This window comes from Spinacia oleracea, chromosome 1 (assembly GCF_020520425.1).
Source record: "Spinacia oleracea cultivar Varoflay chromosome 1, BTI_SOV_V1, whole genome shotgun sequence".
Lineage (NCBI taxonomy): Eukaryota > Viridiplantae > Streptophyta > Magnoliopsida > Caryophyllales > Amaranthaceae > Spinacia > Spinacia oleracea.
In genome coordinates this window covers 101,647,592-101,791,770 of record NC_079487.1, presented here as the reverse complement: position 1 = coordinate 101,791,770, position 144,179 = coordinate 101,647,592, and the positions used below count along the sequence as shown (strand labels likewise).

At 34.4% G+C, this 144,179-nt stretch overlaps 8 protein-coding genes and 2 long non-coding RNA genes across 17 annotated transcripts; 6 read left to right on the top strand and 4 right to left on the bottom strand.

Annotated features, from left to right (window-relative positions):
- Nucleotides 1-31,788: 31,788 nt before the first annotated feature.
- On the top strand, nt 31,789-33,725 carry LOC130465568 (protein FAR1-RELATED SEQUENCE 5-like). Its single transcript, XM_056834379.1, has 2 exons — nt 31,789-32,909; nt 32,993-33,725. The coding sequence occupies exons 1-2, from the start codon at nt 31,789-31,791 to the stop codon at nt 33,723-33,725; spliced, it is 1,854 nt and encodes a 617-aa protein (XP_056690357.1).
- A 331-nt stretch (nt 33,726-34,056) lies between these two features.
- LOC130466079 (uncharacterized) lies at nt 34,057-35,168 on the bottom strand. Its single transcript, XR_008926098.1, has 3 exons — nt 34,866-35,168; nt 34,574-34,673; nt 34,057-34,253 (listed from the first exon to the last, which is right to left on the bottom strand). It is a non-coding gene; the product is annotated as an uncharacterized lncRNA (long non-coding RNA).
- Nucleotides 35,169-46,967: 11,799 nt separating this feature from the next.
- On the top strand, nt 46,968-53,834 carry LOC110803273 (glyceraldehyde-3-phosphate dehydrogenase GAPCP2, chloroplastic). The gene is made up of 14 exons (XM_022008769.2): nt 46,968-47,290; nt 47,402-47,487; nt 47,950-48,017; nt 48,100-48,138; nt 50,127-50,227; nt 50,343-50,455; nt 50,582-50,681; nt 50,792-50,938; nt 51,660-51,720; nt 51,793-51,890; nt 52,341-52,483; nt 52,872-52,955; nt 53,197-53,286; nt 53,407-53,834. The coding sequence occupies exons 1-14, from the start codon at nt 47,201-47,203 to the stop codon at nt 53,456-53,458; spliced, it is 1,272 nt and encodes a 423-aa protein (XP_021864461.2). The 5' UTR covers nt 46,968-47,200; the 3' UTR covers nt 53,459-53,834.
- Nucleotides 53,835-61,164: 7,330 nt separating this feature from the next.
- Nucleotides 61,165-69,831, top strand: LOC110803279 (uncharacterized). Its single transcript, XM_022008780.2, has 6 exons — nt 61,165-61,286; nt 61,377-61,431; nt 61,596-61,646; nt 68,508-68,599; nt 68,709-68,786; nt 69,223-69,831. Exons 1-6 carry the CDS (start codon nt 61,231-61,233, stop codon nt 69,371-69,373), a joined length of 483 nt encoding a protein of 160 aa, XP_021864472.2. The 5' UTR covers nt 61,165-61,230; the 3' UTR covers nt 69,374-69,831.
- Nucleotides 69,832-73,331: 3,500 nt separating this feature from the next.
- On the bottom strand, nt 73,332-83,236 carry LOC110803263 (uncharacterized). Of its 4 annotated transcripts, none has more exons than XM_022008757.2 (11): nt 83,059-83,236; nt 82,678-82,757; nt 80,158-80,294; nt 79,830-79,888; nt 79,212-79,235; nt 76,264-76,346; nt 76,122-76,189; nt 75,946-75,995; nt 75,588-75,689; nt 74,354-74,413; nt 73,332-73,691 (listed from the first exon to the last, which is right to left on the bottom strand). In XM_022008757.2, the coding sequence occupies exons 1-11, from the start codon at nt 83,059-83,061 to the stop codon at nt 73,581-73,583; spliced, it is 777 nt and encodes a 258-aa protein (XP_021864449.1). In that variant the 5' UTR covers nt 83,062-83,236; the 3' UTR covers nt 73,332-73,580. The 4 variants fall into 4 exon arrangements, with proteins under 4 accessions (XP_021864449.1, XP_021864450.1, XP_021864451.1 ...); XM_022008758.2 differs by having other exon boundaries at nt 76,122-76,186; nt 83,059-83,235; XM_022008759.2 differs by having other exon boundaries at nt 82,678-82,739; nt 83,059-83,234.
- A 4,345-nt stretch (nt 83,237-87,581) lies between these two features.
- On the top strand, nt 87,582-92,261 carry LOC130466078 (uncharacterized). Its single transcript, XR_008926097.1, has 5 exons — nt 87,582-89,990; nt 90,074-90,147; nt 90,265-90,349; nt 90,991-91,055; nt 92,019-92,261. It is a non-coding gene; the product is annotated as an uncharacterized lncRNA (long non-coding RNA).
- Nucleotides 92,262-99,384: 7,123 nt separating this feature from the next.
- Nucleotides 99,385-108,996, top strand: LOC110803281 (putative cyclin-B3-1). Its single transcript, XM_022008781.2, has 23 exons — nt 99,385-99,555; nt 99,649-99,703; nt 99,795-99,852; nt 99,952-100,033; nt 100,250-100,307; nt 100,398-100,452; nt 100,531-100,618; nt 101,341-101,398; nt 102,983-103,040; nt 103,124-103,199; nt 103,332-103,364; nt 103,471-103,525; nt 103,710-103,758; nt 103,850-103,943; nt 105,306-105,363; nt 106,125-106,415; nt 106,489-106,611; nt 107,310-107,399; nt 107,487-107,648; nt 107,728-107,787; nt 108,106-108,204; nt 108,299-108,477; nt 108,560-108,996. The coding sequence occupies exons 2-23, from the start codon at nt 99,689-99,691 to the stop codon at nt 108,693-108,695; spliced, it is 1,977 nt and encodes a 658-aa protein (XP_021864473.1). The 5' UTR covers nt 99,385-99,555; nt 99,649-99,688; the 3' UTR covers nt 108,696-108,996.
- A 4,092-nt stretch (nt 108,997-113,088) lies between these two features.
- Nucleotides 113,089-115,769, top strand: LOC110803275 (zinc transporter 1). The gene is made up of 3 exons (XM_022008772.2): nt 113,089-114,017; nt 114,940-115,089; nt 115,275-115,769. The coding sequence occupies exons 1-3, from the start codon at nt 113,358-113,360 to the stop codon at nt 115,578-115,580; spliced, it is 1,116 nt and encodes a 371-aa protein (XP_021864464.1). The 5' UTR covers nt 113,089-113,357; the 3' UTR covers nt 115,581-115,769.
- A 1,033-nt stretch (nt 115,770-116,802) lies between these two features.
- LOC110803264 (pentatricopeptide repeat-containing protein At1g79490, mitochondrial) lies at nt 116,803-126,692 on the bottom strand. Of its 5 annotated transcripts, none has more exons than XM_056837741.1 (5): nt 124,075-126,692; nt 121,780-121,910; nt 121,218-121,657; nt 119,626-119,868; nt 116,803-116,994 (listed from the first exon to the last, which is right to left on the bottom strand). In XM_056837741.1, the coding sequence occupies exon 1, from the start codon at nt 126,532-126,534 to the stop codon at nt 124,078-124,080; it is 2,457 nt and encodes an 818-aa protein (XP_056693719.1). In that variant the 5' UTR covers nt 126,535-126,692; the 3' UTR covers nt 116,803-116,994; nt 119,626-119,868; nt 121,218-121,657; nt 121,780-121,910; nt 124,075-124,077. The 5 variants fall into 5 exon arrangements, with proteins under 5 accessions (XP_056693719.1, XP_056693718.1, XP_056693716.1 ...); XM_056837740.1 differs by having other exon boundaries at nt 121,218-121,712; nt 121,833-121,910; XM_056837738.1 differs by lacking the exon at nt 121,780-121,910 and having other exon boundaries at nt 121,218-121,712.
- A 13,792-nt stretch (nt 126,693-140,484) lies between these two features.
- LOC110787755 (uncharacterized) lies at nt 140,485-141,182 on the bottom strand. The gene is made up of 2 exons (XM_021992395.2): nt 141,048-141,182; nt 140,485-140,932 (listed from the first exon to the last, which is right to left on the bottom strand). Exon 2 carries the CDS (start codon nt 140,923-140,925, stop codon nt 140,485-140,487), a length of 441 nt encoding a protein of 146 aa, XP_021848087.2. The 5' UTR covers nt 140,926-140,932; nt 141,048-141,182.
- Between the last annotated feature and the right edge of the window lie 2,997 nt (nt 141,183-144,179).

The window sequence follows — 144,179 nt, the reverse complement described above, 5'->3', positions numbered from 1 at the left end:
CCATAATTATTGAATAAACTTGCGTTTATTGTTAGTTTGTATTAGTAATAAGAATTTGTTTTAGGTTATTATTAACTACCTGCCAAAGTAGTTCTGAAATGAGTTTTTCATGACTTAATATCCTTTTTATTTCCTGCCTAAGATAAAAAGAACATGAGTACTAAAACAAATAAGGAGAAGAAAGAGGAGTCTGAGTCTCCATCTTTTAAAAAAATATTGATGGGTTATCGCAACCAGCCATCGTGATCAGTTCTTTGTTCTGAAAGGATAAAAACAAACAATTAAATTCAAAGGGTCGTGCCTTGATGGCTGCCTATGTATCCCCGTGAATAAAAGTGCAAGTGTATTGTGTTTGTGTTTTAGGGAATCAGGCCCAACGTAGTTCCATCAAACAAAACATTTATGTACATATATTCATAATTTTTTTTTTGCGACTGCACTCATTATGAGCTTCCTACGTACCCCTTTTTAATTTAAAATTTTACACAAATCTTTAAAGAAAATTAAACTCTTTTTTTTTTAGAGGAAACTTAAAGAACAACATAACATTTTTTTTAGGGGATCAAGTCGCACGTAGCTCTTTAAACAAGTAAAAGAAAACAATTAAAATATACTACTAGTGGTGATGATGTTCCTTTGTCTGCATAACAGCAACTCGTCATTTTTCAACTTGCCAGACCGTGACTTCACCGGTTAGAAGTCGTTTTTCCCATGCTTCTTTTCTATTTTGCACATACAATGGATTATCTTCTTTATCCAAGATCCAGGATGCCCATTCCTTGCATACCCGTGCACAAGAAGCTTCAGTTACCCAGTCAATTCTGTGAAGGAAAATATAAGGTTTCATAATCTCTTGTAAGGAAGCGACTATATTGGCCGAGGTTTCAGGCCCCTCACAAGCAACAGGTGGTATATTATCATAAATCCAACCGAATCTCTTCCTAATGTCATCCGCCTTTTCTTTATTTGGCATCCAGTCTGGTCAGTCACGCTGGTATTCAGGGATTGAAAAATGGATTGTCTTTTCAATAAATCTTAAACGTCGTGGTCTCATGATACCCTCTTCCACTGTTATGGAGTTTATCCAATGATCATTTCAAGGTGAGATGTCACCATAAACTTCTTTTTTATAATCCCCAAAAATTGTAACTATGCCCCAAGGTGCCCTCATCTTGACCTTTTGGTGTAGAGTGGATGCAACCGCTTTGTTCTCATGTAGCCACGGTCTTCCCAAGATTAAGTTATGTGAGAGATGGCAGTCTATTACCATGAATTCAATTTTCAATGGAACATTCTCATACATCAAAGGGAGTGTGATTGATCCTACGATTTTTCTCAAAGTTTGATCAAAACCCCTACAAACAATAGAGCAGTGGGACAAGTGTAGATTATTGTATCCCAATTTATACAAATATTCTTGTGAACAAAGATTTACAGCAGATCCGTTGTCCACCAGTATGCGATCAATATACTTTTTTCCATGTCTGAATGTGATGTGCAATTCTTCATTATGGTGAGGATTTGGAGGTAAATCTATATTTGAAAATGTAAGGCTTGATGTATATTCAAGTGGCTTAACATGTCTACGTCTTCGAGTTCTGAGATCAAATGGTATCAGATTGGGGTATAACATGTCAACAATGTGCATCGACTGGTCATGATCCAATGACATATTACATGATTTTCTCGGTTGGTTTTGTGACGGAAAAGGTTGAAAATTCATGCGATAGAGAGTTCTACGCCGTTCAATAGTTGATACATCGGGATATATTTCCGTATTTTCAAGTGCTTTGGATCTTGAGGTTGATTCTTTGGGTTCAACAGGTTTTTGAGAGGTTGAGGTTTCTTTTGGTGGTTGTGCCCTTAAGATAGCATGAACAATACAAATCCATGGTTGCCCCAAGATAATATCATAATAATGAACAGGTGTATTTGCCACTATGAAATCCATGGTTACATACATTCCTTCATAACTGACAGAAATACATATTAATCCCAAAGGGCAATACTTGGGCATATCATATCCTTTGAGATCATCAGGTGTGAGACGTTCCCAATCTCTGTCGGAATACCCAAGTTTAATGAAGGCTTGATATGGACAGATGTTAACCTTGGTGTCTTCATCAATCAGAACATTATTCATCTTCTTGTTGTTGCAGACCATAGTGTGAAACATTGTGTCTTTTATGAAGCCCTCTTCAATGAGTTCCCTCTTCATTATCTTGGTGTCAATCTTAAATAAGGTTGTTAATTCTTTCAGGGAAATATAAGGGTCAACAATTGTTCGGCTTAGGTATGAAGTGAGAGCCTGTCGATAAGTCTGTGAATTCACAACTAGTTCCCACAATGAAACTTCAACGTGCTTCCCCTTGGGGCTTGGTAGGTTACCAACACACGATAGAAATCCGCTCATGTTGCAGTACCTTATAAAAAGAAAGAAAATGAGATAATTAAGTGAGATACCAATTAAAAGAAGGATGGCAGGAGGCAAAGGACACTAATCCATTTTTTTTTTTAGAAAAGACTCATGTCATTTTGGCAGGTAGTTAATGAACTTCTCTAAGAAGAGTTATGTATAAGATTTTATACACTTTTGGGTTAGCGTTAATTTATTGGTAATTCGTTCTTCTATTGGGAATTTGGATTGTTTGAAATTTCGGTTTTTGTAGAATTTTGATCTTATTAAAACATTAATTTGCCATTTGTTATTGGATTTGTGGAATTTATCAAATTATTTATTTTATATGTGTAGAAACTTGGATTTTTTAAGTATTTTATAGGATTTTTTGTTAAAAAAAATTAATTTTTGTTAAATCCAAGGGAAATTATTTTATCATAAAAATTCCTTGGTAAAACAATTGGAAAGGGTAATATTTGAGACAAAAATTTTGAAATTGTTTTTTTTTTAAAAAAAAAAACAAAAATATGCAAGAGTTGTACTTATCATGAATGACAAATATGAAATATTGTTAGGATCAAGCATGCGTTCGGTCCATGTGTCCTAGATGATAATGACGGGGTAATTTCAATTTAAGGGAAATATCAGTCAAGTGGCCCCGTATCACTTCCATTGTGAACACCGGGGGTGGACGCTCCTACTCAACCGTTTGCAGTAGCGCACGGAGGAAGGTTTACGTCCTTAATTCATTAATTTGTTATCTAAATCCGACCATGCCAATAGGCAGAGGTATTGGCATAATATAGAAAATGGATAATAAAAAGTGTGCGTGTGTGCGGACCGTTTTCACATAAGCATTCCCATACACACATACATTCACATAAACATGCTATACAGAAAAATAAATAACAGGAGTAGCCATAATGATTTCTAGATATAAGTCATTTTAGGTGTAGACCACTCATAATAATAAAAAATCTCCCCAGTGGAGTCGCGAGACTGTAGGACCTGATTCTCGACCGACTATTATTTACCTTGAGAATCCTACATGAGAGTCTGTCCAGACTGTTTATAAAAGGTTTAGAGTCGCCACCCTATTTTTATCCAAACAGGGAAAGGATTTTGTAAAACCATTTATGAAAAAGTTTAGAGAAAACAATTTCGAAAATGATTAATAACTCCATAAAATAAAGGCATTTTCCTCTTTGAAAACTGATCTTTTGAAATCAAAAATTCGGGTTAGGGGTCTAGGTTAAGAGAATCGAACGTCTGGAACTCGGCTTCTCTTCTATTCTAAAGAATAGGCTCTTTCTCTGACTTATATCTAGTTGATTTGATATATGGCTATTTGAGAATTTAGATTAAAAAAAACACATAGGTTTCACGTTGTCATACACATGCAAGCATACTAAAAAGGGGGTTTCATTAAGCCAAGACAAGATTATTAACGCATGATAGGTTTGAGCATTGAAGTTGCACTACGTACCGATCATCAAGGGATTTGAATCCACTCTCGGATCAAAACCATCGTAGTTCGGACGAATATCTCACTTTAAATGGCCAATTCCACTTGGGTTTGAGGGATAATGATATTGGGTTTTATTTCGCTTAGAATAAGGTTTTTGTGATCCTTAATCAATTCACTTTAAGAATCAAAATGATCCACTTAGGGTTGGGAAAATTACACCGATTAGTGATTACCATAAAGGTCTTCTGAATAAGACGGTTTTAATGAGAATGTGCGCCCTGATTGGCGGCTTGAATGGATCAAAATGGTTTTTTGTAGTAAATTGTTAGGGGTTCTCTTTGATAATTGTATTTTGAGAAAATTATAATCATGAGGGTAATTGAGGGATTATTTTTTTGTTTTGTGTTTGGGCTAATGGAATTGACCAAACAAAGTAAGACATCCGTCTAGGCCTCATCGCCAAATAAAAGGGACAATCGACTATTCAATCATATATGATTATGATTTAATCCACCGGAATTTTATAGTGAATAAGGGTTTTTGATGGAGATGGATTATCTCAATACCTTATATGATTGATAAGTCAACCTAACACCTCAAATTTGAAATAAGGCCATTATCATGCGTTAAAATGCATTATGACTTAATTGATCAAGCAAGCAAGATGTTTCACACTCCATACATTGACAAGATTAAATTCGGCAAAAATAAACTTGATATTGTGCACAAAACTGATTAAATTGCATGTTTATTATTATGGGATTGAGTAAAGTTGTTTTATAAAATTTTTGCTAACTGTTACACAATTTAAAGATTTGAAAAAACTTTCTTTACTTTTTCTAAAGTCATCTCTGTTATCTATAAACTCTTACAAGATTTAAAAGTTTTAATGTTTCTTCACTTGTTTCTGAAGTCATCTCTGTTATTTTTTATTAACTTAAAGTTTTATAGAAAACTTTTACGAGGGTGCAATAGACTTTTATAAGATATTATATCCTCTGTTTCATTTTAATATTTTATAATTTTCGGATTTAAAAAAAAGAAAATTTAGATTTTTCTTAATTAGTATTTAATAATTAACTTTTAGTTAAGAAAATTTATATATAAAAAAAGGTTTAACTGAGGTAAACTTTAGACCATTAGGAAGGCAATACTATTTACTTTCAATGGTGTTTCAACAATTTTTTATAAATCTTAGATTAAGTTAATTTATTTTTGTGGTTTAAGTAATTAATCTTATTTAGATAGTTAACACGAAAATATTCGTCGTTTATTCTAGAAATCTCCGAAAATTTCAAGTCATATATGGTTGGAAAGATCTTCTTATGTACTTTAATTCATATTTAGGAGTATTTGACTGAAAATGAACCGAGATGGTATGAAAATGACGTTTTCTGAAGTCGTGCATATCATTTTTGTCTTTTAATTGTTTTTAGCTAAAAAGTACATAACTTTTGGTAGGGAAGTGATTTTGACTTGATTCTTTTTGCAAACTTCGACTTAAATTAATATCTTTATGATATTATATAAAGTGTGTTTAAAAAAATAAAATTATTTGGACGAAATTATTATTTGCATTATCTTATTAATCAATTTTATGCACAATATCATTCATGTTTTTCTGATAAAATAATTTGAACTAAAAGTTAATCATCCAAACAATAAAAGTGCAGATAATATTAAACACATAACTCTCAAATCTCACCGGCCCTAAAAACTTCACCAATAGGATCAGTTGCTAATAAAAGATTATCATAGATTTAGGGCAAATTGGCACCTAATATCTTAATAAATCCTTTTCGCAATGTCACATGGAAACAAATATGTTAGTCCACAATAATAATCAGAATAAATTAGATTAAGGATTGAGAAAATGTACCTTGATCCGGAAGTAGCTATTTTAACCTTTGATGAAATGATTAATATAACCCTTTTTTTTTATTACTTTAATTAACAATACTGATCTTTTTTGTAAGATAAAAATTTCTTAATTACTAATATTTTTTTGTTTTTTGTGTTTTTGGTGAAAGGAAAATTCTCACAAATTACATAAAATACTTAAGACAATTAAGCTATTTTTTTTTATAAGAACCTTTTTTTTATTTTTTTTTATGAAAACTCTAGTAACTTTTTTTTTAAAACTCACTTAGAAAGATTTTCAGAAATTTGCTTATTTTTTGAAAATATTGTGTTTTGAAGTTAAATTTTTGTTGCTATTTATAGAAAAAAAATGTAATTTTATAATAATTTTTGAAAATAAAATTAATTATAAAAGATTTTGCAATAAATATAAATATTTTGTAATCATGACATAAATTTAATACAGGATTTCAAAAAGATTATGTTACTATTTATTTTACTATTTTCGTTTTATTTGTTTATTTTGATAAATTATACTGAATTAGAGTTAAACTGATGAAATAAAATTTCCGACATAAATATTTATCAATGTTTCTAAAAGAGTAAAACTTAATAAAAAGACCCTAATGAAACCGTTAATTTATTTATAATGAAAATGATAATTTTTGTTAAAAAACGATATTATTAGTAACATAAAAAAAAATTTAGCGTTGCGTAATGTCGCATATAACAAAAGATTTTGGAACTTTTCCTTTGATTATTCGTGTTTGTACATACATGTACAAGTACGGGTTAATACAAATTTAGATAGTTAATTATGCGATTTATTTACCTGTACGGATTTTATAATCACGTAGTCACATGAGCCTTAAAGACGGGTGATTACATCTACTACTCTGCATTGAGTCTTGTCGTGTGTTAGTTTGTTGGGACATAACCTTACTTCCTTATTCATACAGTGGGGCTACGGAAAATAAGTGGTGTTTTCTAGTGAGACCTTTTTGTTTTTCATATAGCCGATGACCCACTCACTAATCTAACGTATATATCTCATTGTCCTTATGAGATAATTGTCCACATATTTATGAGCCCGGTCCATGGATCACTTTTTATGTGGGATAGCTTATTACTTTAAGTACTTTAGTGGTAGCCTACTTGAAAGTTTTGGGACTTATTCTTGAAAATATAAGAATACTTATTTTTTCGTAAGGAGTACTAGTTATTTTGGCCTCGGTGCGTAAGAAAATATTAGATGTTGACAATTTAGTTACCTCCTAGGGAAATTATAGCCCGTTACCCAACGTTAGGCATGACCACCTTTCATCTTGTTACATACTTCGTATATCTTAGACTTGTACAATCTAATTTCAAATTTATACAGTCTACGTTATTGAGTGTACAGAAAACTGATTAGGTATAAGCCAAAGTGATCTTTACTTGACATTATTTTACCCACCTTTTTTTCTCCCATGTGTAGATATTAGAGGGGTAACATAATTTAGGTAGTAAAAAGGGAAGAAAAGAGTGAGTATACACTTGTTCTTCATTCCCGTTTTTTGAGGGACAGTCCCACGAAACACCTCCGATCAAGGGTCAAACGTGGTCCGTTTTTGCTAAAATTTGGTCAGCCTGTTCGGGACATATAGCCTTTATTTTCCACCAAAAATCTTGTCTTTTCGTGCCCCATAGTGAAAGTTACAGCAGCCGCACTAATCCTTATTTTATGGTCAAAATCATATCATTCTCTCAACTTACTTTCCCTTATTATAACTTCTATTATTTTCTCATGTTATCGGACTACTCATTATCTCAATACCGATAAATTTCTATTTTTAATCATACCCGTGATATATTTCGGAAGGAAAACGTGAATAGTGAGATGATAAAATTATACAGTTAGAAGATAAATGTACGGAGAGGTGAATTATTATCGTGTAATTTACGCTGCAATTCACTCAATGGAGTCAAAGACTCAGTCACCAAGTAAATGTATGGCTAAAAAATTATACTATATACCATTATGACAAACAAACAACGAGATTCCCATCAATTATGCAATTCACTTTGCCGACACACAAAAATTTCTCTTTTTCCTTTTATATATATATATATATATATATATATATATATATATATATATATATATATATATATATATATATATATATATATATATATATATATATATATATATATAATAAACGTGACAAATTAAACCCGTCATTTTACCCGTGTTTGTTTACTTGGGTTGTCCTACTCTATTATTTAACATCATTATTTAGACCCTTTTTGTCCTTGACTTTTCTATACTTAGTCATATGACGAAATAAGTCATACTTAGAAACTACGAATTGGTCCTATCTTTAGGCAATCGTGCGCACGTAGACTTCAAAATCTTTTCGTCCTGGGGTTACATTCCTTTAACTTTTTAGTATATCATCGTGTGTCATAGTACGAGGTTAACCAGGGGCATATATTATCTATCCCAAAAAAACCCACTTTTGACTTCGTATGTTATATAAACTTACGTGTCCCTACATTATTAGAAGGGTCCCCAAGTATTGTAAACTTGGTTATATGGTAATAAAAAGGTTATTGTATACACAGAGATCATTATACCCGTCGTATACGAATATACTATGATGAATAGTAAATATACGGTTAAGATTTTCATCGTATAAAAAGAGATTTTCCTTATCCAATCCACCATTCACCACTTATTTCTTATCTTCTCATTCTTAATCTTACCCAAAACCATCCATTTCTTCATTTTCACGGCCACCATGGTTCCTAACAAGCAAGAAAATCATTTTTCTTCGGTTCAGGAGGATTTACGAATGTTAAAATTATACATGGTCTATATTATGGGGCTAATAGCCTTGTTAATGGCCATAGTGGTTTTTATTATTATGAGTAAGTGAAGATTACGAGTTTTCTGGCGAGACAAGACTAGACAAAAAATACACATTCTATCATTGTACTTTGATTTTGTATTAATCTTAAGGTAGAAGTACATTTTGTAAGGATTATGTGTATTTTTGGAAATTATCAATGAAGTATTATTATTTATTTATTATTGTTATTCGCGTTTTGGTTGTTCGTGTTGTTCTTTTAAAGTTGTTAATTATTGGTAATTATTTCCATGATTATAATTATAAAAAAAACGGAATTGTACAACATGAAAAAGAAAAAGAAGTAAAAAAATATAACAAAAACGGGGATCAAAATTTGGTGTCTACACCTATCACACGTTAATAATCTTGTCTTGGCTTAATGAAACCCTTTTTTTATGTTTGCTTGCATGTGTATGACAATGTGAATCTCATTTTTTTTTATCTAACTTCCCAAGTAGCCACATACCAAATCAACTAGATTTAAGTCAGAGTAAGAGCCTATTCTTTAGAATAGAAGAGAAGCCGAGTTCCAGACGTTCGATTCTCTTAACCTAGACCCCAAACCCGAATTTTTGATTTCAAAAGATCAGTTTTCAAAGAGGAAAATGCCTTTATTTTATGGAGTTATTAATCATTTTCGAAATTGTTTTCTCTAAACTGTTTCATAAATGGTTTTACAAAATCCATTCCCTGTTCGGATAAAAATAGGGTGACGACTCTAAACCTTTTATAAACAGTCTGAACAGACTCTCATGTAGGATTCTCAAGGTAAATAATAGTCGGTCGAGAATCAGGTCCTACAGTAACATGTCTAAGACACGTGTTAATCCCTGTCATTAATAAGGGCAAGAGAGGAGAGGAGTAGATGAATCTTTGAAAGAGCTAGCAGAGAGGAAGCTACTCTCCTTGATCTCAACATAGACCTGATCAACTGGCGGGCCGGCTTGGGCATAAAAAATCAGCCCGCTTTGTCGGGTCGGGCCGGGCCAAGATTCGGGCTAAAATTTTGTGCCCAAACCCGCTATTTTGTGGGCCTAAAATACCGGGCTTTTCAGGCCATTTTCGGGCCGGGCCAAATTTATAACTAAAAAGTGTATTTTTGTGTTTCCCAAACCCGCCCAAAAAAATAAAATTTCCGGGCCAGGAAATTCTGCCCAAACCCGCAAAAATTCCGGGCGGGCCGGGCCGCCGGGCCGGGCTCATCTTGATCAGGTCTATCTCAACAAGGTATTCTCATTAATTCATCTTATTCTAATTCTCTTATTTCATTTATGTAAAATTTAATTCCTTGATATAGACTTTATATATCACATTCTGAATTTCAGTTATCTTCACCACCATTATAAGAGCAACAAACAAATGGATTTCATTCCTTGTGAAGGTTTACTTGGTTTTTATGTGACAGTTAATAAATTCTTTTGAGTCCTTAATTCATAATTATTCTTTTCATCTTCAAATTGACTTTAGGGTTTGTTTATTAGTTGCATGTCGATTATTTATGAAATTAAATTATCAGCTTTAATTGAAATATGTAGTTATGTTTTTGTTTGATTTTATCTAATTTGAGGTTGTCTTTAACAATTAGTCTATACAGTAACAATGTATAATTAATCAAAAGGTATATTGAATTCTTTTTTCTTTTTCTTTTCACATGTACTTTTTGAATATTTTCATGGTAGTTGATTTTCCAATATTGTTTGGGGTTTAGTCACAATTAAATGTCGTTAATTATTTTTTTTCGTTTTCAATATTTGTTCTTCGTCAATTGGGCAAGCACAAGATATGGAAAATATTACTTCAACTTATTTGGGTGTTGATTAATATATGCAGTACTTCGTATTATATTGGGTTTGTAAAATTCTGTTGTACGAAGTTGTTTTTTGATGGGTTAAATTTGGGTTTTAAAAATTGTGCTTGATTTAAGTTGTGTTTAACCTCTATTGCAAAATTTACATTGACGACTCTTATGGTCACGAGACACAAAATAAGACTACGTGTATTTATATTTGAATAACTTACTACTTGATCTCATTGACTTGTCATTAACCCAAGACCTCAACATAATTAGCTACCTTAATTATTATTTTGTGACTTGCTTGTTTGTCAAACCTTTAACCAAGATTGGACAATGCAAGCAAATATGGGTTCTTCTGCTTTTTTCTCAGTCAAACTTAATTAAATTCAGATTCATTAACGTAGAGATTGGACAATACATGCAAATATGGGTTGTTGTGCTTTTTTCCTCAACCAAACTTAGCATTCAGATTCATTTACATAGAGTTACTAATTTTCTTGTAGGACAACATACAAATTAAACTGAATGTCATACATCTATTTACTTTTGTTGAGTAGTGAAAAGTGTAAGAATGAGAATATAACATCATATAAGTTTAGTAAGACAATCAAAAATAATGTTGATTTGAAGGAGGTAGATAAGATATGATCTACTGCTTATTTGAAATTAAATAAATTTTCTCTCTATTGGGAAAAAAAAATCAAAGAAAGAAAGTTGAAAAAAAAGGGGCATATGTGATAAAATTTGATATAAGACTCTTATGGCATTCTTTCCTTTGATAAGCCAATAATTATGATGTATGTGTGAGCAATGTATTAAGCTAACAAAATAGAGACAACACGAGTGACTATCATACTTGATATAAACTAATTTACGAGGTAACTTTTTGCTTTAGAACTTTAAGAGGTGATGAAAAACTTGTAAATTAAACCTATAATTTTTTTAGATTATATGGTTCATGATTAATTTAGAACATTCATATTGATATGGAGGAGGTGCAATTGGGGGCCGGGAAAAATAATAGAAGACCAATTTTATTTTTTTTATACAAATTTGAGTATCCAAAGGTTTATAAAATTATGTTTTATCTACGACTACATGTACGTATAACTATTGAATTAATATTAGTCTTATGAATATCACTCATTATTAGTTGGAAAAAGGAACTGGTAGTTTAAAGGACTTTTATAAATCGTAAAATATTTGAAATATTGTTTCAAACTTTCATCATTTATATAAAGAGAAAGAGTTGTGGCACTTTATTTTTTGGAATTGTACTTTAAATTCATTCATCAAGAGTCAAGTCTTATGAGTCCTCAGATGAATTTGTTAATTTCTTTTCCTTTTAATTTTTAGTCAAAATGGCAAAATTGTGTAACAAGCGCAACAATGTTGCAAGATGGGACATACAAGAATCGTGGGTAACAATATATAAAGTGTTAAACCACTCGTGTGTACCGACAAAGTGTTAAACCACCCATGTAACTTGGTCAGGCACTCGTAGACATGGAAAGCTAAATAAATACTTGTATATACGCAGTACTAATTAAAGGTACAAATAAGAATAGTGTATCGTTATTCAACGTCCATATTTGCTAAAAACGCCCGCATTTAAAGAAGGAAAATACAATTTTATCCTTTTAATATTCACCACCCTCCAATAATAATGATAATAATCTTAATATATATATATATATATATATATATATATATATATATATATATATAATTAAAGGAGGCATATTTGTGGATATATTAGGGCACCACCTAGGTTTACTATTGGTTTCGGCCAATAAAAAATAAGATTTCTAAAATAAAATTCATCCCAAATCAAATACTATTATAAAATAAAAGTTTTCAAAAATCAAACACTAATCTAAAATAAAATTCAATCTAAAATCAAACACCAATCCAATAATAGAGCGCCACGTAGGAAATCTAATACTTTCGGCTAATGAAAAATAATATTTTGAAATTATTTTTGAATTAAAAAAAGTCAAGTACCACATAGATAAATAATCAGGCGCCATGTAGATATTTTTATTAATTAATTATTAATATTATGCATATACAATTTCATCCAAAATCAAACACTCTAATAATTAAAAAATAAATCTAAAATGAAAATCCAAAATCCAAAATAATCTATTCTAATGTATAAATATAGCAGTTGGTATACATAATTTTTTTATTTTAACTTAATAATGAATTAGAATTCGTGCATCGCATGAGCTAAAATCTAGTAATAATAATACTCCCTCCGTCCCGGAATACTCGACCCGGTTTGACCGGCACAGAGTTTAAGAGACTTGAATTGACTTATTTAATTTAATAGGTAGTAGTTGATAGTGGGGTATTATTTTAATGTAGTTAGTGGGAAATGTGTAAAGGGGTGGGGTTGGGGGAGAGTAGGGGTTGAATTTTTAATTAGTTTTTGTATGGAGTAGGGGGTGGGTGGGTTAATAGGGGTGGAGTGAGAAATAATATAATATTGTTAGAATATTTCCATTTTTAGAAACAGGTCAAATATTAAGGGACGGCCCGATAAGGAAAACAGGTCAAGTATTCCGGGACGGAGGGAGTAATAACAATAATACTAACAAAAATAAAAATAACATCAACAATAGCAATAAAATGACGATAATAATAATAATAATAACAATAATATCAAAAATAACAATAAAAATTTTCCCTCAAAAAATATAATAACAATAATAACAAAATTCTTTAAAAAAACAAAAAAGAAACTATCGCGCACAGAAATAGCGTTGGCATCACGGCTACCGCACACAGCTATTGCGCCGGCGACACGAAGGCCACGCACAAGAGTTGCGCGACGTCCCTGTCGCCGGCACAATGACTGTGCGCGGCAGCCATGCCACCGGGGCAATTGTTGTGCGCGGTGGGTTTTATTTTAAAAAAAATTAAGCATCATCAACACCGTCGACGATGGCTGCCTGTGGAGGTTATTTCTAGATGGTTTGACCAAAAACTGAGATTTATGGTGATGATATTGCTTGAGGATGGTGAGGATGAATTGATGATGTTGTTGGTCTGCTGCTTGACGATGGGTCGACAGTGACAATGATGATGATGCTTGACGATGGGTCGATGGTGATGATGATGCAGCTGCTTGACGATGGTGATAATGATGATGCAGCTCGATGATGATGATGTTGAGTTGTTGCTGCTTAATTTGTTTAACATTTTTGTTTCAATATATTGATTATGAGTGGCTATAGATTATTGTTATTATTATTATTAAATAATTTGTTATTATTTATTATTATTATTAGGCAAATTTGTTGGAAACTACCTTATAAAATTCATTTTTTGTGAAAAACTACCTTATAAAAAATATGTTGTAAGAAACTACCTTATAAAACATAAAATGTTGTAATATAGTACCTTATGCCGGATTGTAACCGTTGACCCGTATCTCCGGCGTTGACTTTTCCACGTGAAAGTCACGTGGCCTTCCATGACTAATTTCCCTCCTTTTTTTGCGCCAGGTGTACTCAATCTCCCCTACTTTTAATGATGTTTTTGCGCCAGGTGTACTCAATCTCCCCTACTTTTAATGATGTGTTGGGCTTTCATTATAATCATCTTTCTCCCTCCTTCTTCGTACTCATCTTCACCCCTCCCCTGCTTCCTTATAATCTTTTCTTCTTCTTTTTCTTTTTAATTCTTCAATTTCTCTGTTCATCCACACTAAACTAAATTAATTTATACCTTTGGGTCTGTAGTGAGTTAAATCTTCTAATTTTTTATGTCCTTTGTTTTTTTACTTCACCATCAATTAGAGTGCAGGTTGTTGAGTCAGTAAATCAATTGAAGAGAAGATGAAGGATAATTGGAAGAGGTTGGAAAATTAGAATTTGGGAATTAGGTGAAAATCACCGTGGTAGGAAATGAAGGGAAATTGGGTACAACAGGCACAAAAAGGAGGGAAATTAGTCATGGAAGGTCACGTGACTTTCACGTGGAAAAGTCAACGCCGGAGATACGGGTCAACGGTTACAATCCGGCATACGGTACTATATTACAACATTTTATGTTTTATAAGGTAGTTTCTTACAACATATTTTTTATAAGGTAGTTTTTCACAAAAAATGAATTTTATAAGGTAGTTTCCAACAAATTTGCCTTATTATTAATAATTTTTATTATTATTATCATTATTGGAGGGGGTAAATATTAAAAGGGCAAAATTGTATTTTCATGTACTAAATGAAGGCGTTTTTAGTAAAACATGGGCGTCATTAAAAAACCACCTAAGAATACATTTGTACTCCATAATTGCTTAGTGGACACGTGTCGTGCCTTAGACTAGTAACAACAAAGTTTTTTACGGAGTATGTATTTTCTTTTTCTTTTTTTTGATAGCACAATAACAAAGATCAAACAGTCATTCCCTTCCTTGCGTTGGTCGCAAGGATATGGGCCGGAGAAATAGTGAGCCTATCAACCTTAACACATGACACATAATCAAGAGTAGAAGCCAATGCGATGATGTCCGCTAACACATGCCGAATATGGTTATCAGTAAACTTCGGGTTTGAGAGAGCCTTAATGGCAACTTGGCAATTTGTTTTGATCAAAATGTTCTTGGACATGCCTGCTACACTCTTCATCCCTTCCCAGATTTCTATACATTCGGCCTGTAAAGCCGAGGTGGCGCAAATTCTCATAGAGTCTCGAATGTGTCTCTCTGTCGTCCTCTCCCCTTGCCACCCCACCCCCGCTCCCCATTCCGAATTCTTCCTTTTCTGGATTCCCTTCCACGCTGCATCAACAAGTAGAGTAACGTGTCCTGTCGTAAGTGGTTTCCCTATTGCCCAAGCCATTTTGGGATTCTGCAGAAGTCCCCTCTCGGCCGGGTTACTCTCAGAATCGGCGAGTATTAGATTCGCCCGTTTAGTCCAACTATCCATCCCTTCCTTCACTAGCATCAGAATCCTTGCAGGCGAACACTGCATATACCGAAACACAACTTTATTCCTATGAAGCCAAAAAGCCCATAGGGTGGAAATGAATTCCACCACTCTCGAATCTTCCTTTTTATCCTCTTTGAAAAAGAAGGACAAGAACTTTATCAACCAATCTCCAATAGTCGTTGAGGTTGAAATATTTGAAATATTGTTTCAAACTTTCATCATTTATATAAAGAGAAAGAGTTGTGGCACTTTATTTTTTGGAATTGTACTTTAAATTCATTCATCAAGAGTTAAGTCTTATGAGTCCACAGATGAATTTGTTAAATTTTTTTTCCTTTTAATTTTTAGTCAAAATGGCGAAATTGTGTAACAAGCGCAACAATGTTCCAAGATGGGACATACAAGAATCGTGGGTAACAATATATAAAGTGTTAAACCACTTGTGTGTACCGACAAAGTGTTAAACCACCCATGTAACTTGGTCAGGCACTCGTAGACATGGAAAGCTAAATAAATACTTGTATATACGCAGTACTAATTAAAGGTACAAATACGAATAGTGTATCGTTATTCAACGCCCCGTTTTCTAAAAACGCCCGCATTTAAAAAAGAAAAATACAATTTTATCCTTTTAATATTCACCACCCTCCAATAATAATGATAATAATAATCTTATATATATATATATATATATATATATATATATATATATATATAGGGGAGGGATCATGTGAAAATACCTCCTTATGTGAGTATACTAATATATATGAGAATGAATCTAATCCGTAGGATTAGATCCAATCTAATGGCTAGGATTAAATAAGAAAACCCATCAAACTTCCAATTAAAACCAATCACTTTTTCATTAAACCCACGTAACTTTCTCTCTCCAGACCCTCCTCTTCACTCTTTCCCTCTCACGCGATTTTGAACTCCCTGTTATCCCCTCAATTTTCTCTCTCCTTTGAAGAAAACCGCCATCGCAGCCTCCAAAACGGCAAATCGCTCCGTCGTAGCAACTCCAATTATTGATTTAAGGTAAATTCGAGTTCAATTGTTCTACATTTCTTCTCGCCTTCTACAATTTTTCCTAATTTTAACCTAACATTTTCAATTGAAGATGATTGGAGTAGAAAAACAATACGAACGACGAAGGTAAGCGAATTTGTAACCTAATTTCGAATTCGTTGTTTTTATACATTAATTGAAGATAATTTTTGTTAAATTTTGATTTTCAGCAAAAACAAACACGACAAACTAGCAAAAAATCCAGACGATAATGAAGAGTAAGAATTCGGTGGTTTAATTGTAGCGAAATTTATTTATTAATTTCGAAATTTTGTAATTATTTTCGGAATTTCTCATAATTTATTTTTGTAATTATTTGGTTTGCAAATATTTGGATGTTTCTAGCGATTTTGAAATTTTTATATTCCTTATATTTGATGTTTGATGCAATTATAAATGTTCTGAATTTTATGAATTTTTAGTATTTTTAATTAGAATTTAATTTGTGATTTTTTGAATTGTTTTGAGAATTGAGAATTTTAAGATATTTTCGTCATTTTAAGATATTATTTTGATATTTTTTGAATGTTCTGAACGACATCATGAATAATTTAGAGTAATATTTTATACTCTCAATACTTTAGAACATGAAGCTTAAGAATGTAGAACATCATAAATCACTGTGTAGAACATCACAGATCACTTTGTAGAACATCATAAATCACTGTGTAGAACATCATAATTGCATATGTTCTAATTGAAGGAAATAATGCCCTTGGTCCAAGTATGCATTCTATGTTAAGTCTAATAAATGCGGTTCAGTATTAATTAACAAGTTAATAATTCAGTGAGATCAAGTGAGCTGAATGCCTAGCTAGAGGCCGCTTCAGTTCAAGTGGAATTAATGATATTAATCCACAGCTTACTCTTGACTGAACCCGTAGGGTCACACAAATAGTACGTAAACGGATCAAGTATTTAATGGCATTAAATACTCCATCTATGAATATTCGGAACCGACGGATCTTGGTTTCAGTGGGAGCTAAGATCGTCACAGGCAAGAAATGAATACTCCGGAAACGATGATATTGCCGGAAACGGAAATATGGATCGTATCGGAAATATGAATATTATCCAAGTCGTAGATGTTGCCGGAAACGGAAACATGGTACGTATCGGAAAATATTATTGGAAATGGAAATATTACCAGAATCGGAAATATTGCCGGAAACGGAAATATTGTCAGAATCGGAAATATTACCGGAATCGGAAAATAATTCCGGAAACGGAAATATTAAATATTTGTTCGAAACGGAAATTAATTCCGGAATCGGAAATATTAAATATTGTTCGTATCGGAAATAAATTCCGGAACTGGAAATTTAATCGGAAGCGTATCGTACGAATTAGCATCGGACGAGGCCTGCCGGACGAAGGCCCAGCACGAAGCCGGGCCATCGCCCAGCAAGCACGCACGCCACAAGCCCAGCCAAGGCAGCGCCCAGGCCTACCGCAAGGCAGGCCCAGCGCGCGCCAAGGCCACGGATGCGTGGGCCGCGCTGCGTGGGCTGCTGCTCGCACGCGCATGGGCAGCCCTTGTGGCTGCCGTGTGTGTGTGAGTTTGTGCTCATGCGTGATTCCTAAATCTACAAGAGTCAGTGTATGATTAAATTTCTATTCCTAATTGGATAAATTAATTAAATAGAATTCATGTAGGATTCTAATTTCAATTAATTCGTATCCTACTAGGATTACGATTCCTTTTCCATAACTCTATAAATATAGGCCTAGGGGTCATTATTTATACAACAAGTTTCAAAGTATTCAAAAGTGAGTTTTTTGAGAGAAAATTAAAACACATCTTGCTCATAAAAGTGCCGAATTTTCTAGTACCTTAAGGGCGGTTCTAGTTGGTCAATCTTAAGGCGGATCCGGACGTGCTGTGGACTATCTACGGAGGGACGACACTTGGAGTCCTAAAAGACTTGTTCTTGTTCGGTTCGGGCGCAGCTAGGGAAGGCACGCAACAAAGAGTATGCATCTAATTATGCTATATGATTATGTGTAAATAATATGTTTCCTGGGTTAATGGTTGTTTCCGCATGATCTATGTAAATGTCATATGTATCATAACCTAACAGTGGTATCACGAGCCCCTTATTATTTTCATAATCTAAATTGCATGAACATGGTTAAATATTACAAATTTGCAAGAATTAAAAGGGGTGATTAATTTTCGTAATTGTTAATTAATTGCAAATTGCGTTTATTTAATTATACGTACGCAGTTTTTCGGCAGTTTCTTCGTTACTCATCCGAATTGAGTGATTTTTGTGTCAATTCCGCATGTAAAAGGCATTCTAAAATTTTGACAAAAATAGTATTTTTCTGCCGAACCCAGAATTCTCAAATTCGAAGCCTAACTATGACTTTTCGAAGGTTTTAGTTTTTCGAATGCAAAATTTCGTAAATTTAAGATGTTAAATTAAATATTTGCGATTCTTGTTGATAAATCTTGAATTTTTGATTGACCTACTGCATATGTTTAACAAGTTTGAATGCCTAGTCTTGTTAATTATGCAATCTAATTTGTAATTATGATTAATTTGTTGAAAATTAGAATAATTTAGAATTAATTTGATTTTCATAATTAATTGTAATTTAATTAGAAACCTATGATTAAAAACCACCATAAAAATTGTAAATTTATGATAAATTTTAAATTTTTATGACCTAGACTTGAATCCATAACAATCGGAAATCAATTGGATAATAAATTTTCGATTTTTCGCCCTAAAATTATGAAATTAATAATATTTATTAATTTGTCATTAATTTTAAATATAAATTTTAAATTTTTTATGCGATTCGTTCATATAACTTGCACGCACGAAGCAATGGACGCTTCGTGTTACCCTTAAGGGGTGTTGTATAATGCGGGCATGCGACGACGAGCAAGGGAGCTCGTCGCCCGTGCGGCACGAATGCAATGAGCAAGGGCGTAGTGCACGAGCACAAGGCAGCAGCCCTGCCTTGTGTCGTGTGCCACGAGCAATGAACGAATGGGCATGGGCGAAGGGCGAGCCAAGGCAGTCGCGTGTGGGCAGCAAGCGAGCTGCGCCACAGCGCGCGCTGCCTCGCACAAGAGCGCGCAGCCTCGCGCGCAGCGAGCGCAAGCTCGCGTGCCACGAGCGCTGCGCCCAGCATTACTCGCGCGCACAGCGCGCGATGTCGCCCGCCCAGCGAGCGATGTCGCGCCCCAGCGAGCGATGGCTCGCGCCAGCGAGCGATGGCTCGCGCCAGCGAGCGATGGCTCGCGCGCGCAGCGAGCGATGTCGCGCGCCCAAAGAAAGCGATGTCGCGCGCCCAGCGAGCGATGTCGCGCGCCCAGCGGGCGATGGCTCGCGCGCACAGCGCGCGATGTCGCGCGCCCAGCGAGCGATGTTGCGCGCGCGCACTGCGAGCGATAGCTCGCGTGCGATGAGCGCTGGCGCGCGCAGCGAGCACAATGTGTGCGGAGGCTTGCGATAGGGAAGCAGCAGCTATGCGACGAGCGCATGGGCTGCGCGCACATGGCCAGCAATGGCTGTGTGCGTACGGTCCATGGGCGTGCAACGCGTAGGGTGTTTGCGTTACGATTAGATCGTTTTGAATGTTTAATTTGAAAATTTCAGTTCACGTAATTTTAATTAATTTTAAAATTAATAATTTGAATTATTTTCTTGGATTTTAATTTTGAATATTATAATTATAATAAATGTTATTTATTCTAATTATTTTACTAAAATTAAAATCATGAATTAATTTAAATACGACTGAAATTAAATTAAATTTTTGGATTCAATTATAAATTGATATGAGCTTTAAATTTTAATTAAATTTGTATGTTTCCGGTTGGACTAGAAATACATTTTTATGTTTAAAATTGGTAAAGCATATGAATTTATTGGTTTAAGTGGGAGCGCTTTTTAGTCATAAACTCTTGATTAGGTCTACAAATCCTTAAGGTTAAAACAACTTGATTAGAATTAATAAGGACTGAATAATTGGTAGATTATTGGTGCCCTTGATTAATTGCTGCAAATGTTTACGTGATGCATAATGTGTTTTACTAACCAGCTATGTGGGCCATTCATGATAATGAATGGGTGAATGGTATATATTGTATATGTACTGTTTTGCAGGTTATGAAGTGACTAGTATGGCCCAAATAGGATAGAAAATATGGTCTGCGTACCATTAATTTGAATGTAATTGGTCTAAAGTACCAAAGTTATTTTTCAATTCAAATATGGTCTGCGAACCATCAAATAGTTGTAATTAGTTATAGCTTATCCTATTTGAAGAAAATGGTGCCTCCCACGGAGATTTTCAAGACGGACTTTGAAGTCAAAGCTTCAAGATGAAGTCGGGCCATACTAGATCACAAATATCTTATGCATGTTTTAAGTTATTTATTGCTTTAAATATGTCTTAAAATGCATGAGATTACGGCTTGATTATGTTGCATGATTAAGGATTTTAGTTCACTTAAAATCTAACCAACATAGTAAGAGCCTTAAGTTCCAAACTTAAAAAAAAATTGAGTTATAAGGTGCCATGCCAAAATATACACTTGCTTGGATATCCTTTACATCAATCTAGTAATAGTTTTCGCTCAGCGAGGTGTTACTTATTGGTCCTAAAGGGGCAAGGTACACAAATAATTGTGAGTACATGTTAGTTTTGGTGAAACTCAACGATATAAGTAAGGAGTCCTTTTATGTCGTGGCAAAATCGATAGGTTTACCTAATAAGTTCTTAGACGTACCTATCAACCAAGAGTAGTTTTTAGACTATTAGCAAAAGGCTTTTGCTTACCTAAAATGTTTTAGAATTGAGTCGACAAACTGTGCTTAATTCTTCAATGGTTTTAGGGTCTTGGAATCATTTTATTCACACCTGCCGGAACAATAAATTCGAATAAAATGCTAATAACTTGTTTGAATTGCATGGTTGCTTTAATTTCAAGTTATTATTCATGATAAATGTTTAGACTTTGCATGCTTCAATGTATGTTTTAATTATTGTTTATAATTAAATATCTTGCACTGCAATAAATCCTTTTAGAAAGGTAACAGTAAATTTCCTCGATTGGTAGTGAATCCAAGAACGATTCACGGAAATGAGAGAAAGTGAGCAATTTAAAATGTACGTTTCTTATAGCGACTTTTATGGTTGTTTTCGAATATCAAAATCGAATGGCAAACCAATTGGTGCTTGTGAATTCAAAATACAATGTAGTTTTGAGATCATAAAGCATTGAGTTTAATACGCTCAGCTTTACCAATGGTTAACAACCTAATATCTTTGTCCATTTAATTCTCGAATGAGTCTAGTCCCTAGACATTCGAATAGATCGATGCTTAGAGAACTTTAGAATCTTCTGGTAAGATCATCTAGTTGAAACAAAATATTCAACATAAATTAAAATGGTAAAGAACCTTGTTGGTGACATTGGACATGTCCAACAAAGTATAAAAGTCAACACTAAAGAATTCAATTCTTAAGACTATAAGAAAGGGTACAAGAAATAGGAAAACAAGGAACAATGAAAGGAATTTACGATTCCGTTTCTACCTATAAGTTTATGTTTAAAGAGAAGTGACCTAGCAATCAAACTTCCTTGGTATCATATACCGCTTGAGGTTCTTACTTTGTAATAACTCAAACAATGGAAGCTAGGATACACTAATGACCTACAAGTGGGAAATGAAGCATGGCAATGCTACATTAATTGTAGGGTCATCTAAGTTTGTTTTAAGTCCTTTCAAAGGCTGGAACTTAATGGCTATTTTGTTCCATAATCAGCATACCTAAATTTCTGCTTCAAACACAGAAAGACTCACTTTCAGAAGAACAAAAACAATGTTTGTTTGTTTATTTGAATGAAATGGTCAATATGCTTGATTAAAACAAACAACTCTTTAAAGAACTTTACTAAGGTTCAAATCAACCCCTTGATTTGAGTTCCACTAATCTTTGGCATTGTTGCTTAGACCATATCAACAAGTTAACATTCAAAAACTCTATTTTAATGGACTTTTGAAAGTTGGTTGATTTCTAGATCAACTTAAGACAAGCTAGTCTTACTTGTTGAAAGTAACAAAAAAATGTGAACTATTGTTAGAACGCCTAGACAATAGAGTTCAAAGCTAAAGAAAGATTTTATGACTTTATTATTTCACATGGATTTGAGTGAATATAGGTTTATTTACTCAATGTGATATAAGTTTGAATCTGTTTGGCTAGTTCAAAGATTCAGAAGTATAAAATCCACTTGGCAAGAAATCATAAAGATCTAGGTTAGATCATGTTCATGATTACTTGAGACCAAATATGATCATCAATGATTGTGTGTTCACAATCTAGGTCCATAAGATATGGCATATCTACGTTGGAATGATCGAAGTCAATTAGTACTTGATTCGATCAATGATGAATCATAAAGACTTTTCCTATAATTTCTAAAACAAAATGCTCAACTACCACCAAACTAAACCAAATTCGTCAAAGCTATTGAAAAGTAATTTCAGAATATCTTTTCATAATATATCTAAAGAGTTCCTAAACTCAGTGGGAGCTTAGTGTTTGTTATTCAACAAACTAAGGCCCAAGCATAGATATATGTTTCATTGTGATTTATTCAAATGAGACACAAGGGTATTGTTTCTACCACGAATTTTTGAGAACATAATGTTTGTTTGCTCGAAATAATGTCCTTTTGGAGATTCGTTTCCAAAATGACAAGTGGGAGAAAATAGACCTCGAAAGTTTTCGAGGAGCGAACAACAAACATAAACGGACATTCCGGAGGCTTTTCGAAGTACTTCAGAAAATCCGAACTTATTCTTTAAGGACTTTAGAAGTGGCTTTAAAGAATAGATATCTCTTAGAAGACTTTACAAGTGCTTCAAGGAGAACAGAATATTCAAAGGACTTTCAAGTGGCTATTGATATTCTATTGTTTGATGCTCTATACCCAAGTAGGCATAGAATTCAAGTCACTGAAACTATGAGATTCTTCTATTAGATAGTGAAGAAACATAGAGATCAGGTCAATGAAACTATGAGATTCTTCTATTAAATAGTGAAGAAACCTACAACTTGCAGTCAAACTATTATCATATAGATTAATGAGTTTGTGACTTGTAAGAAAGCTATGACGAAACCCAGATTCCCTAAAATGGTTAGAGGCCATATATAGACTCAAATGTTTTAAATGGTTAGAGGCCATAAAACATACTCAATGTTTTGATGACAAAATTGAAATTTTGTTGATTTGCAAGAATAGTTTCACACCTATTGGTTGCAAGTTTGTTTTAAGGATAAAAACCATCAAACATGGAATTGTGTTCACACACAAAGCTAGATTAGTTGCTAAAGGTTACAAGCAAATTCATGGCATGGATTGTGTTGAAACCTCATGCAAAATCGTAATGCTTAAGTCTATAATTCAAGCAATGATTGCATATTGGTACATATGGAAATTGGATGACAAAACGTATTCCTCAATCAAATGATGGAATACAATATGTACATGGTATGTCATAGAATTTGTGGATCCAAATAAATGCTTGAAAAGAAAGCTAGCTTACGAAATCTAAGTACAGATTTAAGCAAGCAATTGGGAGTTGGAACTGTATTTTAGTGAAGCTAATAAGTATTTTAGTTTCATAAAATGTACATGATTCTTATAGATGTATAAGAAGTTTAGTGGGAGTACATAAAACTTAATTGGTCCTATGTGTATCACACACATATCTCTCTATTGTGAAATAACATTCAAATGCTAATGACTTAGATTTGAGATTATTCATCAATGATGGACCATGGCGAAACTTAGTACATACTGGGTATTAAGATCTATTTACAAAGATCTTATGATATTGTTTTGGATTAAGTAATGGCATTTACTAAATCAAACACGAAAGTCTCCATTGGAGATATTCGACCCATGTGAATAAATCTAAGTAAAGAATGTTTGAACTATGTATAAGCATTTACTAAGTTAAAACATCAAAGAATCTAATGAGATTCTTCACCTATATTATATGTCAAAGAATTTAGCTGGATTCAGTATCTACTGAAATTGAATGAGCTAAAGTTACATGAAAAGAATTCAATTGGGAATTATTCTGCAAAAGAATTTATCATGTATGATATAATATGAGGATCGCCAAAAACGTATCGTATGACTTTAGCCATGACGAACATATACCAATCTCTATTGATCTAAGTGAAGATCAACTAGATTGAGATCAAGAATACTTATGGTACTTGAAAAAGGTACATAGGAATAGTTCTTGATTCAAGGAAATAAAGATATGCTAAATATTGATGCTACACGCATAAACACTGGCAAAGGATCAAGCAAGACCCTTTGGAGTTAACCATTGATAAAGACGAGCTGTAGAGCATCGTGTTTTGAAAATGGCAACATGGGTTGGAGACCATGAGTTGTTGCGTGGGAAATTAAAATAATGATTTCTATGTTCTAAGATATAGTTGAGAGTATTCCACATATCTGTGAACTGCTTGGATAAGTAATTCCAAACAAAGCATCACTAGCAACCTATAAAGTTGAAGTAAAAGAAATTATTGCCTAAGAAGCAATAAAACAGGGTTGTTTAAAGTTCTTCACTGAACTTGGGTAGATCACCTATCTGCTGGCTTGATGATTCTTCATTGAAAAATGCGTAGAACCACTCTTGAAGCAAGAAAAACGTCTGCTAACTTGATGGTTCTTCATTGCAAAATGAGTAAAACCACCATCGAAGTAAGAAAGACTAGATCACATAATAAACAAACTCGAAAAGATCTTATCATCATATCTCGAAGAACATTCGATGAAAAGGATATTAAGATTGGCAAAGCATGATAACTAAACCTATGCAACAAGTGAGAAGCAACACTCACGTTGTAGCACTGGAAATCAAGCATAGCTTTGAATTCCATGAATTGTTTTAGAAGATGGGTTTGAGGCCCATGGTTATAAAACATTGGGGTTGAACATTTATCATATATGAAATGTATTTTCATATTCCATTTAATCTTGGTTTAGTATTAAATGATGAGTCCCTTCAAATTTGACGATATATTCAAGATAGACTGTCAGGACCAGTCCTGTGACTAAGAAATGTCTATCAAGTGAACTTGAATGTCAAAGGTTGAAAATGGTCCCTAGTCGGAGTTTTCTATAAAATTGGACGCATAGAAAACGTTAGACGATTAGAATGCAAGATGACTAGTAGTTCTGTTTCTTGAACTATGTGGACATGGCAATGTCATAATCATTTGCATAGATACTTACTTTGGGAAGACTAGTATCGGACAAGACCTATGAAACTTTACTGTAAGAGATGAAAATCTGTCATAAGTAAATTTCATTAAAATTATTAGACACTAAATCCTCAATACCTGAGTGATTTGAGATTACTTGTTTGAGAACTGGTTGCTTTGACGTTGACCAACCGTCGCACCGTAAAAGGAGGCTATAAAGGCAACGCTCAGGTAATCACCTATCAAACGAAGTCTAATCTCAAGATCGCAAGACTGGGATTGTCCTCCCATAAATCGGGATGAGATGCTTAAAAGTTGTACAAGGCCACTCGGAGAGCTAGAAACTGTGAAATGCATGGCCGTGCTCGGATGAATCATAGGCTATGATTATCTGTTTATTTGATCAGTTGAACTCTGAAACCGAGGAACACCTCTGGACATAATAAGGATGACAACTCTTACCTTATGTTCAAGAGCAAGCATCGAGCGACAAAGGAATTAGGAAATGCACACTTGTCCCTAAGGACAAGTGGGAGACTGAAGGAAATAATGCCCTTGGTCCAAGTATGCATTCTATGTTAAGTCTAATAAATGCGGTTCAGTATTAATTAACAAGTTAATAATTCAGTGAGATCAAGTGAGCTGAATGCCTAGCTAGAGGCCGCTTCAGTTCAAGTGGAATTAATGATATTAATCCACAGCTTACTCTTGACTGAACCCGTAGGGTCACACAAATAGTACGTAAACGGATCAAGTATTTAATGGCATTAAATACTCCATCTATGAATATTCGGAACCGACGGATCTTGGTTTCAGTGGGAGCTAAGATCGTCACAGGCAAGAAATGAATACTCCGGAAACGATGATATTGCCGGAAACGGAAATATGGATCGTATCGGAAATATGAATATTATCCAAGTCGTAGATGTTGCCGGAAACGGAAACATGGTACGTATCGGAAAATATTATTGGAAATGGAAATATTACCAGAATCGGAAATATTGCCGGAAACGGAAATATTGTCAGAATCGGAAATATTACCGGAATCGGAAAATAATTCCGGAAACGGAAATATTAAATATTTGTTCGAAACGGAAATTAATTCCGGAATCGGAAATATTAAATATTGTTCGTATCGGAAATAAATTCCGGAACTGGAAATTTAATCGGAAGCGTATCGTACGAATTAGCATCGGACGAGGCCTGCCGGACGAAGGCCCAGCACGAAGCCGGGCCATCGCCCAGCAAGCACGCACGCCACAAGCCCAGCCAAGGCAGCGCCCAGGCCTACCGCAAGGCAGGCCCAGCGCGCGCCAAGGCCACGGATGCGTGGGCCGCGCTGCGTGGGCTGCTGCTCGCACGCGCATGGGCAGCCCTTGTGGCTGCCGTGTGTGTGTGAGTTTGTGCTCATGCGTGATTCCTAAATCTACAAGAGTCAGTGTATGATTAAATTTCTATTCCTAATTGGATAAATTAATTAAATAGAATTCATGTAGGATTCTAATTTCAATTAATTCGTATCCTACTAGGATTACGATTCCTTTTCCATAACTCTATAAATATAGGCCTAGGGGTCATTATTTATACAACAAGTTTCAAAGTATTCAAAAGTGAGTTTTTTGAGAGAAAATTAAAACACATCTTGCTCATAAAAGTGCCGAATTTTCTAGTACCTTAAGGGCGGTTCTAGTTGGTCAATCTTAAGGCGGATCCGGACGTGCTGTGGACTATCTACGGAGGGACGACACTTGGAGTCCTAAAAGACTTGTTCTTGTTCGGTTCGGGCGCAGCTAGGGAAGGCACGCAACAAAGAGTATGCATCTAATTATGCTATATGATTATGTGTAAATAATATGTTTCCTGGGTTAATGGTTGTTTCCGCATGATCTATGTAAATGTCATATGTATCATAACCTAACACTAATTACAAGTGCACATGTTCTGAATTTGAAAGCTAGCTAGTGAAATTAATTATATGTTGTCTTATCTGACGTTTGACAGTTTTACTAGTTGATATTATCTGTTTCCATCTATTAGTTTAGGTGTTTGAGTTTCCCTGATGGTCTGTTCCTATGTTGCTATTACATTGTTCACGTGTTGTTGGTTTGGTTTGTAGTTCCATGCCTTACGTTGTTTTGACAGGTTTAAGAATCAATGTGAATATGTGATATGTTCATCTTCACTTACTTATTGTTCACTTCCCGAGATTCCTATCAAACTTTTATTATTACTGATTCCTATTGACTAAATTTGTATTAGAGCTCGAGTCGTTTTTCCTGGTGTATCAAAGTGTGTTTAGGTGTGAATTTGATCACTGTGTTTTGAATTTGACAGTTGCTCCAGAGATAAAGATAACTGTATCATATAATTTGTGAACCTTTGTCGGGATAATATGTGCGATGGCCGTTTGATTATTTTGGTGGAAAATGTAGAACCTAGAGGGCAAGTTGCCTAATTTTCTGGTTGATGATTAATGATTCATGAGTGCAGTCCCATAATAGATGCTTGAAGTGTCTCCAACTTTGAGTAGTTTCTCCTTGGTTTTCAACCTTCCCAAGCTTGCTAACCATGATATGAAACCAACTTTCTAAGTGAAATTGAGCCGACCAACTCTCATCTATGTGCTTATATTATATTTCAACATTAAGAATTCAGAAACAAGTCATAATCCATATAACTGGTGCCTTTGAGCTCCTTCCTTGATATCTTTTTCTGAATTCAGAATTCTCTATTTGAGCGAGCTACATTACCCCTGATGTGCTTTTTGTTCAAAATTCGCTGTCTTTCATATTCCTCTTCCCATCTCTGCAGTAGACAGACAATTCCAACAAATTATAAGTAATTGACATCTACTGATCTACGCATAAAAATTCAGAATAGGAAGTGTCAAACACAGTCCGTTAGTTGCCCACCTGCCTCAATGTGTTCAATCTGTAGAGGTTTTTGCCCTTAATTAGAAGGAGATTGTCATTTTCAATGTTTCATGTGTTGTTGTTAAGTTGTTCCTATATTGTTGTTTTGGTTTGTAGTTCCATGCCTTAAGTTGTTTTGCCAAGTTTAATCCAAAATAAAATCTCTCAAATATAAAACAATATCTCTCTAATATCTCTAAACATCATATCTTAGACATGGAAAGCTAAATAAATACTTGTATATACGCAGTACTAATTAAAGGTACAAATACGAATAGTGTATCGTTATTCAACGCCCCGTTTTCTAAAAACGCCCGCATTTAAAAAAGGAAAATACAATTTTATCCTTTTAATATTCACCACCCTCCAATAATAATGATAATAATAATCTTATATATATATATATATATATATATATATATATATATGCCTATTAGTTCAAAACAAGTAGTTCTTCATATATACAACACTCTATTTTCCTAGCACATAATTATAACACATAAACATATCCAAAATACTTTTCCTAACAGGACCAAAAGATAATGGACATCGAAAATTACCTTGTACACGCACGTAATTAGAACTAGTCACGTGTTGTAGGTTCACCCTAATAGCCTCCTTCTACAGTAAAATAATAAAAGGTCCTTTATTAGTAAGTCTACTAACTCCACCTTTAGTATACACTAACTTTCTAAGGGGGCGTTTGGTTCACACTGAGTAAAGGGAATGGGATACAGGGAAAGAAAGAGAATGGGAATGAATCCCTTTGATTAAAAATATTGTTTGGTTATCATTTTCAATATTTAATATCTTTCTTTCTCACACCCTTGTTCCATAGAGTTGTTGTCACCTTCTATTCCCCCGCTGACGCCGGCTCCGCCACCGCCCACCTTCCCCCTCCATTTTCTATCCCTCGTCGCCGCCCACCTTCCTCCTCCATTTTCTCTCCCTCGCCGCCGCCCACCTTCCTCTCATTTTCTCTCCTTCGCGGCCTCTTCTCCTCTATCCCTCGCCGCCGCCCACCTCCCCCCTCCATTTTCTCTCCCTTGCCGCCGCACACCTTCCTCTTCATTTTCTCTCCTTCGCGGCCTCTTCTCCGCTATTTCTTTTTCGCCGCCGCCCTCCCTGTTCAGGTACACCGAGTGTCGTTTGTGGTGGTGGTCTGATTACGGACGAAAGATATGGTGGTGGTCTGATGGTGAATGGGAGATATGGTGGTGTTCTGGCGGTGGATGGAAGATATGGTAGTGGTCTGGCGGTGGACGAGAGAGATGGTGGGGTCTGGTGGTGGTCTGAAGATCGGTTACAGGAGAGAGATGGGTTGGGGAAGTGAAGGGGGATGGGAATGGGAAAGTCTTGGGGGGGGGGGGGGAATCAGGTCAAAGGGTTTTGGGGTTAACTTAAAACTAAAAAAGGGTAAAGGGAATGGTAAATTAGACCTAACAAACAACAACAAAGGGAATAATATCAGCTCATTCCCTTTCCCTTAGATTACTACCCCAACCAAACGCCCCCTAAGATTGTTATAAATTGAGCAGAATTTCTCTCGTATGAATGTAGGTACGCGTGTGAGAAAAACTTCTGTTAATATAACGGAACAAACAACTCACGTTTCAAACTGATTTGACATAATTGTTTTCTGAAATCAAGAGTCCTCTCTTTGATAATTAAATTAAAGCAAATACCCAATGGAAAATTAAAGTAAGTACTACACGTTTGTAATATAGAAAATCATAGGGAAGGGAAAATAGTTCTACTAGAAATGAATTAATTTAAGGGGTGTATGAAATCAACTCAACCTTTTGAATATTGAAATATTCACTTGTTAAATGAAAGTTTTACCCAACTGAAGCATAACTTGGTTGTCTTGGTATGATGCTTCCACCGCTCAACCAAAAGAAAATGATAGATAGTCCCACAACTCGAACGGAAACAAAGTAATTGTGATGACGAAAAACAATTTGTGGTCGCTAGCGCCGACTAAACGGTAGCAGGTTAAACAAATGAGACAATGGATAATTTCATGCGATGGTGATGATGATGTATGATTGACGGGAAGGGAAGCAAATAGAAGAGTTAGGTTCTTTGAGAATCAAATTAGTATATGGCAAAGTTGGAGTTTGAGGGTTCTATTTATACTTGACAATCCAAGTCTAGGTTTAGGGTTTTAATTAGTTAGAGAAATTTCCAGAAATAAATAAGTCTAATTTTTTATTTATAATTTCTTTTAATTAGAAATAATTAAAAACCTTTATTTTACAATGCAAAAATTAATTTAAATTACTAAAATAATTTATTAGAAATACCCGAAAATTCGGGGTATTACAAAAGTACCCTTCCCAATTTTACAATTTAATTGCATGAATTAATTAAAAATAATAAATCAACTCGAATGAAATGACGTTTAAAAAACAGATTACTCCCTATTTAATGAAAAATCTGAAAGAGTTGGTAAGTATTTTCCTTGATTAATGTGATTGACCTCTATCAATTATATACACACTAAATTGGGTTCGGATCCTCTGGAGTTGGAGAAAAACTCTACAAAATAGAGTTGAGAAGATCTTGGCCTTCTATTATATTTAATGGCTAAGATTTGCTCTACTAACTCAACTAATTAAAAAAAAAGCAAAAAAAAAAAAAGGAAAAGAAACAAGTCAGGATTAGGGGCGTGCGTATACTCTGCTCCTAAATTATAGGGGAAGTTAGTCTTTTATGGTATCTCCCACCAAAATCTTCATCATTATCAATTTTGGTGGGAAATTCTCTTTGTTTTTCACGGGAAGATAAATAAATTACGGATACTTGCACATAACATTATACATACTCAGTATTATGATTGAAGGCTTGTGGCTATAAGTTTTTATTTTTCAAAAAAAAAATTGAAGCAACAATCTGTATCCCTCTATATACACAATCGACACAATTGCCTGCAAATACCGACGAACATTGAAGTCGTAACTTCGAGCAGCCATTGTAAGTAAGAGAAGCTAATATGTTCAGAATTGAAACAGTTTATATGTTGTATTCGTTTAGAGAATAATGTTCAATGATTTTTTTATGAATATTATGCTGATTACACTTATAACGTTATTATCTTGCGTAATTAACTGATTATTCGGTTTACATAGTAGCAATTTAACACATATTATCATTTGATGATTGATACCAATATTTTTTTGTCTCATAGTAATGGATATACAGGAACTCGAAAAATATAGTCCACAAATCGGCATGGAATTCGATTCAGTGGAGGATGCTTGGAATTTTTGGTTGCAGTATGGCGGGAAGTTGGGTTTTAATGTTCGCAAGCATTATGAAAACAAGACTAAGGATGGACAAGTAACTTCTAGACGATATGTCTGTTCAAAAGAGGGTTTCCGTCCACTTGATAAGAGAGATCATTTGACTATCAATTCTCGAGCTGAAAAAAGAGTAGGTTGCAAGGTTCGTATGGGGATTTGTTTAATTAAGGCCACAGGGAAGTACCGAGTACATGATTTTGTATCCGAACACAATCATATACTTCATTCACCAGATACTAGCTACCTATTGTCTTCACAAAGAAAAATATCTGAAGTGCAAGCCATTGAAATTGAACTTGCTGATGATTCTGGAATCCGACCTAGAGCAGCACATGAGTTTATTGGTGCACATGTGGGTGGATCTAGCAATCTTGGCTACACTCATCGGGACCATAAAAACTATTTACGAAGTAAGCGCCAAAGAGATTTGATGTATGGGGAAGCAGGTAGTTTGTTAAAGTACTTCCACTTACAAACAATAGAGAACCCTTCATTCCAATATTCTATTCAATTGGATTGTGAAGAGCAAATAACTAACATATTCTGGGCCGATGCTAAGATGCTTATTGATTACGCTTTATTTGGTGATGTTGTTGCATTTGACACTAAATTTGGTACTAATAAAGAACATAGACCACTTGGCGTATTTGTTGGGTTTAACCATTTTAGGGAGACAACGGTTTTTGGTGCGGCTCTTTTATATGATGAAACAATAGAATCTTTTAAATGGTTGTTTGAAACGTTTCTAGCAACACACTGTAACAAGGAGACAAAGACTATTTTCACTGACCAAGATATTGCTATGGGTAAGGCTATTGCAGAGGTGATGCCAAATGTGTGGCATGGACTATGTACTTGGCACATAACTGAAAATGCAACCAAACACTTGCTATGTGATGGGCTGGAAGTTTTTCGAGCATTCAAAGCTTGTATGTATGAGTATAAAGAAGAGGCGGAGTTTGAAGAGGCATTCAGTGCATTGCGTGGAAAAGTCTCAAAAGGTACATGGTTAGATAGTATTATATTTATGCAGTAAAAGAAAAATGGGCAGAGTGTTACATGACAAATGTGTTTTCGTTGGGGATGCGTAGCACTCAATTAAGTGAAAGTTTCAATAAAGATTTAAAAGATTATCTAAAATGCACTATGGATATAATGCGGTTTTTTAAACAATTTGAGAGAGTCTTGGGGCTAAAGCGTCAAAATGAGACAAACAATGAGTTTGATTCTAAGGAGAAACTGCTAAGAATTAAGATGAGAAGAACACCTTTACTTAGGCAAGTTGGCCAAATATATACTTCTAATATATTCGAAGCATTTCAAGACGAGTATGAATGGTCAACAGCTGCTATTATTAAGCCTCCTGTTGAAGGTCAACTTACAAATGAGTATAGAGTTGTAATTTCAGACCCTGAGAATGATAGCTCTATTAATAAAGAGTACCAAGTGTTCGGTGATCCTTTGATCGAAACAGTTTCATGTAGTTGTAAGATGTTTGAAAGATTGGGGTTATTATGTGCTCATGCTTTGAAGGTTCTTGATACCATGAACATTAAATTGATTCCTAGGAAATATATTTTGAAGCGTTGGACTAGAGAAGCAAAGGCTGAAACTGTGCAAGATACCTCAGGGAGAACTATTCTTGAGGACCCTCGGTTGGATGTTACTCGTAGATACAAAGCTTTATGTCAAAAATTTGTGAAAGTAGCTTCTGGTGCATCTAATTTTGTAGAATCGTCGTCGCTGCTAGAGAAAGGGTTGAATAATTTGAGTGTTGAGGTTGACAAGTTGTTGTTGAGCCTTAAAAGAGAAAGGGGTCACTAGTGGAAAAAACGCCTATTGTGGCGGGCTTTTTGGCCTTGTTGAGGCGGGCATTGTTCGCTTCAATAGTGGGGGCTGCAACAGGTCTAATAGTTGTTGAGGCGGGCTTTGTTCGCCTCAAAAACAGACTTGTTGAGGGGGGCTTTACTTTTGTTCGCCTCAACAAATGGGTCCAATATTAGCGTGATTTTTAGGCCCTGTTATGGCGTATCTCATTGCCCGCCTCAACTAGTTACTGGGTCAAAGTAAAATTGTATTTTGTAATATTTATATTTTTTCTTTAAAGTCTTGGTAAGCGTGCATGTTATTAAATTTCTGTGACAAAACATTGAAATCGTAAACCTTTCTCATTATTATTAATAAAATATAGAGTACAAGAACAAAAAATATCACTGGTTTTTCCAAGGGGATACATCTGAATTTCTTTAGTATTACATTATCTTACAAGGTTTAATAAATCAAAGTACAAAATTAACGAACTAAGATAGTTCTAAACTGCACAAATTGACACCTCTCCCACCCAGGACCAACCTGCAAAAAAAGAAAATATCAACAAGTCAAAAATTACCTAATAATAAAAAGTATAGCCAAAATGAAGATAAAGAAAACTTGTAATAGGAAACCAATGGCCATGAATTTGTACCAGAGATGAAAATATGAACATGATGTTCATTTAAAGATTATACTTAAAAAAATAAATCCTAAAAAACAAACAAAAAAAGATAAGAAAATATTTAATATGAACTCCAGATCTGAAAGATTTTTTTTTAAAAAAATCAGATACTTTAAAGGTATTGTTGATTAACCTTAAAATGAATATTTATTTTAAAAGATAAGAAAAAGGAACTTACTCTTCTAAAGAATTACAGATGATGAGGTCTTCCACCACCGAGATCCTAACGCCGCCATGAGTTTGTGCCGCTAAATCCACCGCTCGCGTCAAAGACGGATCTAAATTATTAAATTAATAATCAGTACAACGAATTCTCCCAAAAAAATAAAAATTAATTGAATATGCAACAAACCGTCAACATTAACAAAGAAATCTAAACATCCCTTAAATCATAAATAAATAATAAAATACAGCAAAAATCAAAATTCAATCAAAAATAAAAGTGGAAAGACGAGGAAATGGTTTGGTACCTAGCTTGTTTGTATCAAGATCTTGAAATACTTACGGAAGACGGTTTGCTTATGCTCTCCATCTTTGTGAACCATAAACACGGAAGAAGTTCGATCAAAGCCCGAATTTCTTCAACAAAGAATGGAGATAAGGATGCGAAAAGATCAAAGAAACAAGGGATTCAGTGAAAAAATGGCAACCTGAAATGAAGAAAACAACAAAGGAGATCGAAGGATAGAAAAAACGGCTAAGGAAAATGAAGTGTAAAAAAGGAAATGAAATGTAAAACCCTAACTGCAGTGATTGTTTTGTGTTGAGGCAGATGGGTCACTTTATTTGGGTCGTCGAAATCGTTGAGGCGGGTAAGTCAAAGTTCGCCTCGACTGGATAGCTCTAATAAGGCGGGCTGGGCCTATGTTCGCTTCTACAAAGCTATTGGGGCGAACATGGGGTCAGCCCGCCTCGACAGCTCAGGCAAATGGGGCGTATAATATTTTGCCCCCCTCAACAGGGGGGCTTCAATAAGTGTTTTTTCTACTAGTGGGTGAAACTCCCTTATTGTCTGAGGGGACTGCAAGTGAACAAGGATCAACACAAACATATGTTCCTAACAATGTTACTTTGAAGCCAAAAGAGGGGAAAAAAGGAGGAAAGCGAAGGAAAAGTTGGACGGAAAAATTTCATGATAAAGATAGTCAAGGATCAACGGATCAGAGAAAAAGTAGAAAGAAGAAGATGTCAAATCACTCCAATACAGAAAATACACCGCCAGAGGTATATAAAAAGTGCTATAATCACACCATGATATTTTTATTTTAAATTCTAACTATAACTTCGTGCTTTTTTTCCTTAAATGATGCTACTTAGCAAGGAGAAGATCGAAGAATTGTACCACAACATATTGTAGCACTTGGGAATAACTATCAAAATCTGCAAGTCCCTAACAATAGTTTTACACAACTACTCTTGCTAAGAATTAATAACCTAAATAGAACAATGTATCACAAAATATTTTAATTGTTTACTTTAATTATTGAACTTTGTTTCAGGGGGAGCATAATAGAAGTCAAGATCCGTCTTATTTTGATTCGTGGACAGGAATTTCATTTCCAAGCCAGGTATAATTTTCGGCATGGTAGTTGTTGTACATTCGTGGACAGGATATTCTTCTGTTTTTGTTGTTCTGGTGCTATTTTCTGCTGCTATCCTAGCTGTTTCTATGTCTGTTGTCCTTTTTTCGGATAAGTTAGGAAAATAGCTAACAAGTTTATTGTGTAAGTGGTGATTTTTACTCTGTTCTTAACTTAAGCCTTATCAGCCTTGTTGATCTCATCACTATAGTTTTCAGTAGTTATTGAATTTCTTTTAGATGGCTCAATTTATAATCCCACAGTATCAGGTACTACATGGAACATTGATTCCTGTTTTTACTACTGTCTACATTGTTTTTGCCAAATGTGAGGCTAGCTCTTATTCGTTCCATGTTTTCAGAGTTCAGAGTTCAAGCCTAGCTGAACATTCAATGTTCAATAAATCGATACTTATCAATGTTAGTTACTGGTAAGAAAACAAAGAAAACACACCTCCAAAGTTTATTAGCCTTGCTGATCTCATCTTGTGTCCAGGTCATTTTTGCCCACCCTTCAAGTCTTCAAACATTGATAGGCTAATTGCCCCCACCTAGCCAGTGTGTATCACTTTCAGAAGCTAGGAATACTTGAAACTGGTATAGCTGATACTGATTTTGACTCTACACCAGTCAAGTAATGAAAATATGAGTTTATGAATGTTGTAATTTTATGTTGACAGTACATAAAATCTTCTGGTATTTCATAATTTGTGTAGAAAAGAGTAAATGTGTAGCATAGCTTGATCAGGCTCCATATTTAAATTATCTGCAAATTTCAATTGCTTCTTGTAGGTTATGAACGTGCAACATTTTACTCAAGAGCTTCACTCCCGAACAAATTTCAGCGATATGTCAAATGTAAATTGGCAAGGTATGATGTTTATTAACTCAGTCATTTGGGTGTGTGGGTGTGACCTTGGTACGACTTGAAGATATGTTTTTTTTTTCCATGTGTATGCAGGTATGTGATGCTATACATCTCATTAGATGGGATTGAGTTAGCTGTGGCAAGGAGTTTTTGTTGGCAGATGCTCATGTTGGCAGATGCTCAAGAAACAATTGTATAAGTTAATTTAGTCTCTAGAGGATTAAGAATTATGTTTGGGAGTTTTATAAATATTGACATACATACATACATGTCCAAAAGTTTCAGTTTCTTTTATGATTAAACAGATGTTCATGGTATACCAAGTCTTAGCAAGTTAGCAGTCATAGCAGCAGCAGAAACAAAACCAAACCCAGAAAAAATAAAGGCCTCACCGAAGCTTAATCAGGTGATTAGCAGTCATAGCAGCAGCAGATTCAGCTGCTAATTCATCAAGCTGACTAGTAGCAACACCCTCATAAACACAAGCACAAACCTTCTGGGAGACAAGAACAGGATCACAGTGATCGGTACTCAGACCATAACTCAATTTCTTCAACCTTGCAGTAATCTTATCGACATGAACGTTCCCCTGTCGCCCATCTCTCTTCCCTACATACATACTTTTTTTCTGTAGCCTATGCAGGATTTGAACCTACTTCTTTGTGTGTTGTCACACAATGCTCTCCCATATTGAGCTAATAGGCTAGATTAAGAAAACGGTGGTTGCAACTCTTGCAAACCAAAGAGTTTGAAGCATACTCAGGCAAGTAATTTAGCCAGAAAGAACATATCAGTAGCTAATAAGGCAATTTGAGTGGCATATGAGGTATCATAAAACATCACATATACATTTAAATACTACAGTATCTCATTCAACCAACCAATTGCAAATGGGTCACCTTTGTATTACTCAATCTAGCCCACTTAAATCTACAAAAAAAAACAAATATTGGGTTGGAACTTGGAAGTAGTCAAAGGAGTAACTGATGTAATAGCTTCAAATAGATCATTCAAAACACCAACAAAAACAAAAACCCTCAATCAATTGCATAAATAATCAAGGTAATACACCAGAAATTTTCGAAAAAATAGAACTAACTTAATTGGGGAAAAAATTGATGAAATATGAATATTCGTAACCTGGGATTTAGGTAGACACCGCTTTACCGGAATATGCCTGAACGAAATGCAGTTCCGACGAGGTGACCCGACAGGCATGAAACACCATGGCGGATGATTGTAGTTTTCTGGGATTAATATGGATACTGGTACGGAGTATTTGAGAATTAGGCGTGAATCTTGAGAGATAGAGGGGTACTGATTTCATCTTCTTTTGTGAAGATTTTGAGTTGTGAGAGATTAGATGATGGCGACGGTGCCCACATCGAATCGGTATTGTATTGTCGATCTCTATCATCTTCAAATCCCTCAACAATTAAACAAGAACATTAGGGAAATTCCTTCCCAGATGTTTTTATCTTTTCTTCGTATAATGATTTTATCTTTTTTTTTTTCCTTTTTTTAATTAGTTGAGTTAGTAGAGCAAATCTCAGCCATTAAATATAATTGAAGGCCAAGATCTTCTCAACTCTATTTTGTAGAGTTTTCCTCCAACTCCAGAGGATCCAGACGCCACTAAATTACATAAACGTACGCGTGATTCTAGCTAATGGCTAATCTACAGCCTAATTCTACGTTGTAGTTAAAGATTACAAATCTTTGATTGATTTACAACTAGAATAATATTTGATTCATTTACAAAATAATATAATATGCTTTGACTTATTTACACAATCATATAATATAAAAGTCATATATTCTATCAAAATCCTCAAATTGTTTTTCTAGAGAGAGCCCAATAAAACCCCAAGGAAATCTCTACGTACTAGTCTTCGCCCTCCACTTTTAGCCATTCCTTCATATCATTGTAAGACATACCACTATCACTAGCCAAATCTCATCTCTTCTTTCTTCAGTCCTTCACTAGATCTTCACTGTGGCCCTATTTGGTTGATGGCTTTTTGGTTGGCATTTGGTTGTTGGCTTTTTAATCTGGTCAAACAATCAAAAAATATGTTTGGTAACTGGCTTTTTTTCTGCCAAAAATAAAAAAACTAATGTTACTAGCTTTTTGGAGTTGCCTTTTGGCTTCTCACTACCTAAATTACTTTGTTATCCTTTTTGTAACTAATTAATTAATAATCAATCATTTAATACTCCATTAATAATTAATAGTTAATAATAGTTAATAATTAATAATTAATAACTAATAACTAATCCATATAGTAATTTATTTTTAATTTATATTTATTTGTTATTACGTTTTACTTCGTACATATTACAGAGTATTTATTAAAAAATGAATAAAAATCATTAAATTTTCTTAAATTTCATTTTACATAGCTACAGTCAAAGCCAACAACTGATTTTACCAAACATATTTATAAACAATCATTAGTCAAACAGCCAACAAATGTAACCAACTTAAACAACCGGTCAAACCAACCAAGTAAAAGAACCAACACAATCGACAAACATGGCATGTATGATCTCTGTTCTAACAACACCCACCATCAATCAAGCCATCACCCATCACCAAATCGCATACATCACCAAATCGCATCCATTTGCAGATGTTTGTGAAATTGAAGAACATAGACCCAAATCTATTAACAGAAACCCAAAAATTATGAACTCAAACCTAGATTTTACAAACACAAAAAACACGAACCCATAAATTATTATTTTAACACAAACACGCAAACTATGATTTTTTGAACACAAACCCACATGTTTTTTAACACGGAGAACAGAGGAAAAACGACGAACAACTCAAGATTTTTGGAGCGATTTTCTTCAAATTAATTTGGGATCTGAGTATTTGCTAGATGAATGATGATTTCTCAAAAAAATTGAGAAAAAAATGAGAGGCAATAAGAGAGAGAATAAATTTGGGTTCATGTAGAGGAAGAGAGTGAAACATCCGATTAATAGAATGGTCTTTATAATAGAAAAACATGGAGCATGGAGTAATTTTGGTTTTTAATCTTTTTTCAGTAGTCTATATAGTCTTTATGGGGAAAGGTTTATGCACACGACCACTATAAAGACTATAACGTATATATAAAGATTTATGATGATGATGATGATATACTATAGTCCATTATAGTCTTTTTAAGAACAACATGGAGGAAGAGGGCGAATAATACATTTCATACAAATTTCAATTTACAATCGAAAGGGATGATATTATCAAAATAATAAATGGGCCTAAAAAGTCAGAATTTTACTCCATTTAGTCAGATTTCGTACAAATTTCAATTTACAATCGAAAGGGATGTATGTTTAGTATTCCGATTTGGGCATTTTGTAAACTTCTTTGGTTGGGCCCAATATTTTTGCCCAACGTTGTCCTTTAACGAGCTTTCAAAAACTAAAATTAAAGGAATCACATGTCGCATGCAAATTGTTATCTTAGAATCATTAATTTTCTATCAATGTATAATTATATTTATTCATCTACTCACATAACATAATTTTGTTTTTTATATATCTTCACACGCATCGCGTGCGTATGAGATTAGTATTTAATAGGATGAGGAGATAATTTAATGTTTATTAAAAAAAAAAAGGGCAAAAGAATTAATGGGAATTATAATGGAAGATGGGAGTTTCCATTTGATTGAGTTTCTAAATGATGGAAGACCTGTGGAGAAAGTCCACAAAATCTAGAATAAGGAGGAGAAATCAATTATCACAGAGAAGAGTTCTTTTTTTTTTATGTATACGGAGTAATCAAAGTGGGTTTGTCGATTTTGGTGCCCAAAAAACTAGAGATCCTGTGCAGTAGGGTTGTTTACACCTCAAATACTGATTTGGGTCCAAAGGAATATCTATTAAAGAGAGAGAAGAAACGAAGTAGTTAAAGGCACAGTCCATGAATACTTCGTAACAAACAAAGACCTGACACGTGACACTATTAATCGGCTCAGTAAGTTAGTTTTCGATTGCAAACTGTTTAAAGTGGAGACCCTCGAAATTGAGACCTTTTAGGGATGAGATTAGGAGTGCCGATTCTTTTCCAAAATACTAGTTTTCTATATGCGACGCGTGCTTGTAATTTAAAAAGCATATAAAAATAATACTTATTTGGTTAATTAATTAAGTTTTGCCATTTTTTTTATTAATAATTTTTTTTCTTATTTTTAATATTTGTTGATTTTAATAAATATCTTTTAAATCATTTCCCTTAAGAAAAGATTCCAAATTGGACTAATAAAAAAGAACAACTCAATTAAGAAAGATGGCAAATTTCAAAAACGGAGGGAATATGTTACTTCGTATAATATAAAATGATTTTATGTTTAATTTCTTTTTATTTTTCTAATTTCAAAAAAATGTAAAATAGATGCTCACTATATACGCCGGCTCATGCTTTCCGTTATACGATTACTAGGCAGTGAGTGTTATCAATGTACCCAACAAGAGCTCAGGGTAAGCTTATTAGACTTACCCCGCGCGTGGTAAATGTGGGTTTTGCGCATTTTGCATATCATTTTTCTACTCATTTATACGGCAGCATCTGGATCCGCCGGCATCATTATCTATGTTGGCAAAGACTTCCACAACTTTTTAGGGAACCCCTCTGTAACGTTTGCCATTTCTACAGGCATGGCTTTCTTTTGTTTGCTTTTCTATTTGCCCTTCTTACTTACTTGCAGTTGTATGTCACCGCAGGCGAGTAACCGCCAATCCCGTCATATAATATTTCAAGTATCCACACCGTTTAATGTTTAAGGCCCTGTTCTTTAAAGCTGAATTGAACTGAACTGAATGCTCCTGAACTGAACTAAACTGAACTAAAGTGAACTAAACTTAACTGAACTTAAATAACTAAAATGAATATTACTGAAATAAATAGTAAATATTAAATAGTAAATAATAAATAATAAATAATAAATAATTATTAATCTCTATTTAATTACAAAATAATAATAAAAAATGTTAATTAATAACTAATAACTAAATAATAAATAATAATAATCTGTAATTAATTACTAAATAATTATAATAAAATGATAAATATTATAATAATTCATAATTAATGATTAATAATCCGTAATTAGTTACTAAAAATAATAATAAATTAAAAATGAAACATTATAGTAATTAATAATAAATATTTAGTTATATATATATATAATAATAATAATAATAATAATAAGAAGAAGAAGAAGAAGAAGAATAAAAATAGTAAGAATAATATAAATATAAACAATAAGTAATATAATAATAATAATATTAGTATTAGTATTAAGTTAAATTGTATTGAATTGCATTAAACTGAACTTAACTGAACTGAACTAAATGCTCCTGAACTGAACTGAAAAATAAGTCCTGAAACTGCAATTAAGCAAAAAGAACAGGGCTTAAGGAAGACAAGGATATTTATCATCTTGTACTATGTATTTAACGGTTGTAATTAGAGCTGTCAAAAATCGACCCGACCCGAAAACCGACCCGAACCCGACCCGAAATTACTAGGTCCTGAACAAGATTTTGTGACCCGTAACCCGATTTTATCCGAACCCGAACAACCCGAAAAGGAATGGGTCAAAACCCGACCGAACCCGTTTTAGACCCGACCGATTGAAAATCATTGTATTTATAGTAATAAATGAGATTATGAGAAAATTTAAGCATAAAAGACACGTTGTTTTTACTATTGTTCTGTGTAATATGATTTTAATTTGAATTATACGCCATTTTATGATTGAATTTGACAAAATATAAACTTTCGTAGGAAAATTTGTTAACTTGTGCCAATATTTTGTATATTTTTCACCTAAATTAATGAAAATATAATGCGCGTTTTAAATTTCTCAACCCGTTGGGTCGACCCGAACCCGAAAGTTCTGGGTCTTGAACAAGCATTTGTAAACCCGAACCCGAAATTGACCGACCCGATTCAACCCGAACCCGAAAGTAAATTTTTACAACCCGACCCGACTGACCCGTTTGACAGGTCTAGTTGTAATTTATGTCATAGCTTGTGGCATAATTTCCTCCGAGTATGATTCCGCTACTATAACAATTGTACTATCTTACAAGAGTACTCCATATATTCCTTTGCATTATACAATACTAGTTTTATACGCACTCTATGCGTGCAGCATTATATAAAAAAAATTAAAAAATGCATTATGACAACTAATCACAATAAATAACATGCTAGAAAAATTGTTCAAAAAGTTCATATGAAGAAAAGTTAGATATAATATCTAGTTAAAAGCATTTACATAGTTAAACAATGTAATACACATAATATATGATGAAAAATCTAAATCGTAGTACTAAAAAATTAACATAGAAATAGTGTGTTTCTTAGAGAAAATGGAAAAAATGATTTCCGAATTTGATTGACTTTTTTAGAGAAATCAGAAAAAAAAAAAAAAAAAAAAAAAAAAAAGGATTTCAAAAATTAGGTTTTGATAGCGAGTAGAGAAAGAATGATGTTGAGTCGATTATTTGGACTGCAACATTGAGCGTCGTTCCAACCATTTGGACTGCAACATTTTTATTATTTTTTATTTTTTTATGAATTAAAATGGAGAGAATTAAAGGGTTATGGATTAAAAATTGAGAGAATTAAGGGGTTGTGAATTAAAATGGAGAGATATAAGGGATTTTGTCATCTTTTCCCAAGTTATTAACAATTTCGAAAATGATAAAGGTCGCATAAGCCGAGTCACAATTATGACATATATAGCATGCTTATGTGTCATGATTTAAATTGGAAAATAAAATATTTAACTTATAACCTATTATACATGTTACAAAAAAAGGTAGGAAAATCTTAATATTCTAATTTATTTCCTTCTTTATATCTATTACCTTATTTACATATTTTCAAAGCAAAAATATTAAATTGATAGTAAAAATATTCTGATGACGTATAGCCTACGTGGCGCTTATATGTACCAATTAAACTCCGTCACGTAAGATTGCGACAACTAAATGTTGTCGCAACTTGCTACCTTTATCATCACTCTAGCAATTTTACATTAACAAGCGTACATTATGGAGGAGGAAATTAAGGGGTAATTGATTGACTTTTTGACTTTTTGACTTTTTGTTATTTTTTTAATTAGTTTTGTCATTACGGTAGGTAAGTTTGTTGTAATTAAGTATTTGGTAAAAATAATTCATTTTTTAATCCGTATCCCTGATTTTTGTGGGTTAAGTTAATTTTGACTTTGCCGGTTATTACTTGTTGTTTCATTGTTGGCTTTATATTGTGGATGGGCCTACGTAATCTTTACTGTCATTAAGTTATTTTTTAGTAGTTTTCCTTATTTATTTGGAAAAATTACTTCAAATAATCCAATCTTTTGACGATTTTCTATTAATAATCTCACCTTTGGATTATTATCTAATAATCCAACATTTGCACCCCTTCAACTTTAATTGCACTCAACCGGTCACCAACCTCCTACAACAGGTACTCTGTGCACGTGACCTACTACCATTCGCTATAAGTTTTTTTTAAAAAAAAATTATTCTTTAATCTTTTCAATATTTCTTCTCCTTCCTCCTTTCTGGTTTATTGTCTTCTTCTTTCTTCTTCCTCCCTCCTTGCTCCGGCAGACATCCCACATTTTCCTCCTTCCTCCTTCGCCCCATGTCCTTTCTCTATCTACTCCCTCCTCCACGGCTCTCACTGTCACCCTCACCATCATTCTCTCTGCTCTAGCCCAACACCTTCATCAATTCATTCGTGGAAGAAGCTACAACGGAACGTCGCCGCTGCAAGCGAAGCCTTCGCGTTGAGCCTCCTCTCCACGCCCTTCATTGTGAGCTCGCGACCCCATCAGCCATTGTTTGTGTAAGCGATCTTGAGGACTTACAAAACCATCATTTCAATCATCTTAGATATTAACAAGGGATGATATTATTGGTTCATTTGAGGATCTGATATTTGGAATTTATGGGTTGTACGAACTATGACTAATAAGAACAATAATTAGAACAAGCTTATCTGTAACAATGTCGTGGCGTGACACCAATCACTGCCCTAAAGTCGAATTTGCCCCGCTAAGTACACGCGGACTCGTAGCAACCGACCCCCAGGGATACACGACTCCAATCCTTCGGTGTACGACGAAGAACTAGATTGAGAACACCCTTAAGCAATGCCCAGAACAATGGAGGTTTTGTGTTTTTATTTCGGAGAAGAGGAGAAGAACCAATTTTTTGTGTGTTTTCTGTGGAAAAAGATGATGAATTTATAGAGAGTTTTTGGGAAACTGTAACAGCCATAAACGGCTAGTGGAGCAGTTACCGGAGTAATGGGGAACTCCAACAGTCGTGGGGTTAATGGGTAAAACGGCTAGTGGAGTAAAACGGCTAGTGGAGTTAATGGAGCAGTTTCCAGAGTTAGTGGGTTGATTAAGTCAGGAGACTTAATCAAACTGCCCTTGACCAAAAAGAATAACCCGGTCCACAAAACCCACCCCACGCCCGCGAACCGCATTCGCCAAGGCCCAAGGCCCAAGGCCCAAGTACCAAGTACCAAGTACCAAGGCCCGAGCCCGGCCCGGCGCGCGCGCGTGTGTGTGTTGTGACCACCCATGCCACTCTCAAGCACTCTTAAACAAATGATTAAAGGGTAGTGCAATATATAAAGAAGGTAGTATGTGGGTTTTTTATCAATGTGGGACAATTGGTTTTTCATTCTTTTGAAGCATTCCTTTTTTGGAGGAACAAACTCCAACATGGGTAACAAAAATAAAGTGTTTATTTGGGGTTTTAATTTTTTGGATGAAGAACACTCATTTTTGAGTCATTTTTAATGGGTATCAATCATTATATTTTTCATTTTCCTTTACAATTCAAAGTTCGGTGATAAATTGAATTTTCAAAGTGGGTTTTATAGTGGAACTCATCAAATTTGTGGAAACCACGGGAAAATTACTGCAGAAATTCATGAACTGTAGCTGAAGGAAGAAGGTTATGGAGGCAGAAACAAGGTTAAAATATAATTTAAAAAATTAAAAAACACAGTCGACCCTCTTAACCGGTTTCCGATCATTTGAGCTCAATAATAGTTAATGGGGGCATAAATGTTGAATTATTAAATAATAATCCAAATGTTGGATTAATAAAAGGAAATCGTCAAAAAGTTGGATTATTTAAAATAAATTTTCCTATTTATCTTTTGGCTATTTTCCTTAATTATGTTATTTATTGTGGCTATTGACTGATTTTGTTTTTCCTTTTTTGTTGTATTTAATATTTATTATTAATACAATTTATGGTGAGTAGGGGCATGTTATTCTTTTTATAAGATAAACCAAAGTATATTCACTAAAATAACCTTAGGTATTCCCTTATTGAATAGAGATATATATCGTAATGGAAAGGCAAATTTGCCAAAAAAGACCCTTTATAACTCAAATTTTTACAAGAAAGGACCTTATATAATTTTTTTGTGAAATCACGCCTTAATATAATTTTTTTTGAGAGAAAGGACATAAGGGGAGTTTCCGGCATTGACTGAGCTTTTTCGGCCATTGACTTTCACGTGAGCAGCATGTGTGGCTTAAGTTGGCTAAAGACACTGATTTTCACGATTCTCGAATTTTCAAACTTGATTTTATTTCGATTTTATTTTCAGCTTTAGGTTTTATAATTAAAGCTTAAGATTTTGGAGGAAAATTGGGTGTGGTTAGCAAAATAAAGCCTCACGTGCAAGTCAATGGCCGGATAAACTCAGTCAATGCCGGAAACTCACTTTTGGTTGTCTTTCGCAAAAAAAAAATTACATTAAGGTGTGATTTCACAAAAAAAATTATATAAGGTCATTTCTCGCAAAAAAAATTACATTAAGGAGTGATTTCAAAAAAAAAAGTTATATAACGTCATTTCTCGCAATTTGAATTATAAAAAATCATTTTTAGCACATTTGCCTAATAAAAAACAAATTTTCCCAAGAAAAATCTGATATGGAAAAAAACACGTGCACTTTAATTTAATTTTTCATTTCCCTGACGTTGCACCCGCCCACCCACGCACTCTGTTTCCAAGAAATAAAAATAAACAAAGGTGGCTTCTCGCTTCTCTCTCAGAGCATCTCTCCTCTTTTTAAGCTTAAAACAACCAACTCCGCCATTTTATTCATTTTCCCATTTTTCAATTCACAAGCGTCCCAAAATTCCCGAAAACCCAGTCAAAACTTAGACATTTTCCCCCTTTGCGGTTTTCGGGAGCTAGGGTTTTCCTCTCACCTCCCATCTTCTTTTTCTTTTACTACTGTTGTTGTTGTTGGTGATTCAAAGTGTAACACTTAAGCTACAACAATGGCGGCTCACTCTTCTCTCCTTCGATCTGCTCCTTCTTCTTCTCTCTTCGGTTCCTCTTCCTTTTCTCGCTCTTCCGATCTTTCTAAGGTTTTCTCTACTTTTTTTTTTTTGTTTAATTTTTTGTTTGTTATAATGTTTGTTTGATTTTCATTGATCCAGTTCTTCGATTATTGATTGTTCATGTTTTTTGAATTTCAGGCGATTTCCAGTCATAACATTAGCTCATTGAAGATTCAGACTAATGTTTTCGGCGCTGCTGTTCATTGCGGATCTTCTTCTATTCGGTTCGAAATCTACTGCCTCGTTATTTTCTCCGTCATTTTTGAATTTTGATGAGATTTACTTCAATGAAATAATTAATACAATAGGATATTTGATATTTCATGCGTTCATTTTTCATAGAAAAATATTTTTTACGTGCGATTTTAGTGTTCATTACAATTGCATTCGTTGTGTAATAAAACGCAAATGTTGAAATCCTCTGCCGAAAGTTTATACTTCCTTATTAACCTATGAAACTTGTCAAAGCATAGAAAAAACAGGCATATTATGTTAACATCTTTTTTATATTTTGGTTATGCACAAGAATTTAATATGTTCAAGTTTGAGATGTAGAGGAAATGTATCGTATTTGTTGGAGGAAAAATGATGTCATATTTGGTTTTCAGTCCGGTGATATAATTGTCAGTGGTGTGTACTTTGGCATGTTTATGAGCTAAGTAGTGAATTTTCCGTGCCTTAAGCAGGAAATGTAGATCGACAAACGTGCAGCCAATCAAAGCAACAGCTACTGTAATCCCACCAGCAGTTCAAGGTTTGTGGCTTCTTTTTTATTGTTATTGTGTATTTATCAATATCATTGTAGCTAATAAGGTTTATTGTTTTGTTTTTCTTAGAGTCAAGGAGTGGTGGCAAGACAAAGGTTGGAATTAATGGTATGTTCTGTTTCATTTGTTTGGGACCTTGGTGTAAAGAATGATTGTTTACAAACTGTTGATGAATTAGGCTTCTTTTTACCTGTGTGCATCGGTTAACCCCTTAGCCATCATCAAAGGGTGAAAATCACAAAAAGAACTTATAAAATATCAACAATGTGTAAGCCCATTTGGATTTAGAAATTAGTAGTAAGAAATTCGGATTAAACTAACCATTTGGATTTAGATTGCAAAAATGCTTGGTAAGCCCACACCCACACCCCTCTTCTCTCGGAAGCCTAACTTATGAAGCTTCTTCTTCAGATGTCTTCTGTTGGACATTGCTTCGAATGCTGAAAAAATATCAAAGTCTCAGAAATTAGTTGATGTACTTGGCCGTCAACATCAAATTGTTGTATGCTTATTCAGAGGGTGAATAGAAAATTTGTGAGCATGTTTGGTTAATAGCGGATTGAAGAGCTTTTAGCGGATTTGGGCACTATTAGAGGTTTGACCACTCCAATCCGTTAATTCACGTGTTTGGTTGTAAGCGGATTTGAATAGCGGATTGGTCCCAAAACTCTAATTTCAAAATGCTGGATAAAGGAGCTTTTTCACTTAGCGGATTGTAAAATAAATACTAAAAGACAATTTTACCCCAATCTGTATCTTGTTCGGCTGTTCTTCATTCCTTATCTCCGCTTTTATCTTCTATAAGAAGGATTATAGAATGCAACTTTTTTTGGTACAAATTACAAGTATATACCGTAAAATGGTCTGACACAAGGTTGTACAAAGCAAAATAAAATTAAAAAATCCCCACTTAGAAAAATAAAAAATGCTAAATTGATCTTATATGAATTAAGTAATAGGAAGTACTTCGTATAAAATTAATCCAGGTTGTTTGACTACTTATTTATTCGATGGTTGTTAAAGGTTTAATGGGTGAGTAGGGTATGTTTAGTTATCAAACTAGGTGAATTTTACAAATTTTTGCTTTTTTAATTAATTGCTTATAATTAAATTATAAAGTGTTCAAAATAAGTAGTACTTGGTACTACGTATATGTTTATAATTTCATTACATAAAACTAATTTACTTTTAATAAAATTCAACAATAAATTAGGACAAGGTCCTATTTGGTCATTTACACAATCAAACCGCTAACTTAAATCAGCTACTTACCAAACACTTTTATACAACCAACTAATACAATCAGCTAGTCAAATCAGTTAATAGAAAACAGCTAGTCAAAGCTGCTAATACAATCCGCTACAGCTAACAACTAACCGCTGATTGCCAAACAGGGCCTGTGTCTAGATTGAATTTATGGAGATAAGGGGATTTCAAATTGGGTAACCAGAAAAGTTGTGTTTATGCCCCCTCTCCCTCCTGTTCATTGGCTTAAGCCAAAAGTGATGGAGAAGGGCTGGAGCGCTGGAAGATTGTTTTGATTTATATGGTTGATTGATTTGACTTTCTTTGAAAATACACATATGTTCCGTCATTTACAATAATATAATTGTTCTAAAATAGTATTAGCATTGACAAATGCCCCTTTAATTGTTTGCTTGATTTGCTCCTTGTCCTAGATTTTCAATGTTAAAATTCAAATACATGCTATATCGTTGATGTGCCTACTGCTTAGTATTGAACTAAAGTTGTCTTTCAATGAAGTAATTACTGCCGTGAAGGTGGTTGGTTGATGAGAAAACAATTTTTGATGTGTATAATGAATCAAAGTGCTCAGCTCAGTTCTATATATTTTAAAATGGAGGATCATTTGACATATTGCTGTCCTGTTATTAAGCATTTTTCGACTTCGTATTATATGGTAACAAATTGATGTATGGTTGTGATGTTTTTAATTTATAATCTGATACGAAGTAACAGCTGCGCATTGTTGTTTGAAACAAGAATCTGGACTCGTACTGAATTACTGATATTGGATTTCTATGGGTTGTTACAATATATTACAAAATAAATAATGTAGCCTTGTAATATTGTAGGTTTCGGTCGAATTGGAAGGCTGGTTCTACGGGTAGCAATTTCTAGGGATGATTTGGAAGTGGTGGCAGTGAATGATCCTTTTGTTGATGCCAAATACATGGTAGGAAAGTTTGTTTCTGTTTTTTTTGCTCACTATTAATTACAGTTGCGTTTCTTGTCATCACAAGAAGTATAATTGGATGTCGCCCTTTTTGTTTTTCATCCCTATTATTCAGGCCTATATGTTCAAGTATGACTCAACACATGGACCTTTCAAAGGAACCATTAATGTTGTGGATGATTCAACTATTGAAATCAATGGAAAGCAGGTTAAAGTTACAAACAAAAGGTATTAGCCTGACATGCACCCTAATGTCGTATATTTGATTGGGATGACTGCTGTTATATGAACTTAGAAAAACATGATCACCGCCCTTGTACTTCTTTCCCAATATCTAATGCATTTGCCATGCAGAAATCCAGAGGAAATCCCTTGGGGTGATTTTGGTGTTGAGTATGTTGTTGAATCTTCAGGCGTTTTCACAACATTGGAAAAAGCAGCTGCACACAAGAAGGTTGGTGCATTGTTATTTAACCTTTGTCATATTCCGATTTCTGATCTCACTTGATCTCATATCTGGTACTGGAGTGCACTTCAACTTATCTGTGAAGCATTGTTCTGCAGGGAGGTGCTAGAAAGGTGGTTATATCAGCTCCATCAGCTGATGCACCAATGTTTGTTATAGGTGTAAATGAGAAAACATACAAGCCAAACATGGATGTTGTCTCTAATGCAAGCTGTACTACCAATTGTCTAGCACCATTGGCAAAGGTGTGTTTTAATTTCTATTGTTCATTTGCTTCTTCACTGACAAATCTTGTTATCTTTCTGGAAAAATATGTAAGGCTTTGGCTTGTTTTAGTGATCTTATTGTAGTGGAATCATGTTTTTTGTGACTCTTCATTTATAGACATCCATGTTTTTTCATGTTCACTTTTAGTTGATTCTCTTTGAATACACATCATCCACGTTTTTTGTGAGCATGTTTTGGATTCTATGTAAGCATCATCCAAGGCTAAATTTACATTCACCTTTACCTTTAAACAGACCTAAAGGCATCATGCCCTTAGGTGTGACTATAAATGATGTAGATCCAGTAAAGTCAGGCATATCCATAGAATCATAACATAAAATCTAATCACAAATAAGTAGTTTGGCAAGCACAATGCTAAGTTCATATTGAATCGGAATGGAAATTAGTAAAGATAAGAAAAGACTAAAAGGATATGGTTATGTCAAGTCACCTTACACAAAATAAGGTTATGTCAAGTCACTTTGAATAAGGTGTCTATTGTCTAATCAAAATTTCAATAACATGATTGTTTTTCTCATATATATTCTGATATGATTTGAAATTTTTCGCAATCTATAAATTATCTAGACGAGCTAGCAGCCTAGCAGTTTTTCTATCTAAATAATTGTTGCGATGACCTGGCTGTTTTTTCTTTTGAGAACTGGGTTTTCATTTTCTCAATATGTTGTTCTGGTGCAGGTTGTACACGAGGAGTTTGGCATCCTCGAGGGTTTGATGACAACAGTCCATGCAACTACAGGTTTCTTTACTAATCTTGTTTACCTTCCTATATCTTTTGACAGCTTTGCTGATACTAGTTTTTGGATTTCAGCGACTCAGAAAACTGTTGATGGACCATCGATGAAGGATTGGAGAGGAGGCCGTGGAGCTAGTCAAAACATTATCCCTAGTTCTACTGGTGCTGCAAAGGTATAGACATAGATAATTTAGATTTAGGTGTAAATTGCTGATATGATCTGAGTCTAAAACACTTTATTTTACCATAATATTAATATTACTTTATTGCCTACAGTTGTATACAATCACAATATAAAGTTAACAATAGTCCTATTCGATGAGCTTTTTTCTGGAGTGTACAACTGCATAATTCCATTTAAAGAAGGATACAAAGTGTAATGTAACTAATGAAAAATTAAGTTACAAATGGTTTGCTTGTTTGTCTACCATCTTGAATATCTGGCAATATTTTCTCTGTGAAATGCTAATATTATTATAACAGATGGAGTCCACTCAATTGTTAGCTACTCCGTAAGTGAAATATACCACAATAATTAAATATGCTAAAAACAAGCTGTATAGGGTCATTGGTACACTATTACTAGCTCGTCATCTTTACTGAAGTGGTTCAAATGTGCACAGGCTGTTGGAAAAGTCCTTCCTGAACTCAATGGAAAACTTACTGGAATGGCATTCCGCGTACCAACAGCGAATGTTTCTGTTGTGGATTTGACTTGTCGACTTCAAAAGGAGGCTAGCTACGAAGATGTTAAAGCTGCCATCAAGTATGTTATCTGATTATTCAATAGAATTTCTGCCTGCTCCACATTCTGGTGACTGACGAAGTGACAATGCCTTTAATGATTCTACTTTCTCAAATAATTGCTCCATATAAGATTTTACACTTCCCAATGCACAACTTTTACTATTAATATCTTTAGTCCTCAATATGTAAAAATTAAAATAAATAAATAAGTTATGTCTTAAAAGTATATATTGAGAAGAATCTAATAAAATCCAACTATTTTTCCTTACAAAAAACTATTTAAAGGAGATTGAGTGAATATTATAAAACTAGAAATGAAGAAAGTATTTGAGAATGGAGGATGTATTAATTTTTGGATGGTTAGGTTTTTATTTTTGTGTTATTACCTGACAATGTTTTTGTTACAGGTTTGCTTCAGAGGGCCCATTGAAGGGTATTCTTGGATATACAGAGGATGATGTTGTTTCAAACGACTTCACTGGTGATACAAGGTGGGTCTTGATTTTATTCTTAATCTCGTGCAATGCACAGAGTCTTAAAATTCCTTTCCAGTTTGAATCAAATCTTTTATGTGTGCATACATACCACTATATTCTCATACTTGGTGAGGTATAATGTTTTCAAGTTACCATCCTGTGTTGTAGTTCTTGTTAACCTCGAAGTGAAAAGATTCTGAAGTTTTACTTTTTAGTATCACCGTGCCTAACTTCAAAACTTGTGTTACTATTCCAGATCAAGCATATTTGATGCCAAGGCTGGGATTGCTCTGAGTTCCTCATTTGTGAAACTAGTTTCGTGGTATGACAACGAATGGGGCTACAGGTATAGTTTTATGCTTTCTTTTCTTCTCACCAAGTAACTTGAGCAAGAGTTGTGCCTTGTTTTTGTAGTGTTCAAGTTTTTCAAGTGATAACATGTTTTTTTCCCTTCTGCCTGTTGTAGTAACCGAGTTTTGGACTTGATTGAACACATGGCATTGGTCGCTGCCATATAGATTCATTTAAAGCAAGGACAACAGTATTACTACTCGCAATGTTTTCATTGGAAGGGCCTTGGTTTTGAAGTAGGTAGAGATTGATGCTATAGTTCACATAAATTTTGTTCCTTAAGACCTTTGAGATGCCAGATATTGAAATAAGGATTGGTCGTAGCTGCAGCCAGAATCACTGGCACTATATGTAGATTCGCAATTATGAATTTTGTATTATTGGGTTCGTTTTATCCGAATATTGTATTTTGCCTGGTGTTCTCTAAATATAGAGAACATTTTAGGTTTCCGGGCAACATATGTGGCTGCCTAGTTCCTGCTGGAAAATAAATAACATTCAAAATTGTTTCGATAAAATTGATTTACAAGCAATTTGATTGAAGATGAGATGTTTCTCTTTCCTGCTGGAAAATAAATAACATTCAAAATTGTTTCGATAAAATTGATTTACAAGCATTTTGATTGAAGATGAGATGTTTCTCTTGCGGCTTATTTGACGGCCAGACAAATGCATTATGCATGAAAGTTGAACACATGCAAATGCATGAATCAGTGCGCCTTTGCAAATGCATGAACCAGTGCACCATCATAAATGTATGACCAGTTTAGCCACACTCATTTCATTTTGACCCTTATGTTAATTGTGTTAGCTATATGGACCATCCAGACTTCAAGTTTGGATTCGAACCAATATGTGAATCGTGTACTTTCTCCGGTTTTTTACTTGCACTATTTGTTGTTTCACGCTTACTGATGTAAACATTTAGCCATTAATATTTTTAATTATACATCAGTTGAAATTATAAAAAGTTGATTTTTTGAAAATATATATCAAGACAAATTTAACAAAATTTCACGTGACTATAATTCATTATGTATAAATCACAAAGTTGATAAGTAGAATGTTTGAATAAATGATGCAAAAAAAGTAGGAGAAAGTATGTTGTACCCAAATTAGTAGAGCTGCTCAACTTGACCCCTGACAACACTCGTTAAGTATCCAAGTTTACAAAATCTTGTTTATAAGAGGTGTACAATAATTTATTATACACCAAGCCTAACTAACAGGCCTTTATTGTTTTGGGCTGAACCTCTCACGCGTGAGTAGGAATACGGAGTACTCTGCAACGTTCTTCTTCTTCCTTTCTTTTCTTTTTTGGTCTCCCTCCTTATCAATATCAAATCGAGCCATCATGTTATTTTGTGGATTATAAAATTTTATTAATTAATTTGGGAAAATATGCTGGTTGGAGAATCCGACCTCATTGAGTTTATAGATGGGAAAAATATGCTGGTTGGAGAACATAGCAGCTTCTTGCCTTCTTCAGACTACTACATTAGGTTCACCTTCACCCCAGATTGCAGCTAGTTACAAAGAAGAAAATGCCATCAAGTTTAAATTGTCGTGAAGTACGTAGTTGTTGATTTTTTTATTTTTTTTTTTTTTTTGACGGGGAAGAACAATTTCATTAATAATCAGTCATACGGCATCTACAATGATAAAATAGATCTGTATACCACAGATTCAAAGAAAATACATAACTGTTACAATCAAAACAATTACTATTCTGCATCCTAAAGCACATTTCGTACTCCACCGCTTCTACCTTAACGCGAGCAGTGGTTTTCGATGTTTTCGCATCTTTCCAAGTAGAGCCCTTCGCATTTTGCGCACGAATTGTTTTGATCGACGAGTTGATGATAAACCCTAAACCTGTATGAATCCAAATCTCCTTCCCAATTATTGAAACCCTAAAAAATTCCCATACATGTATGAGAATCAAGAACCTAGAAAACTCTAGGAAAAACCCAAATAAGTTGGGAACAACCCAAGAATAAATTGGGAACAAAACTAAAACAAGACAAACCATAAAGAAAAACAATGAAACACAAGAAGAAGTGTCGGAAATAGTCTAATTTCCGAAGAAATTAGACTATTTCCGAAGAAATTAGACTATTTTCGAAGAAATTAGACTATTTCCGAAGAAATTAGACTATTTCCGACCTAAGCGGCAAAAAAAACTGAAACCCTAAAAGATGAGAGAGAAGAGAGAAAAAGAAGAGAGAGAGAGAGAGAGAGGGGGGGGGTTAGTTGTTGAATCAATTACTAACAATGTTTAAGAATCAACATATATGTGTTATACTAATTTAAGAAATTTAAGATAAAAGTTAAGATAAAAGTTTGATAACTTTTACTATATCAAGGCTAACTTTTAATTAAAAAAAGCATAACTTTAACTTTTTTTACTAAAAAATGCTAAAATTAAATACTCCTTAAAAATTAAGAATATCAATATAAAAGTTAGCCCTAGTATAGTAAAAAGTTAACCAAAGTTTTATATCAGTTTACCTCATTTTTACTACAAGAACACTAACTTTTAATATAAAAAGGCTATTTTTTAATGCAAAAGGTTAACTTTTACCTTTTGTTTACTTCTAGGGTTTCACTTAAGTGAAAAATTAGGAATATCAATACACTCCATAAAAGTTAAGAATATCAATGTAAAAGTTAGCTCTGATGTACTAAAAGTTAAGAAAAATCTTGTATCAGTTTACCTAATTTTTACTGTATCAAGGCTAACAATTTCATTAAAAAAAATAACAATTAGTTTATTTAATACTATATTAATATGAGTGGCAATGGGTAATTTTCAAACTGCACATTAGTTAATAATTTTGATTTTTAATGCCAAAAACTAAAAAAAGAGTTGTACTTAGATGCAATAAATAAAAGGGAGTCACTTTGTAATATACGTCGCATTAAATATTTTGCAATCATTTTTGTTTCCAAGAAATATAAATGAGTGGTTACACTTAATTTCTAAAAGAGCATTAAATTAAAATAATTCAAAAAAAAAAACATCTAAAGTTTTGAAGTGAAAGAAAAATTGTGCTTTAGTATAATACTAGATTAGGTCCCGTGCATGCACGGATATTCGAAAAATATTATTTAACCATCTTTTTTATAAAATATTGTCCCTTAAAGCTTAATGCGTAATTATAAATCTTCAACGTACTAATTTAATCATCTAATGTATTTTATATGTTTAATATGATAATTTAACCAAAATATTCGATATGCTTAATAGGTTAATTTGACCAAAATGTTGATTAAATATATTTTCTATTATTGATATGAATATTTGACTAAAATATTACCAAAATCGTCTAATATTGATATAATCTATAACCCTATAATTTTTTTCATACATAAAAATTTATACAAATTAGAGAAAATAAAATAAAATAAAGAGATATGTTATTTTAGTAAAGAGGTTTTTGGTGGACAAATTTTGCACCAGAAAGTGACATGTATCATTTCTGGTGTCTGTTTTAGTATAATGTAATAAAATAAATATAGAAGTTTTGAAAAAGTGGTGGAGCTTATCGTTGAAAATTATACGGGACACAACTTATGATGCTAACATAACTTAAATCCCGACTTTCAAGTTAATTAAAAACGAACTCGCTTGGGCTTAAATTCAAAAGGCCTATATCCACTTCATAATTTGACTATTAATTAGTTTAACACACATTTTTAATACTCCCTCCGTTCCTTAATGTTATTTCCGGATGGATTCGGAGAGGGGATTAAGAAAAATAGAATCTTGACATAATTAGGTGTAAGATATTTTATTTTTTGGAATAAATGAAAGAGAGAGAAAATAAAGAAAGAAAGGAAAGGGAGATATTTTATTAAAAAATCTCTATTATATAAGTGAAGAGGTGAGGGTGTTTGAGTAATTCCACTTTGGTGTCCCACAAGGATTTTACTAAACTACCCTCTATGTTATTTAAGCAGAATTATTAATTTTCAATTAACTTGATTGCCTAAATCAATTAACTTGATTGTCTAATTAATATTTAGTAACCATAAATATAAGATATATATGGCTAAATATGATATAGAGAATAATATACAAAGTATACATATAATCTATTAGTCAAATTGAAATTGAAAAGGGTCCAAAGACAAATATACTCGATTATATCAAAGCTTCATGCATGATTTTACACAATTTTATTTTACAATCCCCATTTGATGTATATTGTGAGAGTTTCTAATATTGTACTTCGTATTTAGTTGTCAAACAAAAGAACGTAAAAAAATTTGTATATGGTTCATTTTTTTTTATATATGGCCTGATCACAATTAATCTCGTGTTAATTTTTCTTTCTTTTCGATGTCAGTCGTCCCTCAAGTCGTTCATAATCAAGAAGAAGCTCGCGAAGAAGATGAGGCACAATCGCCCATCCCGTTCCAGAGTATGCTCACCGATGGGGTGTTCAAAAATACCCGACCCGCATTACCCGACCCGTTGACCCGGCACAAATTATGCGGGTAATTTGCTGATTTTTCTGAAATAAACGGGCCGGGTACCTGACCCGGTAAATATTCCAAGTACCGGGTCGGGGCATGGGCCGCTCTTTTGTTTAAATAGGTACCCGGATACCCGTTAAAAACAAAAAAAAATATTTAAAAACATATTTTTATGCGTTAAAATTACTGATGTTAGACATTAAAATTGTAGATTAGTCGCTGGAAGCTGGGAAGTAGATGAATAATTTTCATTGTAGATTAGTCACTGAGAGCAACTCCAATGGTTATAAAATGGACCTGCTCACAAAAAAAAAAGAATATGTGAGCAGGTAGCCTACCATTGGTACAACAATGACATAAGCAGCTGTTAAAACCTTGTAGCTATTTTGGGCTACGTAGCTCAAAAAAAATATAGCTCAAATAAATAAATTATTTAAATTAAATATTATAGGGAGCTACAAAGTGTTGTAGCCTACCAATGTGATAACTTGTAGTTTTAATCAATTGTAGCTAGAAATTTGACGTGGCAAAGTTAGCCACAACATCTCGTAGCTCACCATTGGAGTTGCTCTGATTTCAAACATTAAAACTACTTTTCTTATGTGATGATTAACCTTTTTTTAAGCATATTTGATATTTGAAAGATGAAGTGATCTTTAAAACATCTAAACGACAAAGATCTCTAACGACCAATTTGAATGTGATAATGTATTTATCGAATATGTATGAGATTTTTTAATAATAAAAGAAAACGGGTACCCGTTGATCCGACCCGGGTTAACCGGGTATCTGATTATTCCGGGTCGGGTCATGGGCCGGCAAAACAACTACCCGCAATTCCGGGTACCCGTATTTTTGGGCACCCGTTTAGCCGGATACCCGGTAATGAACACCCCTACTCACCGACAACACTATCAGGTATAATTTCTCCGTTAATTAGTCCTTTTTTTCTTCTGATTCTGATTAGTTTGGTTCGTGTGAATATTCACTCATTTGTTGATTTTATTTTGAAATTTGAAGGTACAATACGAAACGCATGCATTGGCGCTGTACCAAGCTCGGGTTCTGAGATGTTTTCCAATTTCTAGAGTATTTTGTTTTTCAATTTCAGTAATAGTATTTTGTTTTTCTGATTCAAACTTTTTTTTGCTAATTTGTTAAATATATTCTTTAGTTTTCAATTTTTTTTGGTAATTTGCTAAACCCCAAAAGAATCTTTATAATTCAAATGGTTAATGTAAATGTTGAATATTTTCTTGATTTTCATTTAAGTAATGTGTATTTTAAGAAGGAAGAAGATGGTGGCGGGAAGAACTCATTAATGGAGGTAGTACAATTAGAGATATATAGATGTAGAGAAGAAGAAGATTAGGGAAGAGATCATTGCTTCGCAGATCATGCGACGTTGATAACTCGAAGCCAATGTTAGAATAGAGATTATGATGGAGGAACAAATCATGGGTATGAGGCATTTTTATAGGAATTCTAATTATGTTGATCCTTGGAAGTACATTATTCAATATTTTTGCATTTTCATAAAATCGAGCAGGTAAGATTTGGGCTTAACACTTGAACAATATAACAAAATTCAAACACCTTAACCCAGTTGGCAGTACCTTTATGTAAATGTATGTATAACATTACTCCGTATAAGTTATCTATTATTCAGCTGTCACTCGCTTATTAAGATAAGTTTGGTCTGATGGTAAAGATTTTACAAGTTTATTTTCTAATAAGGGCGCATTAGAGGTGATACAAAGTAAGATATATACGGAATACTATTGTATAATGGAATAGAGATGATATGTACTCTCGCACGCATCGTGTATTCGTGTGCATATAACACTAGTCATAAAATAAGATGGGTGAAAGAATTGGGGAGTGTGAATGAATTAACGGATTTTTCATGAAATACCCCCGAGGTTTAAGTTTATTCACCAAATACCCTCATAGTTTCAGGTATTCACCAAATACCACTGAGGTTTCATTTTCTTGCATGAAATACCCATAATGACAGTTAATGACTTACGCCGTTAAGTCTCCGTTTGTGTGCTTTTACTATTTTACCCCTACTTCTGACGCACTTTGGAAAAGTGACCCCGGCCTTTCTTCTTCCTTCTCCCTATGTTATTCCCTCAAAAAACCCCAACCTTTCTTCTTCCTTCTTCCTATGTTCTTCCCAACAAAAAAACCCCCCAAAATGAAAATAAAAAAAATAAGTCAAAGGAACAACACACTGAAATGCGCAACTCTAATTAGCTTTGTCACACACTTGTCGCCTCTCTCTCTTTCTCTAACTTCGTGGCCGCAAGTCTAAAATCTCATAGACCCCTTAACAATGGCGGACAACAAGAGGAAATCAAGCGGCAACGCAAAGCAGTTGTAAAGGAGAGAGAAAACACCGAAGAAATTTAGCAGTAAAAAATCAAACCCTAAATCCTAAGGGAAGCGCCGCCGTGGTGGTAATGGAGGAGGAGGAGAGAGAATAATTGCGTAGGTGGATGAAATAAGGGTAGGATATAGGAGGAAATTAAATTGTAGAATGAGGGTATTTTGGGGAAAAAAATTGCCAAAAAAGGAAAAGATTCACAATGGGAAGAACAAAAAGGAACGCCAATTCGGAAAACGGAAAAAAAACATTTAGGAACGGAGGGAGTATTTAGTATAATTTTGCGATTTCGTGAATATTTTATATGTGAGGGAAAGTGTTTGTCCCATATGGGGAGAATGAGAGATGATTTAAGCACTAAACCACTTTATATACAAGCTAACATGATGCTTATCTTAATTGCATATGAATTTAAGATGAAATTTTCTCTGCGAGCCATCAACCTATTATTCCCTTGCACCTTTGATCTGTTGAGTTAGAGCCCTTCCAATCTTCACATCAATGGCATGAACAATATTTTATGTACTAAATCCGCAGACTTAATTTATAGAGGTATGTGCAGGTTTGCGGACAATTACTAAGATTTTTAAATGTCAAATTGGTTAGGGCTTTAGGAAAAAAATTAAATCAAGCAGATTAAGTTGCGATTTGACAATGAACATATGTGATTAATTAGTAACTTTCTGTAAAAATAAGTTTCACTCAATAACTACATACTAGAGAGCATAAAATATACGACAATGAATCTGTATAATTTTTTTCGGCAAGTACAATCAATCAATTATAATCGAAAAATCATAGTGTTTGTTTGGTTCATATGGGAAGTTTCATTTATTGTGACTGGGCTGAACTCATGAGGCTCAAGAGTCATGCATGACTAATAATAGTAGGCTTGGATCTGCCTTATTTGGGCCTTTTACCCGAAACATGAAAATTTGACCCGAAAAAAAATATACAATTACCCATTTACCCTCCAAAACGCAAACGCCTGTTGTAGTCATCTTCCCCAGTTGTTCAGTTTCATCGTCTACTTCTCAGCTTCGCAGTTTCTCTCTCCAATTATCAAAAATGACGAAATTAAGGAAGCTCAATCGGCCTACCGGCCACCGTATTTCTATGCTCAGGTTTTTTTCTCCTTTTATTTTCATTCAAATTAAATTAAAATTTGACAAAAATGTGGATAAATTTGAGCTCTTTTGTTCTTTTGAGTGTAGAACAATGGTTTCTCAGTTGGTGAAACACGAGCGAATCGAGACTACTGTTGCAAAGGTTAGTTTTCTCTTTCCTCACTTTTCACATTTTATTTGCAAAAATAAATATGTTTTTTTAGGGTTTATGATCCAGGGTTTAGCTGATTTTGAGTAATTCAATTTCAAACACGACCGAATTCTATATTAATAATATGAATTTCAATTTTTTTCCCTGTTTTGCAGGCGAAAGAAGTTCGAAGATTAGCTGATAATATGGTTCAATTGGGAAAAGATGTAAGTTTATGAAAAACAATTCAACTTATTTATTGTTGGTCATTTTTGAATCCTCAAATGTATTTCGTATTAATTAATGGTTTAGGTTGCATCTTAGTTGGTGGATTAGATTCTTTTAGTTTTTATTTTGTTACTTTGGTGGATTGATTAATGGAGATGTTTATGATCTGGCCTTATTCTGTTTCTTATTCGTAGGATGTAAATGTTTGAACCATTGGCCTTGTTTACCATAAACATCTCTCTGTAGTGATGATAGATCAATAAACACCCAATTGGAATAATTCATATGGCAGGGGTCGGGAATCTGGGGATGTCAGAGGCAATGGCGGATACATGATAACATAGTAGGGGTTGTAAATTTTTCCAAAAATCTACATTCTAGTGGAGTCAAATGACCACACATCTTGAACATTAGCTCCGCCACTGTGTTGAGGTGTATGCAATTATTGGGATATGAACTTGTGGAGTACAAGTCTTGAAACATTAATTTCTTTGAAGAATATGGTGGACAATGGTTCTTTAAAAGAATTTGTCAACCACAGGGTTTGACTATATAAACTATTCTACTAATTCTAGAGACTTATGGTTTGAGCCTTAAGGATGAAGATACAGTTTCTGTATATTGATGTTGGATGGACTTAATTGTTATCTGATTTTTGGTGTGGATAGAGAGTGTTTACTGTTTAAAGAGATGTTTCAAGGAGGATAAGATTAGTGTATGCTTATCTTAGTATGTATGTTGACAATTACCGTTGCCGTGATGGTTTTACTTCTCACTTTTATTAGGAGTGTTGGAAGTTTGTATTATGAGCTTGCTTCAGAAGTTCTTTGAGAATGGGAAAATTGATTAGAGTCTGATATCTACTGTCATTATTCTGGCCCCTAAGAACGGGTTTTCCGAGAAGGTGCAAATTTTGAGACCAATTCAAGTGCTTGTAAGATTTTATCAAAGTTCCTAGCTAATAGGTTACGTGCTATTTTTTATCTCCATTTCATTAGGCGAGAGAGCTTCTATTCTGGGGAAAGGCATATTAGATGCTACTTTTGTAGACATATAAGGCGGTTGATAAAGTGTGTCGGTATTATCTTTAAGCTTTATTCTCTGAAGGCTTATGATAGGGTGTGCTCGAGTTTCTTGGGTTAAGTCACAGGACATATCGACTTTAAGTGCTAGTTTCAAAGGAAATGCAGATTAAGATCTGAACTACAAATCTAACCAACAATTATATCAAAGTTAACACAACAGTAGGTCTCATTGATCTAAGGTTGAGTTTAGTTCTAACATAAGAATTTCATCTCATATAATACTAAATTTGTGACAGACCAGTTTCTTAGAATTCCAGGTAATGCTTTTAAATAGAATTTCCTTGGAAAGCGTAGCTTAAGAATCTGAAAGGCATGAAAAGTGAAAACCACTTTGCTTTGGTTATAATTAACTGGAAGCTTTAATATTCAAGGTAAAGAATGATCTCTAACCATATACTCACAATGTATAGAAATTTTAAAATTTCTTCTTTCCCTCTAAATTTATAAATTCCAAAGCAAAATCAAAATTTCTAACACCAAATAAAAAAGCATGGTCCAGAACAATTTAATTAAGAATAAGTTTGCAGAATCATGCATTGCGAAATATCCAGAGGTAGTGGTTTCTACAAAATTAGAATCCTCAAGAGCATGAACTATGTGTTGAAGAAAAGTGATTAAGGTTTAAGAAGTAATGGTAAGTCTCATGGTCTGTGAAACTGAATTGCATAACAAACAAAATGAAAGTAAGGGAGAAATAACACTTTTTCTGGGGTAAAGCAATTGTATCACTTCTTTACAAGGGAAACAAGCTAGTATATATTGTATTACTATATCACTGTACCTTCTGGACACGCCCAGTAAGTGCCATAACTCGACTCATTTGCCGAACACGTTCCAAACAGTGTGCTATTTTTTGAAGTTAGCTTATCCAAGGCTGGATAAGCTTCTTGCTCCAAAGTCCTCGCCTAATTGGAGGGGGAAAAAACAAAATCAAATTGAGGTAAAAGAATGTAGAGAAACTCAATGAAGACATGGTATCGACAAAGTTTCCACCCTTTAAAATAGGATAATTGGGAATACCTCATTGTCTAAGGAACTACAAGCTGCATCAAGGCAAGCCTCCAGTGCTATTAACTCAAATCGATGGACCTTCACCCCATCTCTACTCTTCAAATCTTCTTTTTCCTCCAAGGTATCTTTCTCATCATTCACCCTTTGGCTTGGAGGGAAACCACAAGGATCATCTGGCGGGCTGGCATATAGATTTTGCCACTCAGAACTATCTGCCCTACGTCCAACATCCTTCATAACCAAAAAATGAAGATGAATAAGAATGTGTAAGAAAGTCAACTTGCATAGGGAAACAACCAAAAGTGTATAGCATCTTATTTTTAATTTCAAAGAAACCAACCAAAACTCACATGTGAACTGAGATATACAGACAATTAGTTAATAAGCAACCACAATAGAATGATAGAGTTGACAATTCAGTGATGGAACAATATAAAAGCTAAAAGACGTAGAATCCAAGGGAAATTGAAAGAAGCTTGAAGGAGGTATTAGGCAATCTCTACTCAGGAATGACCCTTCTATGATTACAACAATTTCCACTCTTAGCTCTTGATGTTTTAGGCAAAGTGCTGTAACAATGAGTGATGGAATCAAGGACGGCAAGCCAGGGCTAGCAACGGAGGTTTAGCTGATGTATTACTTTGTATGCACAATGCCCCACGTTCAAACCTCAGATCATGAGCATTGGTTAGTTTTTTACCTTTATGGTTCAGATGGTTGTTTCCATGGTTGTGGGCTATCTTTTGCTGAATTTTACAAGTCAGTTGTCTTGGTAAGTTTTCTTAATATGCACACTGTCGTTCCCTTTCTTCCCCTTTCAGCTCCTTTTCTATTTGGTACGAATTTCTTTTAAATATTTCTTCTATTGGAGGGTTTGGTTTAAGGAAAGAAAAATTAAGAACTTAAGAAAGGTACATGTAAAGAAAAGAACCAAAACCTCCCATTTCTCCATTTTATTTGACTAGCTCACTAGACCAGGGAAGCATCCCATTCTAACTTTTCTCTTGAATCTCCACCCCTACGAGGCCACAACCACCTTCAATTTTCACAACTCAAATCACTAAGGATGATTGCTACTGAAGTAACAAATTTGAAATAAAATTCCCATGTCTGACCTCGACCAAACCCAATGGCTAGCATTCAGCGTCAACATTCTGGATTGTAGCAAGAACAAATTAAACTAGGACAGTTGGGCTTGGTGGCACATAGCTAAATTTTGATATACTCCATATTCCTTAACTGCTACAATCACACCATTATCACTACCACGTCTCCAAATATCAGTGTTCTTTAATTGTGCACCATAGCCTAAAATCGCACTTATCTACCAACACATATGGGTAAGGGGGTGACTATTCGCACTCCACCATAGCTAGAAGGGGAACAGGAATGGGATCAGATATACTCCATGTGTAAAGCGAGCATCAAGTTGCCTCCTCGTTGCCATAACGGATACATCAAGCCACTGAGATGTCAAGAATTAATAAATCTCACTCTTTCTCTCACTTTCAACCTCAATCTATATCTACCAAACACTGGCCAAACTAAAATCAAACTCAGGAACAATTACACCCCCCCCCCCCCCATTATTTATAGTTGTATAATATCCTGAATGAATGTAAAGGGTTTGGAGTGGGGAAAGTGATTTCGGGGGTTTGTTATGTCTGCTCACTCCTTGCCAATAGGCCAGTGGCTTGGTTGTTGTTTAGGCCCTTGTGGCCAGGTGTGTCTCTCTTGCCTTTCTTCTTTACTTTGGTGGTTAATCTGCTTGGTCATTATTAGAAGCAGCCTAGGTATGGATTTCAGAGGAAAGGGTTGGAAATGAGTATGACATGTTTGCTTATTGGTACATTTGAGACTTTTGTTCTTGTTGTCGTTAGAGTTTGTTTGTGTTATTCTATCATCAAAATTCAAGTTTTCGTCTTCTTCACTCAGATTTCAAAACTAAATCAAGACAGAACATTGGTAAGTGGTGAGCATGACTGCATGAGTAATACAATCTTATGGTTCTCTGACTGGTTGAGGAGGACTGATTTCTACCCATCTAAACATGACTTAGACTCATCTTCGATAGAGATATATTGATAGACATTATTGTATCCATTATACTCGTGTAAGACATTAATCATGAGTTTCTTAAGGTATTCAAGAATAAGGAACCATTTTCCCATTTAATTTTACCAACTTGTGTGTTTAGAATTTTGGATTCATGTTGATTATCACATCATTGTACTTCCTCTTGATAATCCCTAATGGACCTCTTTCTGTTAAGGTGTATAGCAAGACATGAGCTTGTCTCGTAGGGGTATCGAAATTGAATGTCCTGGAAAGTTTGTTAAGGCGATAACTTTCATCAGCCTCTTTGAAAACATTAGATTTTTTCCTGAAGAGTGCTATATAGCATAGAAAATGTTTTCTTAGAAGAGCACTACTCCAGGCTCTCTCTTTCCCTGTAGAAGGAGAATGATGTTAAAGCCCATATAGAGCTTGAATTGCTACGTTGTTGCATCATAATAGATTTGTTAGTGTGGTTGTCAATCTTGCCATAATATTTTGCAAAGCTGCTTTATTTAGACTTTGGGATAGAAAATGTGAGCTCAATTGGAACCTAAACCTGATATTGGAGGTTACATGCAACGTTTCCCTCCAGCTTGAGGATATATTCACTTTTATCTACCTTAGAATTTCAGTAACCTCAAGTTTGTCACGCAAATTGGAATTCAAATTCTCTGGTTTCTCTTGCTATTCTTTAAAGAGGTTGTGAAAGTTACGCTGGGGTGAAAATTCCTTGCCTTTTTTTGGTTTTACATATTCTGTGGCATTTAGTTCTGTACAGTATTTAAATTAATTGATTAATTAAAAGTCAGATGTATTCCTGGTTCCTGGTTCCTTTTCTATTCTGTTTCCGTGCTACATAGTTTAAAAATTACAAAGAAAACCTACCTAGCTGCTTCTTACCTGCTTCCCATTCGCCTGCACCGTCATCAGTTAGCCACAAAGGTGGTCAACAAGAAGACAGGAAGGGTAGGAGTAGGTCACTACAGCAGATAAATGTGATCAAGCTGCAGGGGAGTTGGACGGAGGCTCCAGATGTGATAAATCTAGCTTTTAATCATGGGAAAATAGATTTTCATGTTCCTTCATCTCTTGATTTCCATTGCACTTACAAAGTTACAAGAACCTCCATAGACCTGCATGTCCTGGCTATTCATGGAGCAAGGGTGACATCAAGGCTTCGTTTGGTTTGGTGTAAAACGTTATTGTAAAAATGATTTTCCATGGAAAACATTGTCCAAGGCTGTGTTACTCAGACACGAGTGTCGGTGTCGTGTCGGACAAGGTGTCGGAGTATATGACACTCCGATACAAATATTTGCAGACAACGGTCAAAGGAGTGTCTTGACTTGTGTTTTAGACACGGCTCCCATACAAAGTGTCGATAAAAAATTAGACACTTTTTAAAAATAAAATTGAAGTAAATCATTTTTTCAAAGTAAACATAAAAATAAAGAAAAAGATAAAATAATGCACGTGATAATAAAAATAAAGGAGTAGAGTTTTTTTTAAAAAAAACAAAAAAAAAAGAAAGAAATTGTGGGACAAACCCACGTGATTTGACAAAAAGTAGAGTCACATGGCTTTGTCTCCACTTTCCCCATTAGTTATTTTAAAAAAATAAAAGGCCCACCACTCCGCCAGCAAAAGCAGCAACACATAATCGCGTTAATGGAAGGAGAAGCAGTAGGTCAACCGCCGATGCAACAACCATGGCTGAATCTGAAGCATTCATCGATGAAAACAAGAATTGATAAGTGCTTTCATCTCGTTTTTTCTTCTACAACAAAAGCCCCAACATAGTTTTTCTTCTCTCGCTTTCCCGCACCTTCAATTGCTAGGGTTAGGGTTTCGAATTTGTGATTTCGACACCTGATTCCGAACACTTTCCCGACATCGGTGTCGACACCTCCTGGACACGTGTCGGCACCGACACCAGCCGTCCGATGAAGTGTCGGAGTAACATAGGTCCAAGGGAAAACACAATTCCAAACTAGTTTTCCTTTGTTTGGTTCCTTAAGGAAAATGGGAGAAGATGGTGAAGGTGGAGGGGAAGAAGGAGAGGGAGGTTAGGAGGAAAGGAGGAAAAGTGGTTTCCCTCCCTTTCAAATAGAAAAGTTATTTTCCACCTTTGAGGAGTTATGGAAAATTGTTTTCCATCTCTTGCCCAACCAAACGACGTAAAATGATTGAAAAAGGGAAAATCGTTTTCCATGAAAACATTTTACACCCTTAGAAGTGTTTGGCCATTTAGTCTTAGACCAAGGTTCAGATTAATTACGAATAATCAGTAAGATCAAGCGATCGGAACAGTTACCTGGAGCAATGTTTCCGATCAGTAAGTTCTAATCCTTATTAGGCTCACAGCTTACTCTTGACTGAACCTACAAGGTCACACCAATGATAGAAACAGATCGCCGAATTAAATGAAAAGGGAAAACGGAGCACAAGTGTTTACTGGAGTTCATCCTCTAGTGAAAAAGCTAATTTTAAATGCTTTGCTTTAGTTATTTTAGAGCTGGCTTCAATAAATTGTCTGAACTCTTAATCTTCAAAGTTCAAACCATTGTGCTATGAATTGCTAATAGGACAGAGGAACATAACCGTTACTTTTTTAGAATCTAGATATGGAAAAATGTTACATCTTGTTTAGATTCATATATTTTAACCCTCGATAACTTAAAATTGATCTTGATAATGCAATTTCAGGGCTCTCTTTGTGCTGCAAGACGTGCTGCTGCTTTTGTCAGGGGCGATGATGTTATTCACAAGTTATTTACCGAGTTGGCATATCGATACAAGTAAATCTCAAACCTGGCCTGTTGAGTCTGTTGACCTTTGGGTTGGTGGTCAGAACTTAAAAAGACTTAACTTATTATATTGCTGGGTGATATTTGAATTGTCTTGCAGAAACCGAGCTGGTGGTTACACAAGGCTGCTCAGGACACGTATTCGAGTTGGTGATGCTGCCCCAATGGCTTATATCGAGTAGGATTTATACCCTTTTCTTTCTTTTAATATTTTTTTAAACTGTTGGTGGCAGTAATGGATAATTTTTGTTTTACATTTGGTTCTAAACTTTTGTGTTTTAAATTTCGCTTGAATATCAGAATTTTGGCTGTAAATAAAACTTAAGGCAGCACTATAGCTTCTTTCTTGAGTGACTCTGGATTGTGGAATATGATAGTCTCCCCTTATGGTAGAATAAGAGCAGATAAGGGATTGTGTCTAGTTATAATTCAATTTTTTTAAAAATTCATATCTCTCCAATCTTTCCCATGTGATCCGTTGCCTGATTTCATCTGTTGTATAGATATGTGCTGCAGTCTACTCCCCTGTATGATATGGTACTTCATCCCGTTTAATCTGTCTCTCTCTGTATGTGTCTAATCTGACATTATTTTTCTTATGTTATTTTGAATAGGTTTATTGACAGAGAAAATGAGCTTAGGCAATCAAAACCTCCAAATCCGCAACCACCACAGAGAGCGCCCTTGGATCCCTGGACAAAGTCGAAACTTTGCAGACAATATGCCCCTCCTAAAGAGGAGAAGATATCTGATTCTGATATTTAGTATAATCTGCGATTTGGTGATGGCGCAATATATGAGTTTTGGCGATTTCATATGCTCAACACTAAATGTTAATTCCAGAGATTTTGTAGCAAATGAGTGATCGGTTGATCTGTGCTAGTGGGATTGTGCGTAGTTAATAGTTGGGGGGATTTCTCCAAACATTACGCTTAATTTATCTTGTTTTAATTTTAGGTTAGGAGATGGTGCTGAATCTGCTTTCAGTTGGGTGAATTCCGTTGAGAGAAAACCACTCTCAACTTTCTTCTTGTAGTTGCAAATTACTTGTTGTATGACTTATAGAGAAAACCACTCTCAACTTTCTTCTTGTAGAGAAAACCATTAAAAAATGCAAAAGTAGTTGCAAATTACTTCTTGTATGACTTATAATAAAACTTGCAAATTCGGCAGTTGCTTTTTGAATTTATAAAAAGATATAGTCGGTGTATTTAATTACTGAACTTAGGCTCTGTTGGCAACATTAGCTGAAAATGGACTGAAACTGATAAGGTAGCTGAAATAGGTAAGATAACACATGAAATTATTAAGGTGTTGAAACTGATAAGATATTTGTTTGCATTACCTGTTTGGTAAAACTAATTTCTAAGTAACTGAAATTTTTAAACATTACTTATTAATATTTACGCACCTAAATATTTAATTATAAGTATAGTTGCAAATAACTCCTAAACTTTTTATACGTAGTATTTTATTGAAAATTTATAATGTGAATATTTATACAACTTTAAATATAACCTTATTTAAGTGAAATAATTAAATAATCCCAACCCTTCATCAAAACCAAAGAATTTTTCTACCCTAAAAAATTAAACTAAGCCACGTACCACTCAAGTCCCAAGGCGGCAAGGCCCAACCTAGAAGCCAACACGTGATATTTCTTTCCTCTTCGTCTAGATTTCCTTCTTCTGGTTCAGTTCTTTCATGTTATCCGAATCTCCTTCCATTCCTTCCTGGGAAAAAAAATTAAAGATTTGAAGTTTGCCATCTCTGCTATTGTTTCTGGGGTTTTGGCGTATCAAATTTCTAATATTTGTACGTAGGTTTTCTGGGTTTTAATTTTTGTTTTGGGGAGTTTATAATCTTTTTTTTTTTGACAGGAAAAAACGAACGAATTTCAGCTGACTGATTTTCAAACGTTATTTTAGATAACGTATCAATTTCAGTCCATTAACCCACCTTAAATTTTATTTCAGCTCTTTCCCAAACACTGCTAATTGTTTAAGGTAACTTAAAATATTAGCACCTACTCACTTAAGTAGATTAAAAATGATTGCCAAACAGAGCCTTAGTATCACCTTGTAGTTTAGTAGTCCCTGTGACCCAGGGCCGGCCCTAGGGGCTAGGCGAGGGGTGCGACCGCCTAGGGTCCAAGGCGAAAAGGGGCCCAAAATAATAACATGTCCAGTAAATTAGTACTAGGAATAAACAACACATTAAATACATATGTTATTCCCTTGGTTCATTGGTAGAAACTAAGTGTTAAAGTTTTAATATCTACCATATAGGTCTAGAGTTTGACTCCCCTCGCTGTCATTATTATTTTATTTTCGTTCCCTCATTGTTTTTCTTGTTGACTTCCATCTTCCTTTATTCGTTCAACTATTTTCTTTTCTTTTTTTAACTTTGTCAATATTTTTATTTTTGTGTTTGTTAGCTTGTATTGTAATTTTTTTATTTAAATTTATTTTTTAGTAATTAATTTTCTCATTTATAATATTTCATACATATAGTGTCTCAATTATTTGTATTAGATATGTCCTTTAATCCTTTACAAGATAATTAAGTTTTACGTTAAGTTTATGTACATAGCATTTGACTTTTAGTACTCAGTTCTAATTGATGTAACTATACGTGGGCGAAAACAATGCTTATTTGATGGACTATGGGTCTATAACTTTTAACATAGATATCAAATTTTAATGAAGACAAAATTAATTGATACTTTTATATGCTCAAAATTAACCTTCATTTAAAATTTGAAAAAAAAAAAATTTTTGTGCACATTAATTATCTTGTAATTAAGTAAGTATTTATTTTATTGAAATATTTTAATTGATCGACTAGAGAAGGATTTTGAAATTCTAGGATCATGCAAAGGGGATATAGTAATTTTTTATTGATATGAATTCAACAATATAATGGATTTAACAAAAAAAATTATGATTTGAATTCAGTTAAAGACGTATCATTTCGGAAGGGGTTCTGATCCCTTATTTCGCCTAGGGCCCTCAAAATGTCAGGACCAGGGCTGCTGTGACCCTATCTACCATACCGCGGTGTACGTACACAGTTGGAGCTAATTAGTCTCACATCAAAATGTCAACTTATCCTTAAAAACAAATCCTAGACAACTTCTTTTTATTTTTTTCGTGTGGGTAGGGAAAAAAATTTGACAGAATAACTTGCTTATTTTTTTGAATAAAATATAGTTACTACGAGATAAAGAAATGAAATGGAACATAGAAAGTACATTTTTTTTGTAGGGACATAAAAAGTGCATTATAATCTCAAATTAACCGGCCTAGTTTCAAGAAACCTGGTGAATAAACTACAATGATAAATGAGTTTCCCGTATAACTTCTTCAATGTGTGTAGTTTGCATTGCTTTTTTCACGGAAGAAAAAGCTTGGCATAAGCAACACACTGGTTTCAGCCAAATAAGCTAAAAAAAGTTAAAATAAGGCTAGGTTGACAAAGGGTGGTTCAAACCTAGAAGGGCAGCTCAAGTTCAACAAATTTAAAAGTAAATTGAGTCTCTTTTATAAATAAGTTCTTGCATTTTTTAGATAAGTGAAAACTAGGCAAATAGTTCTCATCATATTCTGATAATTTTTAAGGGGTTCATGTCAAATAGTCAATATAATTTTCAAATTTGAATGTTCGTTTATGTTTGATGGGCTTTCATCTCAATAATAAGCCTTTTAAATTTAGATTGGTAATGCATGCACGTAAACGTAACATTAAAATAGTAGTCAATCATGTTGACATACTCACCTAAATTAAGCCTAGCTACCAAGTACTCCACAATCTTACTCTAACAAAGTAACAATTCACATATACTTCCATGAAAATAACATACTTCCTCCATTTCGGAAATATCACATCATGGTTGACTTTTACTCCTCTAACCATTACTCCGTACTTTGACTCTTAATATCTCAAATTGTGTACAAATAAAAATTATAAAAAAATAGTATTTATAAAATATATATTCGATACGAATCTAACATGACCCCACATGACTAAAATGTCCTTACGATGAATCACAAAAAATAGCCAAAATCGTAGTATAAATAGCGTAAAAAACAAATAGTGCCATATTTCCGGAACGGAGGAAGTATTATGGTCTACACGGTCCGCCCGTCTATAAAGAAATGCGAAATTATACTCTCTTTTGTTGGGTAAAAAACAAAGAAATACCGACTTTACGTAGTAGTCTACTACGTAAAAGCAATGATGTTTCTTGTGAAAAATTCAACTTAACATGATTTAAAAATAAAAACTTGAAAGTGTCAATGTAATGAAGTTCTTTTTTTTAACGCATAGCACACCCGGTTCACCAGAGCTTAGCTCCGACTACATCCGGATCCGACCAATGTCGCACACCTTGCTTATGGTGGGTGAGCCTCCCAACAAGAGTTTCTGCATACGGCGAGGCTCGAACTCGAGACCTCCCTTAAGTGGCATCAAGCTGCTTACCACTTGAGCCAACTCTATGTTGGTGTAATGAAGTTTTTATTTTCTTTTCAATTAAGAAGGTGGTAGCCATCTTACAAAAGGAAAGTTGGTCAATACCAGATTTTTAGATTCATTCAGATTTTCTACAATAAGTTGCTCTTACCTCACCACCACAAACAACATGGGAGTTCGTAGTTCCCGTTATATTGGTTTCATATACAGAAAATATAACTGCAAAATTTCAACCCAACGCGTCAATAGATTCAAAGAGAACAAATCTGATGGCAAATTCAATAATTTTTGGGTAGATAATCATGATACAACATATGAACAATACAAGACGACACACTTTCAAACAAGCCAATGCTATTTCCCCCCACTTTCTATTTTCTCCCAAAGTTGAAATATTGCCAGCGATTTAAGGAGCAACAGAGTTCAATTGTTTCAATAAATTTGAAGAAAGGATGATACTACCCCAATGGAATCTGTCCAACTAACCCAATCAATGCCATCATTGACCTCTTTGGATGACGCCATTCTCATACAAATATTCAACAAATTCATCGATCAGATATGGCCAAGCACCCTCCGCGTCATAATTTGACAGTTGTGGATCTACAGTCTGCAACAAAATGGAGAATATTAGCTGGTAGTCTTCCACAAAGAAAACTGCATTGCAGATTGCAAAGCTCTGACCCGATAAAAGGCTATACTCCTCTATGAACAATGACCAGGTCATATGTAATATGTAATGTACAGATACAACAACAACAACAACAACAACAACAATAAAGCCTTAGTCCCAAAATGATTTGGGGTCGGCTAACATGAATCGTCGTAGGAGATCGTCATTGTCACCAAATCAAACCAGAAAGGAGTAGGAAGTAAAAAGAAAAAAGCAAGCCATTGTTTTCTTCGGTTGACCATATATTTTATTAAAAAAAAAACCATTGGACTGCATTTGCCAACAAAATCTAAAGAGATCAATGATCAGTTCGGAAAAAAACAGCAATCAGTGATAACTGTAAATTACATCAACCATGTCCCCTACAAACCATTGTTTTCTGTATTGACCATCTGTTCGAGAAAGCCAGATTCTATAAACCACCTCAGTTTGACAGATGTTTGGAACTACAGGAAATGCAGATGGCACAACTTCCAAAATGTTAACATCGTACAATAACTTCCCGAAAAAGCAACTCCCAAGACATTGCAGCAATACATCAACGTAAATCTTATCGTAAAAAGAGACAAAGACAGCAAATAAAAGAAGTTATTTCTTACTCTTACAAACTCCAGTAGTTGAGCCCAGGTATCTCTCGAAATTGCCTTATTATGCCGCGCCTTGGATAAGAGACAGAGTCAGACATGTTATAAACTTATAAAAGGTTTGAGAATTTTCTTCAATCAATGACTAACTAGCAAAGCAAAAGAAAAAACATTTAAGTAAATAATATCACTACGAGTCTATGACTAAGAGATACCTATTCATGGTCAATTAAGTCTGACCACTACAAATTCAAACTCAGAGCCATCTATCTTCTATACAAATATCAAAGTTACTCAAAAACGCAAACAAGATTGTTCAGATCCTGGATAGCTTTCCTACTTGTTCACAACCTCAGATTCAAGACAATCACAGACACTGGAGTGCAAAACTTTCCCACTAGGCTATGAAGAATATTACACTCAGTCCACAAGGTTGACTAGATAGATGAACTTACTGACACTTACACTACAAACCATATTGTTAAATCAACAATCACACAGAAAAGATAGCTGCAGTGCACTAAAGGGATTAATTTGGTGTCTAAAGAAAACAACACTTCACTAAGTAGAACTATTATATGCCACATATATTTGAACACCGTATCAGTAACATCAACATTACTCCAATGCGTTAAAACTCCTTCCCCTAGGTGGGGGCATTATTGTTAAAACACCGTATCAGTTTCCAACTGATCACTGATCACTGATCCCAATTTGATGTACCATTTTCGCTAGTTTACAATTAACCAAAAACATAGGCACTTTAACTAGCCAATTTAATTTAGTAAATTATAATCCAAAAACCAAAGACAGAGAACGGAATATAAAAGTACTCCCTCCGTTCCATAATGATGTTCCAATGAGTTTTGACACTATTCACAATTGAAGAGAATCTTATAAATTCTTTCTAGTATATAAGAAGGAAAAATATTCAAGCGGGGTCTTGGTTTATTCATCTCAATAAGTACTTATGAGATTATCAAAATTTTATAATTTTTACTGATGTATAATTAGATATAAAAATGATATAAAATGTGCATTGATAAAGGTGAAAAATAAAAACTGAAACACCATTGTGGAACAGAGGAAGTATAAATTGGTGATCATATAACATACTTCACTCTAAATGATCAAGATTCTAGAACAGATATTTCAAAAGCACAAACTTTTACAGGACCAAACTACAATTGCATGATAAAATGATCAAAGGCATTTGCATGCTTCCATCTTTTCTTTTCACATATATTACCTGCAAAAACTCACACCAGTGGTCAATTAAAGGCCAATGCTTCTCAGCGAACAGTAGCTTCCACATCCCAATTGCTGTATCCAGTGCCAGAGACTTCTGACCCTGAATTGCAAAATGAAATGATGCCTCAATTGATAAGAAATCCAGAACTTGGCTTATCAATACGACAAGCTTCTGCATACTTAAGTCCAGCATGAAAAGAATGCTCGAGAAATAAATCCTCATTCAGAATCAGCCAATAGAAATTGAAATCATAGAGAAACTAAGACATTTGAACAACAATTCGCTTGACGAATTAGACATTTAGACCCCATAAAAGGACAAGTAACTGTATAAAAAATATAGCAAACTGATCCACCTTTTCCTTTGCCCACCCAAACGCAAAGATGTATATTTCACGAAACTTTTCTGCGCAGTTGAAAAAAAGCATAAGTTATCTATACAGCAAAAAAATAAATGACTGTATATCTGAAAATTGCTAATAAGCAAACAAAATAGAGGGACGCGGAAACAAGAGTGAAATTGGTCGCATACGATCATCTTTCAGCTCCGAACGAATGTACGGTATCCTTTCCCTAAACTTCTCCAAGGAGTCAATCCTGCTGCAACAAAATGGAACTTTGTTGAGGTATGGGAAACATATGACGGCCAAACTAAAAGAATAACCAGCACTTGCCCTAGTGATTGCAATCCACCAACAAACTCCTGCTTCGAATATTCACACATGGTTGCAGCCTTCATATGCCAGGAGATGACCAACTGAAGCAGCCATTCATCAGAAGATAATCGTCAAAAGTTAATTGCAGAAATGATAACTGTAGAAAATATACAAACTATACAGTAACGAAATTAACCAAATGCCACCCAAGTAAAGGTAAATCGCCACTAACAAATAATACATAAACTAAAGCCACCGATAACTAAGTTATACTGTTACGCTCTGTTCAATTCCACTTATTTTCCACTTATTTTACTTGTCAAAAAAAAAAAAAATCCACTTATTTTCCTGAACTAGTATTATCTGGACTTATCAGAATTTATTTGCACTAATTTTGTTTGAAATTTCCATTACTTGAAATTGTCACAACTTTTTTCTGAACTTATATTATTTGAACATACCTTCAACTATTTTGTCTGAAACAAGTCAAAGTACTTCGAACAGGACAGCCAATCTTTACTCAAGCCACCTTAAGTAGAGTTTTATACAAATTCCCATCTTTTAAAGAGAATTTTTAAATTTAAGAAAAACCTACGTGAAACTAATTAGAAAAGGTAAATATGGGTGGTTAAATGGCTGCAAAAAGAGACTTATGTGAGGTTTTAATTAAATTACTTAGTTAGATGTGGCTTTAGAGAAAAGCTCTCATTTAAGCGGTTTTTTGTGTTTAATTAAAGAGTATAATTGCCAAATATAAAATAGAATTTACAGGCCAAATAGTCACCTACTAAAAACCCCTTGGACATTTTGCACATACAACTTATAGAGTATTCCTATAGCAACTACCACTCTCCAACTTCAAGGTCACCAGTCAAAAGGTTCACTAAAAATACCCTAGAGCACAATTGCATAAAGTGCTAAAGGGTCAAGTTTTAAAAGTGGCAAAATTTATGCACTACAAAGCAACACAAAGCATTAAAAACACTTGAAATAGAGTTTAAGTCCCGCCTAACAGTAGAATTCGAAATTCAAAGTTCGTTGGTAGTATATAGTTGGCCATCCTACATATTCCTCTTAATATAAGTTACTCGGACTCTTCATTTTGTCGGATTCTTGACATCCCAACATGGTTAGCACACTTTGATACTTCATTTAGGGCCAAAAACATGGAACATTTTCACAAAATAGCCAAGGGCACTTGAACATGTATGCGTGTCGAACACGAGTACCCGAATCAAAGTAACATAGCTCTTAAGAGTCTTAACTGATTCTTCAATTAGTTGCAATAGGCATCATAAGAGTATATGCTAATATTAATGACAATTTTTTTCTAGACGTTCCTTAATTTCCAAGTAAATCACTCAAGTAATATATAGGAATTTATTATATTTGCTCAGCATTACAAAGGTAAAGGGAATTAGTAGAGTTCGTCAGATATACCACAAACAGTACAAAAGATGATGCCATCAGCGGTCAGCCTGAGCCATAACAAGATTCTCCGGTTAACCATTCCTAATCCACAAAACCGATGACTTCTCAGTTTGTTATCCCCAAAATTAACACTTAAAATTTACCTTTAAACTGACTTTTTCATCAAATTCACTCGTAACTAGTATCCAAAACACAAACTGTCCTGCACTCACTTCCTATAAATTGCACCAGATTGAAGCCCAATAGAACAATAACACAACCTTGGGAATGCGTTTCAAAACCACAACCCCTTACTGCTCCTCCATTCATAACCATTGTCCAAATTGACTAGTACTTGGTAATCTGTAAGATCAAAGCATCTTCAATGGTCAGCTACGCAGAGTCGTTTGTTTAGGCTAAAGAGTTGAGTAAAACTTCAAACTCCTACGATCAAGCGAGATAATTTCAAGCTTCACCATTGAACTAGTTTACAATCATTATCATCAAAAAAACACTTCAACAACTCAAGGAGTTAAATCCGATTCGAGCCCCATAGATGCAACTTTCCATGGTTGCAAAACGTAGACTGAATATTGAAGGTCAAGGTATTCATTGGTGACCCAAATAGCCACATAGCCCTCTTGGCGGTTGTATTGAGCTTTGAAAACAATTGACAAGTTTCGTTTCAATTTTAGATCCATGGTTACTAATGCACAATTAGACAAAAGTGTGAATCAACTGAAAAAGTGTGAACGGAATAAACAAGTTGTGTTGATGCACTCGAAGAGTTTGTTAAAGGGGAGTAGGTTGAGTTTGTGAGGAATTTCGCAATCTACATCAACTAGCTCTATAGACTAACTATTCTTGAAAAATTTACCACTCAGTTAATGTCTGGAAAAATACTTCGTATACCTTAACCAAGCTCAAGTACCGAAAACATTCCACAAAAAATTCGAAACCCTCCCAGAAAAATGCTAGCTCACCCAAATCCTTAATTCAGAACCTAGCTTTTCTGAAACATGCCAGACACTGCATATTTAAAACTTTAGGCCTCTCCCAGACCAACGGGGCTGTCGCCTATGGGCCTATGGCAGGGTAGAGGAAATAAGTGAAGATCTATGCAGTCAGTTGTCATGCAAAGCCAATAAAATTGCCTACCAACTCCACCAGCTTAGAATCAGAAAATGTGTGGACCCAAAATATATGACAAGAGAACCAATCTGTTGCAAACTAACTTTATGCTACCACACTTTATTCCCAGAATAAAGAAATGGTAAAGCATAATAGTAAAATGCTGTTTACAAGTACTGTCCTGTCTTATGCATAAAGTAGTTATGGCCTTATGGGTTCGAACTTAATATCAATTTGTTCTTGTTTCAAGTTTCAACTAGTTCACTTGATACGTGGTTTTTAGATTCAAAATTAGACAATATACTTCCATACAGAATGACAACTCAGCAACATAGAATAAATCACCAATTTAAATAAGTCAGGCATTTTCAAATGCATAGCATTGACGAAAAATGAACACACTGAGACCAGATTTTTGTGGTTACCGTGACAATATCTTGAGGATCAACCTGCAACAAAAAAGTTCAGTGCATCAGTTAAGTTTGAGAAGACAACATATACATAATACTTCCTTCATTCTTTTTTAAACACTACATTTCCCTTCTATGGAAGTTCACTATTAATTGATATATACCATATTTAGTATATTTTGGGATATGAATTGACATGTTGCCTTCCTGAATTTTCCCTTCCCATGTGATTTGCTCTTTCTCTCTCCTCCCTTACTTTTGACCTTTCTTAATATGTGTGCACGATGGGTATGTAGAGAACTAGAGATTTATAAAGAACAAAGGAGCATAAATGAATTACTTTTAGGAGAAGTTAGAAAATACTAAGTATAACTTTTGAAGGTAGAGGTGCCTTATAAAGGTATAGGTGTTGAAGTTGAAGTATGGAACACAGTTCATTTTTTTCTATTTTCACAAATTACCAACTAATTTACCGAGCACTAGTCTTAAACAGCTGTTTTGACTGCTAACCTCTAGCAGTTGTAGTCTTACCACCACCAGCTAGTATATAGAATAACAAATACTTCTGCCGAACAAAGCCTGAGACAATCCACTGAATCAATAGACACAATAACCCGTTATTTATAGACTGACCTGGAGATCAGTGCAGAGGTTATCGACACCATCAGCCATTATCATGTCATAATTCGGATCTGCAATGCATATAAGAAAAGTTACAGGAGGAAATGAAACAGATGCAGTGTATACAAAACAGAAACACCATGGCAGTTAAAAGCCACTCATTGATGAATTTTCCGTGTCATTGAGAGAGAAAAAGGTTGTTGAAGCATGAAAATAAAAATTATTCGATAATAGTTACATGGGACAGATGACAAATAAAGAATATCATAAGAAACATAATAACATCCAAAATGTAAAATATAGTATGTCACGTAAAGGCAGAACTAAAAATATGGCATGCCTCTGTATCGGTTAAATAGCTCCTCCAAATTCCTAGAATCAGTTAATGACTTAATCTGGGGTTGACTGTAGTATACATCAAGTGCTCCTTCTAGATGCCAGTCACCAGCCTTCAGTGCCTGATGAGCAACTTTATCACTACATAACAAAGAATCATAAATTATGTCAGTGTAGCAATTACAGTTTGGTCATTCCCACCAACCCTATTGAAGAGAACAAGGCAAGAAACATGCCTAAGCATAAGACTATAATCTCCAAAAAAAGTCCCTGTACACAGACAACTGACAACTAGCTGGAAGAAAACACACCATGCTAAGCAAATAAGTTTTGTAAGTTCAGATAAGTTCGGGAAAATTTAGTGAAAATCAGGTGAATAGAACGCACCCTGAGTGTTTTAAGGGAGGTGGAAGTGCAAAAGAAGCCTATTACTAGCTGGTATCCTTTATCCCCTCCATTTAATAATTTTAATCAGTATTAATGAGATTGTATTGTTTGATTTGCGTAGGATATATTATTCACTACTAATAACCAACAATCACTATGGTAGGCTACACCAACTAATGTACACACATGAATATGTTCATCTATTCTAAGATCATGTTAGTATTTCCATAGTCCATTTGAAGTTCAATTTGTCCAAAATCCAAATCATCATTCACTTCTAACTCCCTGTCCATTAGATGATAGTGGCCTCCAGGTCCACCACAAGGGTGTTAGATCAGTTTTGGTGTATCCAATAAATGTGAGCTAAGAACATAGGGGCACTATGTATGAAGGTATGGGAGATATGGGTTAGAAGGTGGGATAGGGAGTGAGAATTAGAGAGCGGAAAAATAGTGCCAATCTTGTTTTGTGGTATTGGGAATGGATTAGAAATAATGCAAAACTACCCTAGCTAACATATATTTTCCCTACTCTTTCAGTAAGGAGAAGAGAAAAAGAATTACTTCGACCCTTCTATGCTCAGCCCCCAAAGGACTTTGTTGGGAATGGAAGCAAATTGATTAAATCCCAAGCCCATACCTTGTCACCACAAATAAACATGTGAGTTTCCCCATCCCATAAATGCCCCCCCCCCCCCCCAACACACACACACACAAAATTCATTACAGAAGAAGCTGACATTCCTGCCACTTCTCCAGTACTTCAAATGTTCAACCACTTAGATGGTGTCTGTATCAAAGCCGAAACAAGACTGCTAGATTATTTTGAAAATTCTCTGATATCCCTAAGAACATGTACTGGACTGAATACTCAGTTTCCTGTGGATGAAAAAGAGAGCCAAAGTTGAAACACTACAATGAATCAACCCACAATCCTTCCAATTCGAGTGACAAGAGTTCTATTTTATTTTATTTATTAGTATTATTTAATTAATTTCTTAAAAGAATGTACTTCTAAAGTTCTTTTCTCTCACGAAGTGCAATATTAAGAAAGAACGGATGCAACTAGCACTAACATAGAAAACCGCTGTCAGCCAAATCTATGCTCTAGTAAGGTAAAGTAAAGTCACTTTCCTCAAATAGAAGGATATTGTATACCTGCCTCCTATAAAATGATTAGATATTCACCATGCTTCTACACAATGACGCATTCAACTAGTCCTTATTATAGAAGGATATACAAACTGTCAAATAGGCAATAAAAAGGATTCTGAAACTAAGTTAAGTTCTGGACATGGATTCCTGTTAGATATAGGTAAGCAATAAGCATCATAAACTATTTGTCCTCCGGACCTCCCAAGTAAAAACATTGATTGCTTCTCAATCTAATATTACAACCTTTGAGATGAGAATGATCTAAGCACACTGGTTTCCACGAGTGATTAAAAACAATAAGATAAACTCAACATTCAGTACATCTAGATAGAAGCTCAGTTGCCTAGATGCAGGTTTAGCATATTTCCAACTATTATCTCCAGGTCGCATGTAAGCTCATCGCTGTATTCCATATTGACATACAAATTTACATTTTATACTACCCATTATCAGCAAATACTAACGGAAGATTTTGGAACTTTTATTTAGAATACACAATACTCAGCTCAGTACCATGGACATCCTCTGTGAGCAATTTTGGAATTTACATCTTATTTGTAGCAAACTATGCCGGGAACGAAGTTTTCATAAAAATGTGAGCACCCAAGAATTAATATTGGACTTACAAATTTACAACAGCTCAGTACAAGGCATTTAAATTTATTACTAAAATAAAATCACCGCCTAAAATAGAAATGACACCCAGATTTTTATTTCTAGTACGCCTATCATTTGAGTTCCAATTTTAAAACTAGGAACAGGGAGATAGCCGCAAACACCTTTGTTTCATCACCTTTGACTGTATGAGGCGTACTTATAATTATCACTCACCCTAATCTTGCAATTAATTATTGCAAGAACGACTCATACATGATTTTATAACTACCCTAAACCCTACACAACTATTCAGTTGCTTAAGAAGCATCCACAAAAGCACAAAAAACCAAGCATTCTAACGTTAACACTTAAACAATAAACATTACCTGACACCAGTTATCGCCATAAACTGCTGGAGTTTGTCACGATGCCCTCTTCCTAGTTTGTTCTGCCAATCAAACAACCACTAAATTCGATGTAATTTGCATCAAATAAAGCACCAATTTTTAAATTAAAATAAAAACAAATAAAACATACCCATTAAAACATTTGCATAATCTAACAACACCCAACTAAATAAATAAAAAATGGGAATCCCCTAAAATTGAAGCATACCATTTGAATTGGGAATTCCCTAAAACAGAAGCATACCTATCTAGTACAACACAATCCCAACTCATAATATTTAAGTTTAGAAGAATTAAGAAGAAATACTAAAAATAGAAATGAACTAGAGAAAGGATCTGTCTTAGAGAAGAAGTACTGACCATGTTTGAGATGAATGAAAAAGCCCTAATTCTGGGAGACAATTGTTCGAACTGGTAGAGTGAGAGAGGAGTCGAGAGTTGAAACTGAACTGGTAGAGTTATTTCACTTCTCTCTCGCTCTTCTCTCTCTCGCTCTCTACTTTGCTTGCTTGATTTTATTTTGGAACATTAAAACGAACAACTCATGCGTCAAGCGGCTTGTAAATCGATTGGTGTTCATTAATTTGGTATTTACTTTGTATAATGACTAAATTAGGTTTCGTATCTGCACGGATATTATTAGATTATTTAAGCATTTTAATAGTATTTGACTGAAATATTTCTCTATCTAAAAATATTATATTATTAATAAATTTTGAATATGCTGATTTAATCATCTAATATAATTAACATCCTATTAAGTATGACAGATTTTAAATATTTGATAAGCTGATTTGATCAAAAAATTCGATATACTAATATATTTGATCAAACTATTAAGTAAATATATGTTCCATTATTAGTATACCGATTTGACTAAAATATTACCAAAAATCATTTTTAGCAAATTATTATGTGGCATATAGTTATTTTAATAATCTATATTCAAATATTGATTTTTCCATAGGTAAACCGTTAATAAAATATAGAAAAAAAGAAAATAAAATAAAGAAAAGATCTTTGTAGGAAACAATTTTTTTGCGGAAAAATTTTACACCAGAAAAGTGACACGTATGTGTCATTCCTAATGTCTGTTTTAATATAATGTAATACATATTAGAGTGATACGGAATATTAATATATTTCGTAACAATATATTGCAAAAAATGATACAGGTCATTTGCATTTTTGGTACAATATTCTGTGTCGGTACTAGAAATTGTTGTATTTGGGTTACTTATCACTTGATGTTTAGCATTATTCTAGGAAAAAATATTAGTTTTTATTTTTTCCTAAGATTTTAATTTTTATCAATTTATTAAAATGATTAAATTATAATTAAATATTAATTATGTTGTTATTAGCAGACTAATTGAACGAAATATGGACTAAGTTAGCAATTTACATCAATTGAGAGAAAAATAGGTAAAAACTGACAATTTTTAACAACCTAGATGGTAATTGATAAACTCCCTAACAACCTAATGCTCCGTTCTATTCAACTATTATCTTAACTTTTCTGAACTTGTATTAACTTATCTGAACTTATTTTATCTAGTTTTTTTTTATTTTGTCTGAAATAAACTTATTTGTGTGTGAAAATGCCTGGAAATAATTTATTTTTTCTGAACTTATGTCATTTAAACTTATCTGAACTTATGTTGTCTGAAATAAGTCAAAATAAGATAAACAAAACAGAGTCTAAGTAGTAATTGAAAAAAATCAAAAAATTTAAAATATAACTCATTAGTACACTTGAATATTGGTTTCTGTCAATCGTACATTTAATATGGAGTATTACTTGACTTGTCAATAATACACTTAAACTAATGACCTCCTAACTAACATAACATAATTCAATTAAACAATATGTGGTTAACCATTGGGATTAAAAAAAAACACCCTAAAAGAAGGTTTAAAAATTAAAAGCCAAGGGCTCGTTTGGTATCGTTTTTTGTCACATTTTTTTTATTTAGGGAAATTAAAAACAAAAATATGGAAACCACAAAAAATTAGGTATTTGTTTTTTAGTTGTCAGTTTTATAAATCAACGTGATCACTACTCTATATATATGATTGTTTTTTAGTTCATGATTCAATTTGAATAATATGACTTTCAAAATTAAAAAACCAAAAATCGGAAATTGACAGCGATATCAATTAGGTAATGTCAATTTAAGGAAAACTCCACATTTCTTTTAAACCACTGTTAACCATGGACGAACTAAATATTCACCCTCTGTTTGCCCATTTTCTCACTCATCATTTTTCATTTTTTCTAGTAGCAAAAAGAACATTCACCCCTCTCTTATACATGAGGGGAAAAAAGTTCATCACCTCTCTCCCTTCCCTGCTACTTCTCTCGATAACTTTAACCAAACTCTACCACACTCTTCATCGGGGAGTTCTGTTTATCAAAGGGAAAGTGAATGACATAAAAAAAAAGGGAAAGGAGGAGAAATGAAAACGAGAGTCTTTGATTTTATATGTACGTTGCTTGTTTTATAAATATCACAAATATTAACTACCACTATCATTCCTCTACACAATCTACAACAACAACCACAAAGTTTCCATCCACCACCACCCTACGACTTCCCCCTTCCTTTAGTTGCCCCCCTTCCCCGACGCCTCCCTTTCCCTTCTTCGGCGCCTTCCTTCCCCTCAACGTAACTCAAGACAAATCTTTCTCTCTCTCTTCTCCTATCTTATTTTCTCCTAGATTGGTATTGCGATGGTTGGGTTTTGTTTTTCGGATTGGGTAGTTTTTTGTGATGGTTGGGCTAGTTTTCTCGGTGGCGAGGTTGATTTTTTGGGTGGGTAGAGTGATTTTTTGATGTTGAGGTTGATTTTTCAGGCGGTTAGGGTAGTTTTCGGGTGGTGAGGTTGATATTTCGGATGGTTGTGTTACTTTTTGGAATGGTGGGGTTAGTTTTTTGGGTGGCTATGTGAGGTTTTATGGTGGTTTAATTTCGTAATGGGTGGTAAGAGGGTAGTGATAGAGCAGTGATATCGGCGCCAGTGAGAACGGGATGGTGGAGCGACAATGATAATGGTGGTGTTGCATGCTGGTGGGATGGTGTTGATGGAGCCTCGTTGGTGAGCGTGGTGGTGTGTTGGTGACTTAAGGAGATGGAATAGAAATACCATGTGGGTGCGAGGAGGAGAGGGTAAAGACTAAGGAGAATGATTGAAATGATATTACAAACAACAACAAACGAGAAATTGTCATGCTCATTCCCTTTTCCTTTACTGGATATTTTATACCAAATACTTCCTTAATTATATATGTTCAATAATAATTGGAGTATGTTTTTGTTCAATAATAATTCTCCATCACTTTCTATTAGATTATGACAAACTCCTTGATTTCGAGTATATTCCATTAATAAAATATAAGGATTTCAATATTAGAAGTCTAATATAAATCAAACTAGTTTTGGGCCCGGGTGATGCCGCGGGTTAGTACATTAATGACATTCACATATACTTATGTGTAATTTTTTTTGCAATTGTAACATCAAACATCTAATAGCTTAGTGGTAAAAGCTTTAATGTTTAAACTCAAGGTCAAGGGTTCAAACCTTATGCAAAACATGTTTGACATTTTTATGTACATGGAGCGAACGATGACTCATAAGCAGAGTGCCACGTGTCACGTAAACTATCTTATAAACGCCTTTTAATATATAGTATAGATTTCCTAAGATATTACATCCTAGTAGATTTCTATCTCTATCACTTTCTTATCAAATAAATGTCTAAAAAGTGAATTTTAATTATGTTCAAAATATAGGAAAATGAGTACTCCCTCTGATCTAGAATATTAGTCCCTTTTGGAATCTTGACACTATTCACAATTGAAGAGAATCTTCAAATTTCTTTCCAATACGTACTTCAAAATATAATCCTGCGAGATCTTATTTTGTTCGTCTTAATGTGTAGTTTAACAATATCAATTTTTTTTTCTAACATGCGTATTTGGAGATATTTACGTTTAAATATTGAGTTGAAAAGTCGAAGAAGGACTAATAATTAAGAACAGATGGAGTATTATATTATTTTATGGAAGATGAAAAAAATATGAATTTAGTATTTTTATTTATTTTTAGTGGACAATGTAATCCCCCGTAAATTTATAAATTTTATTAATACATTTTAACGTATAGTTATTTATATTTAAATATAATTTACTTTGTATGAATTTTAGCAATAAATATATAATTAACGTATATTTATTTTATTTAATTACATTCTAAATATTTTAACAACTTATGCAATCAAAAATAATTTTAGAATCTTATTTTGAAAAGAGTTTGAATTACGAAAACACGTTCGAATTTGGAAAACAATCCTAATCGGTTTTGGATTCGAACACTAAAACTCAATCCTAATCCTAGCCTAATTTGGTGAAGCCCAAATAGATAAACCCATAACTCTCCTCTCCTCTCCTTCAACTTCACGTAAAAAGGAAAAAAAAATCAAAACCTTCTACCCTGCTGCAATTCACGTGAACAACCCTCAACCTCCCCTTGCTTGCTACTGCTCACGCCGCCGCCACCACCAACCTGCGACCACCGTCGTCCCTCGCCGGTCTACACGGTAGTCTCTCCTCCCTTCTTCTCTCCTTCGTTTTTTGTTTTTCTCTTTCGTTTTCTCTCCCCCTTTCGTTCTCCTTTCTCGGTTGTTTTCTTTCTCTTCTCCTCACTCGTTTTTGTTTGTTGCGGCAGCCACGCACAACCACCAAGTGTCGCCTAGCCAACCACCAGTCACGTCGCCCAACCCTCGCGACCATCTGCACGCTGTCGCTCCTCCCTTGCCGCCGGCCAGCATCTCCTTCCCTCTTTTTGGTTAATCTCTTAAAAACCCTAAGCTAATTAAATGTTTTAATTATGTTTTATTTATGTAATTTACGTTTTATTGAATTAAATGTATAGTTTTCATTATTCAATTATGAATTTTTGATTTATATGTTTTATGTAATTTAATTATTAAATTTCAGATTACATAATTTGATTAAAATAAGAGTTTGAATTATTTAAAGCATGAATTCTAAGTTTTTAATGGTTTTAAATCATGGTAGAATGATTACGAATTATTAAAACTATTAATTTATGTTCTAAGCATGATAATTTGGTTTTGGGGAAAACTTTAAATGATTTCATATTGCTAGAAATTTAAAGAACGGTGTTTTATAGAGTTTTCAATGAATTTCAATCATTAATTCAATAAATATTATGCTAGGAGATTAAATATCCCATTTTTGATATTGGGGAAGGTTCTAAATATGTTTAGGATGTATTTAGAGTACTTTATTATTGTTGTGAATTATTGGAAGTTGATTGAGAATCTTTATTTGTTATTTTAGCCGGAGAATTCTCTATAGGCGACTTTTTAAATAGTTAAAGTGGCCTATCAATTTGTTTACACAAGGTATATACATACATACTTGTGTGTTTGTGGATGTGTGCTATTATTGAAACCATGTTGAATATGTCGATGGACTTGGTTGTGTTGAAATTTACATGTTTAATGTCGTTGGATGAACATGTTGAACATAGAGTTTATTATGAGAATTGTAATCCCCCGTAAATTTATAAATTTTATTAATACGGAGTATATTTTAACGTATAGTTATTTATATTTAAATAGAATTTGCGAATTTTAGTAATAAATATATAATTAACGCATATTTATTTTATTTAATTACGTCCTAAATATTTAACGATTTATGAAATCAAAAATAATTTTAGAATTTTAATTACGAAAAAACGTGTGAATTTGGAAGACAATCCTAATCGGTTTTTGATTCAAATACTAAAACTAAATCATAATCCTAGCCCAAATTGGCCCAAATTGGTGAAACCCAAAACAAATAAACCCATAATGCCCATTACTTGTTTCAACGTAAAACCCAAGCATCAAATTCACGTGAATTGCAAAAACCTCAAACACCTCTATCTTCTTGTTGTTTCTCACGCTGCCACCAGCCACCGACAACCACCACCGGTAACTCCTCCATCTTCCCCCTCTCCTTCGTTCTTTCTTTCTCTTTTTCGTTCCTCTCTCCTTAATCAATGGCTCTGTTCTGCTTGCCTCTGTTGCTCGACAGCTACACCTAACGCACGCAACCACCACCACCACCTGGTCGTTGCGGGTGTGCCCCCTTGCCGCGCCGCCTTGCTGCACCGCATGACAGCCATCGCTGCCGCCCTACCGGCCAGCTTCCTCCTTCCTCTTTTCTTGCTTCTTTATTCGCACACCACCACTACCAACTCACGCAGCCAACGTTGTTGCCACCGCCGGCCACCTTGCGCCAGTCAACAACTTGCCTTGTTGCCGCCGTCCCTGAGCGCCGGCCAGTCTCTTTAACCCTAAAACTATTCAATGTTTTAATTTTGTTTTAGTAATTTAATTAATTAATGTTTTCATGCTTTAAATTTATGGTTTTAATTATGTTAATTTAGAAATCAGATTATATGCTTTGCATAATGAAATTATTAATTTTCAGATTGTATAATTTGATTAAAATAGGGGTTTTAATTATTAAAGCATGAATTTTTAAGGTTTTAATAGTTTTGAAATCATGGTAGGATGATTATAAGTTATTAAAGTTATTTTTTTTTATGATTTCAAATATGTTAATTATGTTTTGGAGTAGTTTGAAATTAGTTTATGTTGCTGGAAATTGCAAAGGGCCTGTTATATTGGAGTTTATGATAAATTGTGATTATTAGTGTAATCCCCCATAAATTTATAAATTTTATTAATATATTTTAACGTATATTATTTATATTTAAATAGAATTTATGAATTTTAAGTAATGAATATATAATTAACGTATATTTATTTTATTTTAAGTGCGTTCTAAATATTTAACGATTTTTGAACTTTATTATATTTATATATTTAATGTATATTTAATTTCATTTAAATATATTCTAAATATTTTAACGGTTTGCGCAATCAAGAATAATTTTAGAACTTTATGTTGAAAAGAATTTGAATTAGGAAAACTCGTTGAATTCGGAAAAACAATCCTATTCAATTTGACTGAAACACTAAAACCCAAATCCTAATTCTAGGCCCAATTGGGTAAAGTCCAAATCAATAAACCCAAAATGATCCTCCTTCCTCTTTTCTAATTCACGTGAAAACCAAAACAGGAAAACTATTTCCAAACCCTCCATTCACGTAACTGCTCCTCAACCTCTCTGCCTTTCTCTCCACGATGTTGTCCCAGCCGCCGTCGTGACTCAGCCACCTGCGACCACCAGTGTTCGTCGCCGCCGGTAAGTTTCCTCCTCATCTCCTCCGTCGTCTCTTCCTCCCTCTCTGTTTTCGTCTTTCCTCTCAGCCCTTTGTTTTTGCGCAGCAACATCGCGAGTTCTTCCTCGCCGCCAGCACAACCGCCGCGAAAGCTTCCGTCGCCTGTCCTCCGACCACACGGTAGTCTTCTTGTTCTCGTTCTTCTCTTTCGTCCGTCCCCTTTCTTCTCCCCTTCGTTCCTTCTCTTTCGTTTCTTTTCATTGGTTGCTTATACTGTACCTCTGCTTGTTCGCCCAGCCGCCACCACCTCGCTGCCGCCGGTGCGCCGCCGCGTGCCGCCCAGCCGCACCCTTGTCGCCAGCAACTCTCTCCTCTCCTTTTGGTTATTTCTTAAACCCTAAGTTATTTAAATCTTTTAATTAAGTTTATTAATTTGAATTTATGCTCTTGAATTTAAATTAAGTTCTTGAATTTAAATTATATGTTTTTATGATGTAACTAGAATTTTCAGATTTACATATTATGTTTAAATAATGAATTTAATAAAGTTTTAATAATTTAAATTGCGTTTCTTGAATTTAAATTATAAGCTTTATGATTTAATTGTGGATTTCAAAATTTTAGGTTTGCATAATTAAATTATTAATTTTCAAATTAGGTAATTGAAATGAAATAATGATTTTAATTATTAAAGTGTGAATTTTTAAGGTTTTTAATGATTTAAATCATAATAGAACGATTGTATATTATTAAAACTATTATTTTTATGATTTTAAGAACGTTGATTATGTTTTGGTGGACGTTTGAAATCATTTTATATTGCTGGAAATTTTAAAAGGGATGTTCTATTGGAGTTTAGAACGATTTAGGATCATTAGTTTAATAGTTACTATGCTTGGAGGTTATTTAGTTAAGTTTCGATATTGGGGATGGTTCAAATTATGTTTAGGGTGTATTTAGAGTACTATAGTATTGCTGTAAACTGTTGGATATTGATTGAGGAATTTTATTGGTTGTTTTTAGGCGGAGAATTCTTTGTGGGAGACTTTTGAATTCGTTAAAGTGGCCTAGCAGTTTGTCTACACAAGGTACGTACATACCTGTGTGCTTGAATGTGTGTTGTATTGAGAATATGATGAATACATTTATGAACTTATTTATGTTGGAATTTCATGTTCAATGTCGTTGAATTAATGCGTTGAGCATAGAACTTTATTTATAAGAATTGAATCATGTTAGCATGGAATATTGATGCAAGCATGTTGGTTTTGGGGAACTTTATACTATTTAATATTGGTTTAGATCTTTATTGATCGTTGTTCCTCTTTAGATTTTCACTACCTTATAAGGGCCGAGGACCTTGTTTGGTAGTTGAACCTTATACCTAATAAAGGTTTTTAAATATGGATAAAGGAAGGATTAAAATAGTTGGAATTGGCTCTTGGTTGAATGTTGTGATCACTGGTTTAATTCAAAGATAAAAGAAGTTGTGTTTACTTGTTGAATATAATGTTTATGTTTGATGAGTCATAACCAAGTATTAAAAGTTAAGTCATGTAAAGTGAAAATGAGTAGCAATAGCTTTAGACTGTGCACGTCTAAAGTGACGGACAATCAGGAGTTGGGGTCATGGGTAGCCTATGGCTTTTTCTGGGGCCGGATTGATCACCGGTTCTATTTTTATTTAAAAGTCCCTCGATATCGCAGGTCATTGGGGTTTACGGAGTCGCGCCCGTACCTCGTCTTCCTTAGTGAAGAAGAAGAAGTTTCTAGTAGACAACTCAGTCCATTGACTATTTCAATTAAAATAATGTTAATGATACAAAGGTCTAGTTCAGTCAAATATAGTCTTCAAGTCAATATATCTTGATTATCCTTGCTTATGTTTTATTTAGTACCATGTTAGGATTGTTCGTTTAATAGAATCATGTTAGGATTATTATTGATTTAGTATGTAGTACTCAGCTTTGCTGATTACGTGCTTTTGCTTGTGCATGTTGATCATGGCTATGCCTTATTGATCCTGTGATGACCCAATCTTTGGTGAGCAGTCTCTAAGGATCAATAAGCATTGTCCATCTGCAGGTTTGAAGATGATGCATCATTGGGATCGGGATTAGAGAGCTTGTATTTAGTTTTGTTTTGCTAAGTGACTTGGTTTGTTAATTTGGATTTTAAACTTGTCGTACTATTTATATTTCCTTATTTTCGTTGGTTGGTTTTTGGGATTAAATCTGTAATCGATTATTTATAAACCTAAAGTTAGTTTTATGTTTTCCGCTGCAAAATTCTGAATAAGCCGTTACGTTTTCACACGGGCGATAATGCCTTGATAATTCTCTACGTTTTATATTAAAAGGTTATTTAGAAAAGAGAGAATTGTCGGGGTGTTACAATTAGTGAAGAAATCACTATGTTAGGAGGTTTAGTAGTTGAGTTTTGATGTTGGAAAATGTTCTAAATATGTTTAGGATGTCTTTAGAATGCTTGATTATGGCTGTGAATTATTAGAAGTTGATTGGGAATCTTTATTGGTTGTTTTAGGCGGAGAATTCTCTGTAAACGACTTTTTAAATCGTTAAAGAGGCCTATCAATTTGTTTACACAAAGTACGTACATACATGTGTGTTTGTGGATGTGTGCTATTGTGGATACTATGTTGAATGCATTTATGAATTGGTTTATGTTGAAATTTCATGTCCAATGTCGTTGAATGAATACGTTGAGCATAAAACCTTATTATGAGAATTATAACATGTTAGCATGGATGATTGGTGCAAACATGCCAGTTGGAAACTTTATATTATTTTATATATTGGTTTAGATCAATTAATCGTTGTTCCCTTTTAGCATTTCACTACTTTATGAGGGCCGAGGACCTTGTTTAGTAAGTTGATACTTTACACCTACATAAAGGTGGTTAACCATTATTAAAGGATAGATTGAATTAATTGGAACGAATTATTGATTCACAGCTTTGTGATCACTTATTTAATTACAAGATAAAAAACAGTTGTATGATTTATGTGATTGACGAGTCATAACAAAATATTAATTGGTAAATCATGTAAAGTGAAACTGAGTAGCATTAGCTTTAGAATGTGCACGTCTGAAAGTGACGGACAATCAGGAGTTGGGGTCATGGGTCGTCTATGGCTTTTTCTGGGGCCGGATTGATCACTGGTTCTATTTTATTCAAAAGTTCCTCGATATCGCAGGTCCTTGGGGTTACGGAGTCGCGCCCGTACCTCGTCTTCCTTAGTGAAGGCTTCTAGTAGGCAACTCGGTCCATTGACTATTTCAATTAAAATAATATTAATGTTATGAAAGTCTAGTCCCAGTCTAGTCTAGTATAGTCTAGTCAAGTGTGGTCTTCAAGTTAATATGTTTTGGTTGACCTTACTTATTTTTATTAGTATCATGTTAGGATTGTTCGCTTATTAGTATCATGCTAAGAATATTTATTCGTTGATTTAGTATATAGTACTCATCTTTGCTGATTACGTGCTTTATTTGTGTGTGTTGATCATGGCTATGCCTTATTGATCCTGTGATGACCCATTTTAGTGAGCAGTCTCTAAGGATCAATAAGCCTTGCCCATCTACAGGTTTGAAGATGATGCATATTGAGATCGGGATTAGAGAGCTTGTATTTAGTTTTGATTTTCTAAGTTGACTTTGGTTTGTTTGATTGGACTTTTAAACTTTTTGAACTAGTTACATTGACTTTATTTTCGTTGATTGGTTTTGGAATTAAATCTATAGTTGATTATTTATAAACTTAAAGTTAGTTTTATGTTTTCCGCTGCAAAATTCTGAATAAGTCATTACGTTTTCAAACGGGCGATAATACTTTGATAATTCTCTATAGTTATATTTATAAAAAGGGTTATTCTAGAAAAGGGAGAATTGTCGGCGTGTTACATGAATTATAAAATGTTAGCATGGATGATTGGTGCAAGCATGTCAGTTGAGAACTTTATATTATTTTATATATATTGGTTTAGATAGATTGATCGTTGTTCCCTTTTAGCATTTCACTACTTTATGAGGGACGAGGACCTTGTTTAGTAAGTTGATACTTTACACCTATATAAAGATAGTTAACCATTGTTAAAGGAAAGGTTGAATTAATTGGAATTAGTTCTTGATTGATAACTTTGTGATCGCTTACTTAATTTCAAGATAAAAACAGTTGTGAATACTTGTTGATTATGTGATTTATGTGATTGATGAGTCATAACAAAGTATTAATTGGTAAATCATGTAAAGTGAAACTGAATAGCAATAACTTTAGACTGTGCACGTCTAAAGTGACGGACAAACAGGAGTTGGGGTTCATGGTGGTAGCCCATGGCCTTTTCTGGGACCGAATTGATCACCGTGTTCTATTTTTCTTCAAAAGTTCCTCGATATCGCAGGTCACTGAGGTTACAGAGTCGCGCCCGTACCTCGTCTTCCTTAGTGAAGGCTTCTGGTTTGACAACTCGGTCCATTGACTATTTCAATTAAAATAATATTAATGATATAAAGGTCGAGTCTATTCCAGTCAAATGTGGTATCCAAGTCAATATGTTTGGCTTTCCTTACTTATGCTTTATTAGTATCATGTTAGGAATGTTTATTTACCGATTTAGTATGTATTACTCGGCTTTGCTAATCACGTGCCTTGTTTGTGTGTGTTGATCATGGCTATGCCTTATTGATCCTGTGATGACCAATTTTGGTGAGCAGTCTCTAGTGAACAATAAGCATTGCCCATCTGCAGTTTTGAAGATGATGCATCATTGGGTTTGGGACTGGAGAGCTTGTATTTAGTTTTGATTTGCTAAGTTGACTCTGGTTTGTTTAATTGGACTTTAAACTTGTTGAACTAGCTACATCGACTTTATTTTCGTAATTGGTTTTGGAGTTAACTCCGTAGTTGATTATTTATAAACTTAAAGTTAGTTTTATGTTTTTCGCTGCAAAATTCTGAATAAGCAGTTACGTTTTCACACTGGAGATAATACTTTGATAATTCTCTATATTTATAATTTATAAAAAGGGTTATTCTAGAAAAGGGAGAATTGTCGGGGTGTTACAAACAATTTTGGCATGCACTTTGGTCGTGGACAAACAAATTTATCATTGAAGGAGCAAGAAGGTGTACGTGTGAATTACTTATTTTAATTCAACAAATTTGGATTATGTATGTAATTTTATATCGTATATGTGATCAATTTAAATTTTGGAGGTGAAGTTTACATCATCACATGTTTTTTTTTTTTTTTTTATTAAGGATGAAGCATATGTTGTTAGTTTACAATTGTTTTCATTTACCGAGTTATGAAACTTTTGTTGTGTATGCAACAAATATTTACAGAGGAGGGACATAACTTGTTTTTAAAGATCAAATTCATATATTTTAAAAAAAATTAGGGCATTGTAGCCCCCTACTGTGCGTTTACTAATTTTTTTTACAGCTGCAATTTAACTATTTAATGGGAAATTTCGCTAAAAATAATGTTAGCTTTATGTTTTAAAAACTTATAAAAGAACGTTTTATAAGTATAAGACCACATTAGTGGTGGGTTGGGGGTTGAGAAGAGAAAAACTATGGGTCAACCTTTCTTTTCCCTTTTGAATCATTTTCCTCAACTCCCTTCATCCTTATGCCACAACAAGATATCCGACCACCACTACCACCTTACGCCAATGATATTCTCTCCTCGTTGGAGCCATTTCGACCACCATGTGCACCACTAGCAAAATACTCAGGGTTAGAGACGAATTTAAGTTTTGCATTGATATAAAGCTCTTCGAACTCGTCTTCATCCTAGTACTCGATCTGCGAGAAGGTTTGAGATTGCATATCTAAATCTCTCTTAAATGACATTTTTGAGGACTCAGTGTTGCACTTTAAGGTGAAATGAAGCTCGCATAATTTGAATGATTCTGATTTATTATATTCTCTTGAAGATCTGGAACTAGTGGTTAAGGGTGATTTAGTGAAGCTTAGTCATGGACCTCCTGGTCAGCGTGTTTAGTTGATTTTGGATGGAATATGCTCTCTTTTTTTGTTACAAATTAAGCTATGGTTACCATCGTTTAGTAGAGAGAATTGTTATGATAAAATGGTTAACAATTAAATAATTTGTTAATTTTACATTTTAAGTCATGCATGACCTGGGGATATTTGCTTTTGATGCACACTTGCACTCAATTATGACTTAGGGTGATTTAGTCATATATTCTTCATTTGAGTCAATTATTATTTTAGTCTTAAGGCAAGACAAACCAAATTTTCAATATTTAAGTGAGTGGATATTGATTTTTGACAAAGTCTTAAATAGAGTCTTGAAAACCCAAAACAACTTAAGACTTAATGCGCGTGAGGTGAATAAAATAATAAAATAACATGATGTTTAAATTGAGGGCTAAAAAGTTAAATTTGGTTGAATCTAAAGTAGTCTTAACAATAATTTAGGGCTTATTCGGTACCATTTCGTTATCGTTTTTAGTTTCTAAAAAAAATTTGAAACTAGTTTTAGTTTTATTATACAACTAGATTAGATCCCGTGCACACACGGATTTTGATAATTTTATTCACAAAATATTTAACTGATTATCTTCCAAACTATTGCATAGTTATAACATTTTTAACATATACTCGTTTAAATTTATTCATTTAATGTGCATATTTAAAATGCTAATATGGTAATTTTATCAAAATATTGAGTGATATATTTTCCATTATTAATATAACGATTTGACTAAAATGTTACAAATGTAGAATAATTATTATTACGTCGTATCTATTATTGCCATAATTTATAAACTAAATTTTATTTCCATACATAAATAGTATATAAATAAAGGTACAGAATAAAATAAAATAGATACACTTTTTTTGGGAAAGTGGTTTTTGGCTGGAAAAAATCGCACCAGGAATTGACACGTGTCATTCCTGGTGTCTCTTTTAGTATATAGTAATAGATTTTTAAAAACTAAAACCAAATTATTGTACGTACTTTTACTCTAAAATATTCCGTATAGGAGTATCAATTTTATATTGTGACCTTCCCCACCATCATCTCCACCTTCACTCCCTACAACCACCACCATCCCCACTCTCTAATCCGAACACCTTGTGTTAATAATATTATCAAGTTCATCAATTAACCATACATACCAAGTTAAAGAGAAGAAGGATCTGAGAGAATGACAAGAAACATAAAAGGGAGATATGATAAATTGGGAATTAAGATTTAACTTGAATCTATGTTTCTCATATTTGCCTAATAATCGTCGAATCGATAATTTTGGTCGTATTTAACTGATAGGTATTTTGAGTCTTATCTGAAATTTGGAGAGAGAAGACTTGGTGTTGGAAATGGAGGTTTGAGACCGTGTGTGATCTTCTTCCTCCTCTACCCGTTCGAGTTTATTGAAGATGGAGAAAAGTGAAGAGCGATTGAAAGAAAGAAAATGAATAAACAAACATAAAATCAAGAGTAGAAGGACAAAAGTAGGCATAAGAAGGTTCAAATGACGTTTTAGAGATGGAGATAAGATACTAGGATAATCCACCATTGATGGAATACAAATGAGTGTTTTGCATTTTAGAGAGAGAAAATAGAGTTTAGTCCAAACTTTTACGGGAAAGAGAGTGTGTGTAAGAGGAATGTTCTTTTCCGTTTTAAATTTGACAAATTGGGGCAAAAGTTTTTTTTTTACGACGCTTTAAACGAAGATATTTTGATTATTATTTTTTGTTTAGGAAAACAAAAAAGGTGAAAATTGCATCCATCCCAAACTATCTCTTATTTATTAAATATTAGTTGAAATATAACATGGAGAATAATTTTTTAAAAGCAAGACTCCCCGTCTCCGCCCGTTAACAACTTTCTCAAGACTCATATACGAGAGTATTAATAACACGTACCGTGAATCGTAAAACTAAAAAAATTTGAATTAGCAAAATGATTGGAATGAGAACAAATTCATCTCTATTATTCAAGGGACCCCACGAGGTGGAGTCAGAATTTGGGAGTTCGGTTTTTACCTTTCATTACATAAATTTAAAATACTTTGTACAAGTTTTAGAAAAAAATGTAATTACTTATATGAAATGTAATTATTACTAGCTTAAGGGAGGTCTCGGGTTCGAGCCTCGCCGTATGCAAAAACTCTTGTTGGGAGACTCACCCATCATAAGCAAGGTGTGCGACACGGGTCGATCCGGATGTAGTTGGAGCTAAGCTCCGGTGAACCGGGTGTGCTATGCGTAAAAAAAATGTAATTATTACTATAGTATAGAGTAGTAAATGTATCGACAAGTAGAAAGAACATTTACCCTTTTTACTACTCCATATTTATATGGATATTTTTCTTTTATAAAAGGAGGATATCAAATGTATACATTTATATATTATGCAATTATTTTTAAATAAAGGGAACACTTTTTTCCAATAATGTTATGCAAATTTTTTTTATGCAATACGTTTTTTTGTCTCAGGTAACACGCGTATATGGGACTAGTATGTACAAATTACAAAGAGAAACGAAAAAGAAAACGATTATTTAATGAAATGACCTTGAGGTTTCATAAAATGCATGAAATATCTAAATGTTTTCAGAAATGCTCTAAATACCCCTAAGATTTGGGAAAATGTTTCAGATACCTTTATTGACTAACGGTTTAGCATCGTACCTCCAATAATCATCATTAATCCTAATAAACTAATAACCCACTAATACACTAAAATAAACCACTAGCGCACTAAATTAAGTTATAAAGCAAGTAATAACCCGGACCTCTTAATTTTCTGCTCCTTTCTCCAACCACCTTCCCTTCTCCCTCCTCCCCCCATCGCCAATGCTTGACGGTTTGACATCACCTCCACAAACAGTCAACTACCCTATCAAAATCCCCCCCAAAACTACATCAGTTAGTCAATAAAGACTTTTGATACATTTTGCAAATTTCAAGGGTATTGGCGCATTTTTGAAAACATAATTTGTATTTCGTTATTATATAAAAAGTTAATAAAAACATATACTCCGTATTTTTTTTACAGGAATAAAAACATGCTAAAAGTTAAAAGTTAGGATAAAGTTACCCTAATTGATAATAAATTTATTCTATACGAGTGTGCTAAATACCTTTTATTTCTCATCAATTTTGTGAAAACTAAAATGTCATTTCACGAAATAACTGAAAAAAGTTAATCTCATCAATTTTGATTATTGTTTACATAACCTCAGTCAGAGATATATGGTAAATAACTGAAAGTACGAGAGTATTTGGTGAATAAACTTAAACCTCGTGGTATTTCATGAAAAATCCGAAAAAGAAAAACTAAGAGGGCAATTGTGGAAAGTAGGAAATCAATTCAAAAACTAAAGTTAGGCGGGCATTTTCTGGTTTAAGATTAGTATTTTTTTTTTTTTGTTCGTTCAAAATTTTGGTTTAAACGAACAACCATTCTTTGGAGTTCACTTCTTCTGAAATTCAACTCAAGAAATCCGCCAAATTGCAAGCCACAATTTCAGAAAAATAGCTAGATTCGGGCAACAAGAAATGATCTAACTCTAATCTTAAAGGTACTGTTCTTCAAACCCTAATTTTTGTTTCAATTTTTACAAATCGAACTTAAATTAATGTAAAATTTTCTCTCTTTTTTATCTGCATTGTAGTTCAATTTGAAAGGAGGAAAAACAGGAAGAAGAAGTAAAAATGGTGCTTTTCAAGGTGCTGAGAAACCCTAACTTTTAGTACTGATTTGATGGTTAAGCGGTGCTTTAATGGCTGATCCTAATTTCGCTGCTGTATCTTTTTGAAGGGGAAAACTGTTTCTGGGCAAACCAAGTTTACAGAAGGTTCTGGACTTAGTAAGAATGGTAATGTATTTGTGCCTTAAGTTCGGTGTTGTGTTTTTAGTGTTTGAGTAGATCCTAAGAGTTAACTGGTTGTGCATTTTGTTGATGTTCTTGGGGCAGTTGCTACAAGCAAATTTAAGGTTTATTCGGATAGGCCGAAAGTTAATGGCAGAAGTAGCAATGAAGCTGATGCTAAATTTTCGTAAGATCCGTCTTTTATTCTCACTTCTTGTTTATCTTTCATCAAGTATTCAAATGTACCCCATATGTATTAGATATCTACATGTGATTTTGTTGAACATTTATATGGTCTAGTTTAGGGTTTTAGACCAAATCTTCGAGAACTACGTTATATTTGCGCCTTTGCGGTCTCGTTTCATAATAGATAATTATACAAGTATACCCTTTTGTGTTACAGAAGGACATCCCTTGCATCAAAGAAGGGGTTTACACTGTCAAGTAACACTGTTACTAAGGTAATATGATTGTCCCTTTGTGCACGTTTCATTGCTGAAAATTACTTTGATAAACAGTAATTCTTATGCATTATGTACTTACTTTACAAGACAAAGATCAGTCTAAGTGGTGCTGAGGTGACTAAAGGCAGCCATGACACTCTTGGTATGACTTTTGATTATATGTGCGATATCACTTGTCTCTTCTGTAAGTAGTATTTGACACGTCTTCCTTTTAGTATAGACAAGGCAAAGGTTGGAAGAAAAGCATTATCTGATGTCAGCAATACACGGGGGCAATCATCTAGGTTTGATAAACCTAGTGGTTTGAGGTGAGCATGAATCTTTTCTATTGTTCTTAATGCTTCTAGCAGAACCTGTTAGAGATAAGTTGGATTTTTTGTATGAGGACTGTTCTTTATTTCCGTCGTTAATAAAATAGTACTTCACTAAATTTTAAAAAAATATGATATGGATAAAGTCAATTATTTCTCTGCTCACTACTTCAGCAAGGTGTTGCGGAAAATGTGCAATTCTGTTAGAGATTTGGACATTTTGGTGAGTCTTAGACTCTTAGCCATGCCAAAAATTCAAAGAGTACATCATATTGTGTGGTATTGACATCCTGGCTTTCTTTTCCTTGAGGGTTTGCTTGTATTTTGACTTTTGTGAGATTGAACTGCCTTAAATTATAAGTACATTACAGTGGCCAAATTTCTTTACACCAGTGCTTTGGGGTAGTTGTCAATTTATGTTCTTAGGTGGTTTACAAACATTTTATGGAGTCCAATATTCTTAAAATTTTATTACTTGTGGACTAAATGTACCATGCTTTTGTATAAGTTCTCTTTTGTAATGTCATTTGTTATTCGAAGGCTTGGCAAAAGACATTATGCAACTTGTGTAACAACAACCCGTTATGATTATCTGAAGTGGGTTTTGCTTTGTCTTGAATGCATACTAAGAGAAAATCCCAATTTACATGCATTAATAGTTGAATACTTGTATGCAATACATCCAGTGTGTAATTTGTTTCCTGCCCTTTTCTTTTCAGGAGTTCAGTTGCTTTTGGCACTCTTACAAATACTGCTTCGTCTTGTCGATATGTAGTGGTACGCCAATTGTTTGCTTTTTTTACTTTGAAATATCTTATAGCTTTAGGTGGCATATTTATTATTTAAGGTATTTAAATAGTTGCTTTGTTGGCCCGAAATTCAATCTTTATGAACATTTATATATTAATCTAGTGAGTATCAACATTGCTATTATCCCAATGCCTCTAAGGAGGCTCCCTCTTTTAGCCTGGATATGGGGGTACTGATGTATGCAATCTCACCATTTCATTGTCGAGAGGCTATTTCCAATTGACCCTTAATCCAGTAGGAAACTGTAGTCTACTACCTGAACTAAGAAGCATATAATCCATAGGAACTATATTATTTTTTTAATCAAATACAAGGGATGGTGTGTCACAAAGATCAATTAAGATTCTGTGCGAAAATGTGAACACTACCAGAGCTTGGTATAGCCATAAACTGCCATACAGTCTTCTGTGCCAAGGAGAAAAAGCTTCTTTTTGTGTATCGCATTGCAAACTAGCTATTGCTTATTAGGACAGATCGAACAAATGTTAAAATGAACCATCATGCTAGATAAAAAATGAACATTATCGAGGAAATGCTTATATGCAATTATTTTCACATTTCCATTGTATTACATATTTTTGTACTTCTGTTAGCCTTTAGCTTTCGTACGAAATTATCTTTCATACTATGTGAACAATCGCTATTATTAAAAAATTTGCTCTTTTTGTTAATAATATTTTCTGTAACAACTACTACAAACGTTCTTTAATGATGGTTACACTTTGGAGAATGTGTCTAAAACTTGAAAAACTAGATCGTTAATTCTCACTATCACATACATCAAAATATTATCATGTGGGATTTTGATAGATTCGTCTCGATATGTATTTTTCAAATATCAACTTTTTACGATTTTTTCTTATACGGAATTGAATACATTAACTGTTAAAGATTGCATTGGAGTCCATGCAAATAGGTGTGACCAACACTAAGGGATAGTCTCATTGAGTTTATTTTAATCTTGTTGAAATATTAATACCATAATAAAACAGAAATGGGATATGGCCAAAGTTCAATTGACTGTTGTTCAGGGAAGCGTGAGTAATTTCCGGGATAGTAAATCTCGGTGGCATTACTGCATTGTTAAGGTTTTTACTGCGGTGATGATATTCTGCTACAAACCATCTGCATTGCCTGATAAAGGGATTCTATCGTGATATGATCACAAGATTCAAAGATTTTTAATTTCTGATAATCCTACAGTACTACAGTTTCAGAGTATTGGTCATCTTAGCTCTGAGGAAGGAGCTTTCATTTGAACCTGCTATGAAAGGGGGGGGGGGGGGGAGACAATCTTTTGTGACATTACTTATTGGGAAACATTATTGAAATATGCTGTTTCTATGAATATCATAAAGGGAAAAACGATTTTAATTGTACAAGTGAGATTGAGTTTCCCCCTCAAGTCCATGCTAGAGACATTAATTATATCCAACATTCCAACGTCCTGTTCCTTATCCCACCCAATTTTTACGGAACTCGTTGCTGCATCTCCAGTATTTTCTACTCTTTGCTATAAATTTCTGCACCTCTCACTTTATCTTGGATCAGGAAAATTTGAAGGGAAACTTAACTCGTGGTGTTGCAGTCTCAGATACCTCCGTAAGAGGTAGGTATTATAGTGGTTTTATGTGGTATTATCAGCATGGCTTCGGTTCTAGTAACCATTATCCCGTGTTTGCTTGGCTACAGCTAGCACCAAACCTCTGAGAACATCTTCAAATTTTCAAAGGGTCCAACTGAATGAACCTATGGAAAACAGAACAAGGTTTTGGCTCTCTTGTGCCTTCTACTTATTTTTCTCTATTTGATGAACAACGAACTAGTTTATGCACACCATTGTTTCTGTTTTCATAAGCATTAGCATAATGTATATCTTTTAAACCATATTTTTCTGCAGGCAGATTTGTAAGAGTAGTAATACAATTATAAGGTTGGTTGCCTTCATAAAACTTGTGAGTTGATTCCTTGCAAATATTCTATGAGGTATTGATGCAACTGTTCTTGTCATCTGTTTTTATTCATGTTCCGATTTAAAGGAAGTCCTTTCCAGTAATGAAGAAAGCTAATCAATTGGATTCCAGTGACATACAGGTAGATTTCACTAAAATTTTCATGTCAGTTTGTTTTCCATGGAGATAGAAGTCAGAGTTTCCATTTATTTACTCAATTTATTTGTTGGAGGGCATTCTTATTAGTTGTTACTGTATAAGGCCTCATATTTAGGTTTTGAGCAAATTTTGTGCTATTGGTTGACTGGTATATTTCATATTGCCAGGAAGGTAAAAGGAGTGAGGAGAAGTCTACAAGAAAAATTGGCTTCCCATGTGAGTTCGATACCTTATAAATTTAGCTTGGTTGAAAATTAAGGAAAAGTGTACACAAAAGGTTCTAATTTTCCCCTCATTATTTCTTCAGTAAAAGCAAGAGTAGGTGGAAAATTAGTTCCCCAAATGAGCTATCTCAATGGCAAAGTTTCAAAGGAAAAAGTGAATGACAGCATCAAACTAAGGTGAGTATTTGTATGATGCTTAATTGGAATTGTTATTGGAAAGTGAGGTATCACCTTTTCTTAATTGTCTTTGTGTGTTAATGATAAAAATTACGTGGTTGCATGGCTCTTACATCATTTCATGTATAAATTTTTTTGTCGATGGAGGAGGACAGCTGTTGTGTTTATGATGCCACATCATGTTGCATCATCAAATTGCAGGAAAATTTGTTAATGGTTTTTATTTATATTAGAACTTTTAAGCGTCTAAAGTTCCTTTCTATATTTCTCTCTGAATTGGCTTATGCTGAAGTTTGAAGGAATCTGTTGCCTTTTTTTGTGATGTCATAGCAGAGTTTCACACCAGTGTTGTCTATTTTATCTTGGTTAGAAGTCTTGGAACTTTAGAAGTTGTATCTGTAAGGTAGATTCTTAGAAGCCATCAATCTATTGATTGAGGATTTGTTTTTGATGTTCTCCGCATTATCATTGAAAGTTAGCTGAAGAAATTCCTTTAGTTATGACTCTGTATTGGCATCTGCCTAAATCTCAGCTGCTCAACATTGTTGGAACTAGTATAAATACACTCTAGTTAATGTAGTTTAATCTTCACACTGTGATGTTATATTTTCTCCATTTCAGTGTGAAAATTTCAAAGTCAGGAGAATTTAATGGTTCGTTTAGCTGAGAGCAATGAAGTGAGATCCAACATTTTGCAGATCTTTGGTTGGTAACAGTTTTAAATCACAAGAATCAACCAAATTCTAGCTAAAAGTAAACACAGTGTTTGTTTCTGTTGGGTTGTAATCAATATTTTTAACACAGGAACTTTGTTGATGAGATTTCTTAGAATACATTGGAGCAGACCTTAGTTGCCTATTTAATTTATTAGGATATGATGGCATACAGGTCATCATTAAATTTCTTTCTAGTGAAGACGTAAGTGCGTTAAGTCTAACATAGGTAGTGCATCTTTGTTGAAAATGAAGAACCTTTGTGCATTTTACATGATTTGCTGAACTATGTGCAACTTACTTTTACACCCTGGGACTGGTAGCTTTTGATATTGATTAGTTCTGTCCTGGTTGATATATGTACATGCTTGACTGTTCTTTCACCCCCTCTCTCCCTATGTGTACTCTTTCTAACTTCTAACCTCATTGCTGGAATATCGTTGAACGTTATGAGGGCAAGTAAGACCTTAAAAGAATGTTCCCCACATGCTTTTAAATTCTGTACTTGTGAAAGTGATTCCTTCTCTTTTTAATGTTTGATTTTGGAAATGATGATTGTGCTGAGGGGTATCTTCATCTTTGTGTAGAGTTTGGTTTTTGTAAATTGTTTCATAGGTAAATTATCTGTGTGTTATTCCGTCTGGTGTAGGGCCCAGAGAGTTCAGACAAACAAGGATGCTCCTGGAGGGTTAAGGAAATCACTCAAGGTACTTGTTGATAATTGTACTTTATAATTTTATATTCTTCTCTCTCCTGTCAACGGTGTACTTGAAAGAACTTTAGTCAAAACCTTACATAATTGCATGATATTGTTAACAGCTTTTAGTGCACTAAGTCTAGCCGCAGCAACACTACCATACTGCAACATCACCGTTTCTGTGATTCACAATGTTTCATAGTTAGGTGATAAGTCACTTTATGTTTTCTTGAACTAAAGAGTCAAACCAACTTTCTGTTTCTGGATTTCCTATAAAATAGTTATCATTATCATAGCTACCACTACAAAAAGATGACAAAAGTGTGTTTCTGCAATCTGGCTAAGGGCGCTTTAGATTATCTAGTATATATGGCCCATGTATTGGTGAAGATCCTTCCTATCTCAAACTATCTGTGTTGTTGGGGTAAAAACATGAACTTTGTGAATTTTGACAATCCAGGATTACTAAAATATTGGTCTAATTGTATAGACGTAAGGCTGTTGAAAAATACACTCTCAATACTAAATAAAACAATTTGTGTCCGTGGTTCCATCTCGGCTCTTGATGCAGACAAGCAATCTACAGGGCCTAATTATTCTTTTTCCTCTTTCCTCTTTCAACATATAATATCTTAGATCCTGTCACCTGAGGCTTTAAGATTTGTGCATGCAATTGAGGCTTGGTGCTTGGTGTTTGATTCTTCTGAGAGTAATTTGATTTTGCTTTGTGGTCTTTACAATCTAAGTTGACGCATTTATCTTGGAATTCAGCCAATTTCAAGAACCAGTTTACAAATTTCCATTGACCAAAAGAAGTTAAAATCCAAGAGCATCTGTAATTTGGACAAATCTCTTGGTGTGGCATCTACCAGAAGGGTGAAAGTAGCCACTTTTTCTGTTGCAAAAACCTTGAAGCCTGCAGGTTCCTGTGAAGAAGTTGCTGCCAGAGGAGCTCCAGAAAAAGGCAGTGACAATACGGAACCACAGTCATCGGAGACTACTGCCAACACAAAATTTGGTCGCAGGAAATCATACACATCTTCGCTAATATCAAGATCAAAGGTTAAATCCTTTCATCACTATTGTTATCTTAAACTAGAATTCTGCAGAATCTAATAAAAAAATGGATGTGCAGCTACTAAAATTGAGCAATGAAGTCAGAGAACATGAATTGTTGCCGAGTATTGATGATGAGGGTAATCCTCTAGAAGTTGCAGAATATGTTGATGACATATATGAGTATTATTGGATAATGGAGGTGATTATCGTCATTCTATCCTTACTTCAGTTTCTTATCCCTTTTCTCATTCTTTCATATGCTTGAAGTCTAGGATGTTTGGGTAACTACATTTTTTTCTTTTCTAGAATATGCAATAGTGTTTGAGCAGAATGCATAAGTATAAATGAGTGCCTTACATAGATTTTGGACTAGCTTGAAGTTCCTATCTTGCTACAGGCCTACAGCTACAGATATATTGATGACAGATTAAGTTGATATTGAAAGCGTGCCTTTCTAAACAGATTTTTTCTTCATTGCTAAAACACTTGGGATTTAATTAGAATATTTAACTGATCTCTCTTTTAGTTAAGGACAAAAGTCTTGAAACTCTTCTGCATTCCTGTGAAATAATTGCTGAAAATTAGCTGGTGTGAAGTTGTAATTATATTCTGTTGTTTTTCAAGAGCAGGGAGATTCTGATTGTTTTGACTCTGGTCTATTTTAGAATGATTCAAAAGCTTTGGAACACATAGGATAGCTTTGGACAAGAAAGGACCATCTTAGCATATTAAATATGTTGCATGTCTTTAACAGTAGCATAAGGATTCTCTTACAATTAGAAAATACCATTGGCCTTCTTAGGTATAGGCAGGTCTTGATTAGTTATTTCCCTCAAGTTGATATGCTTACAAGTAAATTTTTGTTTACAAGAAATTACAGTCAATTGCCTTTTGCAGGCGCAGAGTACGCTGCCGGAAAATTATATGATGATTCAAACAGATGTCACTCCACAGATGCGGGGTTTATTGGTTAATTGGCTTATAGAGGTAGGTGGCTAATAGTTGATTAACATTTGTATGCAATCCTTTTGAGTTTCATCTAACTCTGTATTTCTATATATATGTTTAAAACAGGTACACTTGAAATTTGATCTGATGCCAGAAACGCTTTACCTCACAGTAACCCTGCTGGATAGATATCTCTCTGTAGTTACAATAAAGAAAAAAGAATTGCAGTTGGTTGGTCTTGCATCGCTCTTGCTTGCATCAAAGTATGAGGATTTCTGGCATCCAAGGGTGGGTAGACCTGTTCAATATATATGCTTCTTGTGTTTTTAATGTGATATTATTGTCTTATATTGTTTATCTGACTCAGGTCAAAGACTTGATCAGCATCTCAGCAGAGTCATACACCCGAAAGCAAATGCTTGAAATGGTAAGCTTTTGAAGTGGTTAAACTTTGTTGCTTGTATAATATTAGGCAAATGATGTATCACATTGATTGGAAACTCAAACAGCGATGGATGTCCGTTGTTTAATTACATTTTTAATGCAAGGGGCTGCTGGGAAACTCTCTGATCGGGTTGCTTTGTTAATCATAGTAAGGTCTTTAGATCACCCTGAGCATAGTGTAGTTAGTTTCTAGGAGATTCTCAATAGTCAATACCTTTACGAGCTCTAGCTTGGTTCAGTGTTTCCAGATAATGTATTTATTCTTGCAAAAGAGTTGTATTGATGATGAACATGTTCACAGGAAAAGAGCATTCTCAAGAAGCTGAAATTTCGGTTGAATTTGCCAACAGCATATGTCTTCATGCTAAGGTTCCTCAAGGCTTCTCAGTCAGACAAAAGGGTCTGTTGATTAGTATTGTTTTTCTGGTTTTGTTCTTGCTTCTTTCCAATTTTTCTTCAGTTTCTAACTCACAACTTTTTATCTTGGCTTCTAGCATGAACATCTCTCATTTTACCTCATCGAGTTGTGCTTGGTAAAATATGAAACCTTGAGGTTTAGACCATCATTGTTATGTGCTTCAGCTGTGTATGTTGCCCGTTGTACCCTAAATGAAGTTCCAGCATGGACCTCATTGCTTGAAAAGCATACACGCCATGGGAAGTCTCAGATTAGGCAAGTTTTTTTTCACCATTGAGCTTTGCTGTTAAAACATGTATGAGTTCTGCAGTAATACTGATGTTCTATTTCCTAACAGGGATTGTGCAGAGATGATCCTGCAAATCCACAAAGCTGCAAGTACAGGTCTTCTGAAGGTGACTTATGACAAGTACATGCAGCCTGAGTTTGGCGGTGTTGCAGATGTCAGGCCTTTGGACAATCTTCCTCTTTGAAGCCTCTTTGCACCTCCTGTAGTTTTAATTGGGCGGTGTAGTTTGTTCGTCTCATTTTTGTTTGTGCTGCATTAAGGTTTCTGATTCCATATCAGAATTTTGTGTATAAAATATCATGTGCTCCTTTACATACGCAGTACATCAATTATTGAGGCGTTGTGCAGTAGGCTGGTCAGCTGGTGTTTGTAAAATGGTGTAAACTTGCTTCCTTAGTTCTTTATCTACGTATATCTTCAGCTCTGACGAGTGATACAGCCAATTATACAAGTTTTCCACACAACTGAATCTGTGTTTTCTTTGAGTTGTTGATCTTTGTTGTGTCATTATTCTTCTTGGCTAGATAGATTTGGCACCCAGAGCCATTTGTTCGCACTTGCCATTTTCAAATGAGATTTGCTGCATGTTACCATATTACCAATACTAAGACATTTTGTAGGTACAAACTTTTATATAAGGCGGTCTTACACAAAAGACCGCATTGGTATCATATAAGTTAAGCAATGGAACCAATAAGTTAAACAATGGAACCAATTAGTCAAGCATGGAACCAACTAGTTTGCGTGGAACCAATTAGTTAGGCAATCAAAGCGGTATTTTTGGTAAAGCGGTCTTATATAAAAGTTGCCGTTCTGTAGGCTCGTACTGAAAGAAAAATGATACAAGTAGGCCCTGAGTTTGTTTACTCCATCCCAATTTACTCGCACCATTTTGATTGACACAAGATTTTAGGCAAATACCTCAAGTTAGCTATTGTAATATGATAATTCAGATTCCCAACCATGCACTTGTGAGAAAGAGGATATGAGTAAGGTATCCCTCGGTCTGTTAGTTAAGGCTCCGTTCTATTAAATTTATTTTGTCTGAACTTATATTATTTGAATTTATCTGAACTTATTTTATTTTAAAAAAATTTATTTTGTCTGAAATAAACTTATTCGTGTGTGAAAATGTCTAAAAGACATTTTTGTTCTGAAACTTATATTATCTGAACTTAATTAAACTTATCTGAACTTATTAACTTAACTTTTCTGAACTTAACTAAATTTATTTTGTCTGAAATAAGTCAAAGTAGAACAGAATAGAGCCTTAACCACATCTCCTGGGATTGTCATAAACACCACATTTGGTCTATGATCAATGCTTCTGATTTGTAAATCTTGTAAAAAAAGTATGAGGAAGAGAGAGAGATAGAGTGTACTAGTAGCACTGCTCTGAGCCTCTGACATTTGAGGCTGACTACATCGCTGGTGGACAGCGAAATAACGACCCTATACCCACCCTAAAAAAAAAAATGAAAAGATGGTTCACCCTTAAATAAATGTGTAAAAGTGTTGCTAACTTGTTATATACTCTCAACAGTAATAAAAGTATTGTCATTGTTGAATATATATTATATATATTGTCATTGTTGTATTAAAATACTGTCACAATCACCCAAAAAAGGAAATTATGTAAATAACTGTAATGAAATAGAAAAAGCAAAGGGACCACTTAAATGAATGGGTAAAAATGTTGCATATTAAATGAATGAGTAAAAGTATGTACACAAGTGTTATATAAGTATTGTCATCGTTTGCATAAATACTGTCATTGTTGTATTAAAATATTGCCATTGTTGTATTAAGAATTGTCATTGTTGCCGATACTTAGTACTTTGTTTGACTTTTCAACTCATGAAGTGTACCATTTTACTCCAGCATTATGCCACTGTCCACCAACGATGTAGTCAACCTCCTGACATTTAGGCAAGTAGGTCTTACCCATAATAAATCGCTAATACGGAGTAACGTGGTAGACATTTAGGCAAGTTTGATTACCACAATAAACCGCTAATAAAGTGCTACGCATTTAGGCAAGTTTGGTCTTACCCCATAGGCCATAACCCACAATAAACCGCTAATAACGTACTCCCCCAATCCGTGGACTATGGACCGTGGTGTACATAGAGCATGGTGCACCAAAAGCACATATGTGCATAAGAGAAAGAACATGACACTATGGCAAAAGAACATGCGATATAATATTTTACTTTTTTATTATAAAAATAATATATTATTTTACTATTTATTAAAAACCTAAATAAAAAAATAGTCATGTTCTTTTCTCGTAACCAGATGTTCTTTCAATTATATACTAGTGTTCTTAAGGTGCACCATGCTCTATGTGCACCATGGTCCACCTTCTAAATTGCCACTCCCCCATCTCTTTTTGTTCTTTACGTTTTCCTTTTTAGATATTTCAAAATGTTCTTTACATTTCCTTTTATATTATCACATAAATGACTTAGTATTCTATCAAACTTTGTGTCCAATTATTATTTTAACCAATTAAATTCATTGTGCATTTAATCTCTCACACTTTTCCATTGGGACATTAAATTTTTCTCATTTTCCAATATCAGAATTTTGATAAAAGTGAAAACATTATAAATAAACGTAATTTACCTTGTTTAAACAAAAAAATTGAGGAATCTCGATGCAATTAATTAATCGTTAAAACGCGTGAAAAATACAAAACGTAAAAACCAAAAAGAGACGGAGGGAGTACTAGACATTTAGAAAGATTTGGTCTTACTTATAACTCATTTATTGATGATTTGTTAGAGCGAAAAAACCTACTACCTCCGTTTCATAAAGTTTTTACGCTTTGAAAAATGTGCCCAAAAATTAAAACTTTGACCGTAAATTTTCACTATTATATCTATAAAAAATTATCATGAGATATCTGTTAGATTCATCTCAAAATGCATTTTATAAATATCAAAATTTTATAATTTTTTGCCATACAGAATTGGATATATTAACGGTCAAACATTGCACCGGAGTCCGTGCAAATAGTAAGTGTAAAGATCTTTTTAAAACGGAGGTAGTAGTAATTTAGCCACTAATTAAGTCAGTGGCGGTCCTGGGTGGCACTAGGTAAGCGACGAAATATGTCCCTTAAATTTCAGATATATGGTTTAATTACTATGTTAACTTTAAACAAAAACAAAGTAATTAAAGTGTTATTGTGTAGTCCAACTCCTAAGTCCTAACAAGGGTCTTATTTTAGTTCCACTGCGGCTGATCTTATAATTTTGTGAGTTGAGTTGTATTAATATATTATTTATAAATGCTGGTTCATCAACACGTCTCTCAACTCTCCTACTTGTCAGAATAAAAAGATGGCGAGGATACTCCGATACTGGACTATCACTCTTCTATTACATTACGAAAAAGTTCATTCTCGTCATGATCGATCACGTCTTACAGTAATTCCCGGAAAACCAGACAGAAAAAAACACGCCTTTAACCTAACAGGTCCGTACTTTAAATTAGTCTAATGAGTAATGAAGTTGGGCATACGAAAAAGGTTTAATTAATAATTAGCCAAATTAAATGAAATTTTAATAGTCCTAAAACTGCGTGTAAGTAGTTCAATTCAACATACATTTTGGCAAATGGCAAATGGCAAATGACGACATTCTATGCACATCTTTGCCTTTTGTGGTCACTTCTTTTGAATAGTTTTCGGTTACCACTTTCGCATCATTTCATGATTTCATCTCCTATACGAAGTATTAATTTTATGCCATTTTTCTCTCCTTTTCTGTTTATCCCTTTCCTTTTTCGGCAGAAGCTAAATTAGCAACATAATAATATTACTAGCATTTCGATGGATTTGTAACTAGTTAGGTTATTGTCAAAGCCTTAACGATAATATCTAACTTTATAATTGAATCTCGAAAATGATTTTAGTACACCAAAATTGATTTTGACGCATATACATCTATTTGAGAAAGAAGATTTTGGTCTGTGGATTGACTGGATTCTATCATATGTTTCCTCAAAACTCAATAAGCGGCGATTATGTTATAGGGTTCTACATACAAAACTATGAGCACATATTTTTATAAACTAACTTTTTTTTAGGGATATTTTTAATCAATTACTCAATATATTGATCATTGACTATATACGTTTGAGTGTACGAGACAAAACTAAATAAAACATATTATGTATATATATTGTAAACATAGTACATCATTTCTTCGTCGAATATTTTTTTTATTTTTTATTTTTAAATAGGTATAAAGAAAGACGCTACTGAACCAACACATATCACATGTTAATCAGTCCAGCTATATATACAGGTTATTGCTTGAGTCACTCTCAAATATTTCGCAATTGATGGGCCTCGACCCTTTGACCTCCAAATCACAAGGTGAGTTCTTCACCAACTTATATTTAGTGTAATTTATGTTAATAACGTGACAAATAAATTCGGACGATAAAGAAAAAAAGCGCCAATACAGCTAGAATGGAGTAGCAAAAAAAAAAGGCCAAGTATCAAAAGTAACAACATTTTACTCCCCATAGTAATCACCAAAAAAATGTCGACATTTTTGAAGATACTCACTCTTTCACCTTTCTAATTTCCCCTTTTTTTCCATCAAACATAAAGAAATCCTTTTTAATTTCCCTTCTTTTTCCTTTTCTTAGTTCTCTCATCAACCATCCATTGTTGTTACATGAATGTCATTCTTTCCTTCAACCCCACCATTCCAACTCCTATAAAACCCCAATCCTTATATATTTCCTCCCAAAATCTATCCTAACCCAAACATATATTTTTATTAAACCCTTATTTATTTTCTCACCATCTTCCTTAAAAAAAAAAAACATGTCAAAAACACCATTATTATTATACTCCTATGTTGTGCTATGTGTGTTGCTACTCTTACCCGCCACCGTAAAATCGGAGTGTACTTGTGAACCCGACGACATGACCCGGGATAGCAAGTCCATAACCCTAAAGTATAAGGTTGGTGCCATTGGAGCTATACTTGGAGCGGGTGCATTCGGGGTCGGGCTTCCCCTTTTAGGCAAACGGGTATCCGTTTTACGACCCGAAAATGATATCTTCTTCATGATAAAGGCTTTTGCAGCAGGAGTAATCCTCGCAACTGGGTTTATTCACATACTTCCAGAAGCTTTCGAGGGGTTGACGTCACCTTGTATAGGGGAAACACCATGGCAGAAGTTTCCATTTGCGGCGTTTGTCGCGATGGTGGCGTCGATTGGGAGTCTTATGGTGGATTCATTGGCTACCGGGCATTATAGAAGGGTTCATTTTGGTGATGAAAATGATAATGTTAATGGTAAAGTGGTGGATGAAGAGAGAAACAATGATGAAAATGTTGGTCACGTGCATGTTCATACTCATGCTACTCATGGTCATTCTCATGGTCATGGTGGTGGTGGTTCTTTGGTGGGTGAAGGTGAACAATTAGGGGAACAATTGACTAAACTTCAACTTATTAGGCATCGTGTTACTGCTCAGGTAAATTTATTTGCTTTAATAAAGTCCTGTAATCTTCATCTGATATGGTTTGATTTTTCTAATTTTTAGTCTGATTTGATTTTGGATGATCTGAATGTTTTATTTGAGTGTTTTTTTTGCCTTTTCTGGTATAATCTAACGGTAAGCGATAGGAGGAAGTGAAGAGAACAAAGCCTAAATTATAATTTTAGGGGTAAATCAGTAATTGTACATACTTTTTGCTTCATTTTGTTTCTTTCTAAATTAGATGGAACCATATTTCTATAGCTAGCATTTTGTAGGAAACGACTACAATGATAAATGAGAAAATAGGGTAATCTAAAGAACGATAAATTCTTACCAAAAAAAATAGAAATAAAGAACGACAAATTTAAGTATCTCATGCCAAACTTTAAAGTGTCACTAAAAAGTTAGAAAATTAATGGTGAACTTTGACATTTAGGTCAATTTTTTTAGAGGTATTCAACTTTAGATTGTTTATTTTTAGAATTTAACTTTAGATTGTTTATTCTATTGATTTTTTTTTTCAATTAATGTAGTTTGGTTTAGAATCTAAATATCACGTTTCAACTCCATTATACACATGGTATCTTTAAAAGAGAATAAAGTTTAACATTTCGTACCAATTTTAAATCACGGAATTTTAATAACTTTTGTATTCAGTGGACTACAAATCTTAGTATCTCACACCTTCTTTAAAAGAGTTCAAAAGGTTAACCCGAAACGGATGCTATATTCTCCGAAACTCCTTTTTCGTTTTCTTACTTGCCAACTTAAAAAGCACTAGCAATGTCATACCAAAACTAGTTATGTTGCAACTTTCATGTTTCTAAATTTTAACAACTTTGAATCACATGCTTAAGAAAAACAATCATGTAAACTCTAAAATTGTGTTATCTAATATTGGAATGATATTATTCAGGTATTGGAGTTGGGAATTGTGGTCCATTCAGTGATCATAGGAATAACATTGGGCACATCTCAAAGGCTAGACACCATAAAACCTCTCATGGTTGCATTAAGCTTCCATCAATTCTTCGAAGGCATGGGTCTTGGTGGCTGCATCACTCAGGTAAACACTCTTTTTCTCAACGATAAACTGATACGAGCTTGTTCTGTATCACAATCGGTTTTCATTTTTTGGTTTTATAATTATAAAAAAGTCACATGATTTTGATTAAATCATGAACCAACAAACATGTGATTTTGAAAACTCGCAACAAAAACAACTGAAAACCGAAACCTTTGTTTCTATAGGCGAAATTCAAGTCAAGAGCAATGGCAACAATGGCACTATTTTTCTCACTTACAACACCAATTGGGATATCCATTGGCATCGCAATCGCCGGTGTTTACGACGAAAATAGTCCTCGGTCGCTGATAATACAAGGGATATTTGAGGCGGCCGCGGCAGGGATACTGATATATATGGCACTTGTTGATCTATTAGCAGCAGATTTCATGAATCCAAGGATGCAAGCTAACACTAGGATTCAACTTGGTTCACATCTTTCTTTACTTTTAGGGGCTGGTTGTATGTCTGTTTTGGCTAAATGGGCGTGACATTTATTTCCACTTTTTTAATTAACTTTGTTAGTAAATAATTAGTTTAAATTTATCAAATTCTTAATGTAACATAAATGAGAATGGACAACATCATCGCTCCTAAGGGGCTGAGGCACCTTTTGTGAAGACCACAATCACTAATTTTAATCATTTGAAATTAATTTCAAAGCATAGATTATATTTTTTTTTCGTTGTTGTTTTTGTTTTTTGTTTTTGTGATAGACATAGAATATTAAAGTTACATATAGAAATTGAAATAACTACACTATACTTAGTGCATTGATAAGCTTGTGGGGTGTTTGCTTATGAGAGGTTTGGAGAAAAAAGAGTTTTTTGAGGTAAATTAGAGATCTGGCCATTAAGAAAAAACACTAATGAGAGTGTGGTTAAGAGAGGTTTGAAGAGAGCTTTACGATGAAAAAACTAATTTTTAAAAAGTTAAACATATGACTTTTTTGCACTAGAGGTTTGAACTTTGAAGTAATGGGTGTAAAATGACAAAATTGTCTTAATATTGTCTAAAATTACAACCCTACCAACCTACCACTTTATGTCAATATCCTTCATGATCATTTTATACATTAAACTGCTAACAACTAACATCGAATTCACCAAACACTTTACACAAAGAACTAGCTAATACAAATAGTTAACAACTACTCCCTCCGTCTCTTTTTGTTTTTTACGTTTGGTATTTTTCACGCGTTTTAACGATTAATTAATTTGCATCGAGATTCCTTATTTTTTTTTTATTCAAACAAGATAAATTATGTTTATTTATAATGTTTTCACTTTTATTAAAATTCTGATATTGGAAAATGAGAAAATTTCAATGTCCCAATGAAAAAGTGTGAGAGATGAAATGACCCAATGAATTTAATTGGTTAAAATAATAATTGGACACAAATTTTGATAGAATACTAAGTCATTTATGTGATAATATAAAAGGGAATGTAAAGAACATTTTGAAATACCCAAAAAGGAAAACGTAAAGAACAAAAAGAGACGGAGGGAGTAGTTAAACCAACGAACAACCAATAACTAACTTTAAATGCCAAACAGAACCTATATCTTAACCAAGGTCTTGGATTTAAGACTTGAGAATCTACCAAATTAGTCGGAAACCAATAGGCTTTGATTCACCAAGTGCTGATTCGGCCTGATTCTGGCTCAAATCGAAATTAGTCGGAAACCAATAGGCTTTGATTCACCAAGTGCATTTGCGTAAAGAAAATAAATTTATTGAAAATAGAATTTGGTTATTTCACATATTTCATACCAGAAATGAATTTTCCCGTGATCTCACTTCAGCCATTCACAATTTCTCATTCATCTGCTTGACATCGATTCAAGGAGATTCAATCTTTCTTGGTTACTAGAATTGACAAAAGAAATCGGATTGTTGTATTCCCTGTAAAAGGGGAAAAAAACATTAGATTGTCGTTATATATATCTATTGAAGTATATTACTTCTTTTTTTTCACTTATTTCAGATAAAAAAAGTTCAAACAAGTTAAGATAGGTTCAATCATTAAATTAAATTCTAACATCTAACAATTTCTTTAAAATTGTTGTAAATCGTAACAACAAATTCTAAACAGAAAATAAGTTGGAAAAGGTTGTGAAAAATAAACATAAAAAATAAACTAAAATATAGTAATTCGTCGTAGTTTGAAAAAAAAAAGTTTGAAGGTTCAGGTTAATGTTTGAAATGATACAAAAAATAGAAATGTAGTCTATTATGGAGAGATTGGTAATTACTCCCATGATAATTTCGTATGTAGAGAGCCTGATTAGTTTTGTTTCTTTTTGGGTTTTTTTTTTCTGTACTTTTCCTGAATGTCAAAAATAAAAAAGATGATAATTTCGTATGAATATCTCTCTAGTGATCACTCGTTCGACTTGACATAAAGGAATAATAGAAATGTGGCGTATTATTAGGAAAGATTGACTTGTAATAATTTCGTACGAATATATATCTAGTGATTACTTGTTCGAATTGGCATAAAGGAATAATATATTAGTTTTAGTTCATGAACATATCAAAATATAGTGGATTTAGCCCTTTAGAATATATTTTTGGTTATAGCTTTGAGTAGAAGGTAAATGGACAAAAATGGGGAATATTCATAGGCCATGGTTTAATGTTTCTGCCAAACTTTCCTAACCTTCCAATCTTATTGTTTTAGTATTATGTTCAAAACTGCAAATGATTATTATTCCCCTCTATTTTTATCTCTTTTTTGACTTCAAAAAATATTAAATTACAACGTTTAGTCAGCATCTCTATAAAAGCTAGGGTTCAACAAGTCTTAAACGCTAGAACCACTAAAAACTAATTGTCCCTTTGATATATTCCTTCCGTCCCATATTAAAGCTCTATTCTGTTCACCTTATTTCCACTTATTTTAGAAAAGATTAGTTCAAATAATTTTAGGAAAAAAGGGGTTGGACAAAAACAATTTATAATTAAAATAAGCCTTGACAAGTTCTAATAAGTTTAGATAAGCTCCTAAAAGTTAAGATAAGTTCAACAAAATAAGTTTTTTTTTTTTATCGCAAAAAAAAAAAAAATTATATTCAGCAAACATAAATTCAGATAAGTTAGTTTCAATCACATTCAGTTGAACCAAATGCCACATCTCAAACGGCTAAACCATATCAAAAACCGATCTCTGTCGCCATATAGGCAACTAATGTTAAAGATTTGAGATTTTTTTTTGCCAGAATTGCCACTACCATCCCATCGCTACTGAGTTGTGATATGTTTCCCAAAATAGTGGTAGCGAGTTTACGGCACATGCATTGCACATTCACCTTTCATCAATTGATCATTGATCATTGATCATTGATGTGAGTGAGCGACTGTTCTAAACCTCAAACTAACTCTACTACCTATGCCAATAACAGCCTTGACCATTGCTGTCTGGTCTAATCTTAAAGGTTTATTGGTGCAAGCTAGCTAGGACACTTACTGCCATATGTTTTGATTTGGAAGTCTAAGTCTAAAAGCCTGTGTTTTTTATCAAGATTTGATGTATGTGACTGTGTTTGACTGATTTAGACATCATAATCCTAATTTATATTTGATTAGTTGGGCATTAAACTAGCCCGGGCTGAGGCAAGACAAGGCACGGCACAACACAAAACAGGTTTGCCCCAGATGGCATTCTGCATGACGGGTTGTTGCTGATGCCTGGAATGGAACTTTCGGCCTGTTCGGTAGCCGGTAATAAATGATAGGAATGGAAATAAATCTAAGTGTTATTGACAAGAAAATAACATCATGATGTCCACGGTAATGAAATGTTGTCTCAAACTTGGTGTTTTTCTTCATAAATTTGCATTCCCGCCTAATACCACTTCCGAAATAGTAATGGAATTTTATAAAGAAAAAGAGATACTTTTGAGTGAACTAGAATTACCATGGGAATGGATATTGATTTTCCTTACAAATTTACATACAAATTCGTTCCCATTGACATCATTTATGGTCGGCTACCAAACGGGTCTTTTAAGCAACAGCCAAAGCACAGTCAGTGTATGAAAAACACAATCTAGCATGAATGGGTTATGCTGCCTGGTCCGGTCCATGAACTTGGCATCATGGCACAAGACAAGCGCGCCAAACGTGGCTAAGTCGCTCTTATGTAGGCAGATCCCACTAAGTAATCTGCTATTATCTACCATGAATGGCCAGCATGTATCCTAGTAGCTGACACAAATACTAGCACAGTGCAACAACTACTCCAAGCCTCCAAAAGATAGAAAGATTATGAAATTAAGTAATCCAAATTGATGCAACTATTCCCTAACCCTTAAAGGGATGGGAAGGTTGTTGCACCCCCAAAAAAAAAAGGTTATTCTTGGAAGGATTTACACCCCCAAAAGACTAATCCTCCACCATTATTGTTACCCTTTCTAGTTCTGTAGGCACTTTAGTTGATTATTAAATATTGGTATTATTTATAGAACCAAACAGCTCATAGCTTTTCAAAACCCTTCAATAAATAAATGAAAACTTAAGAGATGAGATTCTCACCTTTCAAATATCGGTTCTTTTGGCTTCAGTCTGAAGAATCCACTCAAAGTGTTTTGTTCAGCATCTGATCTTTCGCGGTTTCGGCATTCCATTAGCATGTTTTGACCATAACCTTTCTATTTCTGACAAAGGTAGCATTTTGTACATAATTCCTGAATCTTTTCCAAATCAAATCTACAGCGTGAGGAAACCCCGATTTTACCTTCAACTCTTCCACTTCTACATAGCGCTTCTGAATAGGTTCTGGGATGACAGAAAATATTGCACAAAAAATCAATAATATATCATAAGATAAACATTAATAGCTTTTAGAAAAATTCACTGAAGAAAGAAACCATGGATCACACATTCACACTGTTCTCAAAAACACATTGCTGATTCAATAACATATGTGAGGTAGAAAGGATATCGTAAGCTACTGCTATGTTCATAGTTCATGGTGAAAGACGCGTAAATGAGCTGAAGAACTAACAATTTAGGAAAACTGAGAAAGCATTCTGAAGAAATTAGTTTCTGATAGAACCAAATCGTAGCAAGGAAAAAACAACTAACAAGTAAATCAAGTGTATTTGCAGCTCATATTAAAAAGAAACCATAAAATGATTATGACAGCAAGTTTGCAGTTTTAAATACTGTGAAACCACGCACCTTGAGTGTATTTGCAAAATGAAAGAATGTGACAGTACATGTTTTGGTGCTGCCTATTTCTATTCATGAAAGGGGTGATTTAGACTTGAAAATTATCCTTAGAAAGTCTCTTTTTCATTCATAATACAATTAATTTCAGCCTTTGGGGAAACATTCAGAAAATACAGAACTCTTGAAAGAAAGATGAGTTCTTGATACATTTTTGAAGTCAACAAGCTTAATAGAAAATAACAGAGGAAAACACTCAGTCATACTCTTGCAAATCACTACTCTCTCAAAATCAGATTTTGGGGCTGGGTATCACACAAAAAGCAAAGATCCAAATCAGACTGATTATTGCTAAAAGTAGTACAGACAGTTAATCGGAAATGATCAGAGGTTATAGGCTAATAACGCCAAAACCCACCTTATTTCCACAAGAAGCTACTCCTAATCGTGTATAACAATCCTATCTTGAAGCAATTATTCATCTGAGAGTCACTCGTTTCCATTTTATTTCAAGTTCACTGCATGAGATCAGCTCACACGAGCAGAGACCTCCTCTTTCTATTCCTTTCTCTTCTATTACTGCTAGCAATCAATCATAATAGAGTAATGAATTGTAACTCAAAGAAGACTGAGGCAATGCTTCATGATCTTATTCCTACAGCGCAAACAAAAGAAAGCTTTGGAGCTCAAGCACAAAGAAAGAAAAGCACACCGCCCTTCAGCTGATTACAACAGAAGTCTAGAGATAAGCTCAAAACAAAGACAAACTTATTTAAACTGACTACTAGAGGTGGTAAACCAGCATATTAACTAACAACATTAACCAACCATCCCATTAACCAATGATGCTAGGCATAACCTTGTTCAATAATCCCACAAAATCAAATCAAACATTTAATCCGCCACCCAAGTGGAAGCATACCCAAAGTAAAGTGTATACCAAAGTGGAAGCATACCCAAGCAAAAGAGGTTCTGGAACTGTTCTGTAACTATACCCCCTAAATGTGTATTGAATCGACAAAGGCCTTTGTGTGACATTCTTGAGGACAAAATTCACCACAATCTTCCACTTTCTTACATGGACTCGCTCAGTGTGATTGAGCAGTTGTTGAGTGCCATTTTTTCCTGTTCCAGATTCTCCAGCTGATCTTACCACAAAGTTCAGGTTGAAACACAGGAGTGGCATGAGTCATGCTTCCACTGGTTGAATAACTGCATCTCCAATTACCGACCATACACAATCATAGGAAACACCGAAACAGTGCCTAGATATTACACTGAGAAATTGATCAAGCTTCTGATTAGTGAGATCATGATCTACAGACGAAAGGAACAGGAAACAAGTTGATCGTAATCTTGGCATCAAGCCCCCATCTTCCAACGGGACAACCATCTTCTACTTCATGGAAAGGAGGCGGAAGAGGTATTAAGAGCCATTTTACTGATAATTGCTGAAAATAGTACAGACAGTTAATAGGAAATGATCAGAGGTTATAGGCTAATAACGCCAAAACCAACCTTATTTCCACAAAGAAGCTACCTCCTAATCATGTATGAAAATCCTATCTTACTCGGTTACTCCTACAGCGCAATGAAAAGAAAGCCTTGGAGCTCAAGCACAAGAAAAGAGAAGCACGCACGCCCTTCAGCTGATTATAACAAAAGTCCAGAGATAAGCTCAAAACAAAGACAGACTTATTTAAACTAACTACTTGAAGTAGTAAATCAGCATATTAAGTAACAACACAAACCAACCAGCCATTAACTAATGATGCTTTCAATAATCCCACAAAATCAAATCAAACATTTAATCTGCCACCCAAGTGGAAGCATACCCAAGAGAAAAGAGGTTCACCACAATCTTCACTTTCTTACATGGACTTGCTCAGTGGCATTGAGCAGTTGTTGAGTGCCATTTTTTCCTGTTCCAGATTCTCCATCTGATCTTACCACAAAGTTCAGGTTGAAACACAGAAGTGGCATGAGTCATGCTTCCACTAGTTGAATAACTGAAGCTCCAATTACCGACCATACACAATCAAAGGAAACACCAAAACAGTGTCTAGCTATTACACTGAGAAACTGATCAAGCTTCTGATTAGTGAGATCATCAACTACGGACGAAAGGAACAGGAAATAAGTTGATCGTAATCTTGGCATCAAGCCTCCATCTTCCAAGGTGCCACATTGCCCACATTTCCCTTTAATTTCTTTTCTCTCATAAGTTTTCTAGTAAGGAAACAAAGGAAAACTAATTTACAATGGTGTTTTCCATTGAAAATGTTTTCCAAACAAATGGAGCCTTACTTTTTCAGTGTGCAGCCCAAATTCTTCTGTGTGTAGCCTTAGCCTAGTTTATTAACATTTGCTCCAGTAAAGAAATCAGTATTTCGCACTTCCACTAACAACGAAGCATTAAGCTGGAGCTCCTGCTTCCACATCATGTTCCCTCATTTTTCCACTTTCAAATAACGCAACTATATTTTTTGGTAAGCAAGTAATCCATTTCATTAAAACAAAGTCAACAATTACACCATTGACTCATACGACATCAACTCAAAGACACTTGAAAGAGAGAAAACCTTCTAGGAAGGCTCCTCGATCTCCACCTAGGCCTTCAACTGTCACTTACATTATCCTCCTACATACTAAGCCATAACTAACTCTGTTGGAGTAGGAATTGAAGCATTCCAGAATGAGTTATCGTAGCTCTCCTATTGTGATAAACTGCAGCAGTGAAAGTGACCAAGCAAACCATCATTTTATTCCTGGTAATTTTTCTGCTCCATTTCTTCCAAGCTGTGTGCACAGAATCAATCTCTGTGCGCCAGATTTCAACATAGTTGCTGATAGCAAAGGCACATCTAAAGAAGAGGTGATGTGTATTTTATAGACTGATGTGACACAGAAGACAATAAGAGCTGTCTGCAGAAAATACCAGCCTCTTTGAAGTCTCACTCTTGTTTTCAACCTATCCAGAGCCACCAGCCAAGCAATAAAAGAGTGCTTTGTTACATTCATTGATTCTGAACCCACCTGTGCCACTGCACCTTTTTGAGACTCGCCTTTCAACCATTTATACCCTGCAGCAATTTTGTAAGGTTTGTGGTTTAGGCCCCCATTGATTTGCAGTGAAACCTTCCTTCAAACTATCTTTAACCTTGCACCCACTTCACCCACAGCATATCTGCCTTTGTGCTACTTGCCAACATATTTCCCTACTGCGGCCATATTCCAAGCACCAGAATCCCTAATTCAAAGACCACCACAATGTACTGCCCTTCCCACAAAATCAGTATCCTTTTTCACCTGCCTGCTCACCAATTTAGAACTCTCTGATCTATGCCTCGATTTTGATTCTTTCCTAAAAATAACGGTCTCCCCAAAACCAATGAATAACTGCAGCCTACTCTTCTCGTCCATTTAAAGAAGAGTCAACCTCTGATCAAACTGGGCATCACTGTCACTATGTTAGCAAGACCTTCCCCTTAAGAATTTTGGATTATCCCCTGGTTAAGAGTAATGAACTAATGATAGCAGAGAGAATTTACGTGAACAAGATCCTCTCATTTAACATATGTCAGTACACCAGTACAGGAGAGTTTGAACCAACAAAAATCTATCTTCATGCTCATAAACTGACTAATTTATATGCTCATAAACATATATGTTACACCAGTACAAGGGACCTGAACCAACAAAATTCTATCTCTAATCTCTATGCTCATAAACAAACTAATTTTTTAATAACTGGAAGAAGAAAAAAGAACAAAATTAATAAGCGTAAGATTTTAATGAGAAATAGGTACATACAGGTCAAGATGACTTCCCTCCAAGAAGAGGCCTAGGTGGGGATAAAGATCGCATTTCAGGTGCAGAACTGGGGAATAATATATTCAACTTGTGCATGAGAATGTCAGCTCGGGATGGAATCTCGTTTAATAAGAACTTTTGAACTATAGGTTTCTTAAACCATTCCAAGACAGAATCACCTGGAGCTCTCAGAACAACTTTACTAACCTCGAATGGGGAATCTACTGAGCTTAACATCTGGGCAATCACGATTTTTAGTGTTGGTCCAGTAACGAGTTTGATCCTTCGGGGTACAACGCCATAGTAAAGCATGCGCTTTCTAAATCTGTGAAGCGTGTGCACGACGGCAATCAGGGCAGCTCCAACTGATAAGTTTCTGACATCAAGGGACCAGGCAATATGCTGGTCAAAGACAATTGCCTTTGGGAAAAGCTTGTTCTCATAGGAGACCTTCCATACACAACGTGCACGATTTATCTGTCCCATCAGAACAAGATAATTGAGGAGTACATTAACAAAATACCTAGCAGCCCCTTCTTCCAATTCATAATCAATTCCTTGGAAAAATTCCCGAACAAATAGTAAAACTGGTTGTTTCCTTTGTTCTGGGCCAGTGAAGAGGCCACACATGAAGCCATGTGCCTTTTGCTTTGTAGCACTTAGAATGGACATTAAATGCTTCTCACTCTGCTCATCCTGACATCTGACAAGATGAGCTAGAATTGATGTGTACAGTATCAGATCAACTTTTGCAGCTGAGTTCACGTATGTTTCGAGAAGAGGTTTTGCAGAATCATACAATCCATTTTTCATGCACGACTCAAAAAGCTGTCTGATGATAAAATTATTAGTCCTTATTCCAGATGAACTCATGAACCTAAGCCATCTCAAAGCAAGACCTACAGACCCATCTTTAATATAGACCATGAGAACATCACTAGCACTAACATCTGCAGGATATCCCATGGATTTCATTTCAAGCAAAATTTTAGCAGCCACATCCACCAGCTTCTTACTGGCTACAAGGGTCAAAAGTGCTGTATAAGTACTGAGTGTTGGTCTTAAACCTGCATTTGTCATTGAGTTATACAACTTCATGGCAGGATCCACTTGTCCAGAGGCAGCATGCATTTCCAACAGACAAGAGTAGGTAGAAGGTGTAGGCAGGAACCCTGCTCTCTCCATATCCTGGAAAACAGACATTGCAATCTCAAGCTTTCCTGATTTCGCATGAGATTCAACAACCATCGTGTAAAGTCCGTAGTTTGGCCTGAAACCAGCGTTTTTCATTTCATCCCATACGCGAAGAGCTGCTTCTAATTTCCCAGCCTTGACATAAGACTCTATTAGAGAAACAAACATAGTGGCTGATGGCCTATATCCAAAGCCCTGCATTTCCATATACAACTTCATTGACATATCCAGCCTCCCCGCCTTCCCCATCAAATCAACAAACGAAGCAAATATAGAAAAGCTAGGACGAAACTTCCTCTCCTTCATTTCTTGGAAAAGCTTAAGAGCAGCATCAAGACGACCAGATCGTGCCAAGCTAGGTATCATCAACTCATAGGTTGAATTATCTAATGAACATCCACTTGCTTCCATACCCTCATACACCTCAACAGCCTTATAAGGCAACCCCTTGTTCAGAAACAAAGTTATCAAATTATTATAGGTTTGTGTCTCAATCTTACAACCAGATTCCTGAATCTTCTTAAAACAACAATATGACACCTCTAATTTCTCTGCCTTAGCTAGATATTGAATAACTCGATTATATGCACTAAAAGAAGAACTACCATTATCAACAGAATCACGAATCATCTCATCAAACAATGTCTGTATCCTATCAAAATCTCTACTTTTATTCAATCCATCTAACAACAATAAGTAACATTCGTCATTGGGAACATACCATTGTTGTCTCTTTGACCATTGGAACAAGCTCGCCGACATTTCGCCATCGTTGATGATCTTCATTGCTTGAATTACCTGCGTCATGTTAGGTACAAATTGAAGTTTGTCCAATTGGGTTTCCATCTCAGGCCCCCATTTCCACCTCTTCACTATCTCCACAAGTTTTGCTACTGCTGAAGCATTCATAAATGGCTTCTTAACCCCACCTGACATTACATGATCATCAACACCCGGTTCGACGGAGCGAACGCCTTTACCGGCATAAATAACACTACCCTTCTCATCTAAATACTCTATCTCCTCAGTCCACTCACCCGAATTCGGCTTCCCGGAGCAGAAACTTCGCACAAATTTAGGGGTTTTGTGATTACGATCAATCAAACTGGATAAAAGATATATTGCCATTGGTCTGAACAATGTTTGATTCTTATTTTCAACAATTTCGCCTGAAATGCGGTGATGCGCATAAAATGGTGCTGCAGAAGTGGGATTTTTGCGGTGGAGAGTGAGGTTTCTCCGGCATAAAACTCTGCAGCGAATCATGGACTTGTAATTGAGAAAGGGGGAAAGATTTTGTGTAAGGACTTGCAAATTCGGAGATTTGATTTTTTTTTTTTTTGACAGATTGTTGAAGTTCTTGCTTGCACCGGAAAAGCTAAAACCCTAAACCCTACCGGTAGCTTTTTTGTACAAAAAATATTTGCTTTTTCTTTTTATTTATTGCCTTATGAAAATCTTATTGTTATACTCCCTCCGTCCCGGAATACTTGACCTGTTTTCCTTATCGGGTCGTCCCTTAATACTTGACCTGTTTCTAAAAATGGAAATATTCTAACAATATTATATTATTTCTCACTCCACCCCTATTAACCCACCTACCCCCTACTCCATACAAAAAATAATTAAAAATTCAACCCCTATTCTCCCCCAACTCCACCCCTTTACACATGTCCCACTAACTACATTAAAATAATACCCCACTATCAACTACTACCTATTAAATTAAATAAGTCAATTCAAGTCCCTTAAACTCTGTGCCGGTCAAACCGGGTCGAGTATTCCGGGACGGAGGGAGTATACGAGTACCACTTTACGATTTTCTCAATTTAGAATTATAATATACTCCCTCCGTCCCGGAATACTTGACCTGTTTTCCTTATCGGGCCGTCCCTTAATACTTGACCTGTTTCTAAAAATGGAAATATTCTAACAATATTATATTATTTCTCACTCCACCCCCATTAACCCACCTTTCCCCTACTCCATACAAAAAATAATTAAAAATTCAACCTCTACTCTCCCCAACCCCACCTCTTAACCCACCTCCCACTAACTACATTAAAATAATACCCCACTATCAACTATTACCTATTAAATTAAATAAGTCAATTCAAGTTCCTTAAACTCTGTGCCGGTCAAACCGAGTCGAGTATTCCGGGACGGAGGGAGTATCTTTTATTTCTTAATCGTATTAAATGATTCAAAACACATTATGCTCCATGACGAGAAAATGTACCATACAGAACGTGCTTTAAAATTTTGTAAAAGATAAAACGAATTAAAATATATTTGTGAACTTTTAAAATATTTTTGAATTATCAAACGACATGTTTTGAAATGTCGTTTTCTATGAAATCATTGTAGAAAAATGAGAAGGATAAGTTTTGAATCACTTAAAATGATTAAGAAATGAAAAAGATATCTTAATTTTAATACGAAAAAGTAATTCCAAAACAAAAACATATTCAAGGTGGTAAATTATACGAAGTAATAAAATTTCCATAAGGTAGTTAATACAAAAGTGGTGTATTTTTAAGGTATTAAATACCAGATATTTCTTATGTTTTACTTGCTCGGAAAAAGAGTGAGTTGAGGACTTGAGGCTTTATTTTATCTTTTTGAGGGGAACAAATTAGTGCATTTTTATTTAATTAATGGTCTAAGTATACATGAGTACATGCGTGGAAACCTTAAAAGGACAATGATTTTCTCAAACATTTTCAAACTCAAATGACACTAACACATTAAGGTGATGAGTAACATAATTCTCATCTCTTATAACATGTGGTCAATTAATAAACTCAAAAAACTAGCTAAGGAACAAAATATCATCTAAATTACCATCAAAGTGAGATAAACATGTAACCACATTAATAAGCCTAGAAATGACCATTTGACAATCCGCCTCGATGACAACCTTCTTGAACCCGTACCTCTTCGCAAGATTCAATCCAAATAGGACAACCTTGCACTCGGCTATCTCGGGATCTCACTTTCTTAAAAAAACGTGAAAAGGGTATGTTGCAACAAAAAAGAAACGGTTTAAGCATGTGAGATTTTTTTAATAAATTTTCATTTCCCTTTCTTTCCAAAAGTGGAGGAATTTAAAAGGAAAGAGAAAATTAAGAGTTGTCAACTAATTTTTCTTTTTTCCCCACTTCCTTGCAACAAGTCAAACGCAATTGAGATGGTGGACCATGGTGCACAGTCCTCTATGTGCACCACTATCAAAACTACGTCATTTTTTAAATAATTTTTGGCATTTCATTTAAAAAAAATTGAAAAGAAGATAGATTTACATTTTATAATCTAATATATATATATATATAAAGGGGAGTTTTTTGGAGAGATTTCGGAGCGTCCACGTAGGATTTCCACATCATCGCATATAATTAAATTATTAACTAATTAAATAAATAATATTAGATAAATATATTAGAGTCTTGACATAATTGACTACTTAATATGATAAACATAGATTCCACAAACTTATTCTACCCTTTTGTATATATATATACATATAAACTTCACGAAACAAAATAGAATAATTCCGGTGTGATAGGTAGTCTTCGAATTTTTTATATTACTCTAATATGTCGTTGTTGTTAGCATGTACGGAGTACTATAATTTGCTTGCGTTTCTTATCGGATAAAAATATGGTGTATAGCTTAAAGCATCATAACCTTTCGTAATTGAGTAACTCACCAACATTAATTCCGGAGTAAGTGCTTAACTTTATAATTTTTATATTTATTTCCAATATGTTTCCAGCACTTATCAAACAAATTTGTTTATTAAATGTTTACTTGCGGGAGTTTTGTAATCTAACAGGTGGGATGAGGATCGAGATCGAATTGGTTGTTGGAAATTTGTACGGAGTACTTCTTAACGATTCAAGTGGAGTATTTATGTTTTTTGCACGCCTTTATCTTAGCTTGGGGATCAAAACTGGAGTGGCAACAGTTGACCATCTGTTAAATTGAGATTTCAGATTGATAACACATTGTAACCTTAATTATATGTAGGGTTGTTAAATTGGGTCATTGGCTTGGGTTCAGATCGATTATGGACAGGTCAGTTCATGTTGAGAATGGTTAATGTCGGGCCATTATTTATGTTCATATCACTTTTTAATTCGGGTCAAATCTGATCATTTTTCATTTTAGGTTCGAGTCAGTTTTAATTCGATCGGGCAATTTCAATTCAGGTCTATTATGGAATCGATTTGTATTTGTTCGGTTTTAAAACGATTTTGTGCCAGTAGGTTGTCTTTTATCCGGCACAACAAACCCCAATATAGGTGTGAAAATTACACCAACCTCGCAAGATCGCCCTGCATCAAGATTTTTGAAAGTTAGATGTTATTAAAAAAAATTAGTGGTGATTGTAATTTCAATTACCTTAATAATAACGATTACATTCCCTTTTTATTCTCTTTTAATATTCAACCCCCACCAACAAACACAGTCAGCAACGAAATCCAACTAGACAAACTCTAATCTCTCAAGAAATCGAAGACCATCTAAATGCAAATTAAGTACTAACCTATTCTCAATTCTTTAGAGTTTGAAAGATATGATAATATGATTAACATGTGAAAATATTCAATTGTCCAATCGAACCCATCATCCTAATTTAAGTATTAAGTAAATCTTTAGTGTCATTTTGATGAATATTAAGATTACTTTGTATGATCAGCTACGACCTTTTATTAGGCCGCAATACTAAAAAAAAAGATGATAACGAAGAAAAGGATAGTAGATTTCAACGTAAATTTATCTGTGTATATTACCCATAATGATAAGATAAATATTTAAAAAGATGATAACGAACAAAAGGATAGTAGATTTTAACGTAAATTTATCCTACTTTTACTTTTCCCATATTAAGATAAATATTTAAAAAGATGATAACGAACAAAAGGATAGTAGATTTCAACGTAAATTTATCCTACTTTTATTTTTCCCATATTTTGTACATATCATTTTCATTATGCGATAAGGATTAAGGGCCATGGTTTTAATTGCTACAAAATAGCATGGAATGATGGAAAATATCAATACGTACACAAAAAGATCATTGAGATTGTTATACTCCGTACCAAATAGTCAAACACGTATTCTAATTTATTTTATTCTTTTTTGCAAATTTTTACTGAAATATATAGTAGATTTTTATTTTATTAAACCTTTGATATTTGGATTAATCTCTATTATATAAAGGAACAGCTGAGGGCGTTTTGGTAACTCCACTTTTCGTGTCCCCAAGCAAAAAGACCAAAATACCCTATACAGTTAAACTCTAAACCTCCCTTCCAAACCCTATGATCGGGCACCTTCTCTCTCTCAACTCCAGCGACTATCTCTCTTCCTCTCTGCTTTCCGTCTGATCTCCTCTAATCTCACAAACCCTATGAGAGGTGCCAATTTAGATGGAAACTCAGACGGAAACTCCCTTCTTCCTCCGCAGATGATACCAGGTACCACCGCCTGCCCTAGCTTCCTCCAAGAAACTCCCTTCTCCCTCCGCCGCCGCCATCAAGATACCCCTCCCCGAGGACGACTCCGACGATGATACCACCGATGAATTACCGCTGCGCACCATAAAGTCTAGGTAACTATCATTTATTCTGTGTTTTTTTTTGGAATTTTTAATTTTTTTTAGAAAGATATCCCAGTTATGGGGTTTGACATATATAATTGGAAATTGATTGTTGATTTTGGGTATTTAGCATCTTTTGCTGATTTTATTTGATGAGGATTAGGGTTTTTCATCATCCGATTTATGGGTTTCTGTTAAAATTTGGTCAATTTTATCATTGTTTGTTAGTGCAATTGTTTCTGTTTGATTTTTTTTTCATTTTAGGATGGTCGATTTGATTGTTTAGGGATGCTGTCAATTTGATTGTTGAGTATCGCGAACTTGAGGACTACAGTCCTGCTTCTGCAAATGACGATAGCCTATACAAAGTGTACTTGGACATGAATTATGCTTAAATTTTCAATTTTTATCATGTTCTTGACGGCTATATATTGAAAGTTCATACCTTTATGCTGTGATTGTTGAAAATTAGGTTTAGTTTTTGTGTTTACTACGTTGCCTAGAACAACAACTTTACCAAATGTGGCTCATTACCGACTTACCATTTTCTAGGCTATTATTCTTCCTATGAAATTCATTAACTTGGGGTGATATTCTTTAGGTAAGACTATGGAATGTTCCGCTTCTGCATTCGGGACAGTGAGCATGACTGGAGGGAAGGAACTGAGCAATACAAGTTCATTAAGAATTGCCTTTCAACAGCATATAAGCAAAAGCAACCTAGGCTAATCTTTGCAGCCCATCGTGTCCTTGGTTATTCATCAGACAAATGGTATGGGAAAGAGGGCTCATTTAAAGAGCCAATCGGGAGAGAAAGCCTTCAAAAGCTTTAGCAGAAGTACAAAGTTGATATTGCATTCTATGGATATGTACATAACTACGAAAGGTCGTGCCCTATATACCAGGTATTGCTTCGATTCCCCCATATGTGAACTTTATTTTCTTTTACCTAACTACAAGTATTTTTTTAATGTTCTAATTCAGTCATTGTGTTTGTTAATTTAGATTTCATTTGTTTAAGTTTTTGGAGGTGTTGTTGAACCTTTAGTTGATATATGCAATCGTTTGGGTTACATTGAACCAATCTTTTGAAAGAAAGGTGTTGTTGAACCATTATCATACTTTGACAGGTTCTGTTTACTTTTTATCTATAGAATCGATTTTACAAGTAATAAAATCAATTTAATATTAAATCTTTTGGAGCTTCCTGTATTTGAGTTATAGGAAATCTTTGTTGAGATTTTTAATCACGAGTCATAGATGAGATATTTAAAAAGCCGAATTTACAATCCTTTTTATTTTATTTGCAAGGCTATCCTAATTCAATTATGCAGATTTTACAATTTAATTTGTTAAGTTGCAGTTGTCAATTCTTTGTCCTCCTTTGAATTTTAACTTTTACTTCAGCAGTTTCAGAAAATCCTGAAAGCGAATGATGATATTCAACTATAAGTTTAGAACTGAAGGCATCCCCAAGGATTCTCGCACTCACATAACAAGATTCACATCCGATTTTCAGGTTTTTTCCTATTATTTATTTGCCTTTTCCATCATTTCAATCAGTATTCTTAATCCGTCTACTTAATTGCGGTGTGTTTAAAGATACGTGGTTCAATCATTAAGCTATGTGGTTCAAATCTGATGATTAATGAACAGGTTGAACAACTGCACAAAATCTTTAAGTTATGTGGTTCCAGAGTTCAAGTTTCTGTGTTTTGTTTTGCAGTATCGCAGTCCTGGAAAGCAAGCCTGGCCTCTTTTTATCAGACAAACAGGTTCCTAAACATCTTCATGTTGTTTTGAGTCCTGTCGCAGGTATTTGATTGTTAAATATTTGTCAATTAGTTTGTCGTTTCTCTATTGTGTATTATGTATGTTACATAGATCTTTATTATTAAGGTGGAGGGACAGATTCTGGGGAACGCAATGTGAAAAGTCAGCCTGGGTTGTCGGATTCTCGACAGGCAGATGGGTAAAGTCAACAAGTGGCTGTTCATTGGCACACCAGGTATACTTAAATTCAGCTTTTATCCCCGAATCATGGCTTAGTTTAGGAATGGTTCTGGTTGTTTGGTGCTCCGACCATAGCCTACTTTGTAAACTGGACCTCCTAAAGGTGCTATGTGTAATAATCTTCGGTTCTCAAATAGCACTTTGTTGATAACAGTGAGAGAGCAGACATATTTAATTTTTATTCTGTTCATGGTAGGCTTTAGAATGATATTATCCCATTGATTGTTCCTTTTCTTGCTTCGTGAATATTGAACTTCCTTGCCTTGGGTGGTAAGACCGTTAAGTGTTAGGGGTTTAGTATTACCTATTCCGAAAGTGCTTCAATGTTGTAGATGACCTTTAACGCTTTCCAAGCAGGTTGTTTCTGAATTTTTCTGAGTTAATTGATTTGTAAAGATAGCATCATAGATACATCATATTGTTTCTGAGTGTTTGGTAATTTTAATGCTAAGTGGAAGATCTGGATAAGTGTAGGATGCTAAATTTGAGATTGAGGATAATTGTAGGGTAATTGTAGGTTTTTTCTGAATTTTTCTGAGTTAATTGATTAGCAAAGAAAGCATCATAGATACATCATATTGTTTCTGAGTGTTTGGTACTTTTAATGCTAAGTGAAAAATGAAATTGGATCTGGATAATTGTAGGATGCTAAATTTGAGATTGAGGTTTTTGTTTCAGATATTTGGATTTTGTCTGAAGATCTAAAAAATAACAAGTCGTTATGATCCCAATCCTTTCGAAGAAGAGGTAGAGGTCAATCCCTTCGCTGTAAGTCTCTTAGAATTTATCTTGGTGAAATTTGTCTCTAAAATCTTTAAATCAGGTTATTTGTTTAATTATTGATATCTTCTAATTTTGTTGCAGATTCATTCAAGGTGCATCCAGATGTCAACTTTGAAGAATTGGCTCGGTCTACTAACGACTTCAACGATGTACAGTTGAAGGCCGTATGTGTTGAAGCAGGCATGTTGGTTCTTCGCCAAGATGTGAGGTATGGGTTTCTCTCCCTTCTATTTTATTTTTTTATGATTTTCCTTTCTCTTCTGTTAAACTTACCAACTTTGTTTCCAATTTTCCAGGTAAACCATGAGGACTTCAATGAAGGCATCATTCAAGTCCAAGCAAAGAAGAAAGCAAGCCTAAATTACTATGCTTAGGTCTCACTTTTCGTTTATTAATTTTTGTTTTTGGAGTTTATAGTAATTGTTATGCAAATAAAACAGTGACGTTGTAAGGATAGGATTTTAATTGTTCTCCTATTTTTCTGTAATGTTATGTACAAAATTTTTAGTCAACTAATTAATTATACCGTCTTTAACTTTTAAAGTTGGTTTTTTTTGTATTACAATTCTTCATAAACTGCGTTTATCTAAAAGTAATGCTTTAGTTATGCTAACAGCTGCCTTTGAACTAAACATAAAGGAGGGTTGTATTAAGTGAGAAATACGTGTTAAGAATCCCTAAAAACAATGAACTTTTTGTTTAGAATTTATAATGGTGTAGAGATTGGGAAAAAAATGTCCTTAGGAGGAAATGTTGTTTTCATATTATCTTGCACGCATCGCAAATACATGGTACCCTCTGTTAGTACTTAACTACTTATACTTTGTAATGGTTTTATGATGTTTGCAATTTGTAATGTTTCTAAGTTCAATAAAGTTCTTTAGACCATCAATTTCAGTCTTTTTCTCTTAAAGCTTTACATTCGAGATGATCGATCGTGTGATTTCTTAGACATTTTTTTTATTACATATGTTATTCGGATGATATATGCTATAGTAAATCTTTTAGTTTTATATCCACGCACGCATCGCGCGCATATAAGACTAGTTTATATTATAACAGAATTCTACTTGCATTGTTTAATATTCTATATTTTTCATGTTTTATACTCTATAATATATTAACCATAATGATAAGATAAATTTTTAAAAAGATGATAATTAACATAGAATTATTATTACTTTAAAACACTCCATACGAATATCTCTACCATGTTTTATACTCTGTGTATATTACCCATAGTGATAAGATAAATATTTAAAAAGAGGATTTTTTGCTAAAAAAGGACCTTTTTTAAGCATTTCTTTGCGAGAAAGGACCTTTTATGTCAAAATTGGTGAGATGGGACCAAAAACACAACTTTTTTTGTCAAGTGAGACCTTTTGCCGGATTCTTGGAGTCAACTCTCTTTTCTGGCATTGACTTCGACACGTGGCAACCGGTAACCGCCACGTGTCAAACTATTAAAAAAAAAAAATTAAAATTTAATTTTTTTACCATTTATTTTCCCATTTATTTTCCCTCCAAAACAACTGATTTTACTGAAATTTTTTGACCTAAAAAAATAAAATCGGGATTCTCTCTCCTCTGCTCCTTCAACCTCTTCGTCCTCCTCCATTAATGCTGGGAAGGTGAACAATCATCAAATTCGCAATAAGTGCAACACATCCAACGTCACAGGTAATTATTTCACTCTCTCTCTTTAATTTCTCTCTCTCCCTTCTCTCCCCTGTCGTTTTCTTGCCCGGAATTGATTCCATTTGAACTAATATTCGTCCTTGCTGCAATTCCTGCAAAAATGGTAAAGAAGAGTCGTGGAAAAGGCAAAAAGAAGGACGAAAGCGAAAATGTCATATTTACTTTAAGGACAATAATTAAACACAGGTCAGATTGCTTTCCCCAATTTTTATGCAATTTCGGAATTTTTAATTAGGTTAAGTGGAATGGAATCTGGGTTTAGAATGATAATTAACTAATGCTTAATTAAATAATTAAATAATGAATTAGTAATTGTTAATTTTGTTGTTGTGACTAATGAATTGTTAATTGGTATTTGTTAATTTCAACGCATTTAGCCCTAATTTCAATTGAATTTGCCCTAATTTTCCCTAATTTGCTGTAATTTGCCTTAATTTGGATTACCCCTAATTTTCCCTAATTTGCTGTATTTTGCTGTAATTTGCCTTAAGTTGGATTAATAATGAATTTAGTTGATGATTAGCCCTATTTTAAATTAAATTGAATTTGGCTTAAACGAAATTTGAAATGTTTGGTTTTGTTGGGTTTGTTTGCAACAGGTTTAACGGTAGGATACCGGTAGAATATCCGGTTTATAAATTAATGGAACCGATTAATATTAGGTTGTATCACGGGGGTCGGTTTGTTACTAGGAATGGTAAAACTACGTACGAGAAAGGGGATAGTGACAAATATGGGATGTCATTGCATCCTAATGTTAGTGAAGTGTGCTACTTTGAGTTTGTTGGTTGGGTGAAAGGGGATTTGGGTTATGGAGAGGCTGGTCAGTTTTGGTATAGGGAGCATGGACATACCTTGTTTAGTAGTAGGAAAGAGCTTAAGGACGACAACGACATTCCTGATTTTTTGTTTTCTAAGGAAATAGATGGGTGGTACCATTTATATGTTGTGCATGAGCCACCAACACCCAAGGTCACTAGGTATGGACCAAACTTTATGGGAGTGTATACTGATTCAGAATCTGATGGGGGGTCCACATTGGGTAGCTTTATGAGTGATTCAAATGTAGGTGGGGAGTCATCACAAATGAGTTATGCCAATAATGAGAGTGGTGAGTCATCAAACCCTAATTCCTCAAACAACAAAACACACTCCTCACAACCTCCACTCACACACTCAGCTGCATTGCCTCCCTCTCAAAAAAACACTGCTGCTGTCACTCCCCCTACACAAACAAAACCAGATTCTGTGAACAACAACAACAAAACTTCAAATCCCAGCTCACTAAACACAGTTAACAACCCAGTCAAACCCCTTGTTTCCCTTGAACCTATACTTGAGCAGGAGGAGTGTGAGGCTGATCAGGGGAAGGGGTTACAGTTCACTGGAGATCAGGGAGAGGTTCAGGAAGAGCATGGAGAGCAGAGTGAAGGAGACAGTGAGGTTGACAGTGATGTTGTGTTGAGTGAAGGTGATTATGAGGATGACAGTGATGATGATTTGTTCACTGAAAATGCGGATCTTGATGTATCTGATATAGTAGCTAGCAGTTTAGAGGGGGTTCATATTCACAGTTCTAATATTGATGTTGGGGATGGTTTGGATGCTGGAATAAATTTGGGTGAGGATGCAGACTTGAATGATGGCAGTGAGGATGAGGTGTTGAGTGTAGATGGGAGTGAGGATGAAGAGGTAAGCTACCCTGTGTTCAACCCTAGAACAGACTTCAAGATTGGGATTAAGTTGAGTGTTGGTCTTAAATTCCCATCTAGGAAAACATTTAGGAAAGCTTTAAGGAATCATGCCATTGAGAACGGATACAATTACTATTTTTTGCACAACAAAAGTCATAGGATCACTGTTTATTGTGCTAATAGGTGTGATTGTGAGTGGAAAAATGCTAAGAGGGTAAAATGCACTTGTGATGCTAAAAGAAAGTGCAATTACAAGGTCCATTGTAGGAAGGTCAAAGGTGAGGAGACATTTCAGATTAAGAGTTTAAGGTTAAGACATGTGTGTGGGCATCAACATGACAACCCTAAGGTGAGTTCTGAGTACTTGGCTGAAAGGTACCTTGAGGATTGGAGGGATTCCTCATCCACAAAGATGGATTCATTCATTAAAAGGGTAAGGAGGGAGGTAGAATCTGAGGTTGGATATTACAAGTGCTATTATGCAAAGAAATTGAGCTTGAAAATGATTTATGGGGATGCTGCAGAGGAGTACAAAAGGGTTTGGGAGTATGTTGGTGCAATTAGGAAGCACTTCCCAGGTAGTACAGCAGTAGTGAAGCTTGAAGGCATTGAGAACAACACTCCCATGTTTCAGAGAATGTACATTTGCCTTCAACCTTGCAAAGAAGGCTTCATGGGTGGTTGTAGGCCTATCCTAGGAGTTGATGGCTGCCATTTGAGAGGACCATATCCAGGAATCTTGCTAACTGTTGTTGGGAAAGATGGCAACAACAACATCTTTCCGGTAGCATGGGCTGTGGTAGAAACTGAAGATAGAGACACATGGACTTGGTTCCTTGAGCTACTTGTGAAGGATATTGAATCTGTGAAGGATGTTGTGACATGGGTGCATGAAAGAGAGGAAGCAATTGGTGATGATAATGCTGATGTTACTTACATGTCAGATAGGCAGAAGGTCTGTTCTCTCTCCTCTTTGCTCACTGTTTTTCTGGATGCTAACATTCTTGTTTTTTGTTGTTGCTAACATTGTTGTTCTTTCTGGTTTTTGGTGCTGTAATTCAGGGGTTGCTTGAAGCTTTCAGGACTGTTGTTCCAAATGCAGACACAAGGTACTGCTGCAGACATATATGGGCAAACTTTAAGTTGAAGTTCCCAGGGGAGGCATACAGAGAGAGCTTTTGGAAAGCTGCTAGGGCTTCTACCAAGGTCAGTGGTGATTTTGATTTATTTATGTCAGATATAGTTAGCATAACTTGAGTGTTATGTGTTTTGTTTTTGCTTTTTGTTGTTGTGATATCGGAAACGAATACGTGTCCAAGTTCTTGACTTGGGAACTTTTATCGGACACGAATACGTGTCCAAGTTCTTGACTTGGGAACTTTTATCGGACACGAATACGTGTCCAAGTTCTTGACTCGGGAACTTTTATCGGACACGAATAAGTTTTTGACCCAATCTGTTTTTTTTTTTACATAAATTGATTATTCACATTGCTGTTTTCCTATTTGTTTCATTTCAGCACCATTTTGATAAACACATGGCTGATATTAAGGATTTAAATCCAGAGGCATTTGTGTATTTGAATAGTATCCCTGTCATCCATTGGTCTAGGCATGGGTTTAGTTCTAGGGCAAAATCTGGAATGTTGTTGAACAATTGTTGTGAGAGTTTCAACCATGTTCTGAAGGAAGCTAGGGAGAAACCCATACTGTCTTTGATGGAGTGGATTAGGAGGTATATGATGAAGCGGTGTTGTGCAAAGAGAGAGGGGTTGAAACAGTTTGTGGGTTTGATAATGCCATCTGTGTTAAAGATGATTGAGAGGGGACAAAAAGAGGTGAGCAAAATGAGGTTGATTCAATCTGATTTGTATGAGTTTGAGGTGGATCATGATGGGGACACCTTTGTTGTGAATCTTCAAACAAAGACGTGTGGATGTTATAGGTGGACACTCATGGGAATCCCTTGTTGGCATGCATTGGCATGTATAGCAAAAAGAAGGTTGAACTACGAAGATTTTGTGCACCCGGCATACCATGTTAAGACGTATGCTGCCACATATGCACCACACTTCTCTCCTATGCCAGGTGAGAAACAGTGGGAAAAGTCACCACTGCCACAGCCACTCCCTCCACCATATAGGGTGATGCCTGGAAGGCCTTCAAAGAGAAAGAGGAAGAAAGAGGCTGGTGAGGCAAAGGAGAACAAGGTGAAAAGGGCTAGGAAGCAAAACACTTGTGGGAATTGTGGGCAATTGGGCCACAACAGGAAGAAGTGTGGGAGACCAGCTGCACAAAGTGTTCCAAAGCAGCCTAAGGGAAGACCAAGAACAAAGACTGCCCAGCACACCAACCCTGCACAGTCTGCACAGCAAGCAACAACCAACCAGTCTGCACAACAAGCAACAACCAACCCTGCACAGTCTGCACAGCAAGCAACAACCAACCAGTCTGCACAGCAAGCAACAACCAACCTCAACCAAGCTGCACCTAGCCAAAACAGAAGGCAATCACCTGTCCTAAGGAAAGCTGCATCCACATCAGCACAGCCAACTGGTGGGAGAAAAACAGTGGCATCAAAGGGCAAACAACCAGCCCCTGCAAAGCATCCAAGTAAGAAGAGGAAGACAACTTCAGTCAACGCTCTCCAAAGCTCACAATCATCACAAAAAAGTTGTGTTTCCTTGGCAAAAAACTAGCATTAGAATTTCCTAAACTTTTGCAATGTTTGTATAACTTAACAGTAGCATTTCATTTTGGGTCAGATTAGTTAGCATAAGTGTTTGTTTTGTAAAGTCAACTTTGGTCATATTTTGGAGAAAGTCAACTTTGATCATGTCTTTGCTTTGATAATTTTGGACAAATTCAGCTTTGCTATATATATGAATTGATGTGGATTACCAAACATATTTGCCTCGTGTTTTAAAAGTCTACTAAGAAATGTAGCCTCAACTCGTCTCGACCTCGATATTTGCCCGTCTCAAACTAGACATATATATCGAGGTCAGTCAAACTCTTTTAAGTTCATGAATAAAACGGGTTTATAAACCGACTTCTAGTTCAAAGCTTCTTAAATTTTACATTTAAAGTCGGGTTTTTAAAACCGAATTCTACAATAAAGCTATTTAGGCATTTTCATCGGGTTTGTTAACACAACTAAAACAACACATGTCGAGTTATATTCATTTTACCTCGGTTTGCAAAACCCGACTACAAAAGCATTTTTTTTTCATATTTTATCCTCGGGTTTATATTACCTCGGGTTTATATAGCAATCATTCAAAGATTAGCAATCATTCAAAGATCAACAACTAGAAATGACCAACAATAGGGAAGACATTCTTTATTAATCATCATTAACCATCAAAGTCATTGCACTAATACATTTCGTTCCGTAATTTCAGTGCATTCACCTAGAACTAATCTACGCAAACACCATGACATACAAAGCACTGACCACAACTGAAACAATAGCACAAAGAGAAATAAGAATGTAGACATGTTCATTCTTAATCTTCGAACTTCCTTCTGCCTTCTTCCTCATCTTCTCGTACTTCACCTTCATCTTCTCATGCTCCTCATTCAACCTCTTCATTTCATGTTCCATGAATTCAGCTCTTCCCTTAATTATTTTCATCTCCATTGCAAGCCTCTGCTTTTCTGAAAGAAGATGATTAGTGACGTCTTTTTGCCACTCAAGAATGTCTTCATCAACCCAATCAAATGCATCACATCCCCTTTGCCCAGTTTCGAAGTTGTAGAATCTGCAACCTTTAAATTTCCTCCCCGGATTCTCATGTGTCCACGATGTTCTTTGAACAACGGGATACCCACAACCACATATTTTCGCTTTTTGATGGGACATTGTCAATCTAAAACACAAATACACAACAAATTACAAAATCCCCAATTTTCGTAAGAACCCTAATTTTTTCGACCTAAAATTACAACAATTGAAGAAGATTTTGAGGGGGAAAAATAGCATACCTGAATCGTGTAGGCCTGAGTAACAATTCGTGGCAATCAATTTGAGATATCAAACACTTTCCTTCAACCTTGAATCTTCACCAACAATGGCGTTTGAAGGAGCAGAGGAGAGAGAAGAGAACGCGATTTTATTTTATTTTGTCAAAAATTTTCAGTTGTTTTGGAGGGAAAATAAATGGTAAAAAAATTAAATTTTAATTTTTTTTTTTTTTTTTTTAAATAGTTTGACACGTGGCGGTTACCGGTTGCCACGTGTCGAAGTCAATGCCAGAAAAGAGAGTTGACTCCAAGAATCCGGCAAAAGGTCCCACTTGACAAAAAAAGTTGTGTTTTTGGTCCCATCTCACCAATTTTGACATAAAAGGTCCTTTCTCGCAAAGAAATGCTTATAAAAGGTCCTTTTTAGCAAAAATTCCTTAAAAAGATGATAACAAAGAAAAGGATAGTAGATTTCAACATAAATTTATCCTACTTTTACTTTTCCCATATTTTTTTTGACGTTATATTGAAGGAAACTGAATGCAAAGTAAATGGCGTTTATAGGGTAAATTTAATACATCATACAAAAATGAAGCAATCTCTAAGGAATTGACTAAACAAAATATGGGGCGAAAAAAATAAGGACAGAGTGAGTCTATACTTATACAAAGTATATGTAATAATTTTGTAGAGAACACATGAATAACTAACTCGAGTTTTACCATTATTGAACTAACCATTTCATAACTCGGTTTTCCTATAAATGTCTTATTCATAAACATTTTAAATATTAAGAACACATTTATACTCCAACTTGAAATGGGACATATTTTAACTTACTATTATACGTATACTTTATAAAAACAACTATTTATATACGATGATATAATAAGACAAATATGTACGAAAATTGACAAACCGTGCATCGCACGGGCTTCAATACTAGTTAAAAATAATACGTAAATAAAAAATTCAAAGATTGCCCTAACATATCATTACCCAACAAACTTTGACCCATTATCCCAATTGATTACGCCTACCTAACCTAAACTTTCAAAAAAACAAAAAAAAATCCCAAGATGCATATGGCTGAAAAAAACAAAGAAAAAGGCTTCGTATCATATACTTCCCGGAACAATTAATTATGCATTAGCAGAATATAAAACTAAGATGCTTGTATGATGTAATAAGTATAAAATAACACATACTCAGTATTATATATTTCATTATTTCGGTGTCCTTGTAAATAGGAGGCGGACGTTCTTCCGTATTGTTCCATTAGAAAAAAGAACATGAAGTGAATTTATAAGAACATATTGTATTCCAAAAAAGAACATTATGTCAATTATTAAACAAGTTAACAAAAATAATATGAAGTGAATATATAAGAACATATTGTATTCCAAAAAAGAACATCACGTCAATTATTAAACAAGTAATTTTTTCTTACGGGTTCTTCCGTATTGTTCCATTAGAAAAAGAACATGAATTGAATATAAAAGAACATATTGAATTTCTAAAAAGAACATCAGGTCAATTATTAAATAGGTCAATTATTTTTTCTTAGGTCAATTTATAAAAAAGTAGTATATACATGCGATTTTTTCTTATGTGTTCTTCTTTCGTGCTCACCGTTTTCGTTCTCTTGTGCCGTGGAATTTAATCCTAATTTTCGAGCGTAATTTAAGGATAGACAGAATATTTGGCTGCAGAACAGACAGACAAAATCCTAATTTTAATCAGAGTTTAATCCTGATTTTCGAGCGTAATTGAAGAGTGAGATAGACAGAATTTTTGGCTGCAGAACAAGCGTAATTTAAGGAGATTTAGTTTTCAGCATTTTTTCCCCTTAATGTTCTTCTTGTTTTTTTGTTTAATGAGTAATCCGCGTTTTGTTAACTATTTTCTGCGTTTTGAAAGAAATGCACAATCCTCTATCTGGACTACTGTCCACCTTCCACGAATTGGATTTCCGCAATCCGTGTGTATTGAGGTTACAGTGTATTTCGCCGTGCTTTTAGAACTAATAGCGGAACACATAATGAAAATATTTTTTTAGTTATTAAAATTACATTAAATCATTTACGGATTATTAATAATTATGCGAAACAAATTATATGAAACCATCTAACGGTATAAAACATAAAAAACATAATTGTAAGTTATAGAATATCATTTACGAACTATAAAATTAAACAACTGATATTAAAATATTTTTTAATTGGTAAATTATATGAAAATTACTAAATTAAGTTTGAAGCTCGTGAAATTAAACCCAATATGATCTTATGGTACCAAGGAGTCATTTAAGAATTCGACAGAATTGTCCTATACGATCATGATGAGTTTTTAATAAATAAAATTGAAGAAACATTTACGAAAAAAGTATTAAAGATTCAAATCATTTGTTTATTTATGTATTAAAGAAATTTTGAAATACAACATGACAAAGTTTTATTCTTTGAAAAAGACATTGAGTTATAATTACTTATATTAATATTTACAATATTATGGAATATCATTACACAAGATGATTCGTTACACAAGATGATTCGTTATCATCTTACATATTTCTTATGCATGTGTTAGAGAGAATGCCTTGGCATATTTGTAATACCCGTATTTTTATTATTTTATACATGTGATTTTAATATATTTATATTAATCAAGAATTTTTGAAAGTATTTGTATGATAATTATATCATATAAATTATAAAGTAGGATTTAATATCATTTAATAAATATATTTTAGAAAATAAAGGATTTAATATTTCCTTTTATGGAAAAAGTTTTAAATAAAGGGAGTGGGAATTTAAAATAGAAAAAGATGGCATTTGAAATAAGAATTTTCTGTCTTTTCAAGTTTTAATTAAAGGTTTACTACTTTTCCTAAAACGCTCTCTTTAGGAAACCTATATAAACTCTAAGATTACGGGATTTTAAAACTCTAAATCATATTTTGCCTCAAACACTGAAAATCGCCAAACCCCTAAAACTTTCTCTCCTCTCACCCAATCGTCTTTCTCTCTCTTCTCACTCGATTTTCGTGCGTAGCCTAGCACCGCTCAGCCAAACCATCGTGAACTACCTCCTACCGTCGATGTTTTTGATTGTGTGGGTGCTTTCCTCCCCTCTTTATCCTCTTTATTTTTT

Bases quoted from the DNA above. Each gene is read 5' to 3' on its own strand.
- LOC130465568 (XM_056834379.1), top strand. From the start codon at position 31,789: ATGGATATACAGGAACTCGAAAAATATAGTCCACAAATCGGCATGGAA. The intron at 32,910-32,992 runs GTTAGATAGTAT...GGGGATGCGTAG, and splicing joins AAAGTCTCAAAAGGTACATG to CACTCAATTAAGTGAAAGTT.
- LOC110803273 (XM_022008769.2), top strand. From the start codon at position 47,201: ATGGCGGCTCACTCTTCTCTCCTTCGATCTGCTCCTTCTTCTTCTCTC. The intron at 47,291-47,401 runs GTTTTCTCTACT...TTTGAATTTCAG, and splicing joins GCTCTTCCGATCTTTCTAAG to GCGATTTCCAGTCATAACAT. The intron at 47,488-47,949 runs GTTCGAAATCTA...TGCCTTAAGCAG, and splicing joins TGCGGATCTTCTTCTATTCG to GAAATGTAGATCGACAAACG.
- LOC110803279 (XM_022008780.2), top strand. From the start codon at position 61,231: ATGACGAAATTAAGGAAGCTCAATCGGCCTACCGGCCACCGTATTTCT. The intron at 61,287-61,376 runs GTTTTTTTCTCC...TTTTGAGTGTAG, and splicing joins CACCGTATTTCTATGCTCAG to AACAATGGTTTCTCAGTTGG. The intron at 61,432-61,595 runs GTTAGTTTTCTC...CCTGTTTTGCAG, and splicing joins TCGAGACTACTGTTGCAAAG to GCGAAAGAAGTTCGAAGATT.
- LOC110803263 (XM_022008757.2), bottom strand. The intron at 76,347-79,211 runs GTAACCACAAAA...TGGCTGCTTCAG, and splicing joins ATCCTCAAGATATTGTCACG to TTGGTCATCTCCTGGCATAT. The intron at 76,190-76,263 runs GCAAGTGCTGGT...ATTTTGTTGCAG, and splicing joins GGTGGATTGCAATCACTAGG to CAGGATTGACTCCTTGGAGA.
- LOC110803281 (XM_022008781.2), top strand. The intron at 100,308-100,397 runs GTAATATGATTG...TTACTTTACAAG, and splicing joins CAAGTAACACTGTTACTAAG to ACAAAGATCAGTCTAAGTGG. The intron at 107,400-107,486 runs GTAGGTGGCTAA...TGTTTAAAACAG, and splicing joins TGGTTAATTGGCTTATAGAG to GTACACTTGAAATTTGATCT.
- LOC110803275 (XM_022008772.2), top strand. From the start codon at position 113,358: ATGTCAAAAACACCATTATTATTATACTCCTATGTTGTGCTATGTGTG. The intron at 114,018-114,939 runs GTAAATTTATTT...GATATTATTCAG, and splicing joins GGCATCGTGTTACTGCTCAG to GTATTGGAGTTGGGAATTGT. The intron at 115,090-115,274 runs GTAAACACTCTT...TTGTTTCTATAG, and splicing joins TTGGTGGCTGCATCACTCAG to GCGAAATTCAAGTCAAGAGC.
- LOC110803264 (XM_056837741.1), bottom strand. From the start codon at position 126,534: ATGATTCGCTGCAGAGTTTTATGCCGGAGAAACCTCACTCTCCACCGC.
- LOC110787755 (XM_021992395.2), bottom strand. From the start codon at position 140,925: ATGTCCCATCAAAAAGCGAAAATATGTGGTTGTGGGTATCCCGTTGTT.